This window comes from Ochotona princeps, chromosome 18 (assembly GCF_030435755.1).
Source record: "Ochotona princeps isolate mOchPri1 chromosome 18, mOchPri1.hap1, whole genome shotgun sequence".
Taxonomy (NCBI): Eukaryota; Metazoa; Chordata; class Mammalia; order Lagomorpha; family Ochotonidae; genus Ochotona; species Ochotona princeps.
The window spans coordinates 52,745,946-52,890,124 of NC_080849.1; the positions used below are offsets into that span (position 1 = coordinate 52,745,946).

The following is a 144,179-nucleotide window of genomic DNA, read 5'->3' on the forward strand; positions in this document are numbered from 1 at the left end:
GTGAGTGGGCCTTTAACTACACAAAGGAGTATAATTAAGTCTGTGCTGTTTACCCATTGCCATAAAATCTGGCCCAGATATTTATCATGCTTTCCGGGGAATGGCTTGATAAGAGGAACTCTAAAAGTTATCCTGTTACTGTGACCCTAAAGGTCATTCTGCTATGACAAAGAATATAGTTACTATGACCCTAAAGGCCATACTGCTATGACGAAGAATATAGCTACTGTAACCCTGAAGCCTATCCTGCTAAGGCAAAAAATATAGTTACTGTGGTCTTAAAGGTTAGCCTGTCCTTGCAATTCTTTAGAATATAGAAAATGTAGCTGTTTTAGTTGTTTTCATAAATTTTTAGCTAGAGGAAATATAGGGTGATTTCACTAACATCATAAAGAGATATTTTTGATTATTGTTGGATCACTTATGAAGTTGTAGAGCCTGCAGTTGTGGAGGAATGTAATGTTTATAACTTTTTGTCTTAGATCTTCATGTTTTTTCTCTCTTGATGTATTTCTCCCATTTAGTGATAGATAAGTTGTAGAACAAGAATTGTATTAGGAGTGTATTACTGCATAAGATGTGTTGTCTACTGAGAAACTCTTGGTTGCAACGTTGGAATGGATAATGCCTTGTCTAATACTGAAACAATTTGTAGAATTGTCTTTGGAAACACTCACTCATCCATTGTAGAGTTGAAACTTAAATAGAGTAACTTAGCTCATTGCTAACTGCAATTCTTTCTGCCGTTTTTACCCTTGCTTTACTTGTTTGGTTAACAAACTGTGAGCTTACAGACCTATGGCCAACTAATGTCAATAATCCTGATCCCCATAGAACAAGGCCCCAGTCCTTTTAACTCATACAAGATAGGGGTCTGGTTGATGCAGATGGCGCCTAGGTTATAGCCCAGACCTGAGGAGAGCAGATGAAGACTGGCAAGCCAAGATAAGCAAGGAATGTGGAATCCTTCCTCAATCCTTCCTCAGGAAGTTGTAAATTGTGCCCCCCTGAAGCCGTGTCAATATGCCCCTAAGAAAAAACTTTGTACTGCTTCTGTATAAATAAAGCGGACAGCTTTCTCGTTTTGTCCACTACGATCAAGGAATCTGGTGGTCCGTCTCCTTTCTTTCTCTCTTCACGCCTCATCCACGCACCCTTCCCGAGCTCCGAACCTCGGCTGGAGCTGGACTCCGGCAAGTGGCGCCGAACGTGGTGCTCGATGAAGGTAGTTCTTTTCTTTCTCTTTGCGGCGTGGATAGGACTTCACCCAGGGTGCTGCAGGCCCCCTGACAGAAGGTCAGGTTAGGAGGGGTGAATAGTCAGAACTTATATTGAGAAGTCGTGTACCCTCTGTGCTGTAAAAATGGGCCAGAGTGATTCTAGTGAAAGAATTTTATATGCTGATATTATTAAACATACCTTACATAGGAAGAGCATTAAAGTTAGCAGAAAGCAACTATTAGAATTTTTACAATTTGTACAAAAAGTTAGCCCGTGGTTTATTGAGCAGGGCACTTTAGACTTACACACATGGGATCAGGTAGGGAATGATATGAAAAGGTGGTATCGGAATAATGGAAGAGTGGGCATGCCATCCTCTGCATATGCCATCTGGAATGTTTTAAGGCAGGCATTAGATGTGGGACCTGAGCATTATCCTGCTCCTTCAGCTCAGTGGAGAGAACATACTCCCCTTATTGATCCTGAGAAGGGAGGCTTAAGCTTTAGTTGTGGCTCAGTGGAAAGTGTCCATCCTGAAAATAATGTAAAATTTTGTAACAATGATCACGAAAGTTTAACAGATGAAGAAGATTTTTTAAACCCAGAAATATTTAGATTAGTAGTTAGAGACTGTGAAAAGAGACAAATGGCTGAATTACATGATAAAAGGTCTCCTGCTGTTAATGATAAGCCTTCAAGGTATTCTGCTAAGCCTTGTGAGTCCTTTCTAGCTAGACCAGATCCAGCAAAGATTGGCTTTAGAGGGGCAATGCAGCAGGCACATAAGGAAGGTGATTTTTTCTGTTTTCCTGTTGTCTATGAATGGGATGAACCTGAATGGGAACCGTTGCCTTATAAGCTTATTAAAGAAGTAAAGCATGCTGTCTCAGACTACGGGCCAAACTCCCCGTACACTAGGGCAATGGTGGAAAGCTTGGGAGCAAAGTGGATGACTCCATATGATTGGTTTCAGACTGCCAAGGCTTGCCTCACAGGAGGAGACTTCCTTGTGTGGAAAATGGAATATGAGGAACTAGCTAAGGCAGAAGTAAAGTCTCAGGGATCTGTGAGGCGTGGCAAACCTTCTTTTACCTTAGACATGCTTCTAGGACAGGGCACTCATCTTGGCGTTTCAGAACAACTTACTCTGCCGAAGGAGACTCTACAGCTTATCTCCTCCCTGGCATTGGGAGCATGGAAACGCCTGCTGTCTCCGGATCAGAAGTCTTCAGGTTTTGTAAATGTTAAACAGAAGCCTGAGGAGCCTTTTGAAGAGTTTGTAGCTAGACTCACCGAGGCAGTGAGCTGGACAGTAATTAACAGTACAGCTACAGATCTTATAGTTAAACAGTTAGCTTTTGAAAATGCTACTCCAACTTGCCAAACCTTAATTCAGCCAGTGAGAAGGAAAGGAAAGTTGTCAGACTATGTTCAAGCTTGTGCCGAGGTAACTCCATCTTACATTCAAGGGTTAACTATTGCTGCAGCTCTTCAAGGTCAAACTGCGATTCAGATTTTAAAGAACATAAGAGGCAATCAAAGACGTAAAAAAAGAAACAATTGCTATTCTTGTGGTGGAGTAGGGCATTTTAGCCACAGTTGTCCTGCCAGAAACTCATCTCAAAATTTCAAACAGGAACAAACTTATAGGGACATTGCTAGCCCCAATTTAAATATTCCTCGCACTGTCTGTCCACGGTGTGAGAAGGGATTTCATTGGCAGAAGGCTTGTCAGTCTAAATTCCACAAAAATGGAACAGTTCTATTGCCTCGCAGTCAATCTAAATTGAGTAATCAGTCTGTACAGGGTCAGAAGCAGGGAAACGGGAGGGCCCAGTCCTGGGCCCCCCAAGTAATAGGGTCATGTATGGATATTGTCTCTGAAAGGTACAAAACTAAAATGTTGAGTGCTGCATTAAGCAATGGGTTAAAGCAAAATAGACTTAAATGTCATAATTGTGGCAAATTGGGACATACGTGGAAGGATTGTAGGAAATCAAACGCCCAGAAGTCTGGTGAACAAGTTGTGGGTTATCTAAAGGCCTGTGGTAGCAGGGGGCGTTTCAGGCATCCTGCTCACCTTGCAGGGTTTCAAGCCACTGTTATTCAGAAGCAAATGAATGCCAAAAGTTTTAATTGTGGGAAACCCAGCCACCTTCCAAAAGAATGCCGAACAGCATCTCTTTTAGCTCAAAAATGTGGCACCGATACTGCTAAGGATCAATGCCCTAAGATAAGTCCTAAATGTCATAGAGGTATACATTGGGCAAAAGTATGTAAATGTAAATCTAAAATTGATCATAATGGCCAGCGCCTGTGGTCAGGAAACTCGTGGCGGGGCCAGTCTTGGGCCTTGAACAATCAGAGGTTTAAAAGACAGCATTATCTTACCCAAGCTGTGCCTGTAGAAGAGTAACAGACTTAAAACCTGATATTGATTGTGGATATGCTAATTAAAAGTTGGTATTTTTATTGGCAATTAATTATACTACCTACTGTTCGTATCCCAACTGGATGCTCGTGGCAACAAGGGTCTTCAGAGTGGCTATATCTCCTTTCCATGTATGAAAGGAAGTTATTACTCCTTATTGTGCTTTAAGCTCCACCTTAATTACAAAGAGATGTCATAAGAATAAGGAGCTTTTTTGGCAAAGATGTAAATAATTATTCCTTATAGCTCTAAACAGCTTATTTTTTTTAATATCTGAGGTTGACATAAGACAAATAGCACTCTAAACCCTTGTAGATACAATTTCAAACCAGTTAGCAAAAAATCCCATTTTACATTTTGTTAAAAGTCATTTGGTTATATTTCAAGAGATTTGTTCCTTAACTCCTTTGTTTTTAACCCCTTTTGTTTCCTCAGACTGCTTCTTTAGTCTTTACCGATGGTCATATAACAACAACTTCTTTAATCATAGATTTTGAAAACATTCTTACAGGCCAATGGGAAGGACATGGTTTCCTCGTAACTTTTGGAGGAGGGAATGCTTTCTTTTTCCACAGAGCGTGGACTTGCTGACTAGGGCTCTAGATCTTATCCAATTTACATTTCCACCCTCCTGCCATTTCACAGCAAGCATCCTCTACAGAAGTTCCTCCTCCTGCCCAGCAACTTCAGGGTTAAATTCTCTTCTCCCCAGCAGGTACGCTCACTCCTGACCCCCTCCTGCTTCTCTTTGTCTCACTAGTGCAGTTTCTCCAGGACGCTTTACCTTTTTTTTTCCTTTGTGAAGCCTCCTACCTCCAACCCTTTTTAACCAAGAGAAGAGTGATAGGAGATAAACTAAACTGGGTCCCCAGAAGAACACCTAGCCTCTTGTACTTCATAAACAATGTTTTTTCATAATTAACGTCTTTTTTAACTCTATTAAATTTTTATATTGAATTTTTGAATTTTATGAATGTAACTCTTAAGGTATTAAGGCATTGCTTTGAAAGTGTAACATTTACACCAAATATAAACTGTAACTGAATATAAAAGTAACATTTAATTCACTGTTAAATTTTTTCCAGGTATGGGATGTACCCATGCTTTTATCTGCTAGTCTTTATAGATATAGTCTTTAACATACTGTTTGCAGCGTTTTTTAATACGTTCATCATTGATTCATGGAATTACAATCTGATTCTGTTATAACAACAAAGTTAACCAAATATTATAACATCTTCTTAATTGTTTTTATATAATTAATGATTAAATTTTTCTAGTCAGCTCCAGTGAACTCCAGATCTGACTTTGCTGAAACGTCTCAGAATATGATAAGATTCTATATTGAAGCAATCTTTGTGTTTTCTGCCTTTCAGTATGCTCACATTGCTTAAGATTGACAAAAGTTATGTACTTATTTTATAGGTATTTAAAGAGATCACTTAATCTCAATAATTACATCTAATCTATATTGTGTTATATAAAGATTCTGTTTCAACTAGATGTTATAGATCTTGACATCCTTAATATGCATTTTAAAAATTCAAAAGTTTTATTTAATAGATGCAACTGAGTAAGCATTTGGATTGTATTAAAGATGCTGCCAGATGCCAAGTGGGGCAAAATTTTGTCATATCAATATACTAGTATAAAACAATTTTTTTATAGAAGTTAATTCAAATTTCTGTATTTCCAAGAGTTCCAGGACAGGTAATGCTTAACAACAAAAAAGCCAGAAAAGGATAAATGTTTACGGTTTTATAAATATGTCTAGGCTGTTGACTGCTTATCTCTTAGGCTAATTTATATTGCTCAGATAACTAAAATCAGGGTCTTCAGTAATGACCAATTTTTTCCTCTCAGGGTTTCAGTTTAGACTGAGTTATCATTATTGACTTATCACTTAGTAATTTTCTAATGGGAACTGCTATCACCAAGCTTGGTTTATAAAGGCACCTTAATAAATCCTAAATTTATCTAACATGATCTCTTGTACACGTTGTAACATTTTGAAGGCCTCAGTCAGAAGGTAGTAGCCATCCTGAGTTCTAGAGCCTGACTCGGTAGTCTGGGGAGGCCACCGTGATGATTAACACGGCCCCACTGCCAGTCCTGGCTTCCTGGCTCGCAGGATTTGCACTGACCTCTGCCTATATACAGGTACCTCATCATCCAAATTTGCTTGTCTTGAATACTCATCTGGGACTTGAGAGGACTGGATGCAACACAACTTCTTGAGTCACGATCCATATGAGAAGTCATGGCTCATTAGCTATTTAAAATTGAATGAGTGTGGTGGCCACATACGTCTGTCTTGCTGTACGTCTTTTTGTTAAAATTGTTTGAAATTTTACTCTTATACTCCTCTATAGTTAAAAAAAAAAAAAAAAAAAGAGGGAGAATAGGAAAAAAAAAAAGAGGGAGAATGTATATGTGTGTGTGTGTGTTTGTTTTATTGTTTGTCTTCAATGTTCCTTGAGATCAGATGAGAAATGGGTACATGATAGATCTAAGTTTTATTCCATTTTTCCCAGCTACAGTTATTACAAAACAGTTCTTGATTGTTATTATACATTGCTGCATTTGCTAGTTGGGAAATACTATATTTTAACTAATTCTTAAAGGTTTTGTAACAAAAATTATTTAAAGAACAGATATACTTGTCTGATATATGTTCCCTAAGACATCTTGGTAAAATGTTTACTATAATCCATTTCCTATTCTATATTTGTAAACCATCTAATGACCATGCAAACTTATTTTACTACAAACAACGGGGTAATTCTAACCAATTTATAATTTTAAATGTCTAAAGCTCTTAGATCATTATTGAAGCTACTTTATTGTTCTAAGCTAATATTGTTTTTTGGCTCACTTAATTTAAATCTCAGACTATCATTGAAAATGTTTTTTAGTCAGCCATATGCTTTTGCTTAAGTTCACTTATGGCCAGGTTTCTCATGTTATACTCTCATTGCCTTTTTCAATGTGTTACTTTGGTATGTGCCTTTATTTTAAATTTATAGCAAACATTGGACCTTTGGGCAAATATTTTCTAAGGCTGTTTTTTGATGGTTTTCACCTGATATTGTTACTGAGAGTGATCTATATAATTATTTTTAATTATTTTAACTTTTCCTTCACTTCTCTTATACTTCCTCTCCAAAAACTCCAAAGGGCCTCTCAGAATATACAGTTAGATCTCCAGAGTTTATATAGGTGTGGCTAACTTATGGACCTGAAATCCCAAGGATTGCCTCTACAGCCCACTTTCCCAGAGGCCCAGAGGAAGAATAGCAAGCTAGGTACCAGGGTGCTATCTCTCCTTCTTGCCTCCCTGTGGCCAAAACAACAGAAAGAGTTTCTCTAGCCTTAGTACTGCACTTGCTGAGATCAACAGACAAAGGCCGAGTCTGAAGATCAACACCTGCCATGAAGACACGTCATGTGTACATCTGCTGATTACCCTCAACCACTGAAGACATCCCCACGCAGGACTCAAGCTAGTTCTAAAAGGACTGTTGATAAGTGACATTTCTCCCTTACAGATGGAGCCTTAACCTCCTTCCAGCTTTCCTGAGATGGCTCTGTATACACTGTAATTTGTACAAAGTGTGTTGTCACCTACTGTCTTAATTGTTCCTTGATGCCTGGTACTTTTAGTTTCTTGAGAAGACCCTCATATGTAATATTTCCTAAAAATTTGAACCATGGTGTGATGCTGCTGCTCTTTATGCTTTGGAATTGTTGTCAACAACTTTGCCCATGCCTTGTGCATTATCTTTGGATCTCACTACATTTGTTACTCTTATTGGGCCTCTTACAGCTGGTGCAATAAGTTCATAGGGAAGTATTGACAGATCTAGAGGCTAAGATAAATGCATTAGAAGAGGCAGTGATCTATATTGGCAATGAAATTCAACACTTAAAAACTAGATTTGGTGCAACTTGCAACAGTATTTACAAGTGGATCTGTGTCACTCCTCTCCCTTATAATGACTCACACATCTCTTGGAATGATGTTAAAACTCATCTCCAAGGTGTATGGAATAGTACCTCTACTACTCTTAGCATCCAGGAATTACATGCCCAGATTTCTGCCATCTCTCACTCTCAACTTCAGGCCATTTCCACGAGAGGCATTGCCAATCAATTTTTACAATCTGTTTCATCTTTTATTTCTGATAAGACATTTTCTTCATTCTTTACTAATTTGGGTATCACGCTAATTGTTCTCCTTTTTGTGTTGTTTCTTGGCCCAGTCATCTTCCGACGTTTGAGCTCCATGATTCAAGCCACTCGCAGAGAACTGCGCATCCTTCAGCTTAATTTTAATAAGAAAGGGGGAAATGATGGAGGCCATGCAGTAGGTGTGTATAGCACGAAGGTGTGAAGAGAACAGCTCCCTGACTGGCAGGGCCCGGGGAGCTACCAGCTGCTTAGCAGGGCTAAGTGGATTCATCTCTGACCACCTTGACGCAGTTTTCACTCCCCTTCGCATGGGCACTCAACCACCCCACTATGTAATCTATTGAGGCATTGTCTGCCCCTGTGAGATGGCTTTTACAACCAACGTGAGCTTAAGAGTTAATGTTACTGAGGATGTCCTGGTGAGTGGGCCTTTAACTACACAAAGGAGTATAATTAAGTCTGTGCTGTTTACCCATTGCCATAAAATCTGGCCCAGATATTTATCATGCTTTCCGGGGAATGGCTTGATAAGAGGAACTCTAAAAGTTATCCTGTTACTGTGACCCTAAAGGTCATTCTGCTATGACAAAGAATATAGTTACTATGACCCTAAAGGCCATACTGCTATGACGAAGAATATAGCTACTGTAACCCTGAAGCCTATCCTGCTAAGGCAAAAAATATAGTTACTGTGGTCTTAAAGGTTAGCCTGTCCTTGCAATTCTTTAGAATATAGAAAATGTAGCTGTTTTAGTTGTTTTCATAAATTTTTAGCTAGAGGAAATATAGGGTGATTTCACTAACATCATAAAGAGATATTTTTGATTATTGTTGGATCACTTATGAAGTTGTAGAGCCTGCAGTTGTGGAGGAATGTAATGTTTATAACTTTTTGTCTTAGATCTTCATGTTTTTTCTCTCTTGATGTATTTCTCCCATTTAGTGATAGATAAGTTGTAGAACAAGAATTGTATTAGGAGTGTATTACTGCATAAGATGTGTTGTCTACTGAGAAACTCTTGGTTGCAACGTTGGAATGGATAATGCCTTGTCTAATACTGAAACAATTTGTAGAATTGTCTTTGGAAACACTCACTCATCCATTGTAGAGTTGAAACTTAAATAGAGTAACTTAGCTCATTGCTAACTGCAATTCTTTCCGCCGTTTTTACCCTTGCTTTACTTGTTTGGTTAACAAACTGTGAGCTTACAGACCTATGGCCAACTAATGTCAATAATCCTGATCCCCATAGAACAAGGCCCCAGTCCTTTTAACTCATACAAGATAGGGGTCTGGTTGATGCAGATGGCGCCTAGGTTATAGCCCAGACCTGAGGAGAGCAGATGAAGACTGGCAAGCCAAGATAAGCAAGGAATGTGGAATCCTTCCTCAATCCTTCCTCAGGAAGTTGTAAATTGTGCCCCCCTGAAGCCGTGTCAATATGCCCCTAAGAAAAAACTTTGTACTGCTTCTGTATAAATAAAGCGGACAGCTTTCTCGTTTTGTCCACTACGATCAAGGAATCTGGTGGTCAGTCTCCTTTCTTTCTCTCTTCACGCCTCATCCACGCACCCTTCCCGAGCTCCGAACCTCGGTTGGAGCTGGACTCCGGCAGGAATTGTGTACTTGAACTTCATAAGTGGTGCCCCAGGGTGGATTTGTTCAGGCAGGTAGAATGGAATTGGGTGCTTGCATTCTAACCAGGCAATGTGGGTTGTGTCTGTTAGTACCAAGCAGAAACTTTACCACTATGATCAACTCCAACAGTTGTTAGAAGGTTACAATAGCTAAAAATTGATGGTGGTGCCTCAGCTATATGTTGGCAGTGAAAAACTGGGCAAACGGAGACTCTAAGAAGGATTATGTCAACCAGTGGATTCTGCAGCGATTTCTTCTTGCTTGGAGTGGTGAGATAGGCAGCAATTCATAACTGTTGAACTATCAAAACCACTTGAGCAAGACCCTCGGAGCATGCCCCACATACTGGACATGGGATGGGTGGGAGACTGAGTGGGGCTTCTCTCTTAAAATCCCCCTTTTACCTCAGATACATGAAGCAAGCAATGGAGAAATAATAGTCTTAACAACTTTCCTATAGCCCTTGAACCTGTTTACCCTAATTAACTCTGTAAAGATTGTCAAAATATAATTTAAACAATAAAAAAAAGAAAAGCTTTGCAGAAAAAGAAATTGATGTTGGTGATGGTCATAATTGAAAAACAATTAATTTTTTTTACATTTTATTATTATTGCTATCATTTTATGATACAGTTCCATATTCCCTTATCCCCACCCCAATTCACTCGCCCCATCTAGTTCCTCTATATCATTTTCTTGAAGAAGGTTCTTGATTTTCAAAACACTGAATTTAACTTTTAAATTTTGTGGTTAGTTCTTAGGTGATTTTTAGCATTGTAAATGGATGAAATAAATCGTTTCAAAATTTTCAGGTGCATTTTACTAGGTCAAACTCCAATCTGCATTAAACGTGATTTTCCTCTATAGGGTATTTTGCATTTGAATATAAATGTAACCATAAGGAATCGTCACACATCAGTTATACGAATTACAGTGATTGATTCAGGTCCAGAGTTTTTGGGGAAAGGAAACATTAATGTGCTTGTCATTGAAGAATGGGGTATAAAATGAATTAATTCTTTAAAAAAAAACAAAACTATGATCAGGGCCCGGCTTGCTTGCCTAGAGACTAAAGTCCTCACATTGAACATGCAAGGATCCCATATACACCAGTATTAATCCCAGCAACGCCACTTCCCATCCAGCTCCCTGCTTGTGGCCACAGAAAGCAGTTGAGGACTTCCCAAAGCCTTGGGACCCTGCACTCATATGGTAGATATGGAAGAATTTCCTGGCTCCTGGCTTCGTATCAGTGCATACCAGCCATTGCAGTCACTTAGGGAGTGAATAATTGGGTGGAAGATATTTAAAAAAATATGATCAGACACCAAAGGTACATGAGAACATTTTTAGTAGTAATGAGTCAAAAAGGCTAACCTTTGGTGCTTGTGTAGAGGTGTAGTGTGTTAGATCACTGCTGGTCATCCTGCATAGAATTTTGCAGTGCCAGGGAATAAAGGAAATCCCAGAGTCCATGGAATTGTGTTATAAAACTACAAATAAAACAGAGGTGGAAAAAAAAGAAGTAGAATGCCCAAATATGTATAACAATGTCAGTTGTACAAGTGTCTTTGTGAAGGTCTCTTAATTGAATTTGAAATGTAATTTTTTATTACTCACCAATATATACCCACAAATGAACTAAAAATATGTTGTTCTAGATACAGCATGTTTCTTTGCAATCATTTTCATAAGTATTATATATATTTGAAAGGTAAATTGCAAAGAGAAGAGAGATGTTCCATCAATGGATTGATTCACTCCCAAGATGTCAGTACTCTGCCATGCTTAATCCAGCACCAGGGTTCCATCTCGGTTTCCAAGGGTGTCCTTGGAACCCACCCACTGTGTTCTAGGCACAGTAGCAGAATACTGCATTGGAAGTGTTACAGAGCCAGTAGGCATAAATAAGGCATTTGGGTATCAGATATGATCTATCCCAAACAGCAGCCCAGCATCCTGTATCATGACATTCACTCATTTGAGTCTGATGATTTTCTCTTGCTGTTGCCATAATGTAACTATTTAATGAGGTAAAATAAAAACACTTTTCAAATTATATTGCTGTCATATTTATGGATCTCCTATGGGCTAAGGCAAATGAAATGGCAAAGTCAAGTGTTGTTGAGGCTTTAGGAACTGGGAAGTGTCATTGAAGACTTGGTAACTTTCATTTGGAACAATTACCAGAAAACTTTATAGATTAAATATTTTATTCAATTTCCATATATGGTTACAGACAGAATCACTTTGAATGTAGAAATATTGAAGTACTTAATACCATCCAGTTATTTTTCTGAAACATACATTTTAGTGACAATATGGTTTTTCTGTGGTATCTTGTAATTTGAACAATAGTTGTTGAAAAAATAAGTTAGTGTTTTGCAGTAACTTCATGATTTTTTTAAGTTGTTAAAACATTTCATTGGAAAGTCAGATTTACAGCAGTAGAGAAAGAAAGATCTTCCATCTGCTGCCTCACTCCCCCAGGTCACCACAGTGGCTGGAGCTGAGCCAAAATGGAAGCCAGGAGCCAGAAGCTTCTTGTGAGTCCCCCATATGGGTGCAGGCTCACAAGGTATTGTTCTGTCCTTGACTGCTTTCACAGGCCACAAGCAGGGTACTTGGTGGGAAACATAGCACTTAGGATATAAACCATCATCCATATGGGATCCCTGTAAGTGCAAGATGAGGAATTTAGTCACTAGGCTGCAGTGCCAGTCCCAGTAACATTAGCTTTAAGTAAATGGTAATTGTTTGCATTGACCTAATGATTACTTGCTTTGATCACTGCCAATTATTGAAATTATTGATACTATTTCAAGGATGCCTTCTTGGCACTTGTAAGCCACTCTTCTTGCCCAGGGAAGCTGATGGCCTTTATTTTTCAGCCACTGTGTCTGCCTCCAAGTTGACGTTGCTTAGCACAGTAGGAACCACTGAAGAGGCTAGGAACAATCAAGACCAATGCATAACTCCCTGTCTCCACCTTCTCTTGCAGGTGTAGCCCTGCAGCCTGCTACATGCTTCCCAGGCTGGAGAACACAAACAAACCTTCAGTAAGTTGTTTGTTTACTTCTCAGCTTGCTTTACATTATTTTTTAGGAGCTTTATGACAGGATTTAAATTAAAATAAAAACAATTGTGAGAGAAAGAAGGTAAAACTTTGATAACTAAAGAATGGAACTGTCAAAGCTGATTGAAGCTTCCTCTCCAGGTTTTCTGTTTTATATATATATTTCAAGATGTATTTATTTTTAAAAAAGATTTATTTATTTGTATTGCAAAGTCAGACATACAGAGAGTAAACGAGACAGAGGAAGATCTTCTGTCCAGTGGTTCACTCCCCAAGTGACTGAAATGGCCCATGTTTGCCAAATTGAAGCCAGGAGCCCAAATACTCTTCTGGGTCTCCGGCATGGGTGCAGGGTCCCTAGGCTTTGGGCCGTCATCAACTGCTTTCCCAGGCCACAAGCAGGGAGCTGGATGGAAAGTGGAGCTTCTGGGATTAATACTGGAGCCCATATGGAATCCTGGCATGTCAACATGAGGACACAAGCCGCTAGATGACTGCAATTTGCCCTGTCTGAGATATATTGGCAATAAGTTTGCAGCGGTATTAAAATGAATAAAACAGTGTAAGGGTGTGTCAGTATGATGGGGTGAATGCATGTAATTACAGTGCACCTGATTCTAGTTCTCCCTACTCCACCCTTTCAATCCAGCCTCCAACTAATGTATCTGAGAAGCATCTGGTGGTCGTATAAGGACTTGCATATGTCCGACCCACATGTGAGATGCAAGAGGGAGGCCTGGAGTCAGTTTGACACAGACACAGCTAGGAAACACATTCAGAAAAAAAAATTGCACAAAACATCTGTTTGTCTGTCATTCTTCCTGCGAAGTGAATAGTGACATTGTAAAAGCAGTGTAAGTATCTTTCCATCTAGCTTCAGCATTAGTTTTCCAGCAGTGGCATTTACATTATACAAAATGCCAGATAACATCATTGTATATCAGGTATGGGATGAGTAGAAGGTTCAGTGGGAAAAGTAACCTGACTTTTGATTACCAGATTTATTGAAGCCATCCTTGTGGCATGTTCTGGGATAACATGTTACACTGCTGCATGCAATGCCAGCATTCCATATAAGGACCAGTTAAGTCCCTGATGTTCACCTTCTTATCTACTTCCCTGCTAATGTGCTTGGGAGATAGCAGAAAATGTCCCAGTTCCTTGGACACCTGCACCCTTGGGGAGGATCAGAATGGAGTTGGGGCTGCTGGGTTTTGTCCTGGACCTTGCTGCCCCTTGTGGCCACATGGGGAGTAAACCAGTGGTAGGAAAATCTTTCTGTCTGGCTGGCTTTGACTGCTGCTCTGTAATTCTCACTTTTAAGTAAGTAAATTGTTTTTTTTTTAAAGAATTAAAAAAAAAACCAACATACTTTATACTCTGTCTATTGGGGACTGTTTCCTCTCTCCCTTTTAAAATTATTTTTATTTTTGGTGATTTTTACACAGTTGTTTAGAGAGGTTGGTCAAGGCTACAGGAAGTTAGGTGAGATCACCATTTCCACAATCTCTTTCTTTCCTTCCTGTATCTGGGGGAAGGGAGGAGATAAAGGGAGAAGCCACACCCAGTCTCCCAACCATCCCATGATCCCTGATGTGGGGCATGCTCTGAGTGTCGTTCTTATGAGGTTTTGATAGTTTAGCAGTTCTGAATTACTGCCAATCTCGCCATTCCAAGCACAATGAAATCTGTGCAGAATCCACTGGTTGATATGGTCCATCTTAGAGTCTCTGTTTGCCCACATATTCACCTCGAGCACTGTCTAAAATAGTTGATAGGTTTCTTCTGTTCTTCGTGCTCTGTTATGGTACCAAATGTCCACTGCATGCTCCAATGTATTACCATATCCTCCATGTGCGCCTGAATATGCTGTTCACTCTTGCATCGAAGCCACTGTGGAGGCCTGGTTCTAACAAATACCCTCCATTGTCAGTCCTTGGAACCTGCAGTTCTCTCCATGGTTGGAGTTCTGAATCCAGTGATTCAGTTGGGAGGATCCCCAAAGAAACTTGATCTGATGTGATCCCAGACCTGATTCTTGTGTGTGCATGCCAATAGAGGGTCTAGCACATTCCATCACCCCAATCAGCTTAAAGACATGTTGGTGGTTGATACTGCTGGATCAGATCTATCTCCAGCCCTTTCTTCTATACATACCAATGAGTGTTGCAGTCTATCAGAGAGGTGCTCATTGTTTCCCTCATGGGCTCTCTCCCATTCCTGGATCTTGCACTCTCCAGGAGTTTCTGCAGTTTAGCTTGGAAGAATTTGCCTCACCCCCTCTGCCAGATCCGTCATCTGCTAGGTGATGTTGTGGGAAAGCCCATCCAACCCAACCCTCATCCACTCCGGCTTATGCACATACCAGTAGGTACGATCTGTCAACCTTGGATTTTCCCTGTTCTATTAAACATGTAGGGCAATAGATGTTATAGCTCTGCCTGGACTTGTCTACCCAAATAATAGCTCTATCCCTAATGTGAATTGTATAGTGTTGCAGCCCAATGTGGCATGATCCACATACCACTCTGGCTGTCAAATTTGCCAGTAGGTGTATGATATGAACTGGCCCAGCCTGGTTTGCCCCAGATCTGAGCCAAAGGTATGCCCTTGGGTACCATAACCTGGCCTGGTCTAGGCTGTTTCCTGTCGTAGCTCTTGCTCTCAGCTGCAGGGACTGTGTCCCAACAGAGGAATTGCACAAGCTGCTCCATGAGAACTTATCCCAGTGCCAGATCAGTGGGTCCATGGTGCAACCCTACTTCGTCCATCTCCTGTCTTAGCAGCAACAGTGGCCTTTTCTGATTGGCCTTCAACCCATTCTGGGTTTTCTGTTGGATATTACAGCCCAGCCCAGGATTGTCCACATCCAGACACAGCTCATACATAGCTCAACAGGGAGAGATGTAGCCTAGTCCATCCTACATTAAGCCTTGTTCTCATGAGTACCAGTGGGTGCTGAAGTCTAGCTCAGTGTGGCACACACCAGACCTAGTCCACACTTGTGCCAAAAGAGACTGCAGCCATGTCTAGACCAGATAACAGCCCCTACACAGGCCCTCACATTTACCAGTAGGAACCATAACCCAGTCACAGTATACCCTTACCTCTTCAACCAGGCTTGTTCCCAGTGATAGATCTTGCTTTTTTCAGTGGTTTCCCTAGCCCAGCTTGGCATAGTCCCTCACCTGTCTTGGCCTTTGCTTTCAAATGCTGGAGCCTGGCCAGATCCAGCCTGCCCCAGTCCCAACTATTGCTGGTGGGTACTGTAGCCTGGACCTGGTCAGTCTAAACCTATCCCTGGCCCATGAAAACTGGTAGATGTGACACCCTACCCTGGAATGACCTGTGCTCCAGCCCAGTTTCTTCACTTGCTGGTTAGGTTAAATTTTTTGGTCATGCCTGATCTGCCCCCTTGCACAACCAGCCCACACGTTCACCAACAGATGGAGCTAAGTTGCCCACCTTGCCCACCTTGCTTGACCCCCAGACCTGGATCATGTGCTCACCAGCAGGAGCTATGACCCAGCAGGAGAGTTTCCCAAGTTCTCCTACTATGTCTACTCCCAGACCCGGATCTCACTCATGTCAGTGGGTGCTAGGTCTTTACCTGGCCCTCCATCTTGGCCTTGTGTGAGCTTATGAATGTTGCGGCCTGGCCTGCTGCACACCCTCTTTTAGGATGCATATGCTGGTGCTGGAGCCTGGACCTGCCTGGATTATTTTCGGTGTCTGTGCCCACGAATGTTGGCATGTTGTATGATCACACCTAGCTCAGCCCATCACCCCCCCAGCTCTTGATCTAACCAGTGGGACTTGCATTTCCACAGGTTTAGGCCCACATATCTCCCACAGAATCTACTCCTGAACCTGGTTCTGCTACATGCTAATGTCATTGCCTTGCCTAATATGACCCATCCCTGTTCCAACATTCAGTCAGGCAGTAGGATCAAGCCTTGTCAGACAGATCCCTAGCCCTAACTTTTGCATGGACTAGTATGTGGTGGTCAGCAATATTCCTTACTAAGAATTCCTACTCAGGACTCCCATATGGGCTGGTGTATCAGTCTGACCCATACAATGCTTCTGGTCTCTCCCCTCCAAACCACCATGTCTCAGTCCCCTCATTTTCCTGCAAGTGCATTGGCCCTGTCATTGGGAATCCCTCAGGATTCATTTCTTACCTACACGTACAGTGGCCTTATCCATGAATGTCCCTAGGTAAAAATTCCACAACCCAAGACTTTAAAGCTCACCCCTGGGTGAAGCCAGCAGGTGAAGCCTGGTGCCAGTTGGTGCTCTGGCTGCCCGCAATCCCAGGATTCCTTCAGCACTTGGCATCAATGGCTGTTGCTAATGCTGCAAGTATTGAGTCTGAGCTGACTCAGGTATCCCCAGCAGCCCCCATGCTATTGGCAGCTCCATTAACACAGCCCAAGGTCTTTCCCACATATCTGAAAAAAAGAAGAAGAAGGAGAAGAAGAAGAAAAAGAATATGCAACTATGCTGACACACTGGTATTGTTAACACTTATTTGGCATTAACCAGGCCAGGATGCCCACCAGCTCTTAGCTACTTTTCTCCCACCTGTGTAACACATACCTAGGTACAATGCAAACTAGGCAGTTGCCTAGAGCTGGGGTGTTTAATATCTTCTAAATAGATCATTTTAGTGTGAAGGGATGATTGTGATTTTTAAAAAAATTAGTGAATTTTGATCAACATGTGCTTGAATATTATCACTGGGTGCAGTGTTGTATTTAAGTATATGTACAGCATCAGCTGAGTAAACCAGGTGCCCAGGCTTTCCATGTTTGCTTATTTATTTATTTATTTACAGCACACAGTGTCCTCTGTTTCAGTTGCCTTATCCTTGTGAACTGTAGCCACCACGCACTGGTATGGAACACTGGATTTTGTTCCTTCTGTCTCTCTTTGCTGCCTTTCTACCTCCTTCCTATCCCTGGTCTTCACTCTGACCATCCCGTAGCAATCACAACTATAAGCTTGCAGCTATTTTTAAACATTTACATATGATAACATGTTAGTTTTTTCTACATTTGCCTTATTTTATTTCACTACATCCATGTTCATCTATTTTGTAACAAATAAGAATTTGTTGTTTTTAATGACTGAATGCAATTTCTTGGTATTCATTAGGTTTTACTATTAATAACATCAGGAGAAACAAATGAAATCTAGAATCAAAATCAATTTAGTATCTTTTTTAGTATACTAATTTAGTATGTTTTTATTTATGAGCCTATTACTTCCTTGTCTACTTTATTTTGTGAATATTAAATTACATAACAATAAAAAGTAGTTATTCTAATTTGATTACGTGTCTTAGACTAAATGCTTTTGGTTTTTTGGCATGCAGTTGTGTGATGGCTATAGGTTTGGTATCTGTAGATATTATTTTATTGAGGCCTATTTCTGTGTACCACAACTGAGGTATATTTGAATATATTTATTTATTTGTACATTTCCTCAACTTACATATATGTTATTACAAAATAAATGTAGAAATTCATTGAGTGCTTTCTATAAGGTGATTTCAACGATGTTGTCCTTCATCCTGTTTATGTGAAATCTTTGGTTTGTTGGTCCATTTTCTACATTCTCTAGTTAGGTGCACCTTGGCTGGTGCATGTGAGCTTAGTGTTGTGATGTTTCATTTATTTTACATGTGTTACAGAAATGTTTTTATTCAGATTTTATTTATTTCAAAATCAGATATATAGAGAGGAGGAGAGACTTAGAGGAAAATCTTAGGTCTCATGGGGTTTCCTCCCCAAGTGGAGAAGTGCTGGCTGCTGGGGACCACATGGGATCCCAGCGCATGCAAGATGAAGACGTTACCCAGAAGACCACCACCCAGCATGATAAGAATTTTACATCTGTTTTATTAGGTGTATTGGTCTATGACATTTTAGTGATTGTAAGCTGCATTTCTGGACTATGAGCAATTATTTTAGAATAAGCATTAAGTAAATATATACAGAACTAATTGTACAGCAATGGAGATTGCATTTTTACAGAGCAATTCCATATTTTTTTTAATCCTATTTTAAACAGTCACTGTTGAAGATCTTCCTACTGCTAATTCAGTCTAGTTTAGGAATACAAATATTGTTGCCCTCAGCATAATTTTGGAATGGTTTTCTTTGTTTTAGTTTTTGACTGTAATTCTAGAAAATTTGGTGTTAATTTGGTAGAATCTAGTAGTGAAGACACCTAGTGTTGACCTTTGCTTTGAAGAGATTTAGTCCTGATTCACTGTTAACTGTCAGTTGGTTTGTCAAGTTTTTTGATGTCGTTCTCATTCAGTTTGCAGGGTAATGTTAAGTATCCAGAAATTAAGCATTTTTTACTATTTATTTGATTATAACTGCTGTTGATTGTCCCTAGTGATACATTGCACACCCTGCTTTTTTTTTTTTTTTTTTTTTCTAGTAAAGGCTTATTTTATCAGACCTGGTGCAGTGGCCTAGCAGCTAAAGTCCTCACCTTGAACATGCTGGGATCCCATATGTTTCCCGTTCTAATCTTGTTGGCCCCTCGTTCCATCCAGCTCCCTGCTCGTGGCCTGAGAAAGCAGTCGAGGATGGCCCAAAGCTTAGGAAACTTGCACCCGTGTGGGAGACCAAGAGAAATTTCCTGCTTACTGGCTCCGGATCGACGCAGGTCTGGCCATTGCTGTCACTTTGGGAATGAATCATTGGATGGAACATCTTCCTCACTGTCTCTTCTCCTCTCTGTATATCTGACTTTGCAATAAAAAATCTTTAAAAAATTATTTTATTTATATATAAGGCAGAACTATAGAGAAAGAGGGAGAGTTGGAGAGATCTTCCTTCTGTTTTATCCCTTTCCAAGTGACCATGGTAGTTAAAGCAGGACCAGATTGAAGCTTCTTCCCAGTTCTCCCAGATCAGTACAGGGAATCCAGCACTTGGGACATCCTCTGCATTCACACGGGCACTAGAAGGGAGCTGGATCAGAAATAAAGCAGCTGGGCCTGGCACGATAACCTAGTGGGTAAAGTCCATGGCTTGCACATGTTGGGATTCTGTATTGGTGCTGGTTCTAATCCTCACAGCCCGACTTCTCATCCAGCTCCCTATTTTGGCATGGGAAAGCAGTGGAGGATGGCCCAAACACATGGGGCCTTGCACCTGTGTGGGAGACTCGGAAGAAGCTCTGGGTTCCTGGCTTCAAATCTGCTCAGCTTGGTCCATTGTGGCCACTTGGGGAGTGAATTAGCAGAAGGAAGATCATCCTCTCTGTCTCTCTTCCTTTTTTATATATATATATCATGCTTTCCAATAAAATAATGTTTATAAAAAAGAAGAAAAGAAATGCAGCAGTTCTGACTTTCATCTCACAAGTAGTGACAGGACCCACTTTGTCCAGACAGCCCTGATTTTAATATGTGCCTCTTTTTTTTGATGTTATATACTTGAGCCTACTTTTTGATTAATCTAGTAAAAGGTTTATTGATTTTGCTTTCCTCTTAAGATCAATGACTGTTTCCTTTATCTTCAGTATTGCTGAATACAGTTTTTGTTCATTTCTTCATTAATCTGTATTCTGAAATTTTCTTTTTTCTACTCCTAGACTTGGCTTCTTATTTTTCTGAGAGTTGAAGATCAGTGCTTAGAATGCTATTTGACATTTTAGTTGTTATTGTTCAGGTGTTGGCCATGTAAAGTGAACCAGCGCCCATATGGGATCCCAGGGCATTCAACGTGAGGACTTTAGCCACTAGGCCACACCACCGGGCCCTGGTGTAACAATTCTTAAACCCAGTCCACACTGAATGTGCTGTAATGTGTGAAGAGGAGTAATATCTTGATGACTGCAAATAAAAGTATAATGCCATTGTTAAGGTACAATTTGCTAAATGTGTTTTCTCATTTATATTGATTGGAAACTCAGATTTACACGAAGAAAGAGAGACAGATCTTCCATTCACTGGTATAATCCCAAAGTGGCTGCAATGGCTAGAGCTTCCAGAGCTGAGCCGATCTGAAGCCAGGAACTTCTTCCAGGTTTCCCACTCAGGTGCAGGGTGCCGTGGCTTTAGGCCTCCTTGTACTGCTTTCTGAGGCCACAAGCAGGGAGCTAGATGGGAAATGACCAACCAGAATATGATCCAGTTCCAAAGGAAGAAGAAATAGAAAACTTGGAAACAATGATCACGTCAACTTTTCCCTAACCCTTGAACCTTCCCACCCTCATCACATATGTAAACATCATTCACAATAAACATAGAAAATTCACATATATTGGGCCCAGCGGCGTGGCTAGAGGCTGAAGTCCTCGCCTTGAACACCCTGGGATCCCATATGGGTGCCGGTTCTAATCCCAGCAGCTCCGCTTCCCATCCAGCTCCCTGCTTGTGGCCTGGGAAAGCGGTTGAGGACAGACCAAAGCCTTGGGTTCCTGCACCCTTGTGGGAGACCTGGAGGAGGTTCCAGGTTCCTGGCTTCGGATCAGTGCACACCAGCCGTTGCGCTCACTTGGGGAGTGAATCATCGGATGGAAGATCTTCCTCTCTGTCTCTCCTCCTCTATATACATCCACCTTTCCAATAAAAGAATAAATCTTTAAAAAAAAAAGAAAATTCACACATATGTATATATATATTTTTTGAGAGGCAGATATACAGAAAGAAGGGGGCACAAAGATTCTCCATCTACTCTCACTCTGAAAGAGTTGCAATGGAAGGAGCTGAGCTGTTCAGAAGCCCGGAGTTTCTTCTTGACCTAGCACACAGGTTCAGGATCCCAAGGCTTTTGGCTGTCTTTACTACATTCCCACACTACAGGCAGGATGCTGGCTAGGAAGCAGAATAGCAAGAACACACACTGGCACCTCAATGACATCCCGGTGCATGCAATGTGAGGGCTTTCACCCCTAGGCTATTGTGTCAGGCCCCTTTTCCAATTTCTCTGTCTCTCGTTTTCAAATAAATAAATGATTCTAAAATGGGGAAACAAAAAAAAAAATCACAAATCTAAGTAAAAGCTATGTTTCATTAAGAAATATTAGGTTTTTTGGTGTTTGTTTTTTTCTAGAGAGATTGTACTTGTATTATAAGCTTTTTGGATTATTAGGGTTTCTCTATCCCTCTTTTTTTTAAGATTTGTTTTTATTTTTATTTTTATTGCAAAGTCAGATATACAGAGAGGAGAGGAGACAGTGAGGAACATCTTTGATCTGATGAGTCATTGCCCAAGTGACAGCAGCAGCCTGAACTGTGCCAATCCAGAGCCAGGAACCAGCAGATTCCTCCAGGTCTCCCACATGGGTACAGGTTTCCCAAGCCTTGGCCCATCCTCGACTGCTTTCTCAGAGCACAAGCAGGGAGCTGGAAGGGAAGTGGAGCTGTGTTGATTAGAACTGGTCGCCTTATGGGATCTTGGTGCTATCAAGGCAAGGACTTACTCGCTAGGCCACCACGCTGGGTCCTCTATATTACTTTTTTTTTTTTTTAATTTTATTGTATTGTTGACAATCTTTACATCGTTAATTGCGGTTAAAAAAAAAGGTTCAGGGGGTATAGGGAAGTAGGTAAGACTATTATGTCCATATTGTTTCCATCATGTATCTGAGGTAAAAGGGGATATTGAGGGAGAAGCCCCACCCGGTTTCCCACCCACCCCAAGTCCCGGATATGGGCCATGCTCGCTCTGAGATATTTGCTCAAGTGGTTTTAATAGTTCTCCAGTTATGAATCGCTGCCAGTTTCACTCGATGAGGTTGTCCACTGATTGATATGGTCCATCATAAAGTCTCCATTTGCCCCATATTTCGCTGCCAACATATAGCTGAGATGAATGATTGACCTGTTCTGTCTTCTGGCTTTTCTTGGTTAGAGTTCTGAGTCCAGCAGTTCTATTGGGGAGATCTCCAAAGAAACCTTGAGGTATTCCCAGACCAGATTCTTGTAGGTTCTAGCAAGCACAGGGTCCGACACAGTCCATCACCCCGATCAGCTGGTGGTTGCAATTGCTGGGTTGGTTCTGCTTTCAGTCCCGAGTTGCGCTGGAATCAATGGGTGTTGCAGTCCAGTCTGGTTCAGCCCAGCACATACTCGGCCCTTACATCAACCAGTGAGAGCTGCAGCCTAGTCGGAGCGACCCACAATAACCCCCACCAGGCCCACCCCCTACCCTGGTTTGCCAGTATGTGTAGCAGTAGACCAGTCTGTCCCCCATCCCATTTGGCTCTTGTACTTGTCAATGGGTATTAAAGCTTAGTTCCATCTAACCAACTTAACCATCCAGCCCTCATGGATGTTGTTGAGTGCCTCTCTGTCTAGCCACCCCAGCCCCCGTCCAAGTTTTCACGCCCTCCTGCAGGACTAATGACCCAGGAAGGGGGAACCCAATTTTCCCTCCCAGGTCTCTCTCAGTCCCGGTTTATGCACTCTTTAGGTGGTTCTGTGATTTGACTTGACAGAGTTAGTCCCCAGTACCAGCTTCTGCCAGCTGGTGCTGTGGCCAAGCCCAAACATCCCTCACCCACTCTAATTTATGCTTGCACCCACAGGACTAATCAGCCCAGCCTGGCTTTTCCCTGATCTAGTCCACATGCAGCGCACAGGTGTTGCAGCCTTGCTTACTCTTGTCTGTTCTCATCCCACCCCAAGCTCTCCAGTGGGAGTAGCTGTCCGGCGAGGGGACCAGCCCCTTAAACCCCCTGTCAGCTCTGCCCCTCCCTTCCTGGATCTCACGTGTGCAGGTTGGGTGCTGCAGGCAAATCTAGTACAGGCAACCTCACCCTGGCATTCTATAATGTGTACTGGTTTTGTCGCAACCAAACCCGGCTCACCCACACTCTGTTCTGGTGCTCGGATTTGCCAGTGGATGACATGAACTGATTCAGCCTGGTCTGCCCCTGACCCATGCCGAATGTGTGCCAGTGGGAGACTTTCCATGGCCTATTCTGGGCTGTTTCCTATCGTGCTTCTTGTGCTTACCTGCAGGGACTGTGTCCTGCCAGAGGAGTTGCCCAGTCTCCTCCATCAGAACCCCTCCCAATGCCAGATTTTGCACATACCAGTGGGTCCTTGATCCAACCCTACTTGGTTCACCTCCAGTCCTGGCAGGAACAGTGGCATTTCCCGGCTAGCTTTCACCCCATTCTGGTTCTTGTTGGATGTTTCAGCCCAGGCATGGCTCGTCCATACCCACATGCAGCTCACACATGGCTCAGTAGGGGTGTGAGACCCAGCCTAGTCAGTCCCACATCTACGTTGGTTCTCCATGACACCAGATGGTGTTGGGGTCATATGCATCCAATCCCAGCCCACACTAGTGCCTCGGGTGACTACAACTGTTTCCGAGATAGAACGCAGCCCCCATTCCAGCACACGTGCCCCTTAGTGGGAACCTCAACCCTGTTAGGGTGTCCAACTAGGGAACTTGTATTTCCACAGGGTTGGGCCCACACAACCCCATAGAGTCTACCCCCAGACCAAGTTCTCTCGTGTGCTGGATACAGTCTTGACCCTGCCAAATGTGACCATTCCACCACTCCACCAAACAGTTGGGTAATGATACCCATCACTGCCAAAGAGGCCCCCATTCATAGTATTTGTGTGGGCTGGTGTGTGACGATCAGTGATGTTCTAGGCAAACAGGCCATTTCTGTATTCCGAATTGGGTTGGTGTATCTGACTAACCATAATTGTCTCCTGGGTAATTCCCTCCAAACCACCAGGTCTCAGTCCCCACATGTACCTAAAACTTCCATGGCCCTGTCACTGGGAATCACCCAAGATTCACTACTCACCAAAACTAAAATTGGACTTAGTCATGGGTGTCCCCAGGCAGCAAACCTATCTTAAAAAACACCAGAGCAGGCCGGCCGGGTGGCCTACAGGCAAAGCCTGACACCACATGGTGCACTGGCCACCCTGGGTGAGGCCGAGGACTCTTTCACTGTCTTCCAGCATTGTCTTTGGCGTGAGCCCCCAGCATTGGGTCCGACCCGGCAGGGGCACTCCCCACAGCCGCCACACTGTGAGGAGTGGCACTTGCCCCCAAACCCAAGGCCCAAACCCCTCCCAAACTCACCTAGCTACAAGATATTAGCAGCTGGGCAGAGCTAGGAATTTTAACCCAGTTCCCAAGTTCCCTCATGGCGCACTTACCCTGAGGAAAGAGCTCTCTTGGGTCCTGGGTGAGGCTGAGGACTTGTTCACTGCCTTGCAGCAGTGTCTTTGGCATGAGCCCCCATCATTGGGTTCGACCCGGCAGGGGCAACCCCCACAGCCGCCCCCTCTATATTACCCTTAATAATTTGTCAAATATCAGGACACAGGAAGATCCGTGTGTTGTTCAAATTGGCAACTTTTATCTTTCAAGCTCCATGTGACCTTAACAACATAAACATTCTCTGTTGGGTAAGGAAACAATTAAAGGACTGCAGTAGATAGTTCTCAAAATGTAGCCATTTGAGAAATGTAAATCAACATCACAATGAGGTATCTCAACCCTGTCAGAATGGCTATTATTGTTTGGAAGAAAGGGTAACAAATACTGGTAAAGAAGTAAAAAAATGAGAATATTTATACAATGCTGATGGAGTTATAGATTAAGTCAGCACATGAAAAATGGTATAAAATTTCTTAAATGTTTAGAAATATAATTGCTGGTTTCAGCATGGTAGCCTAGCAGCTAAACTCCTTGCCTTGAATGTGCTGGGATCCCATATGGACACTGGTACTAATCCAAGAAGCTGGGCTTCCCATCCAGCTATCTGCCTGTGGCCTGGGAAAATAGTCGATGATGGTGCATAGCCTTGGACCTTACACCTGCATGGGTGACCCTTAAGAGCTCCTGGCTCCTGTCTTCAGATAGGCACAGCACCAACCATTGAGAACACTTGGGCAGTGAATGATCGGATGGAATAACTTGCTCTCTGTAGCTCTTTGTCTCTGTATCTGACTTTGCAGCAAAAACAAAAAAATCTTTTGTAAAAAGTTTAAAATTTTAAAAAGCTTACATAAAGTTAAAAGTATTAAATTTAAATGACATTACTGTAAGTCTGAGTAATCTCACCACTAGTTGTATTTTCTGAAAGTTATGAACACATTGTGTAAAAGAGATACCATCTTTTTTATACCAGCACTATTCATAATACACCGATATGAAATGAATTGAGGTGTCCATCATTAGATAATTGAGTAAGCAATATGTAGTATCTGTGTACAACGGGCTGTTATTCAGTTGTGGAAACAAAATTCTGTGTATTATACCAAAATGAGTATAACTGGAGTGTAAGATGTTGAGTGAAATATTCTAAACACAGATATACAAACATGAAATTGTTATGTAGAATAGCAAAAAAAAATCACAAGCAACAAAAATGGGGGGGAACAGTGGTATATATCAGTATTGCTGCAAACATGATTTGTCACTTTGATTTATGTTTGTTAAATAACGAATGATGATATTCTACCTAGTTTAATGATCTGTGTCTGTAACTGTATGATTGAAACATTTTTATTTCATTATATTTATACTATTTACCTATAAAATTGGTCATCTTACTATTGTTTTAATCACTTAATGAAAAATTAAGATCTTGAGTACAATGTGAATTTAAAACTTGTTATTTCAATTGTTTAAGAGAATAACAGGGGAGGGAAGTCAAGAAGGCCAACGGAGTTAGACTGATGTGACTGAGGGTCCTAAAAGTTAGGGATGGGAGCAGCCTCAAGTAAGCCTGAAAGGAAAAGAACCACAGGGAACACTGAGATAAATCCTCCAGTGCAGCCAGTACTGAGAAACGTGGCACACAGCAGTAAAACAGATGTGAATGACTAAGATCAGCAACCTGAGAAGGACAAGGAGGGTGCCCTGGGCTGCAGAGACTTAGGCGAAATCTGGTGAGCAAAATTCAGGGAGCCTCTAACACAGGGAAGTGTCCGCCCTTAGCAGGAGGTGAGGGGCAGGCAGATCTCGGGAGCAAAACGTGGTGAAGGGTTCCTGAACTAAGCAAACCATTGCACGCTTGGATCAGGGCAGACGGGTTGCAGAGGGTGACTAGGCACAGAAACAAAGAACCTGGGCGAACCTGGGGGAAGTCCCCAGCACTGGGTGGTGCCAATTCCAGGGCCACGAGAAGCCCACAGAAGGGAGATCCAATTGCTACTGTAAATATTGCCCTATTTTAAAGAGCCCACACTACTGCAGACTGAAGAAATAGGGGGAAGAAAACCTAGGCACCACAAAGAAGGAAAGAAAAATCTAGATCAGCGCTAGGTGGCAGCAGAGGTCAGGGATTAGAAACCAGCAATATCAGATCACATAGATACGGGGCAAGGTAACAGGAAAAGAAATGAGTCAGAGGAAAAAGCCAGTGCCACCCCAAAAAGTCACCAAAAGGCCTGGTCAATCACAGAGATGACAGATGAAGAAATTGACGACCTATGAGATAAGGGATTCAGAAAAATAAATAGAAAACTCTTCAGAGACAATGAAAAATGGTGGGAGGACCTTAAGGAGTTCAAAAGCCACATGAACAAAGAAACAAAACTAGTCAACAAATGAGATCCTTGACCTGCAGCACAGAGTTGAGAGCCTATCCAACAGAATTAATGCAGCAGAAGACAGGCTCTCTGAATTGGAAGATTCCCAGAATGAAAATAGGTAGAACATCAATCAATCTAAAAAGTTGCAAGGACAGGCTAACCTTTAAGGTCACAGTAACTATATTTTTTGCAATAGCAGTTTCCACTCATACTCCCATCAATTCTGTTAGTTTGTGAAATCCTTAAGTCATTTCCCAGAAGGCATGATGTATGTCTGGACCAGATTTCAGGGCAATGGGTAGGTACACAATAAGGTGTCCAAAAATGTCATGAGCTTAATTGTACTCCTGTGTGCAGTTAAAGGCCCACTCACCAAGACATTATCAATAACATTAACTCTCAAGCTCACATTACTTGTCAAAGCCATCTCACAGGAGCAAACAATGCCTCAATAGATTACAGAATTCTTAGCGGGGTGCTTAAGTGTCCATGCAAAAAGGGAGTGAGACTGCATCAAGGTGGTAGAGAAATCTGCTGAGCCCTGCCAAACAGCTGGAAGCTCCCCTGGGCACTGCCAAGTGGGGGAGCTGTTCTCTTCACACCTTCATGCCATCCACACCTACTGCATGGACCCCAGCAGAAAACTCATATACAACATTCCAAAACTTGTGGGACACCACTAAAGCAGTGTTATGTGTTAAGCTCATTGCAACTGGTGCTCATGTCAAGGCCCAAGAAAGGCACCAATTACTGGAATTAAGCACACACCTCTAGGAATGGAAAAAACAGCAGCAAAATGACCCCACAAACAATAGGAAACAAGAAATTATCAAAACAAAGGAGGAGATAAACCAAATAGAAATAAAAAACTATACACAAAATCAGTGAATCAAAAAGCTGGTTCCTTGAGAAGATAAATAAAATAGACACCCCACTGGCCTGACTGACAAAGAAAAAAATAAGAGAAAATGAGAATTAGCAGCAACAAAGATGAAAAAGGCAACATAACAACACACTGCAACACTAAGGAAATAATCAGAAATTACTACAAGGAACTTTACTCCAACAAATCAGAAAATCACCAGGAAATGGAAAGGTTCCTAGACTTCCACTACTTACCAAGGCTTACCTCAGAGGCAACAGAAGACCTGAACAAACCCATAACCAAAGCAGAGATAGAGTCAGTGATTAAACATCTCCCAACAAAGAAGAGCCCAAGCCCAGATGTCTTCACCCCAGAATTCTATAAAACATTCCAAACAGAGCTAACCTCAATCCTTTACAAGCTCTTCAAAATAACATAAAAGGAAGCAAATCTTCCAAACTCATTCTATGAAGCCAACATGACTTTAATCCCAAAAGCAGATAGAGAATTAACAGAGAAGGAAAACTACAGACCGATCTCCCAATGAACATTGATGCTAAGATTCTCAACAAAATCCTAGCCAATAGAATTCAAAAAAGCATCAGACAGATCATTCATCCTGACCAAGTAGGATGCATCCAGGGAAAGCTGGGATGGTTCAACATACAGAAATCCACAAATGTGATACACCACATCTAAAAACTGAAGAACAAAAATCATGTAATAGAGAATAAGAAATTTTCTGTTGTAATATTGAAATTGTAGAAGTAACACAGCACAAGATATTTTCATTTAACTGTTGCTCTATGATGCTGTATGAATTGTAAATTAAACCACACTCATCTAGTTGCAAATTAAATATATAGAGAATGTACTGCCAGTGTTTCTATTTAATGATCCAGAACTGAGGAGACATGTGCTGTTACAGGTGTTGCTGTCATTTGAAGATGTGGCTGTGGACTTTACCCAGGAAGAATGGCAGACAATGGACAATACTCAGAGGACCCTGTACAGGGAGGTGATGCTTGAGACATATAACAATCTGCTGTCCTTGGGTGAGTGAAACTCTGTCATGCCCAAACAGAACACTTCTGTATAGTTTGCTAATGAAAGAAGAGTTTACAAAGTGTAGTAGTTGGTAGAACTAATGGTGATTTCAGAAAATCTGCATCATTCTCCATGAACAGGGTACTGCATGACAAAGCCTGATGTGATCTTCAAGCTGGAACAAGAATCAGAACCATGGACAGTGGAGAAATCTGTCATGCAGAGATTTGCAGGTAGGTCAGCACATAATTGGCAGGGCAAGTGATACATAGCTCAGTAAGTGTTGACTGGAATTATATTTGAGTTTTACTTTGAGTTTCTTACAGAAGGACAGCCGATGAGACAAAGGCATTCTATAGTCTCCATGTATAGGTTTATTCTAGCATTTTGTCAGCCTGTCACATAGATCTAGAAGTATATATGGGTCTTTTCACGATCCCAAACACTTGAATCACATCTGCCACCCCCCAAGATACATTTTCAGGAAGTTGTTTTTGAAGCAGAGTAGCCAGGAAAAGACAAACTAGTGCTGAGATGGGATGTCAGATACCCCAAACCTTATTTTGAATTTTTATACCATATTTCCTGTCATATCCTGCATTAAGGGAAATGCACAATCTCAACTAATTAAAATTTTTATTTTAAAAAAATGGGTATTATGTTAAGGCATTAACAGATGAGATGTAATGCCTATTAATAATGCTCATAAATGTCCACATTTCACTACTATTAAAATGTGCTGTATCTAGATTGGCAACAAATCCCATTGCCTTCACTGGAACATTTGAAAAGAAACATTTAGATGTGATTCATACATATGGTTACTCTACTCCTCATTTCAGATCCCCATGGAAAGAATGAGCTGCTTGGAGCTAATCAGAAAGGTCAAGAAATAATCACCAGGCAAGTTCTAATTACAAAAATTATGTAATAACTGAAAAGAGAGCTGCATTGCACAAAGAGGCTTAGAATTAGCTCTGGCCATAATTTCAGCACAATATGAAAGGGAAATTGTATAAAAGTGAGACTTGAGAAATAGGATTTCATTCTTTCTTTTTATTTTTTTTCCATTTTTTCCATTTTCCTTTCTACTTTTTTTTATTTGCAAAGTGACCAGGTGAATGTAGAAAGCAGAGGGAATCAAACAGCATTTCTTGGGAGAGAGCCAGGAGATGGTGTGCCTCTCAAATGGAGACAGCAAAAATTTTCAGGATGGTCTTAGATTTCTAAGTGTCCCCTGAGCATTCCTTTTCTGGACAGGAATCTGTGAGTAAGACACTTCCCATTGCATTGGTTGTCTCTCAACCAGCAAGGAAATAGCTGCTGCTACACAGCTTCAAATCTGCACCGGCCATTCTCTCAGAGCTAGACAGCCCATGAGTGACAAAGTTGAAGAAAGTGGCTTTTTCTCAACTCATGTATGAAATGTACAGGGGGTCATCGAAAGGCCCACAGAAGTCATATGTAAAGATCAAACAAGAGGGCATGGCATGGTAGCCTAGTGGCTGGCCCTCACCTTGCATGCACTGGGATCATATATGGACACTGGTTTGTGCCCTGGCAGCCCCACTTAACATCCAGCTCTCTGCCCGTTGCTAGAGTCCAGCTTAACTGAAGTTCAGAACTTAAGAAGGGTGCTTGGAGTATGCATAGAAAATAAATGGACCACTACAGTTTCAAGATCATAATAGACAATTTAAAAAACTGTCCTATTTTTTTATACAGAAGCCTTCACAAATTCTGACACCCACTTTTCACAACTGGTCAAAGGGGGCATTCCTAAGGATAGTTCTGCCAATTGTTTCACCTTCAGGCAGGATATCAGCCGCCCTAATACTGTGGTGAAGAAGTTCTCAATACATGGTACATGTCAACCAGTAACACATTCCTATTACAATCCTGATTCTGCAACTTAATCTTGATTCAGTTAAGGGAGGAAGTGCATCGCAGAACAAGGGACCTAAAGATTAAGGAAAGAGGGAAAGACAAGATTTACACCTCACCTAGGGACTTAACATCCTTGATTAGCATATGGTCAATGTGGTAGGACAACCCTAAGCATAGGTTCCTGCTACATGTAGGGACCTAACACCCTCTATTTTCATATCATGAGTGGGGCAGCCAAGAGAGCAGAAATAGTAAAAGGCCCATTTGCTAAGACACTATCACCAACATCATCTTCCAAGCTCACATTGATCATAAAAAGCAACACCACAGTGGCAGACAATGTCTAAATAGATTACAGAAATCTCTGTGGGGTTCTCGATTATGTATGCAAAGGGAGGTGGAACTGCTTTTCGGGTGGTTGCAGACATGGAAAATTCCTTGCAGCCTTGCCTTCAATGGAAAATTTCTCTTCACAACTTCATGTTTTTCACACGAACTGCATGGACCTCAATAGCCTTTGGCCTGGGAAAACTGTTGAGGATACCTCATAGGCTTGTGACTATACGACTGCGTGGGAGACCCAGAAAAAGCTCCAGGTTTTTGGCTTTAAAGCTGCTCAGCTCTGAAAGTTATGCATTTTTGGGAAGTGAATCAGCACATGGATGATCTTCCTATGTGTCTCACTTCCTCTCTGTATATCTAAATTTCCAGTAAATATAAATACAAAATTTTTTTTTCTTTTTCCATTTTTTATTGTATTTTTGAGAATTTTTACATAGTTAATAAGGGTAAAGAAGTTCAAGGTTTACAGGAAAATGGGTAAGACTATTATTTCCATATTGTTTCCTTCATATATCTGAGGTAAAAGGAGATTTTATGCTAGAAGCCCACCCAGTCTCCCACCCATCCCAGGTCCCTGATGTGGGGCATGCTCCAAGGGTCTTGCTCAAGTGGTTTTGGTAGTTCAACAGGTATAAATTGCTGCCAGTCTCACCACTCCAAGCACAATGAGGTCGATGAAGATTCCCCTGATTGACATAGACCTACATAGAGGCTCTGTTTGCCCAGTTTTTCACTGCCAACGTATAGCTGAGGTAGTTGATTGACTTGTCCTGTCCTCTTGTCCAGTCCTCCATTTGCCCAGTATTTCGCTGCCAACATATAGCTGAGGTGTTTGATTGACTTGTTCTGTCCTCTATCATTTGATGGTTAGGATTCTGAGTCTGGCAGTTCGATTGGGGCGATCCCCAAAGAAACCTTGTCTGAGGTGTTCCCAGACCAGATTCTTGTATGTACTAGCAAGTGCAGGGCCTGGCTTACTTCATAGCCCTGATCAGCTGGTGGTTAGAATTGGTGGGTTGGTTCTCTTTCCAACCCTGTCTTTTACTGGAACCAATGGGTGTTGCAGTCTAGCCTGAATCCTGCCCACTTCATACTCAGCCCTCACACAAACCAGTGGGAGCTGCAGCCTAGTCAGAGCAACCCACAGTAACCCCCACCAGGCCTGCCCCCACCCTGGTTTGCCAGTATGTGTACCAGACTAGTCCAGTCTGTACCGCATCCCATTCAGCTCTCATACATGTCAGTGTGTATTAAAGCCTACTTAATCTAACCAGCTCCACTATCCAGCCCTCATGTATGTTGTTGGGCACCTTTCTGTCTAGCCACCCCTGTTCCTATACTTGTTTTTGTGTCTTCCTGTGTTAATGGTAACCCAAGAGGGAGGATCCCACTATTTCCCTCCCAGCGCACTCCCACTCCCGGATTATGCACTCTCCAGGTGGTTCTGTGGTTCAAATTGACAGATTAGCACCCGGTGCCAGCTTCTGCCAGCTGATGCTGCAGCTAAGTCCAAACAACACTCAACTATGTGATGTAGTTTGCACCAGTAGGAAAAACCAGCCCAGCCTAGCCTTTCCCTGACCTAGTCTATATGAGGGCCACAGGTGCTGTAGCCCTGCCTTTTCTGATCTATCCTCATCCCAGCTCATGTTCTCCAGTGGGAGTAGCTGTCCAGCAAGGGACCTCCACCCATATATTCCCCCTGCTGGCTCTGCCCCCTCCCTTTCTGGTTCTCATGTGTGCTGGTTGGATGCTGTGGTCACATCCGGCATACGTTACCTCACCTTGGCATTCCGTAATGTGTACTGGTTTTTGTTGCAACTGATTCTGACTCGACCCACACTCTGATCTGGTGCTTGGATTTGCCAGTGGGTGACGTGAACTGATTCAGCCTGTTCTGTCCCCAACCCATGCCAGGACAATTATACATTTATGACTGTTCTGTTTTAGTTGGTAACTTTCAAAATGAGCAAGGTGACAGGCCTGTAATGGCAGGTTTGAAGCAAGCAACTTTCAAAAGGTACAAATTGATGGGCCATAGGGCAATGACTCTTATCATACACCAGGGACCTCCTTCCTGAGGAGTAGTCTACCTACATGACCTGCCAGGTGTCCTGCTGGGTGGCTGTCAGGTTAACTGTCAGGCCAGGAGTTCATACAGCCCCCAGGCAAGTAATTAAGGCAGAATCACAAAAGCAGAAAACATCTAGAGTCTTCAGAAACACGTGACCAAGAGAGCGAGCCTATCCCTATCATAGGTCCTTATGGGGGCTTGCGAGGGGAGTGGTTACAAAAAAAAATGCAACACCACCCCCTCTCAGTTCCAGGTGATGATAGGTAAGTGTCACAGGTGGGCAGAAGGGATAGCCTAGATGGAGTGGGGGTGTGACTTCCAAGCTGGTGACCCTGAACTGGCTGCCTAGCCCACAATTTTGGGAGAAGGAAGCCATAAGTCTCACTCTTTTTTCTGGGTGAGGTGGTAGACATTATTGCCCATTGTTAATAAGTTTCTTTCTCTTTGCCCTTGGGGTGACTCATGTGAACACCTCCCCAAGATGGTTCGCAAAAACTCAAAGCAAAGTGAATATTTTTTGATGCCTGAACTCTCATTCCTCCTCCAATGAGAATAAGCCAACGTGAACCATGAAAAAGGAGGCCAGAACTTTGGACCCATGTCAGATAGTTAGGATTCAGGATCCACTTAGAGAGTATCAACCCATAAAGAAAATTGGCCACTTCTGGGGACTGTCAATCCAGCAGTTTTCAAAATATAAAGACCCAGAGACCTGCTTCTAAAATGAAAACTGACATGATAGCAAAAATGAAAACAGGGAGTTGGTGATTAGAGACGTTAAAGTCCTAAACTTTTATACTTCCTATCTCTTCCTGCCACCTCCTTAAAGCACAATCAATCTGGAGGTTTAGCTGGAGCTAGGCAGTGACTGGGAATTACGTGTGTTGGTGGGTGGGTTCATGTTTGTGCAGAGGCACAGGATGCCAAGGGTCATTTCCACAAGCTTAGTACAAACCTTGAGGAGTCTTCTCTTTACAAGGTCCAGCCACACAGCACTTGTATAAGATCCAGAAGTTTTTTTGAAGTCCCATATTGTGCAGTGAACCAAATGTTACCCGGAAAGCTCAGTAATTCTTTCCTTTAACTTAGTATAGAAATGTAGGAGTGTAGAATTGGGTGGAAGGGTGGGATTCACAGGAATTGGGAGAAAACAGAGGAGTGGGTCCTTTTTCCAGTTATACACCCTGCTTCAGTAACCAAGGGTTGGGACAACTTTCAAGTTACTAATTGGGTGTCTCTAATTTCAAGAAGCACACCACCACCTGGTTTTCTCTCCAGAAGTGCTTTCCCCTTCCCTTCTCTTCCCCTATGCACATGACCACTTTGCAAATAAAACTTCTCTGTCTCTAAAAAGAAAAATTTTAAAAATGACTTTGAGATCCAGTTTCTATATCCACCTCCTGAATATAATCAACTTGAATTTAGTAGAAATCTGCATATTTTCTCAGTCCTCATGTACACTTGCTGTTCCTGGGAGGACCTGAGCCAGATTGGAGTCCCTGCTTGGGACCCTGGGTTCAGCCAGTATGACCATTTGATGAGCTGGGCCTTGGACTGCCTCGACTCAAGAGGCTTTGCCCTTCCTGGTGAGTACACTGGGAGCAGATACCTTGGGAACAAGGCAGGCCTAATCTCCACCAACCTCCAACATTGAGAGATGTATTGTGTGTGTGTGTGTGTGTGTGTGATTTAGTTGCACTCAGTGTGTGTGCATGTATTAGATCATCAAGGAGAAATTGATGTGGTTATTTACAAATTTTCTATTTCTCCTTCCTGTTTTAGGTCAGGGTTAAATGATATTCAGAGAAGCTATACCAGGCCTCCCAACCATCCTAGTACTCAAGGATGGGTACTGGTACCCTGATACCAAACCAGGGTGTCAATGTGGCACACCCTCCAAAGTTTCGGTCTAGGTGGTTCTGATATTTCTGAAATCATGTTTATCTCACCAATTCAAGCAAGAGGAAACCCTTTCAATGTTCATTGGCTGACATGGTTGACCTTAGAGTCTCCTTTCACCCAGAAATTTGCTGTCATCCTTTGGCTGGGGTAGTTATTCAATCTCTTCTCTCCTCCTTTCTCTTGGATGATCCAGATATCATTTCCAGGCCTCAGTGGGCTTCCATCTCCAGGTGGAGCCGGGCCAGTTGTCCAATACTCCTTTTCAACTGAGGAGTACCAGTTCTTGCTAGTGCACCAAGACCTCAAACCTAGTCGATCCTGCCTTAGTGGAGCCCCTCCCTCAGTGCTCACTGAGCTAGCACCACCATGAAGGCATGTAAAGTATCCAAGCCAGGTGACCTGAGGCCTGCCACACCCTCTACTCCCAGGACTCACAAACCCAGGATCCATTGCACTGGCCAGTCAAGGACCCTGGCCAAGCAACACAAAAAGCCACCCATACAGCCACCGGGGCTTATAAACTGGGCTCATCACACAGCTGTGCGCAAGGACCCAGACAAAGCTACCAGAGCCCCACTGGATCTCCTGCACTCAGAGATCATGTGTCCAGCACCAACATCCTTCTGACTGCCATGGCTTGCCTCCACTCATTTTCCACCAGCAAGTATTGCAGCCTGGCTCAGTCCAGTCTCCCCCAGTTCCACTTCATGTTGCTGTGTGTTGAAACCTATCCAAGTACAATCCATGTGGAGGTTTGGCTGGAGCCTGGCAGAGGCTGTGGATTATGTGAGTGTGTGGTTGTGTTCCTGTTTGTGCAGAGACATGAGGTGCCAAGCGTCATTTCCAGAGGTTTAGTATGAAATTTGTGGAGTCTTCTCTTTGCTAAGTTCAGCCTCATAGCTCTTGTATGACAGCCAAAATTCTTTTTCAATTCCCATATTGTTGACTGAACCAAATATTACCAGGAAAGCTTGGTGATTCTTTCCTTTAACGCAGTATAGAAAAAGATAATGAAAAGCAGTTGTATTCTTCTCCTCTTCCCCTTGCCTTCCCCTCTGCCCTGTTTCTGCCCAGCTGGAATAAACCTTCTAAGATACAAAAAAAAAAAAAAAAATAGCAGTTGTAGACCAAAGTTTTACTGTTAATTGACCAGTTGAGCTTGGAAGTGGTGAGGGGGAAAGCAACTCCTCACAAGTGGCTCAAATATCTGGTGCCTTTCGAATGCAAAGAAAATGATATCATAGTTTATTTTAAATTTGCTTTTCCCACAGAAAGCCTAATGAAATACCATTTGAAAAGAAGCATGCCTCTAATGTCCCCGAGAACAACCTCGAGAGTGGGGAAAATCTCAGACAGTTTGACAAGATCCAGATTTGTCCGCAGTCCTTTGAACACAATGGAAATGTGAAAACTTTCAGCAGGAAAAAGATAGTCCTTATGTGTGAGCAAGTTTATCCCAGAGACCAGTGCAATCAGCAACCTGTCAGTGTGGGAGAAGCAATTCATGTTGGCTACTATAAATCTTGCCTTACCACCAAGCAGAGAACTGACAGAGGAGAATATTTGTATGTGTCCAATGAATGTAAAGCAAACATGGAGCAGAAGTCAGAACTCATTAGTGATCAGATCTTTCGAAGTGCAGAGAATCTGTATGAATGCACTGAGCGTGGAAAAGCCTTTCACCAGCAATTATCTCTCATTGGGCATCAGAAAATCCACACAAGAAAAAATTCTTATGAATGTAGTGAGTGTGGAAAAGAATTTCCTCCTAAGTCAAGCCTAATCATACATGAGAGGGTCCACACAGGGGAGGAAACTTATGAATTCAGGGAGTGGGGAAAAGGTTTTTCTACTAAGTCAAACATAAAGGCACATCACAGAATGCACACTGGGGAAAAACCTTATGAATGTATTGAGTGTGGAAAATCTTTTTCTGATAAGTCAAGATTTAGATCACATCAGAGAATTCACACAGGTGAAAAGTCTTATGAATGTAGTGAATGTGGAAAAGCTTTTCTTCATAAGTCACTGCTCATTATCCATCAGAGAATCCACACTGGGGAAAAACCTTACGAATGTAGTGATTGTGGAAAAGCTTTTACTCGTAAGTCAAACTTCATTACTCATCAAAGAACCCACACAGGGGAAAAACCTTATGAATGTAGTGAGTGTGGGAAAGCTTTTATTCATAAGTCAAGCATGATCATACATCAGAGAATCCACACTGGGGAAAAACCTTATGAGTGTAGTGAGTGTGGGAAAGGCTTTCCTTATAAGCCACACCTCATTACTCATCAGAGAATCCACACTGGGGAAAAACCTTACGAATGTAGTGAGTGCGAAAAAGCTTTTACTTGTAAGTCACACCTCATTAGACATCAGAGTCCACACTGGGGAAACACCTTATGAATGTAATGAGCGCAGAAAAGCTTATATACGTAAGTCATGCTTCATTAGACATCAGAGGGTCCACACTGGGGAAAAACCTTATGAATGTAATGAGTGTGGAAAAGATTTTACTCATAACTCAAACTTCATTACTCATCAGAGAATCCACACAGGGGAAAAACCTTATGAATGTAGTGAGTGTGGAAAAGCTTTTATTCGTAGGTCACACCTCATTACTCATCAGAGAATCCACACTGGGGAAAAACCTTATGAATGTAGTGAGTGTGGAAAAGCCTTCTCTGATAGGTCAAGCATGATCACACATCAGAGAATCCACACTGGGGAAAAACCTTATGAATGTAGTGAGTGTGGGAAAGGCTTTCCTTATAAGCCACAGCTCTTTAGACATCAGAGAATCCACACTGGGGAGAAACCAAATGAATGTAGTGAGTGTGGAAAAGGCTTTTCTGATAAGCCACATCTCATTAGAAATCAAAGAGTCCACACTGGGGGAAAACCTTATGAATGTAGTAAGTGCGGAAAAGCTTTTACTTGTAAGTCACACCTAAACACGCATCAGAGGGTCTACACAGGGGAGAAACCTTAAGAATGTAGTGTGTATCTTAAAGTCTTTACTTAACAGACAGGTTTTATTCGACATCAGAAAATCCATACAGGAAAAATAAACCTCATGAATTTAGTGAGTGTTGAAAATCCTGTTGCAAGTAGTCAAGTTTTATTAAACATCTGAATTCATATGGGATAAGCACGAATGTATTACATGTGCGTTAAAAATCATACACAAACATTTTCAGGACAGTGAAAAGCATGCATGCTTCAATAAGTAGCATATTTACAGAAATGAGCAAACATACAGCATTCACTGAAAAATCATTTTTCTGAGTCAATTGTTAGCAGAGTCACAGACCTTGGAACTACAAAAGCATGTCAACCGAAAGACTAGCCACCATAAACCTGTCATGGTCTGCCGAAGCTTGCAAAGTGAATGAAAAAAACAACCATTTGCAAAAGTGCAAATACAAAACATTGTAAAAGGGCAATGGATGTGGAAACATACTTTGAAATAATAAACATGAGGAGTATCATTTCAGAAGAGAGGATATTTGTTGCTAAAATAATAAAGATGCAATTTGTACGTGACCTTCCTTTGTTGTGTGGTGGTAAATGTAAATGCTGTTTTAAGATTTAATGTTGATAACAAATGCTCAGTATGTAACATTTGTTTCACATGCCATCTTTGTCATTTACACATTTATCTTTTTTAGAATCTCAAAATTTCTCGTCCTGTTACAGAGTTATTTTGGAACCACTGATATCGAATGATGCATGTGGCAGTTGTAATAATAAACACCCAGATTTGAAGGATGAATTTTGTCCTGAGGGAAGATTTTCTTGTTATATCTGGCCAAACTTGGATCTTATTTGGCCACTATCTCTCCTTGAATAATAAGTATGCGAGATCGCTCCTGCATCTCTGCCTGCTTATCCCATGCAGTACGCCATAGGCACACGGCACATTGTGTCTCCAAGGCAAAGCCCTGGCAGTGGTCTCAGCTAACAGAGGCTCCATCTTGGGCATACATCCAGAGTAGTAGGCTGTGTCTTGTCCCAATTTCTCTGTCCCTGCGAAACTGTGCTAGAATTTCCCTGATAAGCAACTCTGAGAAGTTAAATGCAATCCTCATCCTGTTTACCAGGGACACATAATGACCATGCCCAATGGCATAGCTTTCAGCCTAGGTGCTAGCTTATCTTGGTCTACCTGCACATCGTCTAAAATACTAAGCTATCAACCCTGCTTACAGAATGTAACTGGTGACTTGATTAGAGTGTCCAGAGAGATAAGCATGCCTACTGGCCAGTTATAATAACAGTGTAGGGTAGGAGTACTATCAAAACCAGCCTTCTGCTTTCCCCTTCCACTGTATATTTGTTTGTATGATCTTTCCAATAAATGGGCATCCCTCACCAGTTTGTCTGGTGGTTCTGCAGCCAAGTAACACCATTGTCATGGCCCTCAGGAGTCTCGGAAACTGCTGGCCAAAAAATACCCAAGAAGGAGGGATCAGCAGAGGGGTCACAGAAGGCAAGACTATGACATTGTCTGGCATTTGAGAACCATACTCGGGGCTAGAATGTGCCAGGTATGTGTGGACCAATCCCTGTGCAAACTCTGACCTGACTGGATGGTTTAGAAGGGCCTGTGGAGTCTATGCAGGAGGCATGACTGTCTATGGGGCGTGCTGGGCTGACCCAGAGCAACCTCTGGCATACTTAACCCTGGCTGGGAACAGGCCTGGTTGGGGAGCTTGGGGGAGGCCTTGGCTGGGTGGAAGTTATCAGTAGGGGCGCAGGAACTGGAAGGGGGTTGAGTTCTGGTCGGGTCACAGTTGTACTCCCTTGGCACAAACATGGATTCAGACTTGACGCACCATGCTGGGTTAGACCGCAACACAGTTTGGTGCTCTGGAGGACCAGGGTAGATGTGGGACGGGCTCGGCTAGGTTTCAACCCCAACTGAGCCATGTATGAGCTATATGTGGGTATGGACGAGCCGTGACTGGGCTGAAACTCTCAACAGCAGGAACCAGAATGGGTTGAAGAGCGGTGCTGGCCAAAGGACCTGCTGGTATGGGTGAAACCTGACACCAGGAAGGGGTCTGATGGAGGAATCTGAACAGTTCCTCTGGCAGGACACTGACCCTAGAAATAAACTCAGGAATCATGGAGGTAAACAACCCAGAAGAGGCTTTGGAAAGTGGCCCACTGGCCTACATTTGGCTTGGGTTGGGGGCAGACCAGGCTGAGTCGGTTCACGTCATCCACTGGCAAATCTGCGTGCTGGAACTGTGTGGGGGCCTGGCCAGGTTTGCTTGCGATAAAAACAGTACAAAACACCAAATGCCAAGGTGAAATGGCCTGTGCCAATAGGGAATGCAGCACCCAACCAGCACACCTCCCACTGGTTTAGGTGAGGGACGAGTGTGTGATGGGCAGAGCCGGGAAGAGCTGCAATACTCATTGGTTCCAATGGAGGTCGGGACTCAGAATAGAACCAACCCAGGGATTACAACCACTAGCTGATCGGAGTGATGGACTGTGGCAGGTACTGTGCTTACTAGTAGTGCATGTAGGAGTCTGGACTGGGAACACCTCAAAGTTTCTTTGGGGATTCCCCTGAACAAAATGGAGGAATCAAAACATTAACCAAGAAAAGATAGAAGATGGAGTAGATCAATCAACCACCTCAGCTATAAGTTTGAAGCGAAAAACTGGACAAGGGGAAACTCTAAGATGGACTATGTCAATCAGTGGACTCTGCACCAGTCTCATCGTACCTGGATTGTTGCTGATGATATTATGGAGCTTCTAATTGATCGAGGTGACGCTCTGCTGGCTCTGCACTCAAACCTGAGAGGGCCTCCGTAAGAGGCCATTGAACTTGACTGGACAAGTGGGATGCTGGACTCTGTATGGTGTGAGCTTGTAATTAGGGAATCCCAATGGAACTTGAGCTGTGGTTATGCATCAAGGTGAAGGAACTCACCATGGGGGAGGGGTTTGGGGTGAAGGGGGGAGAATCCCAATACCTATGAAATTGTGTCATGTAATACAATGTAATTAATGAATAAATGAATAGAAAAAAAATAAAAATTAAAAAAAAAACACCCAAGACTCCAGGAGGCATATCTTAGAGACCAAAGAATTGTCTGACATCAGACTCTTGAAGTTCCTCTTTCAGATGGAGTTTATGTGTCAGCTGCCACCACTACTGCTCAGATTCACACTGAATTCATGTATCATGGCTTCTCGCAGTAAGTTTCTTGCCATTGTATGAGCTACTAGATGCCAGGCTGTGCCTGAAGTCTTTCAACTGTAAGAGTGAGCACCAGGATCAGCATTGTTACATAGTAGGTAAGCAGTCTGGGATCCTAGCCAATCCTCCATTGTTTTGCTCTTGGCTTCTGGCTTCACAGCAGCTCAGCTACTGCAATCCAATCATTGGGGTTATGAACCAGTGGACAGAAGATATTTCCTAATTTTGTTTTTCTCACTAATTCTGCTTTTCAAAGAAAAAAAAAATATTGAAGAATGGGTCCCATGACTGGTGTTGAGGGAAAGGTGAAGTCCATTGACTTGCATCTCATGTGCGACAACCTTGAGCACTTCTACTACTTAATGTTTAGTGTCTAGGCCCTATTAAGACCAACAATGATGAGCACCAACAGCAAGAGAGGCAACTTTTATTTTTCAAAATATGTCATGTAGGACACGGCAGCATGGCCTAGCGGCTAAAGTACGCACCTTGAACACGCTGGGATCCCATATGGGTGCTGGTTCTAATCCCAGCAGCCCCAATTCCCATCCAGCTTCCTTCTTGTTGCCTTGGAAAGTCGAGGATGAGCCAATGCTTTGGGATCCTCTACCCATGTCCGAGACCTAGAGGAGTTTCCAGGATCCTGGCTCCAGATCAGCATAGCACTGGCCATTGCGCTCACTTGGGGAGTGAATCATCAATGGAAGATCTTCCTATCTCTCCTCTTCTCTGTATATCTGACTTTGCAATAAAAAATAAATCTTTTAAAAATGTGTCATGTAAACAGTACCTTACTTAAACTACAGAATAAAGTTCTACACATCTACCTGCTTCCCACCATATTGCTCATGTGAGCCCCCAGCTGTAAACTCTTTGCTATTGTTGCCTATCAGCGCCTGGCTCAGGTCCTCAGTAGGACACTCCTCAGAGAGCTTCCTGCAACAGTGAGATTTATTGATTTTTTTGAAGTTTCTGTTTAAAATATTCCCAGTCTCTGACAGCATCCTAGCATCCTTTGATTTTTGTAATTACATTTTAGGAATATGTGGAATATGGTGGAAGGATGGGATTTACAGGAATTGAGAGAAAACAGAGGAGTGGGTCCTTTTTAAAAACATCAATCATGTTCAATAGATTAGAAAACTGGATCAGCGTATCAAGATGGCAGAATAGGATAAGGACACGTTTATACAGATGGAAAAACATTAATCAGGATGAAGCAGAGAGGACATTTTTCGGGAAATAGGAGTGGACAGACCAACAGCAGAGTGGTACCTGGAGACTGACAGACACAGGAAAGCAGCAGGTACAGCAGTGTGGTGTTGCAGAGACTGATACTCCAGCACAGCAATCTGAACTCCACAACAGCCAGAACTCCACCAGCAACCAGGTGGGAATGGACTTTCACTGGGAGATTGGGTGGTAAACCCAAAGAACTGTCAGTTCTGCTGGTCCATTTGATTTGACAAGGAGCAGAGACAGAGCAGCAGATCTTAGACGGGCAGTGTGGGAACAGAGTGGATTCCATAGCCCAGTCAGCCCGCTAGAGCTGAATTGGGCACCATTTTGCGTAAGGGGGAAAGGGCAAGGGAAAGGACTGAGTTGGGAGTTAGCTCATTTCTGTCTCAGTGAACTGCAAACACGTGGCCTTCTACAGGTTCCACCCAGGGCAGGTCTGGTATAGCCCTTGGATTTGATGGACAGCAAATCAAGAACCTTAGTGGTTTTACATCAGGCACCATTTTGGGCACTGTGGCAATAGCTTTGGGACTGCAGGGGACAATAGTGAACTGTGCATGTGCTGATCTCATGAGAACTGGCTGACGTCTGTGATTGTACTGGTCCCGCAGGAAAATAATACTGACTGTGGCATTATACCAGCCAAAATATGTCCGTCTGGCACCCAGACATAAAGTCCAACAGGTTCCAGCAAGATATGGGCCACCAACAACCTAATTATATAGGACACCTGGTGTCTCTCTAATCCTGGGACCTGCTCCAACTGGAAGTGGGAGAAAGGTTGCAGATACAACAGTTCAGCCTTAGCAAGGTATCACAGGAGGTGGAGAGTGGTGAGCCAAGAGCTGGAGTTGTGGAGACCACGGTGGAAATCTGACATAACAACCCAGACCTGGAACTCACTGGAGGTTGTGGCACAAGAGGCTGCAAGCAAAAAGTTGTGTACCAACTGCAATAATTAAAATCGCATTGTAGCCCTGTGGGAGACACAGCTTAGAAACCTGACCCAAGGAGAAGACTCCACTAACCAGAACTACAATGATCAAGAGCAAAAGAAGAGTCAAAGGCACATGGTATATTACTGAAAACTCCCCTGCAAAGGAGCAAAACCCTATGCCAACCTCAGAGTTAACTAAAGAAGACATTGAGAAAATGGGGCACGCAGAATCCGTAAGACTCATTTTAAAGCTTCTGATCAACAATGAGAAGCTCATGCAAGAGTTCAAAGAATTTAAGGAAGCAACAAAGCAAATCAAGACTGGTATATCAGAAATTAGGAACACAGTAGAGCAAATTAAGAGTACAGTGGAGAGTTTCTTAAATAGAATGAAGCAAGCTGAAGATAGAATCTCAGAATTGGAAGATAATTCCTGTCACTAGGGGGAAGCAAACAAAAAGCTGGAATTAGAGCTGGATCAGGCCAAAAAAAGCATTCAAGAATTGAAAGACACTATTAAGAGGTCATATGTAAAAGTTATGGGAGTCCCAGAAGGTGCAAAAAGAGAAGCTGAGTTTGCAAATGTGTTTAATGAAATAATAAAGGAAAATTTCCCTAATCTAGAGGAAGAATTGGGAAACAAGATCCAGGAGGGGCACAGAAGTCCCAACAGGCTTGACCAAATGCGATCTTCACAGATCTTCTTTCACAGATATGTTACTTAATGCTTTGCATCTGTAACCCCTTAGTTTAGAATAGTTTTGTCTTGCCATGATGAATAGGGACTTGAGGCATTTTGTGGGCCTTTAGCCTTGCCTGTATTTGATTGGAGTGTTTCATATTTGCTTTAAGATGATTGGAATGTTTTTCACAGGCGCTGGCTTTGCTGTAACAGCCAAACTAGCCTATAAGAATCTGGCTTGCCCCTGGCTCGGGGTCTTGCTTCATCCGCTGGTCCTGCGTGTCCATGTGAGGAGCTTGACCCTGGCTAGTCAGCTCAATAAACTCTGCTTGCTGATTGCATCCATGTCTGGTTCTTTGCTATCCAACAGAGGGGTGATTTCAGACCCTAACACTAGACCCCCTACTGCTGGAATCAATGTTGTGGGTGCCTGGGGTGGGGCATGATCTAACGGAGGAGCACAGTGCTCTTATGAGCAGCAGAGCAGCTATTGAAACTTAGTTCAAACAGGTTAAACTTCTGTGAAACATTAGTTATCATTCTGACTTAATTCCATTAGCTTAAACTGAAGCTAAATCTCTCGGATTAACTGAAATAGTTCAAACTCAGAATATTGTCACAAGACTTAATTGCTTAGTGAATTAAATACATTATTCATATGTGCAGAAAGTTCCAGGAAAGTTAACCAAGCTATTCTGATCTGGGGTAGAGCTTTGTTCTTGGCTAATCTATCAACAAGAGTGCAGATGCTTATCGGGAAGGCAGGAAAGGAAGGCACATCCAAGGAGTCACTGGAAGCAACAGTGCACTCTGGGCGAGGAGGCCCTCCCCCTCCTCCTTCCTGGAAACTTCCCAACAGATTCTCACAGGCCTCTGTCAGCGCAGCTAACCTGTTCCATGGGATTCCATAGTGTTGAGTCATGCCATGTCATTACTCGTGAGGTCCTACCGCAACTTAGATTCAGAAAGTACTTTTGGAAGAATCCTCAGTCACTCAGGAAGTGATCATCCACCACAGGTGGATTAAGGCTCAGAACCAGTAGCAGGGCTGCCCTGCAGCCAGGTGCCTGACCCTATGTCTGTCCAGCCCCCAGCTCTTCTCTTCCGGTGCCTCTGAATCCTCTATGTTGTCATTCTCTGGAAGCAACATTGAATCAGACATGCCACCCTGTACCATAGCCAGTGCTTACCAAGTCAGTCGACAAGCACCGCCTTCTCTGATGGCCACTCCTGGCACATGCTATTCTGATGAGTATGTCTCAGTACAAAGCTAGGATAGTCTTGACCAGGCCTGAGCCCCAGAACTAGCATGGGCAGGAAGATGGGGGGTTGCTGAACAAGACTTGGGGTGTTACCTAAGACACTGGGATTCTTCTGAGCACCAGTTTAAAGAGAAAGTGCCAGACTTCCTTTTTCTACAGCCTGGAATGCTTGTAAAATAAAGAATGGAGAGAATTAGCAGCAAACCAGCTGGGTAGAGGCTTGAATTTATTAACCCTTCCTAGCCTGGGAACTTTTTTTTCCCCCTGCGCTGCAGGTTACTCTGCCCCTCAACTATAGGAGTATGCAATTCTATGCTTTTTTCTCAGGATGTTATCTCACTGTTATAAATGATGGGTTCATGTGCTGAATCAAGGCTTTTCCATGCTATTGTAACTGATTTCAGTAATGAGCTTTCATGCATCTTTCAAGGCTTTCTGCACTTTATGTTGTTTGGTTTAGAAATTAGCTTTCTATTGGTTTCTAATGTTATTTTAACTCTGATCAGATCTGGCCTATAGTGTCTGTGAACATGCCCAATCAAGTGTATATTATTTTGATCAATTTTGGTGGACCTCTGAATTCTTCAAATTTCTGAACCAAGTATCTTTTTTTTAAAGATTTATTTATTTTTATTGCAAAATCAGATATACAGAAAGGAGGAGAGACAGAGAGGGAGACCTTCTGTCTGATGATTCAGTCCTCAAATGACCGCAATAGCCGGTGCTTAGCCAATCCGGAGCCAGGAGCCAGGAGCTCTTCCAGGTCTCCCACACAGGTGCAGGGTCCCAAAGCTTTGGGCCATTCTCCACAACCTTCCCAGGCCACAAGCTGGGAGCTGGATGGGAAGCAGGACTGCCAGGATTAGAACCGATACCCATATGGGAACCTAGCACTTTCAAGGCAAGGACTTTAGCCAATAGACCAGTGAGCCAGGCCATGAAACAAGCATCCTGACTTTGGGACTTCTGACAGGATCTCTGGAACTCTCAAAGAATGAGACTCAACTTGGATGGTATGATTGTCATTTGGAATAATTTAGATCATGCATAGTACATTGTGAGGTTATAAAATTATGTCGAATTTGTTGCCCTAATGTCACTGTGTATACCTAGAGCTGTGCTATAAAGTGGAGCAAATTCTGCATGTGAATTTGTGTGTTCTATTAAAGTGAGTGAATATTTGCATGGGACAAAGGTCTTTGTTTCGAAAAGTTTCAAAATGGCTAGTGTACACTGGTGCCTATGTTTATTGGTCAAGATGTCTTCTAATTGTAAAGTTATTTCAAGTTGTGGGATTACTTGTATTCTTCTTGTGTTGTGAATTATTCATGTTCCTATTTGTAAAAAGCATTATTTGTAAGATATTTTATCCCACAGGAAAACAACCCTTTCTATTTTTTTTCTTTAAAAAAATTCTAAAGATTTTTATTTATTTTTATTGCAAAGTCAGATATATAGAGAGGAGGAGGAGAGACAGAGAGGAAGATCTTCTGCCCATTGATTTACTCCCCAAGTGGTTGCAATGGCTAGATCTGAGCCAATCTGAAGTCAGGAGCGCAGAGCCTCTTCCTAATCTTCCATAAGGGCATAGGGTTCTAAGGCTTTGAGCCATCCTCTACTGATTTCCCAGGCCAGAAGCAGAGAGCTGGATGGAAAGTGGGGCTGCCGGGATTAGAACCAGCACCCAGGTGGGATCCCAGCAGGTATGAGGCAAGGACTTTAAACACTAGCCTACCATGTCAACACTAGGAAATAGCAAATTCTTAAACGATGTGTGGTATAATTGATCATATTGCATAAAGCATTTTATTTTTTTATTTATTTTTTATTTTTTTTTTTTTCCGCTTCCCCTCTCACCGCACCGTTCCCTCCTGCATAAAGCATTTTCTAAATATTTGTCTTTGGTACATGGAATTAGAAACCGATCCTTTGTCAAAGCCAAGTTTTTAAACATTTCCTTTTAAGTGACTTTCTTTCTATTGGTGACTAAAATGTTCTAGCTAGCTAGCTCCAGTAAGTTTCATTTCTGACTCTTAAGTTGCTTCAAGGTTTAGGATGAACCAATGTGACAGCTCTCTTCCAAGTGTTTTTGTCGGTTTGGCTTGGTGACAAGCCACATGTATAGTTTTTATTCTAGTAAGATAATGTTTGCTTTCTCAGTCTTCCATTGGGTTGGGATTATTTGAGCAATCACTGTGTCAATAATCAATTCATTAATATTGTGCCTATTCCAACCAGATATTTTAAGCCTTTTTGGCATCTATGGAAGTCATTTAAAAGCTCAGAAGTTTGAAATTTGTGGACTTTGGTATTCCCAAGGAGGCCTGCTGGGAATGTCAAAGGATTTATTCCTAATTTTATGGGGATGACCACTGATTAGGCTCTTTGGATCATATTAAGAGATACTGTCAAGATGTTAAGTAGTACAACCTTAGGATATAATAATGAGAGGTTAATGTGGGGCTGATGCCATGGCCTAGCGGCTAAAGTCCTTGACTTGAAAGCGCCAAGATCCTATATGGGAACTGGTTCTAATCCTGGCAGCTCCACTTCCCCTCCAGCTCCCTGCTTGTGGCCTGGGAAAGCAGTAGAGGATGGCCCAAAGCCTTGGGACCCTGCACCCATGTGGGAGACGTAGAAGAAGTTCCTGGCTCCTGGGTTCGGTTTGACATAGCACCGGCTGTTGTGCTCACTTGGGGGGAGTGAATCATGAGATGTAAAATCTTTCTGTCTCTCCTCCTCTTGTATATCTGACTTTGTAATGAAAATAAAGTAAATCTTTAAAAAAAAATTCAGAATATAGCAAGCTGCTAGTAGTACAAATGTCCAAACCTCACAATGGTCTAATGATCTGGTTGCATTATTTGTGACAATTGTTATCTTAATGAGAATGGCCTAGAGGCCTAAAGAGTACAAGTGTGTGTAAAGTCCTACTGTGAGTTTCACAGTGCTGTGTGAAATGTAGATGTCTGTTTCATATAGTTCTAATCATGGGTGCTTCATTCTCTAGGTTCCAACAGACCTAATGCATTCATTGGTGATAAAGTTGAAAGTTAAACAGTAAGCTACAGATTCCAACAGAAAGTATCGTTAACTCAGGTTACTAAGAGCAAGGTGTAATAGTAAATAACTGGTAAGTTTAAAATACTTAACAGATTTTTAGGAAGCTGTTACAAATACTGTATTGTTTTGTAATGTGTGCTACCTGGTATACATCTCCATGTCTATGTGACAAGCTATTTGATATCTTTAATTGACTAGTAGGTAAAAATGTTAGCTATGTGGTCTGTTTTAACTGACTTATAGATAAAAATGCTAAAAATGAAGGTTAGTAAGATAAATCTTTTCATTTGGATTTGAATAAATCCCTGATAGATTGGGGACATAGAAAAATCCCTCACCTTACTAAAATGTTTGGTGAAGACTTTAAGTATATTTCATTAGATCCTAACTGTGTGGAGAAGAACAAGTGATGTAGGGATGACAGATTCTTTGCAATGGGACCTGAGAGCACCCTGTGAAACCTCTGAAAGGTGACCATCATGTTTTTGTTTTGTTGTTCATTTGCTTGTTTGTTTTTTATCACAGAAATCAGGAGGGGATCCCGTGGCAGAGCAGGAGGATAAGAGAGGTGTATACTCCTGGTCCCGGTGAGACCTCTGGAAGCCTCCCAAGTTCTTCTCACTGCAGAAGCAGTGGACACTTTGCCAAGAATTGTCAGAAAGTATTCCCAGCACCATGTCCCACTTGCTAAGGAGGTCCTTGGAGATTTGACTGTCCTCAAAGGCCAAGAACTTCGGGGTCAGCCATTTCCTATTGGATCTCCCACATGGACAGATGCAGCTCAGGAATCTCTGCAGGTTCAAGGCTCTCAACAGGCTTTGGTGACACCTCAGATCAGCACCAAGTCCTGGGTGGTTCTCATAGTGGAAGGGAAGATTAAGTTTCCCTATGGGTAAAGGAAAGCAGATTTCTCTGTACTTAGCTCTAGTTTTGGACCCCTTACCTCTCTTACAGTCACCATAAGGGCCTCTCAGGAATTCCAGATTAGCTCAGGTGACAGAAAAAGACGAATCCAGAAGCTTTGTACATCTAGGTAAAAGTTAGTTAGCCTGTCCCGGCTCAGCCTGTACCACTGACCAGGCTCTCAACAGGGCATGTTTTCCATTCCCCTCTTCAGTTTTTGCTAGGCCTCATTGCTCTGAGGCGTGTTCATGTTCTCCTCATTTACTAAATCATTAGGGATTTCTCTTCTCATTTACTTAAGTTTCTTCCATACACCAATCATCAATACATGGCTTGGTAGAACTATACAACAAGTTAATCACTTGCCTCTGCCCTAAAGTGCAAAATTCTGTAAAGTCGTAACTAGAATATCACAAACTGCTGGATTATTATAACTAACAGCTAGTTTAAATCTTTTGCAATCTATGCAATGATGAAGATAAATCTTGAAATGTTTTTCATGCTGTGCTTTATGTTTGGCAGAATGCCTTCCCTAGACTCTTAAGGTTTACAATGATGGGGAAAGTATATATTTTTTTTAATCTAACACTCGTATGCAAAACTATTGTAGCATTTTCAAAAGTCAAATGATTTTAGATAATGATTTACAATTCTGTAAGTTTTTCAAAAAAATTTTTTTCATAAATCACAATTGTAATGCTGGACAAAAATGTAACTGCATGGACACTTTTTTATTTACTTGTTTTTATTGCAAAGTCAGTTCTACAGAGAGGAGGAGAGACAGAGAGGAAGATCTTCCATCTGATGATTCACTCCCCAAGTGGTTGCAATGGCTGGTGCTGAGCCAATCCGAAGCCAGGAGCCAGAATCTTCCTCCAGGTCTCCCACATGGGTACAGGATCCCACGGCTTTGGGCTGTCCTTGACTGGTTTCCCAGGCCACAAACAGGGAGATGGATGGGAAGAAGGGCTGTTGGGGTTAGAACTGGCGTCCATATGGGACCCTGATAAATTCAAGGTAAGGACTTTAGCCACTAGACCTTTGCACCAGGCCATCCAGGGACACTTTAAAGTTGACTTACATTCATCTGTCCTGTGATGGGTTTATATTGTAATGCCACATGCTAATGCCTTCACTGTTTCTGTGCATATCTTGTAATTGGCAGATTGCAATTTTATGCAGCAAATATAACTTCATGTGTTCCACTGAGTTAATTGAGTTCAATTATTTCAAAATTTATGACTTAAACATATCAAGTTAAACTAAAGTGTCCAGGTCAAATGTTCACTAGAACAAAGGTTGAAGCCTGACAATTTTTTGTTTTTCACTTCTAAGTTCTAAAACTCAGGTAATTCAAATTGGGATTTCCAAATGAACTCATTACATACTAAGTTGGGAGAAATTATAATTGTCCAACACCTGTTTGCTTCAGGTGAGCTGGATCAGTGGAATGCCAGGCTGGGCTGACTGTATGTAGTGGTGTATGCATCCAATTTCTTCTATCCCTGACACATTTTTCACAGATTACATTAAGAGTTATATTAGGGTCCAGTGCAGTTGGCTAGTGGCTAAAGTCCTTGCCTTGCTCATGCTGGGATCCCATATGGGCTCCTGTCCTAACCCTGGCAGCCCTGCTTTCCATCCAGCTCACTGCTTGTGGCCTGGGAAAGCAGTTGAAGATGGCCCAAAGCCTTGGGACCCTGCAACCATGTGGGAGATTTGCAAGAGGCTACAGACTCTTGGCTTCAGATGGGCACAGCTCTGTGCAATGTGCCCAATTGGAGAGTGAGTTAATAAGGAACAGCTTTTTCTCTGTCTCTTTTTTCTGTACATCTGACAACAATAAAAATAAAATAAATATATTTAAAAATGTTTAAAATTTTTATTACAAAGTCAGATACACAAAGAGGAGGAGACATAGAGAGGATAATATTTCCTGCAAAGATTCACTGCACAAGTGAGCGCAGCCGTCGGTGCTGTGCCAATCTAGAGCCAGGAGCTTCCTCCAGGTCTCCCACAGCGGTGCAGGATCCCAAAGTATTGGGCCATCCTCTACTGCTTTCTTAGACCACAAGCAGGGAGCTCGATGGGAAGTGGAGCTGCTGAGATTAGAACTGGCACCCATTTGGGATCCCAGTGCATTCAAGTTGAGGACTTTAGCCGCTAGGCCACACCACCGGGCCCAAAATTAGCATTTTTTTTCAGTTAAATTTAATCATACACAAACATTGTTCATAGGGCACAAGAGGCTAGCTATTATGTTTGTTGTGGGATTTGAGCGAGATCACTCCAGACACGTCTAGGGTTTATTTAGCAGTCTTTATTAACTGAGATTGGTGATAACAGGGCCTACTAGAAAGAACAAATCACAAATCCATACAGCAATGCAGTCAATCAAAAACCCTCAGAGGAACAAAAGGTCATTACTCTGAAGTCTATCCATTAAACTGAAGATCTATGTCCCAGCTTCCCCAGCAACATAAGTTATCCTAAGAGACATGCAACAAGTAATCTGGGCACACTTACAACACTGCACACATTCACTTTTCCCTGGCTTCTCTGCCCACATTCCATCACTGCTAGGCCTTACCTCTCCTGAAACTCTTGATACTACACAATTAGAAATAAAAAGCATCTTAGAATTAACCTCTTTATTTTCCCACCCAAGCACTGAACAGAGGGTAAGAAATACAGACATATGTATTTGAACTCCACGTCAGACCATAGAACCTCTAATTCTCTCTGTGATTGGAGTTCTGAATCCATTCATTGAGTTGTTGAGGGGAGGGGATCCACAAAGAAACCTCATTTGGGGTAATCCCAGACCTGTTCCTGTGTGTGCTTGCTCATACAGGTCTGGCAGAATCTGTCACCCAAATCCACAAATACACACACTGGTGGTTGCAATTGCTGGGTCAGTTCTGTCTCCAGCCCTGGTTTCTATTGAAATCAATGGGTGTTGCAGCACAGCCCTGTCCTGCCCAGCTCACACTCGGCCTTCATGTAAACCAACAGCAGCTGCAGCCTAGTCAGACAGACCCACAATAACCCCCACCAGGCCTGCCCCCTGTCCTGTTCCCATGCTTGCTGGTATGTGCAGCAGACTGATTCAGTCTGTCCCCCATCCCATTCAGCTCTTGTATATGTCAATGGGCACCTAAGGCTAGTTGATTTCAAAGAGCCCCACTATCCACTTCAGTGCCACTATCCAGTAACCACTATCCAGTGCTTGCAGGTGCCACTCTGCCTAGCCATGCCTGCCCCAGTCCTGGTTCTCATGCTCCCCACTGGGAGTGGCAACCCAAGAAGGAAGTGCCCACTGTTTCCCTACTGGACCCACTCCCACTTTTGGGTCTTGTACTCTCCAGGTGTTTCTGCAATTAAACTTGACAGAATTTGCCAGTTCGTACTGGGGTTAAGCCCAGCCAACCCACACCCACTCCAGCTTATGCATACACCACTACGTACAGTCCGCCCAGCCTGGCTTTCCACTGATTCAGCTCACATGAGGCAAATAGGTGTTGTAGCCCTGCCTTGTCTGGTCTGCCACCATCCCAGCTCTTAGGCTCACCAGTGGGAGGAGTGGTCCAGCATGGGAGCCTCTCTCAGTCCTCCTACAGGGCTCACTCTTCTCCTCACCCGCCTGGGGCTCACATGTGCTGGTTGAGCACTGTGGCCTAGACTGTAATGGCCCACCTCACCTTGGAATTAGTCAGTAGATGTTTTAGTCTGACCAGGCCTGACTCATCCCCAGTTCCAGCTCATGCTGCGGGGAATACAGACTAGGCCAGCCCAACCAGTTCCCTACTATCAGCCTTAATGTGAACTAGCTGATATTGCAGCCCTAACCAGCATGTCCCACACACGATTCTGGTTCTCAGATCTGACAGCCTGGCTCAACCCTTGACCCAAGCCAAATGCATGCCAGTGGGTATCCTAACCTGGCCTGGTCTGGTTTGCTTCCTGTCTTAGTTTTTGTGCTTACCTGTAGGGACTGTGTTCCTACAGAGGCGTTCCCCAAGCTCCTGCATCAGAACCCCTCCCTGGCAGATCTCATGCACACCAGTGGGTCCATGGCCCAGCCCTACTTAGTCTACCTCCTGTCCTGGCAGGAACAGTGGCCTTTCCTGACCAGCCCTCACTCATTCTCCTTCTTATTGTTGGGTGCTACAGAAAAATAAATGAATCTTATAAAAAATTAGTACAAGTCATTAAAAAACAAACACCATGTAAATAATCAATTTCAGGAATATGAACAGCATCATCCTTCATAAAACATGTAAGCTTTCATTAGATTAGAACAGAATTTTCTGAAATATTTATGAGTAAGATATTTTAAAGCAGAAGCCAAAAGTCACAAATTGTGGAAACCAAGTCACGGAAATACATGTATTTCATAAACAGGAAATACAAATACAATGTTTACCACATACAACACTTGAAAGCCTTTCTTTAGATTAAATTTTGACAAGCCTTCTCACTTGGTCTCTTAAGTATTGTTGTGAATATATAATCAGGAATTTAAACACAGATAGGAAATTGTACCATAGTGGCAAGATTATCAATATATTACTGTAACAATTTATTGATTAATATATTGTAGCATAGTGGCAGAATTATCAATGTGTACTACTGGGTCTTCTATGCAAACCAAACATAAACTGATGAGAGAATAAAGCAAGATTTCTAGGTATGCGATCAAGATATACAATCAAGTTACTATGTACTATTAAGAAACAATGCGGAGCAATATGAAAATTTAAAAATATATGGAAAAGGAAATGATCGTCAGAGAAGTGAGATTAAAAGGTTAATTTATACTGAATTTTCAGTTATGCATATTAAAAATCGTATTACCTAACGTCAAAAAGCACTATAAAGACGGTGGACTGATGTGAGAGGCGACAGCGGCCCCTGCTGTTGGAAGGCTCAAGCTGCAAGAGAGGAGGCCCCTTCCAGCCTGAGGTGAAGCCCCGCCCCTCACTCCCCCTCCCTCCAGAATCCTACCTCACTGCCCCTTTACCCCTTGTGCTTCTGATTGGCTGCGCATTTTCTGACGTGCTCATGGTCTGTGGGGACGGTCCAATCACGCGCGCCTGGGAAGCCCTGTGGCAGCAGGCAGGCGGTTGTTGAGGGGCGCCGCCATAGCCGCATTGCTGGTTGTGCTGGTGGAGAGGCGCAGGTGGCTGAGCCAGTGCTGCCCTGTGACCTCCCTCCCTGCAGGAGCCTCTGCAGGACCCCCGACTCATCAGAAGCTGGGAAGGGTGAGTGTGTGAGAGCATCTCCTGAAGCCCCGGGGCGGGCGGGCGGGGGCCAGGAGGACCTTGGGGTCCTCACTCTGCAACACTGACCTTGAACACTAGGCCTCCCATTTGAATCCATTGTGCAGTGAGGAGGGGGGAGTGCCCAGGACAGTTCGACCTTCATGTTGGGCAGGATTTCCTTTTTATTGGTTAAAGGTCTTGAGTTGAACAACAGTATCTCCAGCCCCCAGCTGAGTCCTCAGTGAAGCTTCTCCTAATTGTCTGGGGCAGTTTTCTTGTTGCTGACACCAGAGCAGCACAGACTCCAGCAGTTAGAACACACAGCCTTGTTTCCCTCCGAGTTTTGCTGCAAGGTTGAGGGGCAGCATGTGGTGCTGGCGTTGTGCTTGGCAGAGGCCTGGGGTGGCACAGCGACCTTGTAGACAAGCCAAGGGAGTGCACGGGGACTCAGGCCAAGGAGCTTCTCTAGAAGAACCTGCCAAAGGAGCTGTTAAGGCAGCACTACTGATTTATCCTGATGGCTTCTGGTATGTTGTCACCCATTCCCTTAAGTCTCATGATTGGGATTAAATTTCCCCTGAATTGTAGAGGAAATAAGTCAGGTTCAGCAAAAACATTAGGCAGGGACTAAATCTGTGAATGTCCACAACTCTTGCCTCAATGCCAAGTTCTGCTCTCTGCCCTGAAAATTCACAGCAGGAGTCACAGTTTCCTCCAAGATACAATTCAGTAAGTTGTCTTTTTTTTTTTCTATCTCATGAAGTAATCATTAGTTGTTTAGAAGCACTGTTTGCTGTGAACAATAGGCATGGGAGAAAAGCAGTGAATGCCCACCTGACACAGCACAGGAAGGCCTCACTGCCCTGTGTGGGTGTGTGTGACAGTGGTTAAGATGACATTGGGACTCCTGTGTCTCCATCAGAATGCCTGGGTTTCAGTTCTGTGCAAATGCAGTGTGCAGCTACTGCCCAGGCTGGGAGGCAGCAGACAGTGGCTTGGGTACCAGTGTGTAAAACCTGACGTATTTATCTTCAACTTGTGATCCTCTATTGAAACTTTTACATGGTCCTCGCTATACACTTTTTGCTTTTCTGAATTTCAAAATACTCTGTAACAAAAAACATGACTAACTTATCCTCTGGTTCACTCATTTCCCCTGAAAGAGAGCAGTAGATTGGGGGTTTCCATTCAGAGTGGCAGCTGATGCCCTTAAACTTGAGGGCATCTGTTGTTTTCCATTTCTATTTAATATAGCTAAGCCCCTAGGAGCTTTGCTAATTCAGAACTCCATTCCTTGGTGACATATTAATGTCATCTAGAGAAATGATTGATGCACTCTGGGTTCTCTCAGCCTTGGCTACCTAGGGAGTAAAAGCTTGGCAAAGGCCCAGGTAAATCCTAGGGTAGTGAGCTTGGGATACACAGCAGTTTCATTTTGCATCCACAAGTTGCTTTAGTCAGAGGATAACTTGTACCTAGAAAGAATCTTTGTGAAGGTGAAGTGTTGGTGGCCTAGAACACTTAACAGTTTGTGAGTGTATTTGTGACTGGTTTCATAAGTTATTTCAGTGAATATTTGCAGTGGTCCTATTCTGGTGGCAGAAAGGGTAAAAAAATGTGAATATATTTGACTGGTTTAATAAAAAGCTAATATTATTTGTGTTCAATATCTGGGACAAGAGTCTTTTAAGTTTAATTTTATTTTTACTGGAAAGCAGATATGCAGAGACGAGGAAAGACAGAGAGGAAGACCTTCTGTTCACTGATTCAATCCCCAAGTGACTGCAAAGGTCTGAGCTGCACTGATCCAAGCCAGGAACCCAGAATCTGGTTCTTAGTCTCCCATGTGGGTGCAGGGTCCCAGCGCTTTGGGCTGTTGTGTGCTGCTTTCTCAGGCCATAGGCAGGGAGTTGAATGGGAAGCCGGGTCACCAGTATTAGTACTGGCATCTACATGATATCCTGACCGCTGCAAGGAGTGGATTTTAACAGCTAGGATACTGCTCTGGGTCCTCTACATAACTTCTTTTATTTATTTATTTATTTATTTATTTATTTATTTATTTATTTATTTATTTTTTAAAGATTTATTCATTTTATTACAGCCATTTTATTCCCTTGCTGTTCTATGAGAATTTCCTTTAAAGAATGTGCTGCTCTATTTAGAATCACTGGGAAGAAGCATGTGGTCCTGAAAACTGTGTGTGAAACACTGCACCAAACATCCATGCCAATTCTTGTTTTTAAATTATTTCTTTTTGTCTTCTGATTTTAAAAAATCTTATTAGTACATTTCATTGATAAAATTTATGGAGAGTGATCTACCATCTCCTGGTTAACTCCTTAAATTCCTGCAAGATTGTGACAAAGTTGAGGCAAAAACAGGAACCAGGAACTAAGTCTGTGTCCATTTTAGCAGGTGCAAAGACTCACATACTTGAGAAATTTCTTGCTTGCATCCAGAGAGTGTGCTAGCAACAAGATGGAATTTGTTGTGGAGCCATAACACAAACACAGGAAGTCCAGGGTAGGGTGAGCGACTCTTAAGCAGTTTCTCATCCACTCTACTAGATGCCCACATCTCCTCATTTTAACTGAATATTTTAGATGGTGCATATTCTGTCCTCTATGAAGATATCAAGGATGATCTCCTGAATTTTTGGGTATTTCCATAGAGTCGGTAAAGTATATTTATAAATAATCTAAACCCAATTGTAAATAACACTGTCTCATTTCTGTAGAATTTCAGGTATACTCCCAATTTCTTGAGAAGTTCAGGAATGGTCTCAACTGTTTTCTCCTATGCTGTGTGTAATTTTTGTCATTCTTTTTACTTAATATCAAGAGCAACAATCTTGTTCATTTTTAGTAGTATCCTTTTTTTTTTTTAAAGATTTTATAGAGACAGAGAGGAAGATCTTCCATCCGATGTTTCACTCCCCAAGTGAGCCACAACGGGCCGGTACGTGCCGATCCGATGCCGGAAACCTGGAACCTCTTCTGGGTCTCCCACGCGGGTGCAGGGCCCTTTAGTAGTATCCTTTTGAATAAAGATTCATATGTTAAAAGGCATCAGAATGGAGAATGTGAATGTTTGTACCGTCATTTGGTGTCAAACACTTTCAGTGACCCAACATTCAAAAATCACATTGTACTTTTTGATTAATTTTTCTATTATTTGTTGAAAATCATGTGAGAGACATCAGTTGTAGTGTGATGTTCACTTTCTGATGTGGTTCCCTGCTAGTGTGCTTGGAAGATAGAATAAAATGACCCAGTTCTTTGGACACCTGCATGCCTGTGGAGGATCAGAATGGAGTTGAGGCTCCTGGTTTTGTCCTGGACCTTGCTGCCTCTTGTGGCCACATGGGGAGTAAACAAATGGAGGGAAGATCTCAGTCTGTCCATCTTTTCTCTTGCTGTGTATTTTTCACATTTAAGCAAATAAGTGAATTGTTTTTAAATAATCAAAAAGGTGGGAGTAAGGAAAATCCCAGGGACTATGGAAATTTATCATAAAATGATAATAATGAAAGATAAAAAAAATTTAATTAAGATTATATAAAATCCTGGGAAAAGAAAAGAACCTAGCATGATAGCCTAGTTGCTACAGTCCTAATCTTGCATGTGTCAGGGCACAAGTTCTTGTCCTGGCTGCTCCAATTACTATCCAGCTCTCTGCTTGTGACCTGGATAACAGTAGAGGACAGCCCAAAGTCTTGAGACCCTGCATGTGCATGAGAGACCCAGCAGAAGCTCTTGGCTCCTGGCTTCAGGTCAGCTCAACTCTGGCTGTTGTGGCCACGTGGGCAGTGAACCAGTGGATGGGAAGTCTTTCTCTCTGGTCTCCTCTCTGTAAATATGAATTTCCAGTGAAAATGAATAAATACTGTACAAAACAAAAATAGAATAAATAATTTAAAAAGCATTAAATGTGTTTTATACTGTGTAGATCAGGACAGTTTAAATTTTTTAGATATTGTTACTGTGAAGGGATGATTCTGATTTCTTTTTTTTTTTTAAGATTTATTTATTTTATTACAAAGTCAGATATACAGAGAGGAGGAAACACAGAGGAAGGAAGATCCTCCATCCGAAGATTCACTCCCCAAGTGAGCCACAACGGCTGGTGTGTGCCGATCCGAAGCTGGGAACCAGGAACCAGGAAACTTCTGGGTCTCCCATGCGGGTGCAGGGTCCCAAAGCTTTGGGCCGTCCTCGACTGCTTTCCCAGGCCACAAGCAGGGAGCTGGATGGGAAGTGGAGCTGCTGGGATTCGAACTGATGCCCATATGGGGTCCTGGGGTGTGCAAGACGAGGACTTTAGCCACTCGGTCACATCGCTGAGCCTGGATTAATCTGATTTCTAAAACTTCTACATGATTTTGATTACGAAGCACTTCAATACTATTGCAAGATACAGTGCAGTGTTTGTGTACATATACAGCCTAAGCTGAGTAAACCAGGTGCCCAGGCTTTACATGTATCTTTGCTTTTACAGAAAACAGGGTGCTCCATCTAGTTTTCTGCATAAGCTTATCCTATTGTAAACTGTAGTCACCACACACTGGGATGGGACACTGGATCTTGTTCCTTCTGTCTCACTTTCTTTGCTCCCTGTTCTACCTCCTTCCTTTCCCCAGGCCTCACTCTTCTCAGTCTGTAATAATCACGACTCAAAGTACAGCTGGGAGTTTTTGACTTTTATATATATATATATAACATGCTAGATCTATTTGTACATTTTCCTGATTTTATCCTATCCAGTTTCATTTCTTTTACAGTGAATAACAATATTTTATTTTTAGTGGCTGAATACAGTCTTGGTGTTCATTAGGTTTAATTATCAACAAAATCAGGGAAAAAGAATTCAAAAGCAAATAAAGGTGAGTCTTTTGATTCCAATTTCGGTGCATTTTATTTCCTTATTTACTTTCTTTGGGAAAATATTAAACAACAGTGAAAAGTTGGCATTCTTATTTGATTGCGGATCTTGGAAGAAATATATCAATATACCTCAGTTGATGTATATTTGAATATTTGTAGGTTTGCTCAACTTATCTATGTACATAATTGTAAAATAAATGTAGCATTTTACTGCATGTTTCCAGAAAGATATTTTTAATAATGTTATTCTTCATCCTGCTTGTGTGAAGCATTTGGTGTGTTGATTTGCATTTGTTGCCCTATTTTCTACATCCTCAGGCTAGATACGCTTTGATTATCATGTGTGCATTGAATGGTGCTGTTGAATTCACTTTATGTGTATTATGTGAGGAAATTTTACTGGTTTATGATTTTTTAAAATTTTTTTACATTTTATTAATATTGCTCTCATTTTATGATACTGCAGCATATTCCCTTATACCCTCCCCAAACCCCTCCCCCCCACCTAGTTCCTCTTACTAACATTTAGTTCTTCATACTCAGTCATATGTCCATTATTGCGGGCATGGACAATTGCAGAGAGTCCAGAATCCTATTGTCAAGATATAGTAAACAGTTTTGTTGTAAGTCCATCTTTGTCTGAAATCTGCTGCCCTGTCTCTGCTTCTGCTCAAATCAATCGGACCAGCAGGACTGACAGGTCTTTGGGTTCACCTCCCGAGCTCCCAATGAAAGTCCCTTCCCACCTGGTTGCTGGTGGAGTTCCGGCTGCTGGTGGAGTTCAGATCGCCATGCTGCTGGAGTATCAGTCACTGCAACATCACAACATTGTGTCTGCTGCTGTCCTGTGTCTGTCAGTCTCCAGGTACCCCTCTGCTGTTGTTCTGTCCTTTCCTATTTCCTGAAATATGTCCTCTCTGCTTCACCCTGATTAAATGATCTTCCGTCCGTTTAAACATGTCCTCAAAGAATTCTGCCATCTTGATTATCTCGGTTTATGATTTTTTTTAAAACTAGACTTGCAGGGTATGAAGTTATTTTATAAAGAACATTAAGAAATAAATACACCGAAGTCTAATCACGCTACAATGGAGATTGCATTTTGACGGAGCAATTACATTGTGTTTGTCAAGTTGAAACACAGTCAGATGTAAGTTAAGTTACCCGCTGTTGATTCAGTCTAGTTTTGGAATCTAAATATTGTTAGGCCCAGGATAAATTTGGAACTGTTTTTTTCCCTTTCAATGGTTTACAATAATTCTAGAAAATTTGGTGTTAATTTGGTAGAATTTAGTAATGGAAACACCTGCTGTTGACCTTTGGCTGAAGGCATTTTATTTCTGATTCATTGTTACTTACTGTTAATTTTGTCAGGTTTTTAGTGTCTTTCTGATTCACTTTGGTAGGCTAATACTAAGTATCCAGAAATGATGAACAACTTATTTGGTTATAATTACTGTTGGTAATCTCTAGTGATCCATTGTATTTCTTTTTTTCTTTCCAGTAAAGATCAATTTTGTCAATAGGAAAGGCAGAGTTATAGAGAAAGAGAGAGAGTTAGAATGCAAGACCTCAACTGGCTTTATCCCTCTCCAAGTGACTGCAATGGCTAAAGCAGGACCAGGTTGAAACCAGGAGTCAGTGAATTCTTCCAGTTCCCCCACATCAGCACGCAGACTCAAGCCCTTGGGACATCCTCTGAATTCCAACATGCATTAGCAGGGACCTGGATCAGAAATGAAGCAACCAGGACTTGGAGTGGCATCCACAGGGGATTGTCAAATCACAAGCAATGGCAGAACCCACCTGGTCCAAATAGCTCTGATCACTATACTTTTGTGAAAGCAGTTTTAATGTGTTCCTTTTCTACTTTTATATACATAAATCTATCTTTTATCTTTCTTTTTTAGATTTTTTTATTTTTTATTTTTTATTTATTTTTTATTTTTTTATTTTAAAGATTTATTTATTATTTATTTTTATTGTAAAGTCATATATATATATATATATATATATATATATATATATATATATATATATATATATTTGGAGAGACAGAAATAACTTCTTTCTGCTCATTTACTCCTCAGGTGGCCGCAATGGCCTGAGCTGTGTCGATCTGAAACCGTGAGCCTGGAGCACTTTTGGGTCTCCCACACAGGTCCAGGATCCTAAGGTTTTGGGCCATCCTCAACTGCTTTCTTAGGCCACAAGCAGGGAGCTGGATGGGAAGTGGGGCTTCCGGGATTAGAACCTGTGCCTATATTGTATCCTGTTGCCTTCAAGGTGAGGTCTTTAGCCACTAGACCACTGCACAGGGCCCTAGATTTTATTTATTTTTACTTTTTAAAAAGATTTTATTGTTATTGGAAAGTCAGATATACAGAGAGGAGGAGAGACAGAGAGGAAGATCTTCCATCTGATGTTTCACTCCCCAAGTGAGCCACAATGGGCCGGTACACGCCGATCCGATGCCAGGCACAGGAACCTCTTCCGGATCTCCCACGCAGGTGCAGTGTCCCAAAGCTTTGGGCCATCCTCTCCTGCTTTCCCAGGCCACGAGCAGGGAGCTGGATGGGAAGTGGGGCTGCTGGTACTAGAACCGGCACCCATATGGGATCCCGGGGTGTTCAAGGCAAGGACTTTGACTGCTAGGTCACGCCGCGGGCCCTAGATTTTATTTTTATTGCAAATAAGATATACAAAGTCGCGGAAAGACAGAGAAGAATGTTTCCCATCCATTGATTCTCTCCCCAAGTGGCCACAGCAGCATGAGCAGCACTGATCCATAACCAGGAGCCAGGAGCTTCTTCTGGGTCTCCCACACAGGTCCATGGTTGTAAGGTTTTGGGCCATCCTTGACTGTTTTCTCAAGCCACAGCAGGGAGCTGAATGAGAAGCGGGGCTGCCCGCTTAGAACCGGCGCCAATATAGTATCTTGGCACTTGCAAGGTGAGGACTTTAGCCCCTAGTCTACCATGCAGGGCCTTAATTTTTCTTAATCTAGCTAAAGGTTTATTAATTTTGTCTTTAAAAATTCAGTGTTTCCATTGTCTTCAGTATTGCTTGATATAGTTAATTCATTTCATTTCTTCACCAATCATTATTTTGAATTTCCTGTAACTACTCCTAGGTTGTTTTGTTTTGTTTTGTTTTCTTGTTCTTTAAATTTTTCTGGGACTTTAAGATCAGTAATTAAGTTGCTTATTTGACTTTGTTGTTGCTGTTGTTACTTCAAGTGTTAGGTATCTAAAGTCAAAACCTTTGGTTTCTATATTGCTCTGATGGTGGGTTCTTTCTCATTGGCAATAAGAAGTATAGTGGAAAATAAGAGTGTACCGTAGTTGCCATAAAAATACACTATAGAATTTCTGTATTGAATCACAGTCATTCATTTCTTGTGTTTCTAATGATTGAAAGCTTAAGAATAGGTGGTATTAGGTTTAGTTTCTGCTGAGGTCACTCCCTGGCCGACTCACAGCCTCCACCTTCCTGTACCCTCACGTGGTGTTTCCTGTGTCCATGTGCATCCTTTTCTAAACATTCTCAGGTACCGTAGTTTCTGGTAGTTCCCTTCTTTAAAAAACATATTTGAAGAGAATTCAAGATTTGGTCAAGGCAGGGAGACTTAGTGTTATTTGACCCTAGAAAAGGTTCCTCCCTGATCTGCATGCCAGGCAATTGCAACTGAGAACCCAGCCCTCTGTCTCCTGCTGACTGCCAGCAGATGACATCTCTGCTTTTTCTGTGCTCAGTTGCCTGTTCCTAGAACCATGCTCAGGCTTAGTGGTGTTGAGAGGTATGGGCCCAGGGCCTGCCAGGGTGATGAGGCTCTTGATTGGTCCTGAGGACACCGAGATCCCATCTTCACCATATGCAGTGTCCACTGTGGGTGAATCTCTAGAGAAGCAGCACATTTGCAGTGACTTTGGATTGGAAGTATTAAAGGTATTAGGGAGAAGTCCAGAGAGGACTGGTTTTCTTTTTTTTCTTTTCTTTTTCTTTGAAATAAACATTATTTTAAAATTTATTTTTATTTGAAAGGCAGCATTACAGAAAAAGAAGCAGAAAGAAGCAGAGACAGAGAGGCATCTACCATCTGGTGGTTCCCTCCCTAACTGTCCTCACTAGCTGAAGGTGGCTGGTGCTAGTTAAGAGCTTGGAGTTTATCCTAGCCTTCCACACAAGCACAGGTGCTCAAAGACTTGGACCATCCTTACTTCTTTGCTAGCCATTAGCAGGGAGCTGGATTATAAGCAGAACAGCCCAAGATGAAGCAGCATCCATATGGGATGACAGCAGAGATTTTGGATGCTTAGCCACAGGATGCTGGTGCCATCTTGTTGTGTTTTTGTTTTAGAGGCCAGGACAGAGAACATGTAGAGATTACTGTCAAAAGCTGGTTCCCTTCCCAAATTGTTGTACCATATTAGATTAAGTTAAAACTGGGAGCTAATGAGGCATGTATGGCGTCACAGCATGTTTATTAAGTGATATGTATACCCATGGTATCCTTCGAGATTGCTAGCTCAGGATTTGGCTACTTCTAATTAGCAACTTCCTGGATTGACAGCGAAAATATGCCACCAAACTGGGTTTCTAGCTATCCCTATGGGGGCACGGATGCAATTCCTCATTTCTAGCTTTGGCTTGATTCATCTGTATACCTGACTTTCCAAATAATAATAATAATAATCTGTAACTAGAAAGAGTTCCTCCTTTCTAATTTTGGCTTGACTCAGCTTGGCGCTTGTAAGTGTGTGTAGCATGAACCACCAGATGTAAGCTCTGCTTGCATTTCAAATAAATAAATATTTGTTACTAGCTGGAAGCTATGTGTTAAATCTAAGTATTCAACATAACTGAAATGTCTGCTTGAACTTCATATTTCAGTGATGTCCCAGGGTGGATTTGTGCAGGCAGGTATAATGGAATCAGGCATGGTGCTTGCATTCAGACCAGGCACTCTGGGTTGTATTGCTCCCAATCAGAAACTTTACCACTGTGATCAACTCTAATAGTTTTTACAAGGTATAAATAGGTAAAAATTGATGGTGGTGCCTCAGCTATATATTGGCAGTGAAAAACTGTAGAAATGGAGACTCTATGAAGGACCATGTCAACCAGTGGATTCTGCAGCAATTTCTTCGTGCTTGGAGTGGTGAGATTTGTCAGGAGCCATGCACTATAGCCACACTGAAGCCATTTTGAGTATAGACCTATGGGACAGTGGAAAACCCCCGGTTGGCTAGATGCTTGGGAAAGAAGTTATGAAACTAATCACACGCTTAGCTTCAATTGTTCCTAGCAACTGTTTCAGAATGTGATTGATGCTGTACTTACCGACATCTTGTTACTGATTACCTACGCTATTGTCGATATGTTGGTTACTATTGTTGATATGGTGGCTGCTTAAGAAAAATCGGTCTTGAGACCATGGCTTGCGTCCCAGTTTCTCTTTCCCTGAGCCTTAGTTACTGAAGAATATAAAAACCCTCAGTTGAAATCAATAAGCTGACAGCTTGATCAGACCTACTGTCTTGCTGTCCATTCTTTGTGTCTCTTGTCCCTTCATTCTCTCCTAGGTGGCTGCGACCCTGTTGACTGTCCTGCTGGACGGGACAGAGATTAGCTGCAATTCATAACTGTTCAACTATCAAAAACACTTGAGAACACCTTGGAGCATGCTACACATAAGGGACCTGGGATGGGTGGGAGACTGGGTGGGGCTTCTCCCTTAAAATCCCACTTTACCTCAGATACATGAAGGAAACAATGTGGAAATAACAGTCTTACCCACTTTCCTGTAGCCCTTGAACCTTTTTACCCTAATTAACTATGTAAAGATTGTAAAAAATATAACTTAAAAAATGGAGAAAAAAAGAAAGGCTTTGCAGAAAAAAAATTGATGGTGGTGATGGTGATAATTGGAAAACAATGAATTTAATTTGTAAATTTTGTGTTTAGGTCTTAGGTGATTTTTAGCACTGTAAATGGAGAAAATAAATCATTTTAAAAATTTCAGGTGCATTTTACTAGGTCAAATTGCAATCTGCATTAAATGTGATTTTCCTCTATAGGGTATTCTGCATGTGAATATAAATGTAAGCATAAGGCATGGTCACACATCAGTGACATGAATTACAGTGATTATTTCAGGTCCAGAGTTTTTGGGGAAAGGGAACATTAATGTGCTTGTCTTTGAAGAATAGGTTATAAAATGAAGTAATAAAAAAAAAAACTACAAAGAGGGCCCAGCTTGTTTGCCTAGAGGCTAAAGTCTTCACATTGAACACGCCGGAATCCCATATGCATCAGTACTAATCCCAGCAGCCCCACTTCTCATCCAGCTCCCTGCTTGTGGCCTGAGAAAGCAGTCGAGTACAGCCCCAAGCCTTGGGACCCTGCACTCGTGTGGGAAATCTGGAAGAATTTCCTGGCTCCTGGATTTGTATCAGTGCATACCAGCCATTGCAGTCACTTGGAGATTTAATCATCGGGTGGAAGATATTAAAAAACATATGACCAGACACCTAAGGTACATGAGAACATTTTTAGTACTAATGAGTCAAAAAGGCTAATTTTTTTTAAGATTTATTTATTTTATTACAAAGTCAGATATACACAGAGGAGGAGAGACAGAGAGGAAGATCTTTCATCCGATGATTCACTCCCCAAGTGAGCTGCAAAGGCCGGTGCGCGCCGATCCGAAACCAGGAACCAGGAACCTCTTCCGGGTCTCCTACGTGGGTGCTGGGTCCCAAAGCTTTGGGCCGTCCTCGACTGCTTTCCCAGGCCACAATCAGGGAGCTGGATGGGAAGTGGAGCTGCCAGGATTAGAACCGGTGCCCATATGGGATCCTGGGGCGTTCAAGGCAAGGACTTCAGCTGCTAGGCCACGCTCCCGGGCCCAAAAATGCTAATCTTTGGTGCTTGCGTTGTGGTGTAGCGTGCTAGATCACTGCTGGTCATACAGCATAGAATATTGCAGTGCCCAGGAACAAAAGAAATCCCAGAGCCCATGGAATTGCATCATAAAACTAAAAATAAAATAAAGGGGAAAAGAAGGAAGTAGAATGCCCAAAAATGTATAAAAATGTCAGTTGTACAAGTGTCTTTTTAAAGTTCTCTTAATTGAATTTGAAATGTAATTCTTTATTACTCACCAAGATATACCCTCAAATCAACTTAAAATATGTTGTTTTAGATACAGTATGTTTCTTTGTAATCATTTTCATAAATACTATGTATATTTGAAAGGTAAATTGCAGAGAGAAGAGAGATGTTCCATCAACTATTTGATTCACTCCCAAGATGTCAGGGCTCTGCCATGCTTGGTCCAGCAACAGGAATCCATGTAGGTTTCCCAGAGGGTTCTTGGAACCCACCCACTGTGTTCCAGGCATAATAGCAAGGTGAGGAATTTAGTCACTAGGCTGCAGTGCCAGTCCCAGTAACATTAGTTTTAAATAAAGAGTAATTATTTTCATTGACCTAATGATTACTTGACTTTAATCACTGCCAATTATTGGAATTATTGATTCTATTTCCAGGATGCCTCCTTGTCACTTGTAAGGCACTATTCTTGCCCAGGGAAGCTGACGGCTTTTATTTTCCAGCCACTGTGTCTGCCTCCAAGTTGACGTTGCTTAGCACAGCAGGAACCAATGAAAAGGCTAGGAACAATCAAGACCAATGCATAACTCTCTGTCTCCACCTTCTCTTGCAGGTGTAGCCCTGCTGCCTGCTACATGCTTCCCAGGCTGGAGAACACCAACACGCCTTCAGTAAGTTGTTTGTTTACTTCTCAGCTTGCTTTACATTGTATTTGAGGAGTATGATGATAGTTTTAAGCAAAAATGAAACAAAATGTGAGATAAAGAAGGTAAAGCTTTGATAACTAAACATTGGAACTGTCAAAGCTGATTGAAACTTCCTCCCTAGGTTTTCTGTTGTGTGTGTGTGTGTGTGTATATATATATATATATATATATATATATTTAAAGATTTGTTTGTTTTTTAAAAAGATTTGTTTTTATTGCAAAGTCAGTATTCAGAGAGTAAGAGAGACAGAGAGGAAGATCTTCCGTCCAATGATTCACTCCCTAAGCGACTGAAATGTCCTGCACTTGCCAAAATGAAGTCAGGAGCCCAAATACTCTTCTGGGTCTCCCACATGGGTGCAGAGTCCCAAGGCTTTGACTCGTCTTCGACTGCTTTCCCAGGCCACAAGCAGGGAGCTGGATGGGAAGTGGATCTGCCGGGATCAGAACTGGTGCCCATATGGAATCCTGACATGTTCAAGGTGAGAACTTTAGCCACTAGACTACTGCAATTTGCCTGGTCTGAGATATATTGACAATAATCTGACAGCGGTATTAAAATGAATAAAACAGTGTAAGGGTGTGTCAGTGTGGTGGGGTGAATGCATGCAATTACAGTGCACCTGATTCTAGTCCTGGCTACTCCACCCTTTCAATCCAGCCTCCTACTAATGCCTCTGAGAAGCATCTGATGGTGGTATAAGTACTTGCATATGTCCGACCCACATGTGAGATACAAGAGGGAGACCTGGAGTCAATCTGACACAGCCACAGCTAGTAAATGCATTCAGAAAAAAAATTGCATGAAACATCTGTTTTTCTGTCATTCATCCTGTCAAAAGAATAGTGACATTGTAAAAGCAGTGTAAATATCTTTCCATCTAGGTTCAAGGTTAGTTTTCCAGCAGTGGTATTTACATTATACAAAATACCAGATAGCATTATTGGATATCAGGTATGGGATGAGTAGAAGGTTCAGTGGGAAAAGCAACCTGACATTTGATTACCAGATTTACTTAAGCCATCCTTGTGGCATGTTTTGAGATAACATGTTACACTGCTGCGTGCAATGCCAGCATTCCATATAAGGACCAGTGAAGTCTCTGATGTTCACTTTCTTATCTACTTCCCTGCTAATGTGCTTGGGAGATAGCAGAAAATGTCCCAGTTCCTTTTATGCTTGCACCCCTGTGGAGGATCAGAATGGAGTTCAGGCTCCTGGTTTTGTCCTGGACTTTGCTGCCTCTTGTGGCCACATGGGGAGAAAACCAGTGGCAGGAAGATCTTTCTGTCTGGCTGGCTTTGACTGCTGCTTTGTAATTCTCACTTTTAAGTAAGTAAATTGTTTTGTGTTTTTTTTTTTTAGGAATTAAAAAAACCACTATACTTTATACTTTGTCAATTGGGGACTGTTTAATTTCTTTTTAAAATTACTTTTATTTTTGGTGATTTTTTACATTGTTGTTTAGAGTGGTTGGTCAAGGCTACAGGAAGTTAGGTGAGATCACCATTTCCACGTTTTATTTTTTTTTTTCCTCCCTGTATCTGGGGGAAAGGAGGAGATAAAGGGAGAAGCCACACCCAGTCTCCCAACCATCCCATGATCGCTGATGTGGGGCATGCTCTGAGGTTTTGATAGTTCAACAGTTCTGAATTACTGCTGATCTCGCCATTCAAGCACAATGAAATCTGTGCAGAATCCACTGGTTGATATAGTCCATCTTAGAGTCTCTGTTTGTCCACGTATTCACCTCCAGCACTTGTCTGGGCCAGTTGATTAGCTTGTTCTGTTCTTTGTGCTCTGTTATGGTACAAGTGTCCTCTGCATGCTCCAATGTATTACCATATCCTCTGTGTGCAGCTGAATATGCTGCTCACTGCTGCATCGAAGCCACTGAGGAGGCCTGGTTCTAACAAATACCCTCCATTGTCAGTCCCTGGAACCTGCAGTTCTCTCCATGGTTGGAGTTCTGAATCCAGTGATTCAGTTGGTTGGGGGGGGGATCCCCAAAGAAACTTGATCTGATGTGATCCCAGACCTGATTCTTGTGTGTGCATGCCAATAGAGGTTCCAGCACATTCCATCACCCCAATCAGCTTAAGCACATGTTGGTGGTTGATATTGCTGGATCACATCTGTCTCTAGCCCTCTCTTCTATACATACCAATGAGTGTTGCAGTCTATTAGAGAGGTGCTTACTATTTCCCTCGTGGGCTCTCTCCCATTCCTGGATCTTGCACTCTCCAAAAGTTTCTGCAGTTTAGCTTGGAAGAATTTGCCCCACCCCCTCTGGAGCCATCATCTGCTAAGTGATACTGTGGCAAAGCCCATCCAACCCAACCACACCCACTCTGGTTTATGCACATACCAGTAGGTACAGTCTGCCCACCTTGGATTTTCCCTGTTCCATAAACATGCAGGCAAACAAATGTTATAGCCCTGCCCGGACTGGTCTGCCCAAATACCAGCTCTCACATGCACCGTTGGGAGTAGTGGCTTAGTGGGGGAGTTCCTTGCAGCCCTCTACTGGGTTTGCCTGCTTTCCCATGGGTCTCACTTGTGATGGTCATGTGCTGTGGCCCAGTCTGGCATAGCATAGATCAGCTTGGCATTTGCCATTGAGTGCTACAGCATGTCCCGGCCCAGCTTGCCCCCAGTTGAAGCTTGCATAGGTGGGAGCTACAGCCTAGGCAGTCCAACCAGCTGCCACTCCCATCTCTAATGTGAATTGTGTGGTGTTGCGGCCCAATTCAGCATGATCCACATACTATTTCTGGCTCTCAGATTTGCCAGTGGGTGATATGAACTGGCCCAGCCTGGTTTGCCCCAGATCTGAGCCAAAGGTATGCCCTTGGATACCATAACCTGGCCTGGTCATGGTTCTTGCTCTCACCTGCAGGGACTGTGTCCCAACAGAGGAATTGTACAGGCTCTTCCATGAGAACTTATCCCAATGCCAGATCAGTGGGTCCACGGTGAGCACTACTTCGTTCATATCCTGTCTTAGCACGAACAGTGTCTTTTCCTGATTGGCCCTCAATTGGCCATTCTGATTTTTTCCATTGAGTATTACAGCCCAGCCCAGGATCGTCCACATCCAGTTCATACATAGCTCAACAGGGAGAGATGTAGCCTAGTCCATCCTACATTAAGCCTTGTTCTCACAAGCCACCAGTGTGTGCTGGAGTGTAGCTCAGTGTGGCACACACCAGACCTAGTCCACACTTGTGCAAATGGACTGCAGCCATGTCTAGACCAGATAACAGCCCCTACTCAGGCCCTCACATTTACCAGTAGGAACCACAACCTAGTCAGGGTATACCCTTAGTTCCCCAGCCAGGCCTGTTCCCAGCCATAAATCTTGCTTTTTCCAGTGGTTTTTCTGACCCAGCTTGGCATAGTCCCTCACCTGTCTTGGCCTTTGCTTTCAAATGCTGGAGCCTGGATGTACCCAGCCTGCCCCACTCCCAACTCTTACTGGTGGTTACTGTAACCTAGACCTGCTCAGTCTACACTTATCCTTGGCCTACGAAAACTGGTAGATGTGTCACCCTAGCCTGGAATGACCTGTGCTCCGGCCCGGTTTCTTCACTTGCTGGCGAGGTAAATTTTTTGGTCATGCCTGGTCTGCCCCCTTGCACAACCAACCCACACATTTGCCAGTAGGTGGAGCTAACTTGCCCACCTTGCTCAACCCCCAGGCCTGGATCATGTGCTCACCAGTAGGAGCTATGACCCAGCAGGAGAGTTTCCCAAGTTCTCCCACTCTGCCTACTCTCAGACCCAGATCTCACTCATGTCAGTGGGTGCTCAGTCCTTGCCTGGCATAACCTGCCCCTCCATCTTGGCCTTGTGTGAGCTTATGAATGTTGCGGCCTGGCCTACTGTACTCCCTCTTTTAGGATGCATATGCTGGTGTTGCAGCCTAGACCTGCCCGGACTATTCTCGGTGTTTGTACCCGTGAGTGATGACAGGTTCTATGGTCACACCTAGCTCAACCCATCACCCTCCCAGCTCTTGATCTAACCAGTGGGACTTGCATTTCCACAGGTTTAGGCCCACATATCCCCCACAGAATCTACTCCTGAACCTGGTTTTCCTACATGCTAATGTCATTGCCCTACCTAATATGACCCATCCCTGTTCCGACATTCAGTCAGGCAGTGGGATCTAGCCTTGTCAGACAGATCCCTAGCCCTAACTTTTGCATGAATTAGCAAGTGATGGTCAGCAATATTCCTTACTAAGAATCCCTACTCAGGACTTCCTTATGGGCTGGTGAATCAGTATGACCCATACAGTGCTTCTGGTCTCTCCCCTCCAAACCACCATGTCTCAGTCCCCTCATTTTCCTGCAAGTGCAATTGCCCTGTCACTGTGTGTCCCTCAGGATTTATTCATTACCTACATGTACAGTGGCCTTATCCATGAATGTCCCTGGGTAACAATTCCACACCCAAAGACTCTAAAGCTCACCCTTGGGTGAAGCTAGCAGGTGAAGCCTGGTTCCAGTTGCTGCTTTGGCTACCCACAATCCCAGGATTCCTTCAGCACTTGGCATCAATGGCAGCTGCTAGTGCTCCAAGTACTGAGTATGAGCTAACTCAGGCACCCCCAGCAGCCCCCATGCTGCTGGCAGCTCCATTAACACAGCCCGAGGTCCTTCCCACATATCTTAAAGAAAAAAAGAAAAAAAAAAAAGAAAGAAAAAGAATATGCTACTATGCTGACACACTGGAATTGTTAACACGCATTTGGCATTAACCAGGCCCAGGATGCCCACCAGCTCTTAGCTACTTTTCTCCCACCTGTGTAAGGTACAATGCAAACTAGGCAGCTGCCTAGAGCTGGGGTGTTTAATATCTTCTAAATAGATTTTAGTGTGAAGGGATGATTGTGATTTTTTAAAAAAATCTAGTGAATTTTGATCAACATGTGCTTGAATATTATCACTGGGTACATGTAGTATTTAAATATATCTATAGGGGTCCTCCGTTCCAGTTGCCTTATCATTGTGAACTGCAGTCACCATGCGCTGGGAAGGAACACTGGATCTTGTTCCTTCTGTCTCTCTTTGCTACCTTTCTACCTCCTTCCTAGCCCTGGTCTTCACTCTGACCAACCCGTAGCAATCACAATTCTAAGTTCGCAGCTATTTTTTAACAGTTATATATGATAACATGTCAGGTTTTTTTCTACATTTGCCTTATTTCATTTCACTACAGCCATGTTCATCTATTTGGTAACAAATAAGAATTTGTTGTTTTTAATGACTGAATGCAGTCTCTTGGTATTCATTAGGTTTCACTATTAATAACATCAGGGGAACCAGTGAAATCTAGAATCACAACTAATTTACTATCTTTTTTAGTATACTAATTTAGTATATTTTTATTTCTGTGACTTTTACTTCCTTACCTTGTCCACTTTATTTGGGTGAATATTAACTTATATAACAATAAAAAGTAGTCATTCTAATTTGGTCATGTATCTTAGAGGAGATGCTTTTGGTTTTTTGGCATTCAGTTGTGTGATGGCTATAGGTTTGTTATCTGTAGATATTATTTTATTGAGGCCTATTTCTGTGTACCTCAACTGAGGTATATTTTGATATATTTATGTATTTGTAGATTTCCTCAACTTACATATATGTTATTACAAAATAAATGTAGAAGTTCATTGAGTGCTTTCTATAAGGTGATTTCAGTGATGCTTATCCTTCATCGTGTTTTTGTGAAATATTTGGTTTGTTGATTTTCATTAATTGGCCCATTTTCTACATTCTCTAGTTAGGTGCACCTTGGCTAGTACATGTGAGCTTATTGTTGTGATGTTTCATTTTTACATGTGTTATAGGAATATATTTATTAAAGATTTTATTTATTGCAAAATCAGATGTATAGAGAGGAGAGACTTAGAGGAAAATCTAAGGTCTGATGGTTTACTTCCCAAGTGGGGAAGCGTGGGCTGCTGGGGTTAGAACCAGTGAACACATGGGATCTTAGCTCATGCAAGATGAGGACCAGTGCCAGGCCAGTGCCCCGGACCCTATGATAAGAATTTTACATCTATTTTATCAGGTGTATTAGTCTATGACTTTAATGATGTTAAGCTGGATTTCTGAACTATGAGTAATCATTTCAGAAGAAACATTAAGTAAATATATACAGAACTAATTGTATAGCAATGGAGATTACATTTTTGCTGAGCAATTCCATCTTTCTATTTTTATTGTTATTTTTTAAGATTTATTCATTTCATTACAGCCAGATATACACAGAGGAGGAGAGACAGAGAGGAAGATCTTCCATCCAATGATTCACTCCCCAAGTGAGCCGCAATGGGCTGGTGTGCGCCAATCTGAAGCCAGGAACCAGGAACCTCTTCCAGGTCTCCCACGCGGGTGCAGTGTCCCAATGCATTGGGCCGTTCTCAACTGCTTTCCCAGGCCACAAGCAGAGAGCTGGATGGGAAGTGGAGCTGCCAGGATTAGAACCGGCACTCATATGGGATCCTGGTGCGTTCAAGGCGAGGACTTTCGCCACTAGGCCATGCCACCGGGCCCGATCTTTTATTTTTAACCCTATTTTAAACAGTAAGTCATAGTTGAAGATCATTCTACTGCTAATTCAGTCTAGTTTAGGAATTCAAGTATTGTTAGGCTCAGCCTAATTGTGGAATGCTTTTCGTCATTTTAGTTTTTTAATGTAATTCTAGAAAATTTGGTGTTAATTTGGTAGAATCTAGCAGTGAAGACACCTAGTGTTCACCGTTGCTTTGAAGAGATTTATTCCTGATTCACTGCTAACTGCCTGCTGGTTTTCTCAAGTTTTTTGATGTCTTTCAGATTCAGTTTGTAGGCTACTGTTAAGTATCCAGACATTAAGCTTTTTTTTTTTTTTTACTATTTATTTGTTTGTAACTGCTGTTGACTGTCCCTAGTGATCCATTGCACATCCTGTTTTTTTTTCTGTTTTGTTTTTTGTTTGTTTTGTTTTGTTTATTCTTGTAAAGACTTATTTTATCAGACCTGGTGCAGTGGCCTAGCAGCTGAAGTCCTCACCTTGAACATGCTGAGATCCCATATGGGCACTCATTCTAATCTTGTCAACCCCTCCATCCAGCTCCCTGCTTGTGGCCTGAGAAAGCAGTCAAGGATGGCCCAAAGCTTGGGAAACCTGCACCCATGTGGAGACCTAGAGGAATTTCCTGGTTCCTGGCTCTGATCGACGCAGCTCTAGCCATTGCTGTCACTTTGGGAATGAATCATCAGATGGAAGATCTTCCTCACTGTCTCTTCTCTCTGTATATCTGACTTTGCAATAAAAAAGTAAAAAAAGTCTTTAAAAAATCTTTTATTGATATATAAGGCAGAACTATAGAGAAAGAGGAAGAGTTAGAAAGATTTTCCTTCTATTTTATCCCTTTCCAAGTGACCCTGGTGGTTAAAGCAGGACCAGATTGAAGCTTCTTCCCAGTTCTCCCAGATCAGTACGGGGAATCAAGCACTTGTTACATCCTCTGCATTCACACGTGCACTAGAAGGGAGCTGGATCAGAAATAAAGCAGCTGGGCCTGAATGATAACCTAGTGGGTAAAATCCATGCTTTGCACATGTTGGGATTCTGTATCGGTGCTGGTTCTAATCCTGGCAGCCCCACTTCCCATCCAGCTCCCAGATTGTGGCATGGGAAAGCAGTGGAGGATGGCCCAAACACATGGGGCCTTGCACGTGTGGGAGACCCGGAAGAAGCTTTGGGTTCCTGGCTTTAAATCTGCTCAGCTCCGGCCTTTGTGGCCACTTGGGGAGTGAATTAGCAGATGGAAGATCATCCTCTCTGTCTCGCCTGCTTTTTTTTTTTTTTTTGTATGTCATGCTTTCCAATAAAAATAATGTTTATAAAAAAAAAGAAAAAATGCAGCAGCTCTTTCATCTCACAAGTAGTGACAGAACCCACTTTGTCCAGACAGCCCTGATCCACTCCTCTACTGTGATACCAATTGTAATATGTCCCTCTTCTTTTTGATGTTATATACTTGAGCCTACTTTTTGATTAATCTAGTAAAAGGTTTATTGATTTTGTTTTCCTTTTAAGAACAATGGATGTTTCCTTTATCTTCAGTATTGCTGAATAGAGTTTTTATTCATTTCTTCATTAATCTGTATTTTGAATTTCCTGTTTCCACTCCTAGACTTGGCTTCTTATTTTTCGGAGAGTTGGAGATCAGTGCATAGGATGCTATTTGACATTTTAGTTGTTATTGTTCAGGTGTTGACCATGTAAAGTGAAAACTTTTGAATTCTATATTTCTCTGATGATGGTTGGTTCTTTCTCATTGGCAACAGGAAGTATAGTTACAAATAAGAGTGTGCTTTGGTTGCCATAAAAATATGCTGCAGAATGTGTGTATTGAATTGCAGTTTTTAATTTCTTATGGTTCTTTCTTTAAATTTTATTTTGATGATGTTTACACATTTAAGAAGGGAGCATGCATGCACATGTGGATACTGATTAAGCTAGGAAGGAGCGAGAGTTAGGGGAAGGTGGATGTAACCATTGTTTCCAAATTCTCTTGTTTTTGTGTCTGGGGGATTGTGGAGAGAAGGAGAAAAGCCACTCCCAGAATCCCTACAATAGAACCGTGGATGCAGAATGGCCATCTTATTTCCAGGTTCCCTGATGTGGAGCATGCTCTGAGGGTTCTGTTCAAGTGGTTTCCATAAGAAATCCTCCCACAGTCCATTGCTTGACATTCCAACTAGTTTCCATTCAGCCAGATCTTTAGTGTCAATGCTTGTCTGGGGTAGTTGTCCAATCTTTTCTACCCTCCTTCATCTGCAGGCTCCAACAGACTGCCATATCCCCTATGTGCATCTGAGCATGTTCATTGAACAAATGAGGAGGCCCAGTTCTGATACATGAACTCCAAAGTTAATGCACAGATTCCACATTTGTCCACATTTTTGGAGTTCTGTGTCCATTGGATCAGTGGTCAGTATCCCTGAAGAAACTATTTGAGGTGATCATAGACTTGTGTTTGTATTGCAAGGATGGGGTCAGCTCAGTCTATCACCCACATCAGCCTCTGCACACACAGGTTGTTGCAGTTGCTGGATAAGTTTGTCTCCAGTCCCATCTCTTATGCAAACCAGTGGATGCTGTGGTGGAGGCCAACCGTGCCCATCCCACATTCAGCTCTCATGTACACCAGTTGGGAACTGCATCCCAATCAAAGTGACATCCTATAATGCCTACTAGGTCTGCCCCCCACCATAGTTCCTTTGCTTGTTGTTTTGAGCAGCAGACTGTTCTTTGCTGCAGCTTGGACCAGTGTGTCCTGTTCCCAATCCCAGTATTCATGAGTGTCAAAGGGTTCCATGGTCCTGTGCTGCTCAACTCTTTACAACTCTCGGCTCTTGAGCCAGCCTTCAGAAATGCAGTTCCACAGGTTGAGCCCTCATATTCTCCACAGGATCTATCCACAAACCTAGTTCTTATGCATGCCTGTGGGTATCATGGCCCAGCTTAACATTATCTGCCCCTTCTATGAAACTTGTTGGCAGTAGTGTAATCTTTCCCTGCCAGACAGGCCCCCAGCCCTACCTTAAGTGTGCACTGGTGGGTGGTGGTAGTCCATGTTAACCATCCCAGTTCAGGTCTCCCATGTGGGCATGTGTACTCACTCATCTGACCCAGAAATGTCCTCAGTTATAGCTTCCAAACCATTAGGTGTTAGCCCCCTCATTTACCTGCAGGTAAAGTGGCTTTTGTCAGTAGAAGTCCTTCAGAAGTCATTCCTCAGCTGCAACATACTCCTTCAGTGGTCCTGCCTCCCACACATCCCCCTTACCCCTTCTCCTGAGCAATCCATAGTTCCTACTTTTGGGAATCAAGCATCCCAGCCTAGCTGCTTGAATGCAGCTTCAGACATCCTGGCCTTTGCTGAGAGCGTAAACATGAGCTTGTACCCAGTGTCACCTCTTGGCTGGTGGTGGAAAAGGCATAACCCAGCCTGGCTGCTTAAAGGCAGCTTGAGCCATTCTGGCCTGGGCTAAGTGCCAAACTGGATCCTGGACCACAATGGCCAACTTTGGCTGAAGTGAGGGACACAGCATTTTCTGGTTGCTTAAAGGCAGCTTGAACCATCCTGGCCTTGGCATGTGTGCAAGAGAACCCTAGCCCCAATGGCCTCTTTCGTCTGGTTGTTAGAAGGACAGAACAGTGCCTGGCTGCTTGAAGGTAGCTTCAGTTATTCTTGCCTAGGTTGTTTTAATGAAGGACATTGCAATGGATATAAAGTGGCATATCATTGTGGTTGCCAGTTTCATTCACTTAATGATTAATCATGCTGAAAATCTTTTTGTGTGAATTAATTAGCCTTTTGATTATCTTCTTTGTAGAAATATTTTTAGTTCTTTGTCCATTTTGGTATCTGCTTTTATTGCTTTTGAGTCTCAGGATTTTCCTGCCAACATGCCTGAAACCACCGAGGTGATGCAGTGTCAGAGTTCTTGGGCTGCAAGAACCACCGGGGATAGTCTGAGGTAGCATGTCCATTTATTGTAAAGTGAACACAACTCACTAGGAAGAGAGAAAGCAGAAGGGCAGCCCCAGACAGCCCTCGCACACAACAATGACACTGTAATTGACTAGAAGGCATGTCTGTCCCTTTAGAACCTCTAATCATGTCACAGGTCAAGTACTGCAAACATGGCTCTAAGCCATGCCTCAGATCATAGGCAGGCAGGCTGTTAGTTGTCCCCACCAGGTAGCATTTGAGTTGACAGTCATAGTTAAACTGTAATACATGCTTATTTAATTTGTGACTGATGCACAAATTAAATGAAGATTATCCTATAAATCTACTATGCGTTGAGCTTAATAACTTTTTCAGTGTCACAACTATGTTTACCATTGGTATAAGAATTTTTTTTAAAAGATTTATTATTTTCTTTTGGAAAGGCGGATATACATAGAGGAGGAGAGACAGAGAGGAAGATCTTCCATCCGATGATTCACTCCCCAAGTGAGCGCAACATCTGGTCCATGCCAATCTGAAGCCAGGAACCAGGAACCTCCTCCAGGTCTCCAGATGGGTGCAGGAACCCCAGGCTTTGGACCTTCATCAACTCCTTTCCCAGCCCACAAGCAGGGAGCTGGATGGGAAGTGGAGCAGCCAGGATTAGAAGCAGCACCCATATGGGATCCAGGGGTGTTCAAGGCGAGGACTTTAGCCGCTAGGCCATGCCACCGGGCCCTGGTGTAACAATTCTTAAACCCAGCCCACACTGAATGTGCTGTAATGTGTCAATAGGAGTGAAATCTTGATGACTACAAATAAAAGTATAATGCCATTGTTAAGGTACAATTTGCTAAATGTGTTTTCTCATTTTTATTGATTGGAAACTCAGATTTACACCAAGAAGGAGACAGATCTTACATTCACTGGTATAATCCCAAAGTGGCTGCAATGGCCGGAGCTGCCAGAGCTGAGCCAATCTGAAGCCAGGAACTTCTTCCAGGTCTCCCATTCAGCTGCAGGATCCCGTGGCTTTCGGCCTTCTTGTCTAATGCTTTTTGAGGCCACGAGCAGGGAGCTAGATGGAAAATGACTAAGCAGAATATGGTCCAGTTCCATAGGAAGAAGAAATAGAAAACTTGGAAACAATGATCACGTCAACTTTTCCCTAAGCCTTGAATCTTCCCACCCTGATCACATATGTAAACATCATTCACAATAATCATAGAAAATTCATATATGTATATATTTTTGAGAGGCAGATATACAGAAAGAAGGGGGCACAAAGATTCTTCATCTACTCTCTGAAAGAGTTGCAAAGGAAGGAGCTGAGCTGATCAGAAGCCCTGAGTTTCTTCTTGACCTAGTACACAGGTTCAGGTTTCCAAGGCTTTTGGCTGTCCTTTACCACATTCCCACACTACAGGCAGGGTGCTGGTTAGGATGTGGATTAGCCAGAACACACACTGGCACCTTTATGGCATCCTGGTGCATGCACTGTGAGGGCTTTCACCCCTAGGCTATTGTGTCAGGCCCCTTTTCCAATTTCTCTATCTCTGGTTTTCAAATAAATAAATGATTCAAAAACAGGGAAACAAAAAATCCCAAATCTAAGTAAAAGCCGTGTTTCATTAAGAAATATTAGGGTTTTGGGCTTATTTTTTTTCCTAGAGAGATTGTACTTGTATTATAAGTTTTTTGGATTATTAGGGATTCTCATCTTTTTTTAAATATATTTTTTATTTTTATTTTTATTGCAAAGTCAGATATACAGAGAGGAGAGGAGACAGTGAGGAACATCTTTGATCTGATGAGTCATTGCCCAAGTGACAGCAACAGCCGGAACTATGCCAATCCAGGACCAGGAACCAGCAGATTCCTCCAGGTCTCCCATGTGGGTGCAGGTTTCCCAAGCTTTGGGCCATCCTCGACTGCTTTCTCAGGGCAGAAGCAGGGAGCTGGAAGGGAAGTGGAGCTGTGTTGATTAGAACTGGTCACCTTATGAGATCCTGGTGCGATCAAGGCAAGGACTTTAGCTGCTAGGCCACCACACTGGCCCTCTATATCACTCAATAATTTGTCAAATATCAAGACACAGGAAGTTCCATTTGTTGTTCAAATTGGCGACTTTTATGTTTCAAGCTCCATGTGACCTTAACAACATAAACATTCTCTCTTGGGTGTAGAAACGATCAAAGGACTTCAGTAGATAGTTCTCAAAATGTAGCCTTTGGGAAATGTAAATCAACATCACAACCCTGTCAGAATGGCTTTTTTTTTTTTTCAAAGGGTAACAAATACTGGTAAGGAAGTATAAAATGAGAATATTTATACAATGCTGATGGAGTTATAGATTAAGTCAGCACATGAAAAATAGTATAAAATTTCTTAAATGTCTAGAAATATGATTGCTGGTTCAGCATGGTAGCCTAGCAGCTAAACTCCTTGCCTTGAATGTGCTGGGATCCCATATGGACACTGGTACTAATCCAAGAAGCCGGACTTCCCATCCAGCTATCTGCTGGTGGCCTGAGAAAATAGTCAAGACTGGCGCATAGCCTTGGACTTTACACTTGCATGGGTGAACCTTAAGAGCTCCTGGCTCCTGTCTTCGTATTGGCACAGCACCAGTCATTGAGACCACTTGGGCAGTAAATCATCGGATGGAATAACTTGCTCTCTGTAGCTCTTTGTCTCTGTATTTGATTTTGCAATAAAGACAAAAAAATCTTTTAAAAAGATTAAAATTTTAAAAAGCCTACATAAAATGTAAAGGATTTAATTTAAATGATTTCTGAACTTGAACTGTGGTAATGCAACAAGGTGGAGGAATCTACAATGGGAGGAGGGTTTGGGGAGGGGTAGGGAGAATCCCAATACCTATGAAACTGTGTCACATAATACAATGTAATTAATGAATAAATTTAAAATAAATAAATAAAAATAAAAAAATTTAAATGAGATTACTGTAAGTCTGAGTAATCTCACTACTAGTTGTATTTTCTGAAAGTTATGAACACATTGTGTAAAAGAGATACTATCTTTTTAATAACAGTACTATTCATAATACACAAGATGTGGAATGAATTGAGGTGTCCATGATTAGAAAATTTTGTAAGGAAAAAGTAGTATCTGTACAACGGGCTGTTATTGAGTGTGTATTATATGAAAGTGAGTGTAACTAGAGGCCAAGATGTTGAGTGAAATATTCTAGGCACAGATATACAAACATGAAATTGTTATGTAGAGTAGCAAAAAAATATCACAAGCAACAACAAAAAGTGGGACCAGTGGTATATATCAGTATTGCTGCAAACATGATTTGTCACTTTGGATTTATATCTTTATTAAATAGTGAATGATGATATTCTACCCTAGTTTTAATGATCTGTGTCTGTAAATTGTATGATTGAAACATTTTTTATTTCATTATATTTATACTACTTACCTATTAAACTGGTCATCTATTGTTTTAATCACTTAATGAAAAATTAAGATCTTGAGTACAATGTGAATTTAAAACATGTTCTTTCAATTGTTAGACCAGAGAGGGTCTACCTAAGAAGCCATTGAAAGGTGGCACACAGCTGTAAAATAGATGCGAATGACTAGGATCAGCAACCTGAGAAGGACAAGGAAGGTGCCCCAGGCTGCAGAGACTTCAGCGAAATCTGGTGAGCGAACTTCAGGGAGCCGCTAACACAGGGTATTATCCGCCCTTAGCAGGAGGTGAGGTGCAGGTGGATCTTGAGAACAAAACATGGTGAAGGGTGCCTGAACTAAGCAATTCATGGCAGTCTTGGATCAGGGCAGACTGGCTGGAGAGGGTGACTAGGTACAGAAACAAAGAACCTGGGCGAACCTGGGAGCTGGAACTCCCCAGCACTGGGTGGTGCCAATTCCAGGGCCACGAGAACCCTACAAAAGAGAGTTCCAATAGCTACCATAAATATCGCCCTGTTTTAAAGAGCCCACAGTACTGCAGACTGAAGAAGTAGGGGAGGGGATCCAAGGCACCACAAAAGGAGAAAAACATATAGGTCTCCACTAGGTGGCAGCAGAGGTCAAGGATTAGCAGCCAGCAATATCAGAACACATAGATATGGGGCAAGGTCACAGGAAAAGAAATGAGTCAGGAAAAAGCCAGTGCCACCCCAAAAGTCACCAAAAGACCTGGTCAATCACAGAGATAATAGCTGAAGTAATTGACGACCTATTAGACAAGGAATTCAGAAAAATAATTATAAAACTCTTAAGAGACAATGAAAATGATGGGAGGAGCTTAAGGAGGTCAAAAGTCACATGAACACAGAAACAAAATTAGTCAGCAAATGAGATCCTTGACCTGCAGCACAGAGTTGAGAGCCTATCCAACAGAATTAATGCAACAGAAGACAGGATCTCTGAATTGGAAGATTCCCGGAATGAAAATAGGCAGAACATCAAACAGCTGGTGAAACATTTGAACAAGGCCAATAGACCATATAGGAAATGAACGACAACATCAAGAAGTCAAATATCAGAATTATAGGCCTTCCAGAAGGAGTGGAAAGAGAGATAGGTATGTAGCGGTGCTTGATGAAATTATGCAGGAGAACTTCCAAAACGCTTGGAACATGAACCCAGCCCAAATCCAGGAAGGTCAGAGAACCCCCAACAGATTTGATCCAAAGAGTCCCTCACCCAGACATGTGGTGCTCAAGCTCCCCTCCAACGAACACAAAGAAAGAATTCTGAGAATAGCATGAAGCATGGACAAGCTTACATTTAGGGGCAGGCAAATCAGGATCACTGCAGACTTCTCAGATCAAGCACTCCAAGCAAAGAGGGAATGGAATAAAATCTTTCAAATCCTGAAACAGAACAACTGTCAACTAAAAATAATGTACCCAGCAAAGATCTCATTTGTATTTGAGAATGAAATTAGATACTTCCATAGCAAGGAGAAACTGGAAGAATATGCCAGCACAAAAGTAGTCCTACAAAAGCTCTTTATAAATGTGCTAATCCCAGAAAAAGAAGGAAACCATAAGCAAGGATGGCACACAGAAAGATGTCCCCAGTGAAGTCCACACAAGGCAAGACAATCAGATACCAACACCCACAAAAACACATGCACATGGCAGGAAAAAATCGCAGTCTTTCAGTATCAACTCTTAACATAAATGGCCTAAATTCATCAGTCAAAAGACATAGTTTAAGGGATTGGATCAACAAACAGAACCCAAATGTCTCTTGCCTACAAAAGACACATCTAACCAGAAAATATAGGAACTGAAACTGAAGAGATAGAAAAAGATATTTCACGCCAGTGGATGAGAAAAAAGGCTGGTGTAGTGGTCCTGATTTCAGATAATGCAGACTTCAATGTGACAAACATCAAAAAGGACACGGAAGTGCATTTGATATTGTTGAAAGGAATGATCCATCAGTAAGTGATTACCATCCTTAATATGTATGACCCAAATTGAGATGCACTCAGCTACGGGAAGCAATTATTTATAGACTTATAGGAAGATACAGATGAACATACAATAATCATGCGATATGTGAACACCCATTAACACCAATAGACAGATCAACAAGACAAAAGCTCAACAGATAAACTACAGAGCTAACGCAAACAATGGAACAATTGGACTTAGTAGACATTTATAGAACCTTTCATTGCTACATCTACATTTTTTCTCAGCAGTGTATGGAACCTTCTCCAGGATAGACCACATGATAGGAAACAAAGCAAGTAAAACTAACTTCAAAAAAAAAAAAAAAAAACTGGAATCATACCATGCACCTTCTCAGACCACCAAGGAATGAAATTGGAAATCAATAATTCAAAATGTCCCAGGAAATATATCAACTCTTGGAGGTTGAACAATATGCTATTAAACAAAGAATGAGTTAGAGAAGAAATTAAAGATGAGATAAAAAAATTATGGAAACCAATGAAAACTCAGATACAACATTCCAAAACTTGTGGGACACCACTAAAGCAGTGTTATCTGGTAAGCTCATTGCAATTGGTGCTCATGTCAAGTAGAATTAGGCACGCACCTCCAGGAAATGGAAAAACAGCAGCAAAATAGGAAACAAGAAACTATCAAAACAAGGGAGGAGACAAACCAAATAGAAATAAAAAAAACTATACTAAAAAATCAATGAATCAAAAAACTGGTTTCTTGGGAAGATAAATAAAATAGACACCCCACTGGCCTGACTGACAAAGAAAAGACAAGAGAAAGTAAGAATTAGGGGCATCAAAGGTGAAAAAGGCAACATAACAACAGACACTGCAACCACTAAGAAAATAATTAGAAATTACTACAAGGAACTGTACTCTAACAAATCAGAAAACCACCAGGAAATGGAAAGGTTCCTAGACTTCCACCACTTGCAATGGCTAACCTCAGAGGCAACAGAAGACCTGAACAAACCCATAACCCGGGGCCCTGCGACATGGCCTAGCGGCTAAATTCCTTGCCTTGAAAGGCCTGGGATCCCATATGGGAGCCGGTTCTGATCCCGGCAGCTCCACTTCCCATCCAGCTCCCTGCTTGTGGCCTGGGAAAGCAGTCGAGGACGGCCCAATGCATTGGGACCCTGCACCCACGTGGGAGAACCGGAAGAGGTTCCTGGTTCCTGGCTTCGGATTGGTGCACACCGGCCCGTTGCGGCTCACTTGGGCAGTGAATCATCGGACGGAAGATCTTGCTCTCTGTCTCTCCTCCTCTGTGTATATCCGGCTGTAATCAAATGAATAAATCTCAAAAAAAAAAAAAAAAAAACCTCATAACCCAAGCAGAGATAGAGTCAGTGATTAAACATCTCCCAACAAAGAAAAGCCCAGGCCGAAATGGCTTCACCACAGATTTCTACAAAACATTCCAAATAGAGCTAACCCCAATCCTCTACAAGCTCTTCAAAAGAATAGAAAAGCAAGCAACTCTTCCAAACTCATTCTATGAAGCCAAAATGACTTAATCCCAAAACCAGATAAGGAATTAACAGAGAAGGAAAACTACAGACCTATCTCTCTGATGAACATTGATGCTAAGATTCTTAACAAAATCCTAGCCAATAGAATTCAGAAAAGCTTCAGAGAGATCATTCATCCAGACCAAGTAGGATTCATCCCGGGAATGCAGGGATGGTTCAACATATGGAAATCCATAAATGTGATACACCACATCCAAAAACTGAAGAACAAAAATCATTTAATAATATCAATAGATGCAGAAAAAGCCTTCGACAAAATCCAACACCACTTTATGTTAAAAACAAAAACCAAGGTAGAGGTTTTTACAGGGAGGTGCTGGGTGAATCCCAGAGCCTATGAAACTGCGTCACATAATGCAACATAATTAAAAATATAACTTGAATTTCCTCTGAATAAAAAGTTCATGAGTTAAGAAAAAATTAAGAAAACTGTGATCACATATAAAAAAAAAACAGGGAAAAAGGGAAGATTGAAATGAAGTATCACGCTGTTAAAATGATATATATCAGTTACACTAGCTGTGTTTAATGTTTAAAGTAGTAAATAAATAACTGGAATACAGGAACAACCCAGCTAAGTTAATGCTTAAAGAGCTTAATGCTAAAGAGCTTTCAATACATAAAAAAAAGGATTCAGTTTGTTTCAGCGTGGCCTTTGTGTTATATGTATATTTTCTGTTCAGCTGGCAGGCTATGACTGGCTGATACCAACTGATTGTCAGAAGAAGATAGTTGTTTAAGAGACTATCATTTGTTTCCCTCCTAAGCTGTAGTTTATATGTAGAAATTAAAACTGCAGTTTAATTATGTTATTCCACAGAAAATCAATAAAAAATAGACTTTAAATATGTGCATACTCACAAGTGAAAAAATATATAATTTAAATATTTATACACTGGAATTACATGCATATGTATTCCATAATTTTTTTACTTTTGTGTATGTACATATATGTGTATTATTGATACATATGATCATCTATTATTTATATTTAATTCCAATATAAGCTGTAGGAAATATTTAATCATGCAAGTACAGTTTAAAAATATTTTCAGTATTTCATTATTTCACTTTGAAATGAGAGAATTGAAGTGAATTATTGCTTTATAATATTTTTAAGTATCTCCGTATGTTTGAGGAAATCATTAGCAAGCTACTTAAAAAACTTCTCATTATCTTGTACAATTCTAAGCATATATCTATTTTTTAAAGATTTATTTTATTACAAAGTCAGATATACAGACAGGAGGAGAGACAGAGAGGAAGATCTTCCGTTCAATGATTCACTCCCCAAGTGAGCTGCAACAGCTGGTGCTCAGCTGATCTGAAGCCAGGAACCAGGACGTCCTCCAGGTCTCCCATGCAGGTGCAGGGTCCCAAAACTTTGGGTCATCCTCAACTGGTTCCCAAGCCACAAGCAGGGAGCTGGATGGGAAGTGGAGCTGTTGGGACTAGAACCGGCGCCCATATGGGATCCCGGTGCGTTCAAGGTGAGGACTTTAGCCGCTAGACCACACAGCCTGACCCTAAGCGTATGTCTTAATTATCTAATCTAGCATGTTATTTAGCTCATGTGTATCTAAAGATTGCACAGTGAACTCATTTTATGCTCATTATAGAAAGCAATCTGACACAGGATAATAATGGAATTGTAGCTTCAGAATTGCAAACGTAATACAGGACAAAAGATTTTATTTGGTTTTTACCTTATTTGCCACATACGTTGTAAATTAAGCTGCATTCATAGAAGATGCAAATTGAACATGCCCAGCAGAGTTAAACTCAGCTTAGTATTATAGGTCCTGAGTTAAAATTTTGGTTCAGTGTCAATACGATTATTTATCTTAATTTAGTTGAAAAGCAGAGTGGTAATAACGGACAGAGTGATATCTTCCACTTGAAGAGCTATTCTAGCAATGCCTTCAATGGTTCATTATAATGAGAATCTTTAGAGAAAACAACCTTTATGAGAATAAGGAATATTCTGTTGTAATATTAGAATTACAAAAGTAACACAACACAAGATATTTTCATTTAACTGTTACTCTGTGATGCTGTATGAATTGTAAATTAAACTACATTCACAAAAGTTGCAAATTAAATATACAGAGAATGTACTGTTAGTGTTTCTCTTTAACAATCCAGAACTGAGGAGACATGTGCTGTTACAGGTGTTGGTGTCATTTGAAGATGTGGCTGTGGACTTTACCCAGGAAGAATGGCAGACAATGGACAATACTCAGAGGACCCTGTATAGGAAGGTGATGCTTGAGACATAACAATCTGCTGTCCTTGGGTGAGTGAAACTCTGTCCTGCCTAAGCAGAATACTTCTTATAGTTTGCTAGTGAAAGAACAGTTTATAAAGTGTAGTTGGTAGGACTAATGGTGATTTCGGAAAATCTGCATCATTCTCCATTCACAGGGTACTCCATGACAAAGCCTGATATAATCTTCAAGTTGGAGCAACGATCAGCACCATGGACAGTGGAGAAATCTGTCAAGCAGAGATTTGCAGGTAGGTCAGCACATATTGGACAGGGGAACTGATACATACTTCAGTAATTGTTGACTGGAATTATATTTGATTTTTACTCTGAGTTTCTTTCAGAAGGACAGCTGGTGAGACAGTCATTCTATAGTCTCCATGTATAGGTTTATTCTAGCAATTTGCCAGCCTGTCACCATAAATCTAGAAGTACATATGGGTCTTTTCATGATCCCAAACACTTGAATCACATCTGCCACCCCCCAAGATACATTTTCAGGAAGTTGTTTTTGAAGCAGAGTAGCCAGGAAAAGACAAACTAGTGATGAGATGGGATGTCAGATACCCCAAGCCTCATTTTGAATTTTTATACCATATTTTCTGTCATTTCCTGCTTCAAGTTAAATACGCAATCTCATATAATTAAAATTTTTATTTTAAAAATATAGGTATTATGTTAAGACATTAATAGATGAGATGTAATGCCTATTTAAAAATGCTCATAAATGTCCACATTTCACTACTATTAAAATATGCTCTATCTAGATTGGCAACAAATCTCATTAGCTTCACTGGAACATTTGAAAAGAAACATTTAGCTGTGATTCATAGATGTGGTTACTCTTTTCCTCATTTCAGATCCCCATGGAAAGAATGAGCTGCTTGGAGCTAATCAGAAAGGTCAAGAAATAATCTTCAGGCAAGCTTTAATTATAAAACTTATATAATAACTGAAAAGAGAGCTGTATTGCCACAAAAATGCTTAGCATTAGCTCTGGCCATAATTGCAGCACACAATGAGAAGGAAATTATATAAAAATTAGACTTGAGAAATAGGATTTCATTCTTTCTTTCTACCTTTTTTTTTTATTTGGAGACAGAAGTTTTATTTGCAAAGTGACCAGGTGATTGTAGAAACCAGAGGGAATCAAATAGCAGTTCGGGGAGGGGGGGCAGGAGATGGTGTGCCTCTTGAATGCAGACAGCAAAATTTTTCAGAATGGTCTTTGATTTTTAAGTGTCCCCTGAGCATTCCTTGTCTGGACAGGAATCTGTGAGTAAGACACTTCCCATTGCATTGGTTGTCTCTCAACCAGCAAGGCAATAGCTGCTAATACACAGCTTCAAATCTGCACCAGCCATTCTAAGGCTGTTCAGCTCTCAGAACTAGGCAGTCACATGAGTGACAAAGTTGAAGAAAGTGGCTTTTTCTCAGCTCATGTATGAAATGTACAGGGGGTCATGCAAAGGCCCACATAAGCCATTTGTAAAGATCAAACCCGTGGGTATGGCATGGTAGCCTAGTGGCTGGCCCTCACCTTGCATGCACTGGGATCATATATGGACACTTGTTTGTGCCCTGGCAGCCCCACTTAACATCCAGCTCTCTGCCTGTTGCAAGAGTCCAGCTCAAGTAAAGTTCAGAACTTGAGAAGAGTGCTTGGAGTAGGCATCGAAAAATAAATGGACCACTACAGTTTCAGGATCATAACAGACAGTTTTAAAAACAGTCCTCTTTTTTTAATCAGAAGCCTTCACAAACTCTGGCACCCACTTTTCACACCTGGTCAAGCAGGCATTCCCAAGGATAGTTCTGCCATTTGTTTCCCCTTGAGGCAGGATATCAGCAGCCCTAATCCTGTTGTCAAGAAGTTCTCAATAGATGGTACATGTCAATCAGTAACACATTCCTATTACAACCCTGAGTCTACAACTTAGTCTTGAAATAGTTAAGGGAGGAAGTGTATCACAAAAGGAGGGACATAAAGATTAAGGAAAGAGGGAAAGACAAGATTTCCACTACATTTAGGGACTTAACATCCTTGATTAGGATATGGTCAATGTGGGAGGACAACCCTAAGCATAGGTTCCTGCTACATGTAGGGACGTAAAACCCTTGATTTTCATATGATGAGTGTGACAGCCGAGAGAGCAGAAATAGTAAAAGGCCCATTTGCTAAGACGTTATCACCAACATCATCTTCCAAGCTCACAGTGATTGTAAAAGGCAACTCCACAGTGGCAGACAATGCCTAAATAGATTACAGAAATCTCTGTGGGGTTGTCAATTATTTATGCAAAGGGAGGTAGAACTGCTTTTCAGGTGGTTGTAGGCACAGGAAATTCCTTGTGGCCTTGCCTTCAATGGAAAATTTCTCTTCACAACTTCGTGTCTTTCACATGAACCTCATGGACCTCAACAGCCTTTGGCCTGGGAAAATGTTGAGGACACCCCACAGGCTTGTGACTATACACCTGCATGGCAGACCAAGAAAAAGCTCCTGGTTTTTGGCTTTAAAGCTGCTCAGCTCTGAAAGTTATGAATTTTTGGGAAGTGAATCAGCACATGGAAGATCTTCCTATGTGTCTCATATCCTCTCTGTATATCTAGATTTCCAGTAAATAAAAACAATTTTTTTCCTTTTTCCATTTTTATTGTATTTTTGACAATCGTTACATAGTTAATTAGGGTAAAGAATTTCAAGGGTTACAGGAAAATGGGTAAGACTATTATTTCCATATTGTTTCCTTCATATATCTGAGGTAAAAGGAGATTTTATGGGAGAAGCCCACCAGTCTCCCTCCCATCCCCAGTCGTTGATGCGGGGCATGCTGCGAGGGTCTTGCTTAAGTGGTTTTGGTAGTTCAATAGGTATGAATTGCTGCCAGTCTCACCACTGCAAGCACAATGAGGTCGTTTAAGAATGCACTGATTGACATAGTCCTTCATAAAGTCTCCGTTTGTCCAGTTTTTCACTGCTAACACATAACTGAGGTGGTTGATTGACTTGTTCTGTCCTCTTGTCTTTTCATGGTTAGGGTTCTGAGTCTGGCAGTTCAATTGGGGAGATCCGCAAAGAAACTTTGTATGAGGTGTTTCCAGACCAGATTCTTGTGTGTACTAGCAAGTACAGGGCCCGGCACAGTCCATCGCCACGATCAGCTTGAGGTTGCAATTGCTGGGTTGGTTCTCTTTCCAACCCTGTCTTCTACTGGAACCAATGGGTGCTGCAGTCTAGCCTGAATCCTGCCCACTTCATACTCAGCCCTTACATCAACCAGTGGGAGCTGCAGCCTAGTCAGAGCAACCCACAATAACCCCCACAAGGCCCGCCCCCTACCCTGGTTTTCCAGCATGTGTAGCAGACTAGTCCAATCTGTACCATACCCCATTTGGCTCTCATACATGTCAGTGGGTATTTACGCCTAGTTCAATCTAACCAGCTCCATTATCCAGCCCTCATGTATGTTGTTGGGTTCATTTCCGTCTAGCCACCCCTGCTCCTATCCTTGTTTTTGTGCCTTGCTGTGTTAGTGGTAACCCAGGAGGGAGGATCCCACTATTTCCCTCTCAGCCCACTCCCACTCCCAGATTATGCACTCTCCAGGTGGTTCTGTGGTTCTGCTTGACAGAATTAGCACCTGGCATACGTCACCTCACCTTGGCATTACATAATGTGTACTGGTTTTTTTGCAACCAATTCTGGCTCAACCCACACTCTGTTCTGGTGCTTGGATTTGCCAGTGGATGACATGAACTGATTCAGCCTGTTCTGCCCCCAACCCATGCCAGGACAAATCCATATAATTATACAGTTATGATTGGTCAGTTTTAGCTGTTAACTTTCAAAATAAGCAAGTTGACAGGCCTGTAATGGCAGGTTTGAAGCAAGCAACTTTCAAAAGCTACAAATTGGTGGGCGATAGGGCAAGGACTCTTATCAAACACTAGGGTCCTCCTTCCTGAGGAGTGGTCTACCTACATGACCTGCCAGGTGTCCTGCCGGGTGGCTGTCACATAGACTGTTAGGCCAGGAGTTCACACAGCTCCTAGCCAAGCAATTAAGGCAGAATCACAACAGCAGAAAACATCTAGATTCTTCAGAAACATGTGACCAAGAGAGAAAGCCTCTCCCTATCATGGGCCTTTATAGGGACTTGTGAAGCGAGTGGTTACAAAAAAAAAAAAAAAAAGCAATACCACCCCCTCTCAGTTCCAGTGATGTTAGGTGAGTGTCACAGGTGGGCAGAAGGGAAAGCCTAGATGGAGTCAAGCTGCTGACCCTGAATTGGCTGCCTAGCCAAAAATTGGGAGAAGGAAGACACAAGTCTCAACCATTTTTCTGGGTGAGGTGGTAGACATTATTGCCCATTGGGAATAAGTTTCTCTTTGCCCTTGGGTTGAATCATGTGAACATCTCCCCAAGATGGTGCATAAAAACTCAAACCAAAGTGAATATTTTTGGTGCCTGGACTCTCATCCCTTCTTCAATGAGGAAGAGCCGACATGAAGTATGAAAAAGGAGGCCAGAACTTTGGTCTCATGTCAGGTAGTTGGGATTCAGGATCCACTTAGAGAGTATCAAGTCATGAAGAAAATTGGCCTTTTGGGGGAATGTCAATCCAACAGTTTTCAAAATATAATGACCCAGAGACTTGCTTCTAAAATGAAAATTGACATGATAGAAAAAGTGAAAAAGACAGTTGTTGATTAGAGGCTTTAAAGTCCTAAACTTTTATAATTCCTATCTCTACTCCCTTCCTCCTAAAAGTACAATCAGTTTGGAGGTTTAGCTGGAGCTAGGCTGTGACTGGGGATTACGTGTCTGGGTGGGTGTGTTCATATTTGTGCAGAGGCAAGGGATGCCAAGGGTCATTTCCACAAGTTTAGTGCAAACCTTGTGGAGTCTTCTCTTTGCTAATTCCAGACACACAGCTCTTGTATAAGATCCAGAAGTCTTTTTCAAGTCCCATAATGTGCACCGAACCAAATGTTACCAGGAAAGCTCAGTAATTCTTTTCTTTAACTTAGTATAGAAAAGTAGGATTGTGGAAGAGGGTGGAAGGATGGGATTTACAGGAATTGGGAGAAAACAGAGGAGTGGGTTCTTTTTTCCAGTTATGCATCCTGCTTCAGTAAACAAGGGTTGGGACAACATTGAAGTTAGTAACTGGATGTCTCAATTTCAAGAAGCACACCAACACCTAGTTTTCTGTCTACGAGTGCTTTCCTCTTCCCTCCTCTTCCCCTGCTCACATGACCACTTTGCAAATAAAACTTCTCTGTCTCTAAAAGGATGAATTAAAAAAATGACTTTGAGATCCAGTTTCTGTATCCACCTCCTGAATGTGATCAAATGGTATTTAGTAGAAACCTATGTATTTTCTATATCATCATGTACACTTTCTGTTCCTGGGAGGACCTGAGCCACATTGGAGTCCATGCTTGGGACCCTAGCTTCAGCCACTGTGGCCATTTGATGAGCTGGGCCTTGGCCTGCCTGGACTCAAGAGGATTTGCTCTTCCTGGTGAGTACAGTGGGAGCAGATGCCTTGGGAACATGGCAGGCCTAGGCTCCACCCACCTCCAACATCAAGAGGTGGGTGGGACTGGGGGAGTGTGACCTAATAATTTTTTTTTCATGAGTTGGGTTTCTGTGTAGTGTGTGTGTGATTTAATTGCACTCAATGTGTGTGCGTGTATTAGATCATTAAGGAGAAATTGGTGTGATCATTTCCAAATTTTCTATTTCTCCTTCCTGTTTTAGGTCAGGGTTAAATGATATTCAGAGAAGGTATACCAGGTCTTCCAACCATCCTAGTACTTCAGGATGGGTACTGGACCCCTGATACCAAAGCAGGGTGTCAATGTGGCACACACTCCACGGTTTCTGTCCAGGTGGTTCTGATAGTTCTGAAATGATGTTCATCTCACTGAATCAAGCAAGAGGGAACCCTTTCAATGTTCATTGGCTGACATGGTTGACCTTGGAGTCTCCTTTCTGCCAGATATTTGCTGTCATCATATGGCTGGGGTAATTATTCAATCTCTTCTCTCCTGCTTTCTCTTGGATGGTCCAGATGTGCTTGCCAGGCTTCAGTGGGCTTTCATCTCCAGGTGGAGCCGGGCCAGTTGTCCAATACTCCTTTTCAACTGAGGAGTACCAGTTCTTGCAAGTGCCTCAAGACCTCGAGCCAGTTAATCCTGCCCCAGTGGAGCCCCAACCTCAGCACTCACTGAGCTAGCACCACCAAGCAGTCATGTAAAGTATCCAAGCCAGTTGACCTGAGGCCTGCCACACCCTCTACTCCCAGGACTCGCAGTCCCAGGACCCATTGCACTGGTCAGCCAAGGACCCAGGCCAAGCAACATAAACCACCACACATACAGCCACTGGGGCTCATAAACTGAGCTCATCAAACAGCTGTGCCCAAGGGCCCAGACAAGGTTACCAGGGCCCCACTGCATCTGCTGCACCCAGGGATCATGTGTCCAGCACCAACATTGCCCTGACTGCCATGGCTTGCCTCAACTCATTTTCCACCAGCATGTATTGCAGCCTGGCTCAGTCTAGTCTTCCCCCAATTCCACTTCATGTTGCTGTGTGCTGAAGCCTATCCAAGTACAATCCATCTGGATGTTTAGCTGGAGCTAGGCAGTGACTGGCGATTATATGAGTATGTGGTTGTGTTCCTCTTTCTGCAGAGGCATGAGGTGCCAAGGATCATTTCCAGAGGTTTAGTACAAAACTTGTGGAGTCTTTTCTTTGCTCTTGTATTAGGGCCAAAATTCTTTTTCAATTCCCATATTGTGCACTGAACCAAATGTTACCAGGAAGGCTTGGTGATTCTTTCCTTTAACATAGTATAGAAAAAGATAATGAAAAGCAGTTGTAAACCAAATTTTTACAGTTAATTGACCAGTTAAACTTGGAAGAGGTAAGGGGGAAAGCAACTCCCTAGAGGGGCTCAAAGATCTGGAGCTTTTTGAATGGAGAGAAAATGATATCATAGTTTCTTTTAAATTTGCTTTTCCCCCAGGAAGCCTAATGAAATACCATTTGAAAAGAAGCATGCCTCTAATGTCCCTGAGAACAACCTCGAGAGTGGGGAAATTCTCAGTCAGTTTGACAAGATCCACATTTGTCAGCAGTCCTTTGAACACAATGAAAATGAGAAAACTTTCAGAGGGAAGAAGATAGTCCTTATGTGTGAGCAAGTTTATCCCAGAGACCCATGTAATCAGCAACCTGTCAGTGTGGGAGAAGCAATTCATGTTGGCTACTATAAATCTTGCGTTACCACCAAACAGAGAACTGACACAGGAGACAATTTGTGTGTGTCCAATGAATGTAAAGAAAACATGTACCAGAAGTCAGAACTCATTATAGATCGGATCTTTCAAAGAGCAGAGAAACCTTATGAATGCAATGAGCACAGAAAAGCCTTTCACCAGCAATTATCTCTCATGAGGCCACAGAGACTCCACACAAGAAAAAAATCTTATGAATGTAATGAGTGTGGAAAAGAGTTTCCTCACAAGTCAAGCCTGATCATACATAAGAGGGTCCACACAGGGGAGAAACCTTATGAATGCACGGAGTGGGGAAAAGGTTTTTCTCGTAAGTCAAACATGAATGCACATCATAGATTGCACACTGGAGAAAAACCTTATGCATGTATTGAATGTGGGAAATGGTTTTGCTATAAGCAACACCTCATTGTACATCACAGAATCCACACTGGGGAGAAACACCTTATGAATGTAGTGAGTGTGGAAAAGGCTTTTCTGATAAGCCACAGCTTTTTAGACATCAGAGAATGCACACTGGGGAAAAACCTTATGAATGTAGTGAGTGTGGAAAAGCTTTTATTCTTAAGTCACACCTCATTACTCATCAGAGAATCCACACTGGGGAAAAACGTTATGAATGTAGTGAGTGTGGAAAAGCTTTTATTCATAAGTCACACCTCATTGCTCATCAGAGAATCCACACTGGGGAAAAACCTTATGAATGTAGAGAGTGTGAAAAAAGCTTTCCTTGTAAGCCAAAGCTCTTTATACATCAGAGGGTCCACACTGGGGAAAAACCTTATGAATGTAGTGAGTGTGGGAAAGGCTTTCCTTGTAAGCCACACCTCATTAGACATCAAAGAATTCACACTGGGGAGAAAAAAACCTTATGGATGTAGTGAATGTGGAAAGGGCTTTTCTAATATGGCACAACTCATTAGGTATCAGAGAGTCCACACTGGGGAAAAACCTTATGAATGTAGAGAGTGTGGAAAAGCTTTTTCTCAGAAGTCACACCTAATCAGACATCAGAGGGTCCACACAGGGGAGAAACCTTAAGAATGTAGTGTGTATCTTCAAGCCTTTACTTACGAGACAGGTTTCATTTGACATCAGAGTATCCATACAGGATAAAAACCACTTGAATATAATGAGTGGAAAATCTGGTTGCAAGCAGTCAAGTTTTATTAAACATCTGAATTCACTTGGGAAAGCATGAATGTTTTACATGTGTTTTAAAATTCATTCGCAAACCTTTTCAACACAGTGGAAAGCCTACATGCTTCAATAAGTAGCATATTCACAGAAATGAACAAACACACAGCATTGACTGAAAAATCATTTTTCTGAGTCAATCGCTAGCAGAGTCACAGACCTCAGAACTACAAAATATGTCAACCGAAAGACTAGCCACCATAAACCTGTTATGGTCTGTCGAAGCTTGCAAACTGAATGAAAAAGCAACCGTTAGCAAAAGTGCAAATACAAAACATTGTACAAGGGGAATGGATGTGTAAACATACTTTGAAAGTCTCAGCACGTGTTAAATAATAAACCTGAGGAGTATTATTTTATTTCAGAAGAGAGGGTATTTGTTGCTAAAATAATTATGATGCAATTTGCATGTGATCTCCCTTTGTTAGGTGGTAAATGTGAATGCTGTTTTCAGTTTAAATGTTGATAATAAATGTTCAGTATGTAACACTTGTTTCAAATGCCATCTTTGTTATTTACACATTTATCTTTTTTGAATCGCAATATTCCTCATCCTATTACAGAATTTTATTGGAACCACAGATATCAAATGATGCATGTGGCAGTTTTAGTGATAAACACCCAGATTTGAAGGATGAATCTTTTCCTGAGGCAAGATTTTCTTGTTATGTCTGGCCAAATGTGGATCCTATTTGGCCACTATCTCTTCTTGAATAATAAGTATGGGAGATCACTCCTGCATCTCTGCCAACTTATCTCATACAACATGTCATAGGCACATGGCACATTGTGTCTCTGAGGCAAAGCCCTGGCAGTGGTCTCAGCTAACAGAGACTCCATCTTTGCCTGTTCACTCGGCATACATCCAGAGTAGTGGGCTGTATTTCAATTTCTGCCCCTGCAAAGTTGTGCTAGAATTTCCCTGATAAGCAACTCTGAGAAGTTAAGTGCAACCCTCATCTTGTTTACCATTCACACATAATGATCATGCCCAAAGGTATGGCTTTCAGCCCAGGTGCTAGCTTATCTTGGTCTACCTGCACATGGCCTAAAACACTAAGCTATCAACCCTGCTTACAGAATGTAACTGGTGACTAGATTAGAGTGTCCAGAGAGATAGACATGTCTACTGGCCAGTTTTAATAACAGTGTAGGGTGGGAGTACTATTGAGACCACCCTTCTGCCTTCCCCCTCCACTGTATATATGCTTGTATGATCTTCCCAATAAATGGACACCCTTCACCAGTTTGTCTCTGGTGGTTCTGCAGCCAAGCAACACCATTGTCATGGTCCTCAGGAATATTGGGCTTGCTGGTCAAAAGACAGCCAAGACTCTAGGAGGCATATTTCAGAGACAAAAGAATTGTCTGGCATCAGAGTCTTGGAGTTCCTCTTTCAGGTGGAGTTAATGTGTCAGCTGCCACCACAACTGCTCAGATTCACACAGTAAGTTTCTTGCAATTGTATGAGCTAGTAGATGTCAGCCTGTGCCTGAAGTCTTTCAATTGTAAGAGTGAGCACCAGGAACAGCATTGTTACATAGTAGGTAAGCTGTCCGAGATTCTAGCCAATCCACCATGGTTTTGCTCTTGGCTTCTGGTTTCACAACAGCAGCTCAGCTACTACAATTGAGCCCTTGGGGGTATGAACCAGTGGATGGCAGATATCTCCCTGCTTCTGTCTTTCTCACTCTAGTTCTGCCTTTCAAAGAAAAAAATTGAAGAGTGGTTCCCATGACTGCTGTTGAGGGAAATGTGAAACCCATTGACTTGCATCTCATGTGCTACAACCTGGAGCACTTCTACTACTTAATATTTAGAGTTGACGCCCTATCAAGACCAACAATGATGAGCACTGAGGGTAAGAGACAATTTTGTTTTCAACATGTGTCATGTAGGGCCTGGTGGCATGGACTAGCAGCTAAATTCCTCGCTTTCAACGTCCTGGGATCCCATATGGGCGCTGGTTCTAATCCCGGAAGCCCCGCTTCCCATCCAACTCCCTGCTTGTGGCCTGGGAAAGCAGTCGAGGATGGATCAATGCTTTGGGAATCTCCACCCATGTGGGAGACCTGGAAGAGGTTCCAGGCTCCTGGCATATCAGCATAGCACTGGCCGTTGCGCTCACTTGGCATGTGACATTGTAGGGAAGATCTTCCTCTCTGTCTCTCCTCTCTGTATATCTGACTTGGTAATAAAAATAATCTTTTTTAAAAAAGGGTCATGTAATCAGTACCTTACTTAAACTACAGAATGAAGTTCTACACATCTACCTGCTTCCCAGGTATGCTCATATGAGGACCCAGCTTTTAGTTCTTTGCTATTGTTGCTTATCAGCTTGTGGCTCGGGTCCTCAGTAGGACACTAATCAGTGAAATTTATTGAATTTTTTGCAGGTCCTGTTTTAAAATATTCCCAGTCTCACAGCATCCTAACATTCTTTCATTTTTGTAATTATATTGTAGGAATGTGTGGAATAGGGTGGAAGAATGAGATTCACAGGAATTGGGAGAAAACAGAGGATGGGTCCTTTTTTCCAGTTATGCATCCTGCTTCAGTAAACAAGTGTTGGGACAACATTCAAGTTAGTAACTCATTTTCCACCAGCATGTATTTCAGCCTGGCTCAGTCTAGTGTTCCCCCAATTCCACTTCATGTTGCTGTGTGCTGAGACCTATCCAGGAACAGCATGTCCCCTGTCTCAGCCCTGATGTGAATTGCCTATTGTTGTGGCCTGATACAGCACTGATCCTTCTCCCCATGCTGGTTCTCAGATCCGCTAGATGATGTTAGGTAATGACTCACCTGTGCTTTTTGCATCTTTTCTAAGAAATCTTTCTCTGTTCCTATTTCTTGGAGAGTGTTTCCTATGTTTTCATTTATTAGTTTGATGGTTACTTGGTACAGATTTAGTTCTTTGATCCATTTAGAGCTTATTTGTGTATAATGTGACAGGTATGGGCATTTTTTGTTATTCTGCAGCATACTATGCACTTGTCCCAACATCGTTTGTTCAATAGGCCAGGATTTTTACCTGGACTGTTTTCAGTTGTCTTGTCAAATATTAGTTGGCCATACATGTGTGGGTTCCTTTCTGGGGTTTCAGTTCTGTTCCAGTGATCTTCTTCTCTGTTTCTGTACCAGTAACAGACTGTTTTGATGAGCCCTGCTCTTTTGTATGTCTTGAGGTCTGGAACTGAGATTCCTCTAGGTTGATTTTTATTCTTCAAGATAACTTGGCTATTCATGGTTTCATGTGATTCCAGATGAATCTTTGTATCATCTTTTCTGTTTCTGAGAAGAATGCTGTTGGGATTTTGATTGGGATTGCATCAAACCTGTATATTACTATTGGTAATATGGCAGTTTTGAATATGTTTACTGTGCCAATTATGTTTACTGATGCTATTGATGCATATTTTCTCTCTCCTCCATTTTTTAATAGTTGGGCTAGTGGGGAGTCTATTTTGTTGATGTTTCTCAAAGAATCAGCTCTTTTATTCATTGCTGTTATGTACATACAGTTCTCTTGGTCTCTATTCAGATTATTTCCTCCCTTATTTTGATTATTTCTTTTTTCCTAGTATTCTTGAGATTGCTTTGCTGTAGCTTTTCTATTTCCTACAACTGTAAGATTAAGTGATTTACTTGATGCTTTTCTAGTTTCTTAAAACAAGCATTGAAATGAACATTGCTCTTTCCATTGTCTTGATTGTGTCCCATAAGTTTTGATATGTTGTATTGATGCCTTCACTTGCTTCAGGCTGTTTTTTTTTAATTTCCCCTATGATTTCCTCTCTATCTAATTTCTCATTTAGTAACATTATGCAGTCTCCACATGTTTGCAAGTTTTCCTAAGTTTTTTGGCTTCTTGGTCTCTTGCCTCACTCCATGATGGTCACAAAATATGCCTGGTATATTGTTGATTTTTAAAAATTTGGTGATGCTTGTTTTGTGGCCTATAATACGGTCAATTCTGGAGAAGGTTCCATGAACTGACAAAAAAAAAGTGTATTCTCTTTTATAGAATTAAAGGCTCAGTTGATATCAACTAAGTGCATTTGTTCTAGAGTTTGGGTGAGTTGTGTGTTTTCTTTGCTGAGTTTTCTGCTTTTTTAAAATCTGTCCATTGATATTAATGTGGTATTAAGTTCACACACTATGATTATATTGAATCTATTTCTCCCTTTATGTCCATTAATGTTTGTTTCACACAACCAAATGTCTTGGCATTTGACGCATATACATTTATTATGGTGACTTCTTCTTGGTGAATGGATCCTTTGAACATTATATGGTATCCTTCTTCATCTCTTAATGTTTTTCACATTGATGTCTGTATCATCTGCTATAAGAATGACTACCCCTGCAAAATTTACATTACCATTCTTTTGGAGTATCTTTTTTCATCCTTTCACTTTCAGCTTCCTCTGATCTTTGTTAGTGAGATGTATTTCCTGTAAGCAGCAGGTGGAAGTGTTTTGTTTTTTGGTCCAGTCTTGCAATCTATTATGTGTGATTGATGTTTTTAAGCCATTTACATTCAATGTTAATATGGATAAGTGGCAAACTCCTCCTGTCATTTTAGTGATGGGTTGTCCTTTGATTTAGTCTTCTGTTAGCCTTGTAATGGGATGTTCTCCATTTTTCGCTTTGGTTTTGGTTCTTTTATCTTTCACTAAAACATATATTGAATATCAGCTGCAGGGCAGGTTTGGAGTATTCGAATATTTGGAGTTCTTCTTTACTGTGGAAGAATTTTATTTCATTTTCAAAGACAAAGGAGACCTTTGTAGGAAACATTATTCTGGGCTAACACTTTTTCCCTTTTAGTATCTGAAATATGTCACTTCATTATCTTCTCCATTGCAGTGTTTCCTCTGAGAGATCAGCAGTGAGTTTGCCTGGTGTTCCTCTATAGGTCACTTGATTTTTCTCACATGAACATCTAAGGATTTTTTTTTCCTATGTTCAACTGAGGAGAGCTTGATTATCATGTATCATGATGATCAACACTGTTGGGAGTACAGTGCCACTTCTGCATGCTGTTTCCCAATTCTTTCTCTAGATTAGGGAAGTTTCCATTTATTATTTCAATGGATAATCCTTAAATCCCAACTTCTCTTTCTGTGTCTTCTGGAGCTCCCATAATTCTTATGCTGGGCCTGTTAATTGTATTTTTATATTCTTGGATACTTTTTTTTAACCTTGACCTGGCTCTATTCTAGCTTGTTTGTTTTTTTGTTCCTCCTGGTGACAGGAAATATTTTTAATTTCTTACTCTACTGTATTTTTAACTTCTGAAATGTCAGCTTTCATTTAATTTATTTCCTCTGTGACAAATTCTATAAATTCTTTGAACTCTTGTTTTAAAGATTTATTTATTTTATTACAAAGTCAGATATACACAGAGGAGGAGAGACAGAGAGGAAGATCTTCCATCCGATGATTCACTCCTCAAGTGAGCTGCAACGGCTGGTGTGCGCCAATCTGATGCCGAGAACCTGGAACCTCTTCCGGGTCTCCCACACAAGTGCAGGGTCCAAATGCATTGGGCCGTCCTCGACTGCTTTCCCAGGCCACAAGCAGGGAGCTGGATGGTAAGTGGAGCTGCCGGGATTAGAACCGGCGCCCATATGGGTTCCCAGGGCGTTGAAAGCGAGGACTTTAACCGCTAGGCCATGCCACCGGGCCCTGAACTCTTGTATTATGTGCTTTTCAGTGTTGGTCAGAAGCTTTATACTAAGTTTTCTGAATTTTGTGTTCTCCATTTTGTCAATGTCTTCCTCAGTTAATTCTAAGGGTGGTAGAAGCTTTTGTTGCTTTACTGAGGAGTCTTCGGTAAGATTTATTGTGCCTCTGTCTTGTCTCTTAACTTTTGACATTGTAATCCTGTTTGGTGGATTTTTGCTCCTTAGTTTGTATTTCTAAGATATATTACCAAGAGATCTACAAATCAATGTTTAAGTTCAATCAATTGGCTTAGGAAGACGCCAACTATCCCAGATAACTGGTTTGTCTGCAGCACTGATCTTATCTAAACACAAGATGATGCCCAGTGGGCACTGATATCTAAACACAAGATGGTGCCCAGCGGGGCACTGCCAGGGAACTGGTGCTTTTGGCCTTCTGATCCGGGGACCACACAGATTATGTAGGATGGTAAGCTGGTGCTGTCCTCAACGTGGGATCAGCTGGGTGTGACTAGTTGGAAACTTGCCCACTCCAGCGCTTGATATCTGTGCTGTTGGCTCCAACCTGCCACCAATCTGCCCTGAGGAGTACACAGCTCCCTTTTAGTTTGTTTTTGGGCCAGATTATTAAGTAGGATATGTCAGTTTCAACCTACCTTCACCTTTGGAGCTCCAGGAGCAGACCCAAGCTCCCACCTGGCTTCCACAAGGGTTAATTCTGTTGCTACCACTGGATCCCTGGGTGTGGTTGGAGTTTACCTCACAGCTCACCTGTGGCTGGTAGGTTTTTTGCTCCCTATAACACTGCTTCTGCACCGTGGCCTCTTCCCTGTGTTCAGAGAGTCTCCAGGTCCATCCGTGTTGACTGCATGACACCTATGTTTTTCTGCAATCTGCTCTCTGTTCTTTACCCTGTCCAGTGTTTCTCTGTCATCTCAAATATGTCTGCACCCTTTGTCCAATGTGGCAGATTTATTTGCAATTCTATAAGCAAACTCCATACTGACTTCCATTTAGATTTGTTCTTTTGCACAATGTCTGTTCATTTGTATTGCCCATTGTTTCAAAGTATTTATTTATTTATTTATTTATTTATTTATTTATTTATTTATTTATTTACTGTTCCTGGTTTTCTGAAGCTCTTTGTAAATCCTGGGTATTAGCCCCCCATCACTTGCATAGTGTGCTAAAATTTTCTCCCATTCTGTTGGTTGCTTCTTCACCAACAGGTAAGTAACCCTATGGGGTGCAACAGACCTGCCAGGCATTTCCTGTCCAGGTATGCTCAAACAGCTACTCCACACAGCCCACAGTCCACTCCTGGGCCAAGAGGGCTTAGCTGGTATCCCCATGCATCCCCAGCACACACACATCATGCACTACAGCACCTAGCGGTTACTATAGTGAGCCAAGGGCCAAATTTGCCCACCAATAGCTATTCTAGGGCCAAGCTTGACAAGCCAGTGCACTCTGTTCCTGCTATCCACCTGACATCTGCTTCATAGCCAAGTCGTTCTGGGCAGTGTCCCTGATCCCACAGCTCAATAGTCATCCACTTCAGGGCCAGACTGAATTACGCTTCAGCAGAAGATATTCCTCTAACATGCAACATCCATTGCTGCACTTACCCATCCAGGGATAGGCTCAGTGAGCCGTCATCAACTCACCTCTAGCCTATGAGTGCCAGCACACTGTCTACCTTCCACCACTTGAAAGTCATTCCAGCTCATGCAGTGATCTTGCTCCTTCAACAGGCAATGTGCTTGCCAGCCACTCCAGGGCTGGGTCCCTTCTGCTGGTGACCCTGGGGCCAGAGCCTGCATCCCTGGAGTCCACCATCACACAACACCCTGTCACCTCACTAGTCCTACTAGTCAGATGTCCTACATCTATAGCCTGCCTGCAAGCTGTTCCAGTGCCAGGGCATCTGTGCAGCCCCAACATTCACCTCTAACCTGCCCACCGCTTCAGAATTTCCACTGCTCGAGAGCAAGGCAGGTTAGATTTGCAGGGAATTCAAGCAAAACACTGCAGCAACAACATTTCTTGTTTCACAGTGGATAATTTTCATGTGGACAACTCTAGTTTGCAAAGCAGGATTTATTTAAGAATAAGAACCATAGTAGTTTTTCTATTATTTAGTGCCGCTTTGAGTCTGTTGTCTATGAATTACCAGATTTTATCTTGATAGGCTATATTGTACTTTTTCCTCACTCTACTATACCAATGCATGAGGGGGAAATCGGGTGCGATCCTGACAACCTCTTAACAGGAAGTCATGTGCGTGGAGCAGGGGGGCACTCCAGAGTGGAGCAGGTTAAACCAACATCATCGGAAAGACAACCAGAAGCCCTGAGCAGTCCGCAGAAACAGAAGAACAATAAACGTCCTTCGGGACCAGGGAGGAGAGCTTTCTCTGGTCCGAGCCTGGCTCCAACTCTGGACCCCCACCCTCCCTTGCAATAACCATCGGGATCGCTCCGAAAACCCCTTATAACAAACAAACAATCATACAAACGAAAAAACCCTAAAATAAATAGACAAACAACAAAAAGTAGAGCTTGGAATCTGACAGGAAAGAGCTGGCATGGATTGGCTCATGCCTCGCTGGGTTGGACACAAAGATTAGTCACTCCTCACCATGGTGTTGAGGATTTTCCTGCACACCCCCCCAAAAAAAATGTTCTGCACCTTAATTGTCCACAAATGTCTTGTTAGAGTTACAAGCCAGTGTAGATTATCCTGAAATCTGCCAATATCAGCAAAATTATACTTCAACACAACAAATGGCTAAATACTAAAATGAAATAGACACAAGACAGCTGAATGGCACCTTATAGCCATTTTAAGGTATATAGCAGCCGGTCCTGTATATAAACTAAAATTGAAATGTCAATGAGCTAATCATAGGTTGTGGTTAGGACTTGCCTTTTTTTTTTTTTAACATACTAGTTACTCAAAACCTTGTCAATTGCATAATGTTGCAAATTGCTGTTGATGTTATATTGGGACTCTTAATTGACTGGGATGATATTCTACCAGCTCTGACTTTGGACCAGAAATGGTCTCCCCAAAAAACTGTTCAACCCATCTGGACAATAAGTAGCTGGACTCTATGCTTGGTATACGTTTGCAAGGAAAGAATCTTGATTGAATTTGAATTGTAATACTGTATCAAGGTGGAGGAATCCACCAGGGGGGAGGGGTGTAGGGAGGGGTGGGGGGATTCCCAGAGCCTATAAAACTGTTGCATAATGCAAAATAATTAATAAAAAAAAACAACCACAGTGATTCCTGCCTTAGCAGATGCATGGCACTCCAAAGGAGGAAAGACCTAAGAACATGGTGGAAATAGTGGGTTTTTTTTATGCACCATCCTCGGGAGGTGTTCACATGAGTCACCCTAAGGGCAAAGAGAAACAAACCTATTAACAATGGGCAATAATGTCTACCACCTCACCCAGAAAAAAGGTTGAGACTTGTGTCTTCCTTCTTCCAAATTTGTGGGCTTGGCATCCAGTTCAGGATCACCAACCTGGAAGCCACACTCCCACACCATCTAGGCTTTCCCTTCTGCCCAACTGTGACTCTTACCTATCATCACTGGAACTGAGAGGGGTGATATTGCATTTTTGTTTGGTAACCACTCCCCTCGCAAGTCCCTATAAAGGCCCATGATAGGGAGAGGCTCAGTCTCTTGGTCACATGTCTCTGAAGGATCTAGATGTTTTCTGCTGTTGTGATTCTGCATTAATTGCTTGGCTGGGGGCTGTGTGAACTCCTGGCTTGACAGTTTATGTGACATTCACCAGGCAGGACACCTGGAAGTGCACGTAGGTAGACCACTCCTCATGAAGGAGGACCCTGGTGTTTGATAAGAATCATTGCCCTATCGCCCATCAATTTGTAGCTTTTGAAAGTTGCTTGCTTCAAACCTGCCATTACAAGCCTGCCAAAAGCTCATTTTTCTTTTAATCTATTTTATTGTATTGTTGTTGACAATCTTTACCTAGTTAATTACAGTTAAAGTAAAAAAAAAAAAGGTTCAGGCGGATAGGGAAGTGGGCAATACTATCATGTCAACATTGCTTCCATCATGTATCTGAGGTAAAGGGGGATATTGAGGGAGAAGCCCCACCCGGTTTCCTGCCCACCCCGAGTCCCGGATGTGGGGCATGCTCTGAGATATGTGCTCAAGTGGTGTTGATAGTTCTCCAGTTATGAATCACTGCCAGTTTCGCTCGGTGAGGTCGTCCACCGATCGATATGGTCCATCACAAAGTCTCCGTTTGCCCCATATTTCGCTGCCAACATATAGCTGAGATGAATGATTGTCCTGCTCTGTCTTCTGTCTTTTCTTGGCTAGAGTTCTGAGTCCAGCAGTTTGATTGGGGAGATCTCCAAGATACTTTGAGGTATTCCCAGATTAGTTTCTTGTATGTTCTAGCAAGCACAGGGCCCGGTACAGTCCATCATCTCGATCAGCTGGTGGTTGCAATTGCTGGGTTGGTTCTATTTTCAGTCCCGAGTTGCACTGGAACCAATGGGTGTTGCAGCCCAGTCTGGCTCGGCCCTTACATCAACCAGTGGGAGCTGTAGCCTAGTCGGGGCGACCCACAATAACCCCCACCAGGCCCGCCCCCTACCCTGGTTTGCCAGTATGTGTAGCAGAAAACCAGTCTATCCCCCATTCCATTTGGCTCTGGTACTTGTCAATGGGTATTAAAGCTTAGTTCTATCTAACCAACTCAACCATTCAGCCCTCACAGATGTTGTTGAGTGCCTCTCTATCTAGCCATCCCAGCCCCCATCCTAGTTTTCATGCCATCCCGCAGGACTAGTGACCCAGGAAGGGGGAACCCACTTTTTCCCTCCCAGGTCTCTCCGTCCCGGTTTATGCAGTCTTTAGGTGGTTCTGTGATTAGACTTCACAGAATTAGTCCCCAGTGCCAGCTTCTGCCAGCTGATGCTGCGGCCCTGATCTAGTCCACATGCAGTGCACAGGTGTTGCAGCCCTGCTTAGTCGTGTCTGTCTCTATCCCGGCCCACACTCTCCAGCAGGAGTAGCTGTCTGGCGAGGGGACCAGTCCCTTAATCCCCCCGCCAGCTCTGCCCCTCCCTTCCTGGATCTCACGTGTGCTGGTTTGGTGCCACATTCATATCCAGTACAGGCAACCACGCCCTGGCATTCCATAATGTGTACTGGTTTTGTCGCAACCAAACCCGGCCCATCCCACATTCTGTTCTGGTGATCGGATTTGCCAGTGGATGACATGAACTGATTCAGCCTGCTCTGCTCCTGACCCATGCCGAATGTATGCCAGTGGGAAACTTTCCATGGCCTATTCTGGGCTGTTTCCTATCATGCTTCTTGCGCTTACCTGCAGGGACTGTGTCCTGCCAGAGGAGTTGCCCAGGCTCCTCCATCAGAACCCCTCCCAATGCCAGATTTTGCGCTTGCCAGGGCGTCCTTGAGCCAACCCTACTCAGTTCACCTCCTGTCCTAGCAGGAACAGTGGCTTTTGCTGGCTGGCTTTGACCCCATTCTGGTTCTTGTTGTTGGATGTTTCAGCCCAGCCATGGCTCGTCCATACCCACATACAGCTCACACATGGCTCAGTAGGGGAGTGAGACCCAGTCTAGTCAGTCCCACATGTACGTTGGTTCTCCATAACACCAGATGGTGTTGGGATCTGAACCGGCCTGGTGCATCCAATCCCAGCCCACACTAGTGCCTCGGGTGACTACAACTGTTTCCTAGATAGAACGCAGCCCCCATTCCAGCACATACACCCCTTGGTGGGAACCTCAACCCAGTTGTGGTGTCCTCTTACCTCCCCGATTGGGCCTGTTCCTAGCCGTAAATCACGCACCTGCCCGTGGTTGCTCTGAGGACCATTAGGTGCAAGCCTGCTAGACAAGCCGGAGCTTATCTTTTACTTGATAGGTGTTCAAAGCTCAGCATTATTAAGGGATTAGAAGTTCTTTAAAGGAAGAGTTATTGGGATTGGGAATCTTTAGGATTGACTCAGAACCCAGAAACAGTGAGGTCAGCCTGGAGCTATCTAAGCAGCAATTCAGACATCCATTACCCCAGAGCTCCCCGGCCAGGCGGCCATCAGGCACAGCCTGGCGCCCAATGGCACACTGGTTGCCCGGGCCCAGCCCACCATGAGCCATGAGTGCATGGCGGGCTGGGGTCGGGATCCGAGCTAGACGTCCCCTCCTGCAGCCCTCCAGTCGCCTCTGGCAGCCCAAGGTTAAAACCCACAGGCCCAAGGTTGCTCCCCTCCCCAATCCCATTCACCACCCAATGAGGACTGTGGGTGGGCCCCGGACATACCCAGTTACAGAGACATCCCCCCTCAGTTTACTCACCCCGGAAGGAAGCAGGCCCCGCACCCAGGCATGTCTGGGCCCAGCCCGCCATAAGCCATGAGCACATGGCGGGCTGGGGTCGGGATCCGAGCTAGACGTCCCCTCCTGCAGCCCTCCCTCAAAGCTCATTTTGAAAGTTAACATGTAAAACTGACCAGTGATGACTACATATATGGAACTGTCAGTAATTGTATAAGAACCCTGTGCGATTTAACCTTTGCCCTTGTTTTGCTCTCTTTTTCTGCCCTGCTGTTCCTACAGCAACCTTGGCTGGGGGAAGTGGCTGGGAGACCTAGGTTAAACTGAATAAACCACTTACGCCTTATCGCTGACTTCAGACTCGATGCTTTTCTGGGGATTTCAAAAATCTGGCACAACACTACCATTACTCTGGCACTCTGACTCTTGGATTCCCCAGAACCTGCTTGCTTTTTGACTTCCTACAGACAGACTCTGAGAATAGGTAGCCCCTGAGCATAGCCCTTGTGTGTCTGTATTCCTCACACTCTGTTCACTGCTTGAGCATGACAGTAAAGATGTTAATTCTAAGGTGCTTTTTATTGCTCACTTGTGTACTTTCAAGAGTTCCAGGAGGGTTGAGGCCTAGCAGTAACGGAATGTAGGCAGAAAAGGCAGGAAAATTTATGAATGCTTGCAGACTTGTGAAGTGTATCCATGTTGTTTGTTGTATGCCTCTTAGGATAACTTATATTGCTGGGGAAACTGGGATATAGGTCTTCAGATTAACAGACAGACTTCAGGGTAATGATCATTTCTTCATCTCAGGGTTTCCATTCACACTGTATTGTCACATGAACATGTCATTTGTTAATTTCTAGTGGGCCCTGTTATCACCAAGAGTGGCTAATAGATTCCTTAAAAAGACTGCTCTTTTTTTAAAAACCAGAATTAATTAATTAATTAATTAATTAATGATAAGCCATTAGGTCTGGGTGCCACACGGACCTATTTTGACCTGTACGATGCCACAGTCAGTATTAATTTCCTGCAGGGCCACTGAAACCCGTGGAGCATAATCAGTTCTAGTGAGTTCCTGATGAGCTCAGCACATGCACAATTCACTGTTGTCCCCTGCAGTTCTAAAGTGTCTACCATGGTGTACAAAATGGCACCTGATGTATCACTACTAGAGTTCTTGATCTGCTAGTCATCAGGTCTGAGGGCTACCCAGACCTGTCTTGGGTGGAACCTGTAGAATGACACATTAATGCAGTTCACTGAGTCAGAAATGAGTGCACTCTGAGCTCAGTTTATGCTCAGTCCTTTCCCTTGCCTTTCTTCCTTATGCATAATGGCAACCAATTCAGCTCTAGGGGGCTGACTGGGCTGTGAAATCCACCCTGTTCCTACACTTCCACTCTGGGATCTGCTGCTCTGTCTCTGCTCCCACTCAAATCAAACAAACCAGCAGGACGGACAGTTCTTTGTCTGGGTTCACCTCCCAAGCTCCCAGTGAAAGTCCTTTCCCAACCTGGTTGCTGCTGGAGTTACAGCTGCTGGTGGAGTTCAGATCACCTGTTAGCTGAATGCTGCTGGAATATCAGTCACTGCTTCACCACTCCATTATGTCTGCTGCTTTCCTGTGTCTGTCACTCTCCAGGTACCCCTCTGCTGTTATTCTGTTCTCTCCTATTTCCTGGAATGTGTCCTCTCTACTTCATCCTGGTTAAATGTTTTTCCCTCCATTTAAAGTGCCCTTACCCCATTCCACCGTCTTGATTCTCCCATATCATAGACTTTTTAAATGTAAGCTTTCTTGCACCCTGCAATACCATCCTGAAGCTAAACTGAAACCTAAAGTGTCATTCCTTTTGGAGTGATTCAGAGATGAGATCTGTGTGAGCCATATCCCATTGCTTTTGATATGACAACAGCTCTCAGAGATGGGGGTTGATATGTTGATTCTGTCCCTTTGCTGCCTCCCCAGAGGGAGACTCTGTGCCAGGAATGATATGTAAATAGGGGAAAGCCCTGTTTTTACATTTTGAGGTTTAATTTTACCAGGACCATAAGACCCTAACTGCCTGCTATCTAGTCTGACTCCTCACACACTACTCCAGCACCCTCACATCTATAACCACCCTGCTTGCTCCATTGCTCCATGCCAGTCAGGCAAGGTGGCCAGTCTCCTCTTTTATTAAGCATGCCTGCCCCACAGTCCCATCACTCAAGGGCCATGCTATCTCCATAAGGGCTCACTGCATTGCATCCCCAGCCTTCCAGCTGATGGCTACAGGGCTAGGCCTGGAGGGCCAGCATCCAAAACTCACTACCATTTGGGCCTGCAGGCAAGGCTGCTGCTTCAGGTCTAGAACAGCTCTGCAGACAACCATGCATTCAAAGCACCCTCAAATGCTGCCCTGCTTGTCACTTAGGTGTAGGCTGGCTCTGCCAAGGACCCTGTGAGCCCACCCTCCATCTTGCACCACAGGGCTAGGCTCACTCTTCCTGGGCCCACAGAGTCTCTAGCATTCTAGTCTTGATTGCTGCAGCTGGCACAGGTTTTCTCAGCTGGCAATATCTGCACTTAAAATCCTCTTTCCATGTCCACCTCAGGCTATTGTAGGCATTCTACCTGCTGCTCCAAGGACAGACCAGCTCAGCCAGAGTAATAGACCACACAAAATCCCCAACCTGCTGACCACCCTTGGCGCTGCCAGATCAGATGGGCCCAGGCAATGCCTCCCATGTCCCCAACACACCTATCCAATACTCCAGGGTTCTCAGAAGGCTTGGCTACCATCCCATCAAACTCACACATGCAAGCAGCAAGCCTTTCTGCTGCATTCTGTCCACAGCACAAGAACAGGGCTGGCTCATCCAGCATCCCACTCCCTCCAACAGTTGCTGACATATGCCTTCTTCACCATCCCTCTGGCAACCCAGAAACAGCCACTTTTCACTTTCGAGTGAGAAGACCCAGAGAATGGTAAGACTGAACAGCTCACTTGGACTCAGCTCCCACAAGGATTCAAACATTCATCCATGGTCTTTGATGGACCCTTTCATTGGGACCTTGTTGCCTACTGCCATCAACACCCCCAGGTAACCTTTTTACAGTATATTGATTATCTCCTCCTTGCAGCTGCTTCTCATGCAGACTGTCTTGAAGCGACCAAGGACTTGCTGGGCCACCTACAGACTCTTGGATACTTGATCGTAGCCAAAAAGGCCTAGTGGTGCCTAACCCAAGTAACATACTTAGGGTATCTACTTCAGGGGTCACCACTATTTATTTGGGCAGCCGATGCATCCATCATCATCACCATCCCTGAGCCCACCAATAAACAACAGATAACTTTTCCATCTGTTTGTGGATGAACGAAAGAGAATTCTTTGGGGGGGAGAGCGTTACTTACCAAAATGTTAGGGCCCTGGTGGTACCCTGTGGCCTATCTGTCCAAAAACCTGGAATCTGTAGTGGCTGGGTGGCCTGCCTTTCTATGCCAGATAGCCTTCATAGCCCTCCTGGTAAAAGACTTGGATAAACTAACTCTGGGGCAAAACCTCCATCTCACAGGCCCACATGAAGTCAAGCTTCTCCTCATGGCCCCTCCCAGTCGCTGGCTTTCCAATTCCAATATAACTCACTATCAAACTTTGCTCCTTGACCAAGTCAGCATTAACTTCTTGACCACTTCTGCCCTTAACCCAGCCACCCTCTGGCTCTTCAGTTACTCAACTGCTCCATCCCTGCCAGGAGATGATAAGCTCCTCTCTGACCTTTGACCAGACCTCAACGACGTCTCATGGTCCTGGCTGGATTTCATTTCATTTAGTAATGGCAGCAGGTTTAATCAGGATGGAATATGTGTGACTGAGGCAGCAGTGACTTCACCCACTGAAGTCTTATGGCAGACTGCCTTGCCACCAAGCATCTCACCTCAAAAGTATGAGCTTATTGTCGTCACCCAGGCTTCCAAAATGTGCACTAATAAGACTGTTAATAACCACACTGAGAGCCTATATGACTTTGCTACAGCTCAAGTATATGGCGCCATCTACTGGGAACTAGGCCTCCTTACAGCCAAGGCAAACAAAGACGAAATTCTCTGCTATTTGGTTCCTAACACAGTCGTGATAATACTGTACTGGATACCAAAAAGGGAAACCGCCTTGATGACACGGCTACCGAGAAGCGGCCACGAGGGCAACTGCCATACTCCCTCTATTTACTAACTCAATTCTTCCCTCAGATCCATATTATTCTAAAGCTTTAGAATAGACACTGGAAACGGGGGTGTGGGGGGAGACCAGGCAGCAAGAACAGAACGGGTACCAAGACATGGATGGTGGAATGCTTCTTTCAAAAGCTCTGGATCAACATCTGGCCCAGCAACTCCATCAAAGCACACATTTAGGAAAAACAAGGCTTGCTGAGCTCCTCAGAAAAGGATTTAAGGTGCAAGGACTAAATGCATTAGTGGAAGGAGTAGTAGAACATTGTGTGATTTATTTCCAGGTTAACCCAGGGCCATGGCCAGCAACAAACTGCAATCAGACATAGGGGAACAGAGTCAGGCAGGTTGCAGGAAGTTGATTTCACTGAAATGAAGCCAAGAAAATATAGATATAAATACTTACTGTGTTGATAGTTGCATTCCCAGGATGGGCAGAAGTTTTCCCTACTAAGACTGAAATTGCAACCATGACTGCTGAAAAGCTATTACATCAGAATATTCTTAGGTGTGGGCTGCCTTTCCATATAGGCTCAGTTCATGGCCCTGACTTTATTGCCCTGGTGTCACAAGCAATAGCCCAATGTGTGGGATAAATGGGAAATTACATTGTGCCTATAGACCCCAAAGCTCTGACCAGATAGAGAATAAATCGGCCCCTAAGGGAGACCTTGGTAAAATTATTCCTAGAGACTCATGACAATTGTGTGGGCGTGCTGCCTTTGTGCTATTTAGAACAAGATGTACCCCCAGCATTAAGGTGTTCACTCTTTTGAGACCATGTTTGGGAGACCCCCCCCAACCATTTTGCCCAATATAGGAGAAGAAACGATGCAAATTATCAGTCATGGTCACTTTTCTTTTTTTAGATTTTTTTTTTTTGGAGAGGTGGATGATATACAGAGAGAAGTAGAGGAAGATCTTCCATCCAATGGTTCACTCCCCAAGTGGCCACAACACCTGGAGCTGAGCTAATCCAAAGCCAGGGGCCAGGAGCTCTTAAGGGTGTCCCTCATGGGTGCTGGGTCTCAAGGCTTTGGGCCATCCTCAACTGCTTTCCCAAGCCACAGGCAGGGAGCTGGATGGGAAGCGGGGCCACCGGGAATAGATACAGCGCCTATATGGGATCCCAGCCCATGCAAGGCGAGGACTTTAACCACAGCGCTAACATGCTAGGCCCCATGGTTAGCTTTTAAGTTCCTTGCAGAAAATCCTTTGAATTTCCAGAAAATCCAAAAGGAACTGATGTCTGACCTGGAGGCAACTTTCTGGCCACCCAGTCTAACAGTCCTGTTTCCAATGAAGTGATCAGGTTTGGATCAAGAGACATCAAGCTGAAGCCCTGCAACCATTCTGGAAAGTACCATGCTCTATAATCCTAACCACTCCAACAGCCATTAAGGTAGACAGGACTAAGGTGTGGAATCACCACTCCCTGGTCAAAAAGGACACCAGCCCCAGGGAGCAGCCAGCAATGGCCACCATCCCACAGGATACCAGCCCAGTGGAGCAACTGGCAATGGTCACAGATCCTCACACATCAGGTAAGAAATGGAGAATCATCAGACACTCTTGGGACCCACTGAAGATAAGACTTACCAAAGAAACTCTTTAGCACCTCTGTTTGTAATGTTGATGTTGTTGATCTTAAATAAAAATAGGATGGATAGGGCTATATCACATTCCCTACATCAATTGATTAACTACTTTTGTGAGTTAAGAAAAACAGAGGATGGGACTGCAGTTAAGCAGGTATCCACCTATGGGCCACTATATATCGGTCTGTTCTCTGTCAGCTATTTGGAAGATACTGGAATAGTCCACAAATAATCTATGGGTGTGGGAGGCAAGGCAAGAAACAACATTTTTATTGCCCAGTTTTCTGTATGCCCCAGTCATGAAAATGCACACTGTGGAGGTACTGGGGACTATTACTGTTGTGCTTGGGGCTGTAAAATGATAGCCTCTTGGCAGCCCCGAATCCCAGACAGTTATATTGCCTTGAAAAGAGAAACAACTCTGGGACCTTTTAAAGTAGGTAAAGTAACCCTATAGCTATTCAGGTTAAAAAACTGCAAGATTTTATCTCAAACACAAGACTCACATGGAGACCATGACTACTTATTATTTTTGGGACCCAGAGGCAATATTTACCATACAATGTTATAGCCCTGAAATGCCGATCAACTCAGTTGTCCGCAGTAGACAGATTGCACCACATGTGCTGCTGGTGCAACCACAGGCTTCAGTTACCTCTTCCACAGGGATAATTACAGCAGTAAGAGCAACAGGCCAACCCTCAGAATATAGGTCAGTTACCCACAGAGATCTCTATTAAATATGTTAGACTCAGTTTTTCTTTTCCTTAATGCAACAAATTCCAGTGACACCTGGGACAGTTGGCCATGTGTTAACCCTGAACTACCATATTATATAGGCTTTGCCACCCACAGCAATGTAGAGAAACTACCCCACCATATCCACAATGTAAGTGCTGAACAAGCCCATGCACAGGGGCTTTGCCAGCTGGGGCAAGGAATCCAAACTCACTCTTGGGGACCTTGAAGGATGAGTTACCTTAATATCGGTAACTCTCCCTATCAAAATTCATGCAGCCAAATGCACAAACTGAGCCTTGGGGACCTTCAAGAAGATAGTTACTTAGTAGCTGCAGAAGGATCATGGTTTGCTTGTAGTGTAAGAATGACCCCCTACCTTTCACGGACAGGATTCTCACATACCAACATAGCAATGGGTGCCCTTTTCCACATAATTCCCCAAATACCCTATTTGAGGAAGAGGGAAGAATACACTGGGAGCTGGCCCACACATAAAAGAGCTGCCTCGGCCCTAGTACCAGTTATGGTTAGATTGAGAATAGGTGGCTCCACAGCTCTTGGAGGAGCTGCCCTCATAACTGGGAGCCAACACTTCACGTACTAGTTAATGAGTGGATATGGACCTCTCTAAGAAACTTCAATGTCCGACTAAAATCCTCCTTAAATCCTTGGCCAAGGTGGTCCTCCAAAGCAGTTGAGGACTAAATCTGCTTTTAAAACAAGGAGCCCTTTGGGCCCGGTGGTGTGGCCTAGCTGCTAAAGTCCTCACCTTGAACGCCCCTGGATCCCATATGGGCTCTGGTTCTAATCCCGGCAGCTCCACTTCCCATCCAGCTCCCTGCTTGTGGCCTGGGAAAGCAGTCGAGGATGGCCCAATGCATTGGGACACTGCACCGCGTGGGAGACCCGGAAGAGGTTCCTGGCTCCCGGCTTCGGATCGGTTTGCATCGGCCCGTTGCGGCTCACTTGGGGAGTGAATCATCAGATGGAAGATCTTTCTGTCTCTCCTCCTCTCTGTATATCTGGCTTTGTAATAAAATAAATAAATCTTAAAAAAAAAAAAAAACGTGACTTCCAAGGAGTTTCTTTATAAGCAAAGAATTCGTTTGCTTGGTGCTTGGCCATGGGACAAAAGGCCCAAAAAGGTGTTATTGATGAACTTCCTCTGTCCTTTGTAATGATAATGAGATTAGTTTGACACTACCTGGAACTGATATGTTAATGTCAACCTTATTTCTTGGAGAAGTGTGTTTCTCATATGTTAAATATGCACCTGTCTCTTGGGAGAAACATACTAAGGTGAATCCAAGAAGTGGTGGAGGAAATGCCATTTTATTTAGAGAAAAAATGACTCAGGGACCCAGAATACCCTAACTGCCTACTACCCAGACTGACTCCTCTCTCACTTTCGCCTGGTCATGGCCCACCAACGTTGGTGTCCTATAACCTTTTTGTTGGTCCAACTCATCCATCCACATGTCTGCCATCTCACTATTATTTGGTGCTTGGCAGAACCTGTGGCTGCTGAGTGGCAATTCTGTGAATATCAAACTTTCACAACCATCCCCCCACAATCTTCTTTTGGAACTTCTTTGCACATTCTCCACCCATTTGGTTCATTTTATCATGGGTGTTATTTACAGGGTTGCTGTGAGCAATGCTTGCAGATCTTACACACATATCCCCTTTGGTTGCATTTTGCATAAAAATAGTCCCCTTTCCTTCCCTCACCCACCCTTCTTCTTTTTTTTTATTTTTGATGGAATAGTATTGTTTGTCTTTACTTGGTGCATTGCATTATTCTGCAAATTGTAATTCTTCCTCCTTTGGATCCAGTCATCATGTGAATTGGTTAATTCACGGTTTGGAATATGTAAGGTATCCTCAACTTTATTTATTTATTTATTTATTTATTTATTTATTTATCCAGTAGACACTTAGGCTGTGTGCCTTCTGCTTCTTTGTTGTTTCCATGATTACTTTCCCATTGTATACCTGGAGCCTGTTTAGTAGAAGAGGCAAGTTTATTTGCACACAATCACAAGAAAACACTTTCAATAATGTTATGTTTCTTGTGTTATATGTTGTAGGCTTATTTGTGATAATCTGTATGAGATTAAGAGTAAAGATTTAAAATTTTCATTCAATTCAGTGTATTTTTGGTATGGTTGTGGAAATGGGTTGAAGAAGTAATTTGTTTATTTGTTTTTGCTTCATGAAGATCATAGGCTGTTGCTTTCCATTTGTTGGATCAGGTCCAATGGCCAGTTTGTGGAAGATCATTTTCAATTTTGTAGAATACTCTTTGCCTTGCTGTTTGATTTCTCTAGTGTTGCTTCAAGGTGGAGTCTCAGGCCTGGCGTTTTCTGTTTGTTGATTGTCTCCATGTCCACATTTCCACTGTAACATGCAGTGTGGTTGTGAGGAGATGCAACCCATTCTGTGTCTGATCCCAGGGGAAACATTCTCCATAAGCCTGCATCAGTAAGATTACGTTATAGGTTTATGCATCCAGACTGAGTCTCTCCCCAACAATTACACCCTTTACAACTCTGTTAAGCAGCAAACTTTTTTGAGGAGACAGAAAAACAGACCTAGTGGCTGGAGTCAGCACTCCTTTCAAGGTGGGAGTTAGGTGAGTTTTTATACAAAGTGTTATACAGCCATGTGAAGCAGGTGAGTTGGGCAGCTACAGGAGGCTGCCATGGGGACAATGGGTGGACAATTGGTAGACTATAACAACCACAGGAGCCTGCCATGGGGATAATGGCTGGGCTTGGGAAGCCACAGGGCATAGCCATAGAAACAATGAGTGAATAAATTACAAAATATTGATTTCTCGAACTGAGGGTTGTTAGCAGGGCATATTAGCCTAGTGATATGGCCCCAAAAGCAGGAAATTGGCAAAACATTTTGTACAGAAGCATAAAGAGTGCATTAGCAAATGTAAGTAGGTCTGAACCAAAGTGAATCCATTTTGTGACAAGATATCACATTCGCACCCTATTCTAGTAACTAGAGTCAAGCCTTTGGCACATTGTCATTTGCAGAAATGCAGTTAAAATGAGACCTGAGGACCATAAATTTAGCAGTATTAACTTTTTTATCCACTGAACCCTGCAATTAATATTAATACAGCCCATTAGCAATTCTAAGAGCAAAAGCATTAGGCTGTAATCAATGTGGTGAGCAAGGTGACTAGAAGAAACTCTCAAACCAATTTTGTTGATCTTCTCTTCGCTTTTCTCTTTCCTTGAGATAATTTCTGTCTAGAGATAGACTATTTTTAGTTATTCCAGACTGATTTGCATAGAAACAGCAAGTTTTTCTCAGAGTCATTCAAAGGCCTCCTTGTTTTAAGTACAAGTCCCCAACTGTGTTGGAGTGCCACCTGGGCCAAGGAGTTTAGGGAAGATTCTAAGCTAGCCATATTAATTTGTTTATCTAATGTTTGGAAATTTTGGCTCCAGTTTTCCATTTTTAATGAGGTTCAATTCCCACGACCTGATTTCTTCTTTCATGGTAACTCTTTTGATGGGGCTCTTTTCATAGAAATGCCTAACAAATTGCTGCTGTACAAGGGACAAGGGTCAGTATAACCCCACTGGTGACCATGGGATACACTAAGTCTTTAATTTTCACCCTGTCACATTCCCCACTGTTTTTTTCCAGGGACGTCAAATCAAGTGCTCCCTGTTCTGATTATTAATATACTGAGAGAGGGTCCTTAGCCCCATTAGCTTTACTGCCTGGTCATAATCATTTATAAATTTGTTAAACAGTTTATAACACACAGGCCTACAAGTAGTTCTTGAAACATTTGTATTAGAGGGCTAGCCAGGGCAGACAGGAAAATAGTAAGCCAGGGTAAACTCCACCTAAGGGTTCCACTCAAAGGCAGAGACGTCTTAGTCCTTAAGTATAATTAACTAGTTGGTGCAGGGAGAACCCATTCTGATTTGCCCCCATGAGCAGTTAGGGTGAACAGAAATACAAGTATCAGAAATTCTTTCAGGAAAGAATTATCTTTAAAAAAAGATTTATTTATTTTTATTGCAAACTCAGATACACACAGAGGAGGAGAGACAGAGAGGAAGATCTTCCATCCGAGGAGTCATTCCACAAGTGACTGCAAAGTCCAATGCTGCCATGGTCCGCAGCCAGGAACCAGGAACCTCCTAGGGGTCTCCCACATGGGTGCAGCATTGCAAGGGCTTGGGCTACCTAAACTGCCTTCCCAGGCCACAAGCAAGGGGCTTGATGGGAAGTGGAGCTGCCGGGAATAGAACAGGTGCCCATACGGGATCCTGGCACATTTAAAGCGAGGACATTAGTTGCTAGGCCACCACACCGGGCCCAAGAAAGCCTTATCTTCACAGGTCTTCTGTGGCCTTTACAAACCATTTTCCCAGCATTGAGTCTACATGTGGTAGAACCAGTCACATTTCCCTGCAAATTTTGTTACTGCTGGTGTGTAAGTCAGAATTACAGGCAGGGGCTCAGTCTAGTGTGGCTCAAGGGTAGCAGAGTTTTGTTTCTTAATCCATACCAAGTCCACAGACTGGAGATCACAGGAATTGGAGTGAGATACTGTCTTTATTGTTCCTGGATGTGCCGCCTTTACCAGGCCGTGAATTTGTTGAAGGACAACCCATAGAGTCTGTAATGACTTAAGGATGGAATCATTATTTAACTCAGTCCCCTGTTTGGGGAATACAGGTGGTTGCCTCCTAGACATGATATCGTACAGGATGAAGTCTTGCACATAAGGAATAAAATGGGCTCACAGGAGGGCAAAGGGAAGGAGGCTTATGCAGTTTTGCCAGTCTCTAATTTTAATTTAGTTTATGTTCCCTTAAGGGAACTCCACGGCCTATATGCACAGTGTAACCTTCAATTGTGTGATTTGAAGGATGAATATCAGGCCATTGTTGAACCCCATGGTTAGAGGATGGCCAAAGTTCGGGACAGTTTCAGAGACAAACATCTTGGCTACTACCTGAGCTGTTTCTGTGTTGTTGGTGAATAACTCTATCGAGTCAGAGAAGGTGTTTTAGCTCAAGGAGGTACTGACACCACATTTTCCAAATAGAATCTCAGTGGAATTAATCTCCTAATATTTTTCTGGAGGGCTTCATCATAGTCCAGTTCCTGGAATTGACTCACTTCGTGGTCCTGGGTTTATCTGGATGCAGATGTAACATTGAGGAGAGACCTGTTCAGTTTTTAAAAAAATTTAGTTCAGTGATGTAGCGGTGACTCTGTTTGAACTCAGTCCTAATGTTTCCAGCAATATAATTTGTCATCAGCTATGTTTCTCCTTTGGAGTCGATCTCTGTCCTATGAGTTTATTTGAGATCCATTTGTTCACTCAAGTACTGAGGAGTCTGTGGCAGTGTTCATTCCTGTAGAACTAGGGGCATCTGAAGGGGGCCCCACTGGCTTTTATGCAAAGTCTTTGGTTACTTGGTAAGTTTCCTTTCTTGATAAAGGGCCCCATGGACATGGGCAGTGGCAAAGGCATATCTGAAGTCCATATAGATGCTTATAGCTTCTTCTTTGGCCAATCTCAGAGCCTGGGTCATGGCAATTAATTCATCCTTCTGGGCAACTGTTTCATGTTGTAGTGCTTGGGCCCATGTGATTTGGTCATGTAAGATGAGCACTACACCACATACCTGATCCTGTTCATGATGTAACTGCGTTCATCTGTAAACAGAATTTTCTTCATGTCAGGCCATGGAATGTCCATCAAGTTGGCCCTCAGGTTTGCTGGAGAATTTAGGCTGTCTTGGCAATCATGTGTTGGCTCAGATGGCAGAGATTCAATGGGCAGTCCAGCAAAACAAGGAAAGAATGAACAACAGTTCCTTTTCCAAAATTTGTTATTCCAACTTTGTTTAAGGGTGGGTCTTTTGGGCTACCTCCACCAATTCAGATAACAGCTTTTTCTTTCTTTATTTATTTAAAGATTTATTTTATTACAAAGTCAGATATACAGAGAGGAGGAGAGACAGAGAAAGATCCTCCGTCTGATGATTCACTCCCCAAGTGAGCCGCAATGGCAGATCTGAAGCCGGGAACCAGGAACCTCTTCTGGGGCTCCCATGGGGGTGCAGGGTCCCAATGCACTGGACCAACCTCTACTGCTTTCTCAGGCCACAGGCAGGGAGCTGGATGGGAAGTGGAGCTGCCAGGATTAGAACCGGCGCCCATATGGGATCCTGGTGCGTTCAAGGCGAGGACTTTAGCAGCTAGGCCATGCCGCTGGGCCTGGGATAACAGCTTTCTCTTAAACTCTTTTACTTTTTGTAACTTACGTTAAAACATCATGAGCCAATTGGAATACAAAGGCTACATTTATAGTTCACCTGTTCTCAGGCACCTAAGGATCTATCAGGGTGTGCAAGTATAATACCTCTAGGAGACACATAAGAAGCACCACATGGGGGTTTATCGGGCCTCTGAGCAGTCTTGCATACATTAGAAAGTTTGGCTGGCTTTCTACCTGCCACTTGGGGCTTTCTCAGTAGAATCCGGCAATACTGGTTAAGAGCTCCCTTACCTTGATTGGCGATTTAAGTCCCAGTCAATTGGACAGTGGGAAGGTAGCTTGGAGCCAGGTCAGCTCAATAGTGGGCCACCATTCTGCTGCAGCTTTAACTTCAGCATTTTTCTTTGAAAATGATTCTTTACAAAAGTTTTGTTCCTTTTCAATAAGATAGCGATAGTAACAATTATTTTTAGTCTTAATGACATAGCATACTTTCACCTCTTGGTAATATGTTGCATACAATTCAAATAGCCAATACCTTCACAAAATACAAAGAACAAACAAAAGCCACACACACACACAGTATTCTGACTCTTGTTTTTCCCATTACATTTTGAGATCTTCATGGTTCCAGGGGCCCATCTGGAAATCCCAAAGTCAGAGAAAACAATCCTAGCAAATATGCAAAGGAACACAAAATAACATTTACCTATTTATCAGGTTATAGATTACAGTTACACTTTACAGTTACACATCAGATTTTTTTGGCTAATAAAGTGAACACTCAGTACTTCAAAATAAAAATATATATCCAGGGCAAACTTTCCTCCCTTAAAACTCAGGTTTTCCCAACTAGAGCTTCACAGTTCTATTAATTTCAGTAACTTAATAATTTTGCATTAATTAATTCAAATATTATCATATTATTGACTCAGTTCTTAAATCTTCTGTGATTTTTATTGCATTTTTTCCACTCCAGGGCAATGAAGTCATTTTTTTGCAGGGATCTTTTTCTGAACCCTTTTCATTTTTGAGGACACAACAATCATTTTATATAAAAGAGCATGTCAGAATTAACATCATATTTGGAACAGTAGTCTTTTACCTTTGCCCAATTTATACCTGTTAACTATGCCAAGATGACTTAGAAAACATACATCAGTCAAATTCATTTATATTTTAACACTAACAATTTTGAAATTTTTCTGAAACAACTTTTAGTTGGAAAAGAGTGGCACAAAACTAAGTTTCATTACTAGGCCATTTTTCATTTAATCTCAAGAAACCTTGAGGCTAAGCCGTGTTATTGTAAGAGAAAAACTTTTATTTTGGGCCTGGCATGTTAGAATAGTGGTTAAAGTCCTATCCTTGAATGCACTGGGATACCATTTGGGCAAGAGTTCTAATCTTGGCAACCACACTTCCCATCCAGCTCCCTGCCTGTGGTCTGGGGATGCAGTTGAGGAAGGACCAAAGCTTTGGAACTCTACACCTGTTGGAGACCCAGAGGAAGATCCTGGCTACTGGCTTCAGATTGGCTCAGTTCCAGCTGCTGCGGTTGCTTGGGGAATGAATCATCGGAGGGAAGAACTTCCTCGCTCTCTCTCCTCCTCTCTGTATATCTGCATTTCCAATAAAAATGGATAAATCTTAAAAAAAACCTTTTATTTTGCAAATTGCACATATACCTTAGTAGACTATTAGAATAGAGCTCTGATTGGCAGTTGATACTTTGCTACCAGACCTGTTAAACTGAATATTTTGAACAAAAAGACAGACATTAAGACAATGGCCACTGCAATTTCACAATTCAGAAAACTGAAAAGAACTTAAAACCCGACAAGCCATACTTTCCCACTGTTGTATGTTCAGATTTCAGGGCAAAACAACACTCAGAACAAAACGTACATACAACAACAAATTGGAAGTCAGTCACTGTCAGTCACAAAATTTCTGAAAGTCAAAAGCATTAGTAGCAAAGTCAACCCCTGTGCATTGCTTGACTTCATTGAAGTTCCTGAAAAACAAACAAATAAAAAAAAAAAAACAGGCAAGGGAAGGGTCAACAGGATGAGATGATACGCTTTGTCCCACTCGATGACAAAAGAGAAACAGGTGCCAAAGAACAACAGAACACAGACACCAGATAGACAGACTCAGATACACAGAACGAGCAAAATATCTCTGGTTTTTTTTACGTTTTATTATTATTGCTATCATTTTATGATACAGCTTCATATTCCCTTACCCCCTCCCCAATTCACTCCCCCCCCCTAGTTCCTCTATATCATTACTAACATATAGTTCTTCATACTCAGTCATATGTCCATCATTGTGGGCATGGACAATGGCAGAGAATCCAGCATCCTATAGTCAAAATATAGTAAACAGTTTCAATGTAAGTCCATCTTTGTCTGGAAGCAGAAATGCATACCACACTGCATCCTCACATCTGAATTTTCGTCTCCATTTCACAACTACTGTACATCCCCTTAAAATAAAAGTCATGATACAAAATCAACAATAGAAAGAAAAATAGAAATTTACATTGCCATGAAGTTAAATGACATGTTACTAGATATGATCATCTCCATTACACAGCTACTATACATCCCCTTAAATGAAAAGCCACAAAACAAAATCAGCATCAGTGAGAAAAAAGAATTAACAACACCAAGAAGTTAGATAACATGCTATTAAACAACTCATGTGCAGCTGAAGAAATGAAAATCAAGAACCTTCTTGAAGAAAATGATGCCACTGCATGATCTATGAGTCATTGATGATTTAATCAGAAGAAAGTGTTTTGAAGAGATGAAACCAACAGAAAACAACAAAACACATGTGATACAGTTTCTGCTGATCTTTGTTGAAGTGTGTCTCCTCCAGACAATAAACGGATGGGTTTTGTTTTATAATACAGTCTACTAATCTATGACGTTTGATTGAGCTTAAGCCATTTACATTCAGAGATTAATATTACATGGATGTTACTATGGTCCTGTCATTTTAAGAATGTGTTGTTCATTGGTTTAGTCTTCTGTTTTCATTTTACTGGGATGTTCTTCCCATTTGCCCTTGGTTTTTGTAGGTGCTATTCCTCTTTTCTGTCAAGAGAACATCTTGAAGTATCATTTGTAGGGCAGGATTGAGAGACACAAATTCTTTTAACTTTTATTTATTGTGGAAGAATTTTATTTTATTTTCAAAGACAAAAGAAACCTTTGCTGGATATGTAATTCTAGCATGACAATTTTTTTTTCTTTTAGAATCTGGAATATGTCACTCCATTCTCTTCTTGCCTGTAGAGTTTCCTGTGAGAGATCCCCTGTGAGTTTAATTAGCATTCCTTTATGTGTCAACTGATTTTTTTCACTTGCACATTTAAGGATCTTGTCCTTATGTTCAATTGAAGAGAGCTTGATGATCATATGTGGTGGTGAAGATCGCTTTTGATCAAGCCTTTTGGGAGTTCTGTGACCCTCCTGGATCTTGTTTCCCAATTCTTTCTCCAGATTAGGGAAATTTTCCTTTATTATTTCATTAAATACATTTGCAAACTCAGCTTCTCTTTCTGCACCTTCTGGGACTCCCATAACTCTAATATTTGGCCTCTTAATAATGTCTTTCAATTCTTGAATACTTTTTTCGGCCTGATCCACCTCTGCTTCCAGCTTTTTGTTTGCTTCCCCCTGGTCACAGGAAATATCTTCCAATTCTGAGATTCTTTCTTCTGCTTGCTTCATTCTATTTTGGAGACTCCCCACTGTACTTTTAATTTGCTCTACTGTGTTCTTAATTTCTGATATACCAGCCTTTATTTGCTTTGTTGCTTCCTTAAATTCTTTGAACTCTTGCATGAGCTTCTCCTTGTTGATCAGAATCTTTAAAATGAGTCTTATGGATTCTTTGTGCCCCATTTTCTCAATGTCTTCCTCAGTTAACTCTGAGGTTGGCATAGGGTTTTGCTCCGTTGCAGGGGAGTTATCAGTAATATTCATCGTGCCTTTGTCTCTTCTTTTGCTTTTGGTCATTGTACTTCTGGTTAGCAGAGTCTTCTCCTTTTGGCAGGTTTCTAAGCTCTGTCACCCACAGGGCTGCAGTTTGATTTTACTTACTGCGGTTGGTACGCAACTCTTTGCTTGCAGCCACTTGTGCCACAACCTCCAGTGAGTTCCAGGTCTGGGTTCTTATGTCAGATTTCCACTGTGGTCTCCACAGCCCCAGCTCTTGGCTCACAACTCACCACCTCCTGTGATACCGTGCTGAGGCTGCACTGTTGTGTGTACAAGCTTTCTCCCACTTCTGGTTGTAGCAGGTCCCAGGATTAGAGAGACACCAGGTGTCCCATATTGCTAGGTTGTTGGTGGTGCTGATCTCTTTTTTTTTTTTTTAAGATTTATTCATTTTATTACAGCCAGATATACAGAGAGGAGGAGAGACAGAGAGGAAGATCTTCTGTCTGATGATTCACTTTCCCCAAGTGAGCCACAATGGCTGATGCGCGCCAATCCGAAGCCGGAAACCAGGAACCTCCTCCGGGTCTCCCATACGGGTGCCGTGTCCCAATGCATTGGGCCGTCCTCAACTGCTTTCCCAGGCCACAAGCAGGGAACTGAATGGGAAGTGGAGCTGCCGGGATTAGAACCGGCGCCCATATGGGATCCCGGGGCTTTCAAGGCGAGAACTTTAGCAGCTAGACCACGCCGCCAGGCCCAAGTGGTGCTGATCTTTTCAGAACCTGTTGGAAGTTACATCTGGGTGCCACACGGACCTATTTTAGCCCATACAATGCCACAGTCAGTATTATTTTCCTGTAGGAACAGTGACGTCAGCGAGTTTTCGCGAGCTCAGCACATGTGCAGTTCACTGTTGTCCCCTGCAGTCCCAAAGCTATTGCCACAGTACCCAAAATGGCGCCTGATGTACCACTACTTCAGTTCTTGATCTGCTGGCCATCAGATCCGAGGGCTACCCAGACCTGCTCTGGGTGGAACCCACAGAATGCCTCATCATTGCAGTTCACTGAGTCAGAAATGAGCTCACTCCCAGCTCAGCGCATGCTCCGTCCTTTCCTTTGCCCTTTCTCCCTTACACAAAATGGCGCCCAATTCAGCTCTAGGGGGCTGACGGGGCTGTGAAATCCATCCTGTTTTTGCACTGCCTGTCTGTGATCTGCTGTTCTGTCTCTGCTCCTGGTCAAATCAAACGGATGGACAGATCCTTGTCTAGGTTCACTTCCTGAGCTCCCAGTGAAAGTCCCTTTCCACCTGGTTGCTGATGGAGTTCCAGCTACTGGTGGAGTTGAGATCATCGTGCTGGAGTATCAGTCACTGCAACACCACACTGCTGTGCCCGTTGCTTTCCTGTGTTGGTCAGTCTCCACGTACCCCTCTGCTGTTGTTCTGTGCTTTCCTATTTCCTGAAATATGTCTTCTATGCTTCATACTGATTAAATGTTTTTCCTTCCATTTAAACTTGTCCTTACCCTATTGCACCATCTTGATTCTCCCCGCAAAATATCTCAACTACTGCTGACAGATAACCAGGAGTCTGAGGTCACGTCCCACCCACAGACTTGGTTGTGGAAGTTGTGTTCAGCCTTCTGACAACCCAGATGGTTTGACCCCCAAACAGACTAAATCAGCAAGAGCCAATATCCACTCACTGGTGAGGTTCCCAGATGACTGCAACTCAATAAGCAGGTTAGACCAACCAAGCTGAATTGAGGGCCACTCAATAGAACAGAAAGTAATTAATTTATTCTTAAAAACAGTCTCTGGATCCAGATTACTTCTCTTTGAAGTCCTTGAAGTGTTGCTTCAACAATTCCAGAGGGCCAAGGATGGAATTTGTTTGTCCCAGGGTGTTAAACAAGCAAAAAAACACACAAACAACACAAAAACAGACGAAACTCAGAATTAAAGATCTCAAGGGTCTATTGACTTGGATCAGCACCTGTACCCAGTACAATATTTTAGAGTCCTGTGCCTGGTGGTGTGGCCTAGCAGCTAAAGTCCTCACCTCGAACGCACGAGGATCCCATTTGGGCACTGGTTCTAATCCCAGCAGCTCCACTTCCCATCCAGCTCCCTGCTTCTGGCCTGGGAAAGTAGTCAAGGATGGCCCAAAGCTTTGGGACCCTGCACCCACATGGGAAACCTGGAAGAGGTTCCTGGTTCTCGGCTTCAGATCAGCACAGTACCGGCTGTTGTGCTCACTTGGGGAGTGAATTATTTGATGGAAGATCTTACTCTGTCTCTCTTTTCTGTATATCTGACTTTGTAATAAAAATAAATAAATCTAAAACAAAACAAAACACACAAAAATCCAGTGTTTTACTGTCCTTACCTGACACTTCCTGAACCAGACCAGAGGAGTCCACCAGTGTCCCAGCAGGAGTCCTGACTAGGGGTAATGTGCTGTGCCCAGCTTGGCCCTCTAAGTCCCAGTGGTGCACTCAGACAGACAAATGACTTGCAGCTCCTCAAGGGGTCTCCAGCTGATTTTTAAAAATGACTTAATCTGTCATTCCCACACTTCCAAGAGAGAGAGGATGGCTGGTGCAAGAGATGGAAAAATTCCCAGCCAATGCACCAAATGTTGCATCCCAAAGAAGTGCAGCCCAGACAACCCTGCAAAGCAGCAAAATTTATTGAGGAGGCAAGTAAGTTATCCTGCTGGGGTCAGCTATCCTTTCATTCAGACAGTGACTCCGTCATCCGAGTTAGGTGATTTTTTTTTTAAACAGAGTGAGTTATACAGCCATGGGAGCCAGGCGAGTAGACAGTTGCAGGTTTCTGTCATGGGATCAATGGGTAGACAATGCCTAAGCTATAGCAACCACAAGAGACTGCCATGGGGACAATGGCTAGACAATTTTTAGGGTCTAGCAAAGGCAGCAGACTGTCATGGTGACAATGGGTGGGCTCAGGAAGCCACAGGGGGCAGCCATAGGAACAATGAGTGAATCCATCATACAATATTGATTCCTGGAATTGAGCGGTGCTAGCAGGGCATACTAGCCTAGTGATCTGGACCAAAAAGCAAGAAACTGGAAAAGTATTTGTGGAGAAGTATAAAGAGCAGGTTAGCAAACTTATGTAGGCTTGATCCAAAGTGGCCCCATTTTGTCACAAGATCTTACACAGGATTCTCAGCCAGGGTCCCTGGGCCTCTAGCCCTCCTGCTGCCATGCCACCTGCTCCAAGACCAGGAAAGCTCACTAGTGACATGGTGTCTGCAACAGGTTGCTCTCCTGCTTGCGACTCCAGATCCTGTTCCACTCACCTTGTGACCCTCCATGAAGCTCTAAAGCCCCTGCTGTTCACACCTGCTGCTCCAAGGCCAAGTTGATGGTTGTGTTCTTCCAGGGGTAGGGCCTCCTTCTAGTTCCCGTACCCCAAAGTCAGGGACTGGAGTCTTCCCGGGCACAGCTGCTTCCCTCCCTGCCTGTTCACTCCTGTCGCACCCATGCCCATCATTGCTATGATCTACAAGGTGGGTCCAGCTTCCCTGGGTGGAGTTTCTTCTGATTTTTGCTCTGTGGTCCCTTCCTTTACTGCCTCTGTGCATGGCTGGATGTGGAGAATTGTCACCCTTGTTCTGCTAATGGTTGCAAGATGGACTCCTGGTGCCATTTCCTATGTGACTTCATCTCAGCTGCCTGTGGCCCAACACAGAATTTGATGCAGGACCAGCTGCACACTCCTCTCTGCCTGTCTCAGGCCATGCTGTCAGACACCTATGCCCTCCTGGAGGCCACAGTAGAAGGAACAAGGGACCCTCCACTGAAGGCATGACAGATTGATTTGATTTGAAAGACAAGATAACAGAGGGAAAGAGGTATTTTATCAGGTGGTTTTACTCCCTGATCGACAATCAGGGTGAGGCTAGGCTAAAGCTAGGAACCAAGTGCTTCATCCAGGTCTCCCATGTGCATACAGGGAGATTTCCCAGGTGAGTTGGGTAGGGAAGTGGAGCAGCCAGGACTCAAACTGGTACTCTGATGTAGGATGGTGATGTTGTAGTCATCAGTTTGAATCAGGGCAGCAGAATTCCAGCATGATCCCTGAGTGGAGGAAAAATGAATGATATTTACTTTATCAGTTGTTTTTCTAGTTTCTAAAATCATTAGTCACAATTTACACCTTGATAATTTGAAAATCATTTGGATTTTTTTGTTTGTATACTTTTTTTTCTCAATATAAGGGAAACTTTGAGAACTACCCGTGTATAATTTCCCGGTCTCTATCTGGGAGGTCAGATGGAGCTGAGCTCCCCCCAACACATTCAGGGCACTCTCTGACTCTAACTTGTAGTGGACCATTTTCATGTGTACTTCCTCAAATGATCAATTTTCCTTTTTCTTCAAGATATACTGTTTAGAGCCCTGCATGGAAGCCTAGTGGGGAAAGTCCTGGTCTTGCATGAGCTGGGATCCCATATGGGCACAAATTCATGTCAGAGATGCTTCATTTTCCATACAGCTCCCTGCATGTAGCCTAAGAAAGCAGTCAAGGATGGCACAAAGCCTTGGGATCCTGCACCCACATGGGAGACCTGGAACAACGTCCGGTCTCCTGCATTTGGATCAGTTCTTGCCTTTGTGGCTGCTTTGGAAGTGGACCAGGGAATGGAAGATGTTTTTCTTGGTCTCTCTTCCTCTCTATACATCTCACTGTCCAATAAAAATTAGCTCCTGGCTTCAAATCAGTTCTGCCCCAAACACTGTGGTCATTTGGTAAGTAAATCAGTAGATGAAAGATCTTTTTTTTCTCAGATATACAGAGAGAAAAAGAAACAGAGAAAAAAATCTTCCATCCACTGGTTCACTCCCAGCTGGCCAGGTGACTGGAGCTGAGCTGATCCAAAGCCAGGAGCCTCTTTTTCAATTCCTCTGTGGTTGCAGTCCACCGAGGATTCTGGCCCTCCTCTTCTCCTTTCCCAAGCCACACACTGGGAACTGGAAAGAAAGTGGAGCACCCAGGACATAAACTGGCACTCCTATGGGATCCCAGCTTATGCAAGATGAAGATTTGGTCACTGAGTCATTGGGCCAGGTCCAAACAATTTGCATTGAGTTTGTTTATTACAGGATTGGATGAAATGGATGGGAGGAAGAGCTCTGCAAAAACATTTGAGATTTTAAAAAATGTATTTAATTTGAAATGAAGTGTTACAAAGAGAGACATACAGAGGGAGAGGATCTTCCATCCCCTCTTACATTCCCCATTTAAATCAACACAATGGCTAGAGCTGGGCTGGTCCTAAGCCAGGAGCACATAGCTTTTTCCATGCCCCCTGCATGGGTGCAGGGACCCAAGTCCTTGGGCCATGATGTGCTGCTTTCAGTATACAAAAGCAAAACAAATGAAGCAGGGAGCTGGATCATAAGTGGAGCATCCCATAGAACACTGGGGCTGCAAATGGTGCCTTACACATTATGACATAGTGCCAGCCACTGTCTATTCTTACTGAAATGAGATATTGGAGGATGGATAATGTATAAAGGGTTTGAGGGATAGAAAATATTAACAGCATGGTGTCAGCTTTTTCCAAGTTTCCTTTGGTTGTATCACTTTGATGCTATGAGAGCATAGTGGTAGTGTGTGTGTGTGTTTGTAGGGAGAGAGAGAGATGAGTCAGAGAGAGAGAGAGAGAGAGAGAGAGAGAGAGAGAGAGAGAGAGAGAAAGAGAGAGAACACACAGGGGTAACCAAATCAACTGCTTCAAAACCTTGGGAGTGTACAGCAAAGTATTGAGGCCATTGACATTATCAACAATGAGAGAATGTTTGTGAGAATTCTTAAGCCTTTTAAAGAAGATAAAATGAAAAGTTAATATTCCGGAGAAGATTCATGGTGAATAAATATCATTAAACTGATTGGCACAGTAAAGAACCTTAGTCAAAGACAACAGCTTGGGCCCATTACAATGGTCTAGTGGGTAAATCCTAGCCTGGAAGGTCTGAGATCCAATATGTGTGCCAGTTAGTGTGCCAGTAGCCCCATTCCTTTCAAGCTCCATGTTTTCCATGTGGCTGGGAAAGAATGGAGGATAGCTCAAAGCCTTGAAACTCTGCACCCTGGGAGACCTGGAAGAGGTTACTGGCTCCTGGGTCCTGGCTTCGGATCAGCTCTGCTTTGGGTGTTGCTGCCACTTGGGGAGTGAACCAGTGGGTGGAAGATCTTTCTGTCTGTCTCTCCCTCTCTTTGTATAGTTGACTTATCAATAAAAGCAAAACAAATTAAGAAAAAAGCATCTGTAATGTCACTGGGATTCTCCCGCAACACACATACACATATGCACACACTCACATAGACACACATGCACTCTTTTTTATACATAATTTATGTATAATATAGATAATATTATAAATATTAATATTTGAATAAAAATAGAAATATAAAAGAGATTGCATGGATTATATGTAATTCATATATTATTTGTATATTATTTAATAGATAACATATATTGCACTACCCACCATTACTGGAGACTTTCAGGGAAGTTCCAAAATAACAGCTTCTATGCAATCCCTCTGAGCCTTTACTAATGCTCCAGCAGCCTCACCACCACAGTTGGTGTGCTCCTCTGACAATTCTTTAAGGCTGAGTGCAAAGCTGCAGCACCACCGTGTGGCCATTGTAATCCACAGCAATTAGGAAGAGGAGAGGTTGTATGGGAGAGAATCTCAGACCATGGCAAATCATTTAACCAGCAAAGTATCTGATGTTGTAATACACTATATTCTAGGCAGGAATCAGGCTCCACTCCCTCAGCAATGACCTCTGAAATCAAAGAACTTCTCAGCTGCACACTCTAAGGCCTGGATGTAACAAAACAAAAGCAAACCAAAGTCCATAAACTGGTTGAGGAAGAGACTAGAGACAACTATTTAACATCAACACTGCTGCTACAGGGTTTCTCTAAGAAGCCAGAGAGGACATAACATACTTGCTTTTGTAAGCCCAATCTTTTTAAAACTTCTGCATGTGCAGATAAAATGAAGCTTCACTTCACTCTGCTTGAAAGAATAACTAGACCAGGGAAGGGACAAGGATTTCAGTAAGGCACCCCCAGGTTCAAATTCCCAGCTCTAATAATGTACAAGCTAAGTACATTATTAATTTATTTTAAATTAATTATTATTATTTTAATTTAATTAATTTAAATTAATTTATTTATTTACATTATCTAATTTATTTAGCAATTCCATTTCTTTAATTGTAAATCAGGGGTACCATAAAATATTTTAATGGGTATTGACAGAGTTATCTAAATAGCACTAATAGAGTGGCTTGCTGCCTGATTTGCACTAAGTTCCCTTTCATCTTATTTATTATTTGTGCTTCCAGGGACAGGCACTGTGGCACACCACATAGAGCTGCTGGCTGCTTGTGGCACCCACTTCCCATATGAGCACTGCTTCAAGTCCTGGACGGTCCACATCTGATGCAGCTCTCTGATGTGCCTGAGAAAGCAGTGGAGAAGGGTCAAGGGCTTGGGGCCCTGCACCCATGGGGAAGGCCCAGAAGAAGCTCCTGATTCCTGATGTCAGAACAGGTCTGCTTCATACATTGCAGATAGTTGAGGAGTGATTCAGTATATGGAAGACCTCTTTCCTTGTCCTCCCTCTGTTTTTCAAGTACAAAATAAATTTTAAAATTTTAAAAATTCAAATCATGCAAACTGTATTTTGAACAAAGGGCTCTTTTAGAGAAATTGAAATACATGCAGTATTTCATAACAAAGGGCTCTTTTAGAGAAATTGAAATCCATGTAGTATTTCATAATGCCAAATTCCCAAAAATTTTTGAGGACTCCTCATATGTGTGAATTTAAAATGCAAAATGACTTATAATCATCTTGTTCACAAATACTGTTGAAGTATCCACCTATATTACTCTTATTGAGCAGGAGCTAAGGAAAATTGACATATTCCAATGTCCAATGTCTTATGGATCACTTCTGCTGTTTAAGAACTCATATGGGGCCTGGCTGCATGGCCTAGTGGCTAAAGTCCTCACCTTAAACATGCTGGGATCCCATATGGGCGCCAGTTCTAATCCCGGCAGCTCCGCTTCCCATCTAGCTCCCTGCTAGTGGCCTGGGAAAGCAGTCGAGGACGGCCCCATGCTTTGGGATCCTGCACCCACATGGCAGACCTGGAGGAAGGTCCTGGCTCCTTTCTTCGGATCGGCGTAGCACCGGCCACTGTGCTCACTTGGGGAGTGAATCATCGGATGGAAGATCTTCCTCTCTGTATATCTGACTTTATAGTAAAAAATAAATAAGTCTTAAAAAAAAAAGAGAACTCATATGAGGGCTCTAAGCATGTGGCCTGCTGCCTCTTAGGAAGACAGGCTTTTGAAATCTACCTATTCTTCCTGCCTTTCTTGTTTTTAAATGCCCATTGTTCTCCACAGAGACAAATAGAATAAAATACTCTAGCAAGGAAATGATTCATTCATGCATTCCACATGCATGAACTAACATCTCCTCTACATGCCAGGCACTAAGTGTTACCAAATGCACAAAAAATGGAAATCTCAGTTATACCCAGCTTTTACCTAGCCACACTATATCTGAATTTCAGAATGTTGGGCATACACTAGTATTTCATAAACATACAAGAGTTGGAAAACTAATTTAGTTGAATTCTCACTACCAAAAACTTCCATCTTTTAAGAGAACTATAAATCTTTGAATACACCTTGAGGTGAGTTTGCACACAGTTAAGAAAAAAATTATTATTTACCATGAGGGTGTGTAATCCAAAAGGTCAGTTGGTCTGTGTCTTAGTTTCTTCATTTGAACAGTACACACACACACACACACACACACACACACACAGAAACACACTCATAAAATAGCAATCACACTTTATTTGTTAGTTCTCTTTTCCTCTCAGATTTAAGATCAAATTCATGAAATAATAATTAATTCACTTCACATTTAATTAAAATTTAGTCAATGCAAGTAAAAGAAAAAATAACTGATTCAGAAAGACAGTATCCCTGTCAACATGAAGCGTATACTTTTTTTTAAAGATTTATTTATCTTTCATTGCAAAGTCAGATATACAGAGAGAAAGATTTTCCATCTGATAATTCACTCCCCAAGTGACTGCAATGGTCAGAGCTGAGCTGAGCTGAAGCCAGGAGCCAGGAACTTTCTCTGGGTCTCCCATGTGGGTGCAGGGTCCCAAGGCATTGGGCCATCCTCGACAGCTTTCCCAGGCCATAAGCAGAAAGCTGGATGGGAAGTGGAGCCACCCGGATTAGAACGGGTGCCCATGCATGATTCTGGTGCATTCAAAGTGAGGACTTTAGCCACTAGGACACCACGCCAGGCCTGAAGCTTGCATCTTAGTGAAGAATCCAGACAGCAAACAATACACTATATAAACATGCAATCTGTCAAACTTTCCTGAAAGTAATCAGGACTTCTGTGAGCAATTTGGAAAAAAACAGACAAGCTGAAGGAAAGTGTACAAGGCAGTATTTTCAAGTCCAGGTCTCCATCCCCCCACCCCCCCAAATTAACATATTTCTTAAATGAACAAGGACACATGTACAAAATGTTTACTGTAGCAATGATCACTTTGATCATATACTTATATGATATACTAGAAATAGCAGCTGTGTTGTCCCACTTCAGGGACAACACTCACATTACACTCAAAGCAGTTAAAACAAATGGAATGTGCAACCCTTTAATATGGGAAAAGCTAAAAAAAAAATACAATTATTAAGAAGGTAAAGGGCCTGGCCCGGTAGTCTAGCAACTGGAATTCTCGCCTCACACCTGATGGAATTCCTGTTCCAATCCCTGTAGTCACGCTTCCCATTGAGGTTCCTGCTTGTGGCCTAGGAAAGCAGTTGAGAACAGACCAAAATTTTGGAACCCTGCCCCCATGTGGGAGGTCCCAGAAGAGGCTCTAGGCTCCTGGCTTCAGATTGACTTGGCTCCAGCCTTTTCGGCCACTTGGGGAGTGAATCAATGGATGTAAAATCTTCCTCTTTGTTTCTCATCCTCTATATATCTGACTGTCCAATAAAAATATATCTTAAATAAAAAAAAGAAGGCATGGCCAATTACACCACCATCTGTGATGTTCCCCAGGTAAGTGTGGTGCAGCTGGCCCACTTCAAATTCAGCTCCTTAGTAAAGTGCACGGAAAGCCTGACCAGAGTTTCAGGCTCCAGGCTTTGAGTTGGCCTAGCCCCGCCATGATAGCCAGTTGGGAAGGGAACAATAAATGAGAGATCTCTCTGTCTTTAACCCTGCTTTTCAAATAAACAAAGAGATCTTAAAAAGAAATATTTAGCGGGCCTGGCAGCATGGCCTAGTGGTTGAAGACCTCGCCTTGAAAGCCCCAGGATCCCATATGGGTGCCAGTTCTAATCCCAGCAGCTCCGCTTCACATCCAGCTCCCTGCTTGTGGCCTGGGAAAGCAGTCGAGGATGGCCCAATGCATTGGGACACTGCACCCGTGTGGGAGACCCGGAGGAGGTTCCAGGTTCCTGGCTTCGGATTGGCGCGCACCAGCCGTTTTGGCTCACTTGGGGAGTGAATCATCAGACGGAAGATCTTCCTCTCTGTCTCTCCTCCTCTCTGTATATCGAACTTTGTAATAAACTGAATAAATCTTACAAAAAAAAAGCTTAGCAAATACTCTGTGTGTCATATATAATACCATACAAACAAATTTGCATATTCCTTATGAATTTCATATCTGCTATAAATGTAAAGACTTATGGTAATAATACACAGCAACTTTGAGATAGAATTTACCTGAGCTGACGGCAGATGGGAAAAAAAAAAGTTGCTTATATCAGAATTATTTTGTCAGAAACAGAGAAAACCAGAGCCTTTAATAAAAGAAATCCTAACATCTGTTTGATATTGAAGTAGCCACACAGACAATGATCTGTTGTTCATATTTCTGAGTATTTGAACTTGTCATAAAACTCAAATAAAACTGAAAAGAACCCCAGACACTTAGCTTCCATGTAGTGCATACTTTACTTGTTTAAATGTGTTGATGCATTCTGAAAAGTATAAGTGTCTCTTAAAGCTTTCTATGCTCTCTGTCTCAAAGGCGATGGCAAATTTGACATCTGGAACCATCCCCTTCTTCCACTGAATGCTCCCTTGAGACACCAAGCATGGTCTGTATCTGTATGCATCTCTTCATTATCCTTCATTGGCACCAGTAACACAGCTCACCCATTGTGGCCACTTCACTGTTCCCTTAACATTGAACTCCTCTGCATTTGTATTTTATAAAGTGTTGGTGAGAACAATGAATAGACACTCAGTAATAAAGACTCAAAGCCACAAAGATAGACAAGGGATGATGGAGACTCTACCTAATCCTGATCAGCCAACTAAGGGCTTTGCAAGCAAACTTTCCAAACTCCCAAAGACTAAGCAATACAGGCAAGCTCCAAGCCTCCAAGAACAATAGAAATGGAAGTATTAGTTGCAAATGAAAACACACTCCAGAAATGCAGCTTTCCATCTTGCAAAAAGACAAAATGGTCATTTAGTGCTGCTGGAATAGTAAATGGAAAAATATGTAGCCAGTATGCATGTAGGAAACAGTCTGTGCCAAGGCTGTTACAACTTCCAGTAAAATAAGCAATTGCAGTGAACAGTGGGCTAAGCCAGGAGCCCTGGGAGCTGTAAGATTCCTTAATAATTGTAACAAATCACTACTGGTAAATGCTGGATTGTTGTATTCTCAGTGCAATCCATCACCCTGTCCTACGCAGACCTCATTTCTCTCACTCCCCTGAAGTAGCAGTCCAGCTGCAAAGTCTGGCTCCATGGCTACCTCGTTCAGCACTTGCACTCAGCCAACATGTGAGGACTTGGAGAATACATTTTTATGCAAACTAAAGCCACAAAAGACACTTTCCCCACCTACAAGATAAAGACAGACAACCAATGTCAGTGGGGTTACACAGAAATCTTTACATATTGCTGGTAGAAATGCCCAATACTTCAGCCCTTTTGGAAGACAATTTGGCAGTTCTACAATTTCACTGCTGGGCATATTAGCAAGAGAAATGGAAATACACATCCATACAAAAACTGGCACAAAAGATCCATATCAGCATTATTTGTAAAGACAGGTGCACTTGCTGCCTCCAACTCCAACATCATATTGGAGTGTTACTTGGTGTCCTGCTCCAGTTTCTATACAGCAGCCTAGTAATGCACCCAGGAAAAGTAGAAAATGGTTTAAGTATTTGCCACCCATGTGCTAGACTAGAATGTAGTTCTATGTTCCTGACTTTGGCCTAGTCATTGCTCCGATTTGGGGAGTGAAGTGGTAGGTAGAACATTTCTTTCTCAGCATCAGAGGAGGATCCAAAGCCTTGGGAACCTGCACCAACTTTGGAGACCTAGTTGAATCTCCTGGTTCCTGTCTTTGGATCATTTCAGCTCAGGCTGTTTCTGCCATTTGGGGAATGACCCAATAGATGGAAGATCTTTTTCTTTCTCCTTCTCTCTGTAAATCTGACTTTCCAATAAAAATATATAAATCTTTAAAGAAAATCTTTCTTTCCATTTCAGAACACCTAGTGGGGAACCTTGCAGGGCTTAAATCTCCCAGCCCTGGTCCTTGGACCTGACTGCAAGTAAAAAAAAAAAAAAAAAAAAGGTGGAGCAGTAGACAGAGACCCTGATGCACATGTAGAATATGGTAGCTCATTTGGCTCTGTAGCAGAAAAGGAGAACAGAGCAAAATGGACAACTATCCCAGCAAACAAGCATAGCATAAATCTGGGTGAAGGGAGACTTGAGGTTGACTGCATTAGTTGATGGATATTGGGAGGGTTGCCTCTGCCCCGGATCAGAAAAATGTGCAGCATTTCAGAACTACCTAAGCCACTTGATCAGAACCCTCAGAACATGTTCTACGTCAGGACCCTGGGTTGATATTGGGCTATGGTTCCCCGTCCATGGATATTGGGTCATTTGGGAGGCTTGGTGTAGCTTCCTCCTTTAACTCTTCCCTCCCCAGAAACAAACAAAAAAAAAAAATAAAGAATTTGGAAACAATGATTTCACCCACTTTTCCCTCACCCTCAGTCCTTCCCACCATGGTCAACCATGTAATCATCATTAAAAATAAAAATTAAAAAAAAATCAAAGGAAAGTAACTCAACAGCTGCATAAAATCATTGATAAAAATGAAAAAAGCTTGAATATCACCTACAACATATTCCCTCAGCAGTTCTCCCACCCACATAGTTCCTTACCCCCTTTCTGAACAATCCACAGTCCCTGCACTTGGGAACATAGGGGTTCCCCAGGCCAGTTTTCCATTGCAGTGGGGTGGTCTGCTGGCCTGGAGTTCTACCCCATCACTAGGGTTCCAAGTTCCTGGCATGTGTGCTGGCCTAGGATCTTGTCTCCCCACCCACCCAAGATCCAAGCACATTCAAAGTTCCTTAAACTTTGTCCACCAACACGCTGGGCCAGCATGCTAACATACTACTCTTCCTTCCACCTTCCCCACACTTCCAGGGACCAAACACATGGGGGAAATGCTCAGACCCCTAGTGGCCCACCACCTACACTGGCACAAAGGCAGCAGACACCAGCACTCACACACAGGAAATTTAAACTTCTCTGAACATTGTTAGTATCTGATTGAGAGAGAGAGAGAGAAACAGGGAAGTGTAGTTTAACCACTTGGGTCTTGTACCCATGGAGGAGACCTGCAAGTAGCTCTTAGCTTGTATTTTGGACCAGTTCAGCTCCTGGTGTTTCAGACATCTGGGGAGAGAACCAGTGGCTGGAAAATCTCTTTCTATCCACACCCTACCAAACTGGAAATCAGCCTTTTACATAGCTAAGTCTCAAGAGAGAAAGACTTATTCTTTGTGAAAGTTACTTGAATAGTAGAAGAATGCTAACTGTATTTGATGAAACATATTATCTACTACAAATCCATGAATAAGGGCCTGGTACGACAGCATAATGGTTATGGTCCTCACCTTGCACGCACTGGGATCCCATATGGGTGCCAGTTCTTTTCTTTTATTGTATTCAAATTTTTATTTTTTGAACAAAAAACTTAAGACAATGATTTTAAATAATAAAACATGGAATATTATAGAAGGTTTTTTCAATTTATTAAATTTGGACTCTTACAGTTCTGTTGATAATTCCTTCAGCATGTTTATTATTCCTGACATTTTATCATCACTCCAAACTGGCTAAACAAAGAAGCACTCTGTCTACCTATGTGAAGCTTCACTTAAGGGAAGTACTCCACTATCACATAAAGCACACGCATATATGTATTTTTGTAAATATTTACAATATACAAGAAGTTTGTCCAGCCATTTTGGTTTTGCTGTTACATTGCCCATACTGAGCTTAGCAAAAGGGTAAGTAACAAGCAAGATTTTCACATTGGCAGTGCAAGGAATGGCATTAACCAAACGTCATCCAATGAATCATTTACCAACATGGGCAGCAAAACGCGACTCATGTCACAATGACTAACAAAATTAAACATGTAGAAATTAAACAGCTAGACTGGTTTTCATTGTGCAACTTTGCTCAGGGAACAATGCTACCCATTTCACAGAGAAAAAGGAATATGCATCCAAGCCTTTGTTCATGAAGAAAATGCCCTTCAAACAAATTCATCATAAGGCAAAAAAGAAAAAAAAAATTCTAAACTTAAAGCAGTTTGTCCCAGAGAAAAAGTTGAATGTGTATACATAGTATAGCCACATTTATAGATGTATTGCAATTTAAACCATGGATCTAGTCGTGGTTTTCTATAAACACCTAGTTATTGCTGATATGCTACACATGATGCTTGGACATGGGGAAGTGCAGATGTGTAAAGCTGAAAGCTGCCGCATTGCCCATACAGAGCCTTGCTGGAGGCATTTACTGGGACAATATGCCATGCAGGTCCCAAGAGAGGGTCAAAGAACACTACAGAGAATATCAAATGAAAGGCTTATGCACTTTTCTTTACATTAACAAAACAAAACAAAACAAGTCCAGTTCACCACAAGTTGAGTACAAGCTGAGAAGCAGAGGGAAGCACAGCATGCATTTACAAAGAGCTTGGATCTAGTCTATTGTATCATAGAAACTGAAATACAAAAATCCAATTTAAATAAGACTAGACAAATCATACTAGTAAAAAAAACACATATTAGACTTAGTTCAATACAGATTAAGAGTAAATCTCATCCTATCCCCATCTCAATGAACTCTACTGCAAATTTTTTACAACTATTATTTACTTTAAAAAGATATTAAATACCTGTATCATGAAATTACATTCTTATTAACAGTAAGATGTACTAGGTAAGAAAATAGCTCATGTGTGAAATGTGTCTGAAATGCATTTTTCCTTACAGCTATCAAAACATCCACTCACACTAAAACAAACCACCCTCCAAACCCCCTCCCCCTGATCCCCCAAAAAGTTGAGGAAAGTTGGGGCGAGCTGGATGAGGAGCTATAGTAATTACAGCACAGTGCTTAACAATGGTTCAAAACAGAACCAACAAGCGTTGGTCAAAAACATGCCTTCAATCCATGGCTATAAGTAAAAACCAAACTCAGCTACTTTTGGTTCATTGCAGTGAGACCGAAAAATATCTCACAGCTTCATATAAATACTAAATTCCAGCTCCTTTTTTATTCTTGCTTTTAAAAGTCTTTGTTTGTTTTTGCAAGGCTTAGCTACCTATTTACAACTTATATTTGCTCTGCAACAACTACAAGAGGTAGGCATAAAGCATGAAAACTTTTCTCCATTAACCTTGCGTGGGTTGTTCATTGCATATTGCTGTTCACTGTAGACATAAGTCACTCTCTTCTTGTCTTTTCTAAAACCCCAAAGCTGTTGCCATCCCACCAGTGAATGTTCTAAAAGAGAATACTACTCCTAAATAAGAAACTTTCTCTACTGAAGGATACTGTCATAGTGTCTGTTGCAGAACAGTCATATATATATGTGTGTGTATTCATTTAAAAAATAAACAACACTAAAAAAATACAAACCCAGGTTTCTAGAACCAATTCTCTTGATTCTCTACTTCCATAAAATCAAGTGTACCATTTGGCCAAGACTACAGATTTTTTTTTTTTTCACAGATGCAAGTGCCATGCAAAATAAGTTAAAGAACAGATACCAGGGCCCGGCGGCGTGGCCTAGCAGCTAACGTCCTCGCCTTGAAAGGCCCGGGATCCCATATGGGCGCTGGCTCTAATCCCGGCAGCTCCACTTCCCATCTAGCTCCCTGCTTGTGGCCTGGGAAAGCAGTTGAGGACAGCACAAGGCTTTGGGACCCTGCACCCGTGTGGGAGACCTGGAAGAGGTTCCTGGTTCCCAGCTTCGGATCGGCGCGCACCGGCCTGTTGCAGCTTACTTGGGGAGTGAATCATCTGACGGAAGATCTTCCTCTCTGTCTCTCCTCTTCTCTGTATATCTGACTTTGTAATAAAAATAAATAAATCTTAAAAAAAGAAATTGAATATGAGCCAGAGTTTTGCATTGCAACTTGAGTGGACATTGCAAACCTCTAACCTTGGTCAGCTATGGCTTTGGCCATAAAGTGATTTTCGGCAATGTACTCAGCAAAAGCTATAAGTCCTCCTGCTTGGTCTAACACATCTTTCTTCATTAAGCATGACATTCCTGTTACACATTTGAAACCAGTCACATTGACAGAGATAAAGGACCTTGGATGTGAAGTTCCAAAATACACCTGTTCCAAGGCGGCAGCAAAGCCCTGTCTGTCTGCAACACAAGGCAGCCCGTGAACCAAACCCATTTTTCTGTCATTTAATTAACCATGTCAGTCAGTGTTCTGGAATTACTCACATTCCACTACCACAAATCCATGTAAGATCATACTTTGCCGCTTCATATCCTGGCATTAAGTTAATAATTTTCGGATTGATGCCAACCTTTTTGCCACCTGTGAACAATCTAGCATCAACATTTGGCTATTTCCCAAAAAGCTTCTTGCAGACATCAATGGATGAGTCATCATGGTCTTGTACACAAAGGAGCACTTCATATTTGGGATAATCCAATCCAAAGAAGGTTTCCAAGTTGTTGATCAGGTTGGGATCTACTCCTTTCAGGGGTTTCAGAAGAGACACACCTGGGAGCTTGCTACAGGGCTGCTTGTCAGTTGCCTTCTTGTTGATGTGTAATCTGGTGTAGATGATGGCCATGAAATGTATCAGCCACAGCACCAAGAAGAGGACGAATCCGAAGTCGGCCAGTCCCTCCAGGGCCAGGGCCAGCAGCGCCATCCCCCCGGCCCGTCGACCTGGCCCAGCCCGCTCCCACCACCGCTGCCACCGCTCTAGCTTTTGTGCCTGAAGAGGACAGGGTGGGCGCCCGATGTGGGGGCATGGGAGGCGAGAAGAAACGGATGCCAGTTCTAGTCCTGCCAGCTCCACTTCCCAACCACCTCCCTGCTTGTGGCCTGGGAAAGCAGGCGAGGACGGCCCAAGGCATTGGGACCCTGCACCCACATGCATAACCTGGAAAGAAGTTCCTGGCTCCTGGCTTCAAATCGGCACAGCACTTGCCATTGCGGCCGCTTGGGGAGTGAATCATAGGACAGAAGTTCTTCCTCTCTGTCTCTCCTCCTCTCTGTATATCTGCCTTTCCAATAAAATAAATAAATCTTTAAAAAAAATCAATGAATAACAGTGATAATTTTTTAAAACGGGAGCAAAGAAAAAAATCTTTGGGAACCAACTAGAGCAACTAATTACTCAGAACACTGGCAAATAGAAGAAAAGAGGGGAACAAATTTCTTACCTTTCCCATAGGATCTGTCCCTCAAGGTGATGAGGAAAAGAGCTCCTATTAACTGTGAAGGAATAATAAAATCTGGACACCACCATTTTGCAACCCCTAATGAGATGATGGAACAAGCAATGAGGATCAGCAGCTGCTAAGCAACTGACTAGACTGAATGAGTCAGGCTGCTGACAACTGAACCACCACAGGGAACAGACATCCTGGGCATCCGCACTCGGCACCCTGTGCTTGCCAACAAAACAAGCAACAATGAAACACAAGTTGCAAATGATTTAGTCTTGGGCCTAGCTCTACACCAACCATATGTGGGCATAGCAATACAGAGATGCAGGACACTATCAAAAGACATCCTGAGATGCCATCAGCATCTTCATAAACTGCATAACATAAGAGGCATGACGTCCTATAGCATTTCTGGGTCACAGAGAGGACAGATGCTTAGTATACTATGTAGAACTTGTGTGGATCCTGCTCAAACCAATGCTACTGTTGTATTTAGACAAGATAATTGGAGATAACATAAAAACTCCTCAAATATTTGATACATTTTAAGAAAGTATTAATATGTTTGCAAGGAAAGAATCTTGATTGAATTTGAACTGTAATACTGCATCAAGGTGGAGGAATCCACCAGGGGGGAGGGGAGGGGGGAGGGGGGGGGATTCCCAAAGCCTATGAAACTGTCATATAATGCTAAATATTAATTAAAAATTAAAAAAAAAATCCATAGACATAATACAGAAACTGTATTATGAGAAATATAAAAAAAAAAAAAAAAAGAAAGTATTGGCCTTTAAAGCATGTTTCCATTATGGTTTGCTACAATAGATTTATTATTCAGAGTATTTTTTGGGATTTACATATTTATTGGAAAGGCAGATGTACAGAGAGAAGAAGGGAAAGACAAAAAGATCTTTCATCTGTTGGTTCACTCCCCACGTGACAACAAAGGCTGGAATTGAGCTGATCTGAAGCCAAGATCCAAGAGATTCTTCTGGGTCTCCCATGTAGGTGCTGTGTCCCAAGGCTTTGGGCTGAGCTTGATTAATTTCCCAGGGGATAAGCAGGGAGCTGGAAGGTAAATGAAGCAGCTGGGGTATGGATTGGTACCCATATGGAATCCTGGCTCATGCAAGGCAAGGATTTAAGCCACTAGGGTGACATGCTGGACTCCATATCAAATTTTTGCAGAGAGAAAAAACGCTTTCCTGACAAAGCTGTTCAGAGTTGAAAATGTTCCATTACTCCCATCTCTGTCCTAGCAAAGCTTTCATTAATCAAGCATCTTAATTATTTTACTTGAGAGACCTTCCATCCTCTAGTTCCATGTCCAAATGACTACAATGACCCACATTGAGCCAGTCCAAAGCTGGGAGCCAGGAGCTTCTTCCACGTGTCCCACTTGGGCACAGGGGCCTAAGGCCTCAGGTCATCTTCCACTGATTTCCCAGGCCATTAGCAGGGAGCTGGAGCAGAGGTGGAGCAGCTGGGATTCAGACTAGTGCCCATATGGAATGTCAAGGCTCACACCACAAATGGAGGATTAGCCTGATAAGTCACTGTGCTAGTTCTTATGCTTCCCTTTTTAAAGGAGTTTCGTTGTTGTCAGGATAAAAAGAGACACAGTGGGTAGATTATTCTT

General features: G+C 42.6%; 3 protein-coding genes across 3 annotated transcripts; 2 read left to right on the forward strand and 1 right to left on the reverse strand.

Annotated features, from left to right (window-relative positions):
- Positions 1-12,487: 12,487 nt before the first annotated feature.
- On the forward strand, positions 12,488-30,937 carry LOC131482523 (zinc finger protein 568-like). The gene is made up of 4 exons (XM_058676940.1): positions 12,488-12,541; positions 28,903-29,029; positions 29,162-29,254; positions 30,747-30,937. Exons 1-4 carry the CDS (start codon positions 12,506-12,508, stop codon positions 30,935-30,937), a joined length of 447 nt encoding a protein of 148 aa, XP_058532923.1. The 5' UTR covers positions 12,488-12,505.
- Positions 30,938-36,819: 5,882 nt separating this feature from the next.
- On the forward strand, positions 36,820-95,401 carry LOC131482524 (zinc finger protein 585A-like; the record flags this gene model as incomplete). Its single annotated transcript, XM_058676942.1, is given in 5 exon segments — positions 36,820-37,519; positions 37,686-38,197; positions 47,733-47,743; positions 94,793-95,051; positions 95,054-95,401. Coding segments are annotated over 5 exon segments (1,830 nt in total), but the record flags the coding sequence as incomplete, so codon positions are not given.
- Positions 95,402-141,694: 46,293 nt separating this feature from the next.
- LOC131482552 (ceramide glucosyltransferase-like) lies at positions 141,695-142,021 on the reverse strand. Its single transcript, XM_058677111.1, has one exon. The coding sequence runs from the start codon at positions 142,015-142,017 to the stop codon at positions 141,703-141,705; it is 315 nt and encodes a 104-aa protein (XP_058533094.1). The 5' UTR covers positions 142,018-142,021; the 3' UTR covers positions 141,695-141,702.
- Between the last annotated feature and the right edge of the window lie 2,158 nt (positions 142,022-144,179).

Excerpts from the sequence above, each read along its gene's own strand:
- LOC131482523 (XM_058676940.1), top strand. The coding sequence starts at position 12,506 with ATGCTTCCCAGGCTGGAGAACACAAACAAACCTTCA. Across the intron at positions 29,030-29,161 it reads TAACAATCTGCTGTCCTTGG|GGTACTGCATGACAAAGCCT; the intron begins GTGAGTGAAACT and ends CTCCATGAACAG. Across the intron at positions 29,255-30,746 it reads TGTCATGCAGAGATTTGCAG|AAGCCTTCACAAATTCTGAC; the intron begins GTAGGTCAGCAC and ends TTTTTTATACAG.
- LOC131482552 (XM_058677111.1), bottom strand. The coding sequence starts at position 142,017 with ATGGCGCTGCTGGCCCTGGCCCTGGAGGGACTGGCCGACTTCGGATTC.